The sequence below is a fragment of the Enhydra lutris genome, unplaced genomic scaffold (assembly GCF_002288905.1).
Source record: "Enhydra lutris kenyoni isolate GAN:26980312 unplaced genomic scaffold, ASM228890v2 scaffoldscaffold64, whole genome shotgun sequence".
NCBI lineage: Eukaryota > Metazoa > Chordata > Mammalia > Carnivora > Mustelidae > Enhydra > Enhydra lutris.
Window position 1 is genome coordinate 621,899 of NW_019154148.1, and position 144,179 is coordinate 766,077.

At 38.0% G+C, this 144,179-nt stretch overlaps 1 pseudogene; it reads right to left on the reverse strand.

Annotated features, from left to right (window-relative positions):
• Positions 1–126,368: 126,368 nt before the first annotated feature.
• LOC111158915 lies at positions 126,369–126,956 on the reverse strand (annotated as a pseudogene).
• Between the last annotated feature and the right edge of the window lie 17,223 nt (positions 126,957–144,179).

The window sequence follows — 144,179 nt, forward strand, 5'->3', positions numbered from 1 at the left end:
TCACTTAGAATAATGCCCTCAAGGTCCATGTATGGTTTTGCAAATGGAAAGACTTCCTTCCTTCTCGCAGCTGAATAATATTTCACTATGGACACACACATGCACACACCTTCTTTATCCATTCATCTGTTGATAGACACTGAGGTTGTTTCTGTAGGTTGGCTATTGTGAATAATGTTTCAATGAACATCAGAGTGCAGATATATCTTCAAGATACTGTTATCACTTCTTTTGGAAATATACCCAGAAGTACCACTGCTAGATCATAATGCAGTTTGTAATTTTTTTGGCCAACTCCATGCTGTTTCCCATGGTGGCTATCCCAACTTACATTCCCAGCAACCAGGTATCTATGCTAGGATGTTCCCTTTTCTCCACATCCTCACCAATACATTGCCATTCTAGTAATTACCATTCTAACAGGGGTGAGATGAAATCACATGGTGGTTTTGATATCCATTTCCCTGGTGATTAATGATGTTGAGCAAGCCCCTTTCTGCCTACCTGTTGGTCATTTAAATATCTTCTTTGGAAAAATATCTGTTCAGTTCCTCTGCCCATTTTTTGTAACTGAGCTGCTTGTTTTTGTTTGTGTGTGTGTGTTTGTTTTGCTATTGAGTTGCAGGAGTTCTTTATATATTTTAGATATTAACCTAATTTATCAGCCATGTGATTTACAAGTATCTTTGCCAGTGCCATAGATTTCCTTTTAATTTTGTTGTTTCCTTGCTGTTAAGTAGAGTTTTTAGCTTGATATAGTGATATAGTCCAGTTATCTATTTTTGAAATCAGGAAGCATAATATCTCCAGCTTTGTTACCCTTTCTCACCTTTGCTTTGGCTATCCAGGTTCTTTTGTGGTTTCATATAAATTTTAAAATTGATTTTTCACTCTTTTTGGAATGTGCCATTGGAATTTTGTTAGGGATTGCATTGAATTTGTACAAGAGTTTGGGTAGTAAGTAGTAGTATTTAAAAATATTAATACAATATTAACTCTTGGGTTCCATTAGCACAGGATGTCTTCCCACTTGTTTGTGTCTACTTAAATTCCTTCCATCAAAGTTTTGTTTTTAATCTTTTACTTCCTTGGTTAAGTTTAATTATAAATATTTTATTGTTTTTGGTTCAATTGTAAATGGGGTTGTTTCCTTTATTTCTATTTCAGACATTGTTATTAGTGTTTAGATACAAATGATTTTCGTATGTTGCTTTTGTATCTTGAACTTTTACTGAATTTGTTCATTGGTTCTAAAAGTTTTTTGGTGGACTCTTCAGAGTTTTCTATGAATAATATCATGTCATCTGCAAATAGATTTTTTACTTCTTTCTTTCAAATTTGGATGCCTTTTATTTCTTTTTCTTTCCTGAGTGCTCTGACCAGTACTTCAGTACTATGTTGAATAGGAGTGGTGATAGTTGGCAACTTTGTCTTATTCCTGATCTTAGAGGAAAAGCTTTCAACCCTTCATTGCTGAGTATAATGTTAGTTGTAGGCTTGTTGTACATGGCCTTTATTGTATTGAGGTATGGTCCTCGTATATAACCCATTTGATGAGCATATTATCATGGGAAGATGTTGTATTTTTGTCAAATGCTTCATCTACATTTACTGAGTAAATGTATGATTTTTGTCCATCATTCTGTTAGTGTGGCATATCACATTTGTTGGTGTGTTTATGTTTGAAACAATCTTTGTGTCCCAAGGATAAATCCCACTTAATTACAGTGTATGATCCTTTTAATGAGTTGTTCAATTTGGTTTGCAAACAATTTGTTGAGAATGTTTCCTTCTATATTTTTCAGGGATTTTGATCTGTAGTTTTCTTATCTTGGAGTGGCCTTATTTGATTTTGGTATCAGGGTAATTTCCTGTCTTGTAAAATAAGTTCAGATATCTCCCTCTCATTTAATTATTTTTTTTTTGAAGAGCCTGAGATGGGACATTATTTTTCTTTAAATGCATTTTAGAATTCACCTATGAAACTGTCTGGCCCTGAGCTTTTCGGTGTTGGGATGTTTTATAACTGTTATCTTCTTTCTCATTATTGGTCTGTTCAGACCTTCTATTTCTTCATGATTCAGTGTTGATAAACTGTGTTTTCCTAGGAATTTATTCATTTTTCTAGATTATCCAATTTGTTGACAAGTAAGTGCTCATAGCAGTCTTTTATGATGCTATGTATTTCTGTGGTCATTTGTAGTATCTCTTATTTCAGATTTTAGTTATTTGAGTTTTCTCTCTTTCTCTTGGTCTAGCTAAAAGTTTGCCAACTTTATCTTTTCAAAACAACAAGCACTTAGTTTCACTGATATTTTCTATCATTTTCCGGTGTCTATTTCATTTATTTCTGCTCCGGTCTTTGTAATATACTTCCTTCTGTTAATCTGGTCTCAATTGTTTTTCTTTTTCTAGTTCCTTGAGATATAAAGTTATGTTGTTTAGAGGTCTTTCTTATTTCTTGATGTATGCATTTATCTATAAATTTTGCTCTAAAACTGCTTTTAACATTCATTAAATTTTGTGTTACCCATTTTTATCCTTTTTTCTTGCATGTCTGTATCTTAAGCCTTTTCTTACTCGAATAACAAATCATATTATTTTATTATCTAACATAACTTACTAGTTCCATAGAACTTGCTAGAACTTGTGTTGGAATGCCATACTACCTATCCCCAGAGATCTGTGAGAATAAACCCTACAACAATAAAACATGAGTTGCAGACAATTGGTTTGAAAGTCTGAATAAAAAGCAAAAATATAAATAATTAAATAAAAATAAATAAAAAAATAAAAAACACCACAAAACACACAAAAAAACCCAAAAACACATAAAATGCATTTTTGTATTTTTACAGCATCCTATAGGTTTTACAACATCCTATAGGTTTTAGTATGCATGTTGTGTTTCCATTTTTGTTTCAAAATTTAAAAAAAAATTCTTCTGTGACCTGTTGACTGTTCAAGAGTAAATTGCATAATTTCCACATATTTGTGAATCACCCAGCTTTTTCCTCTATTACTGATTTCTAGCTTCATACCATTATGGTCAGAGAAGATTCAGTATGATTGCAATCTTCCTAAATTTGCTGAGACTTGGCTTGTTACCTGACATATGATCTGTCCTTGAAAATGTTCTGTGTGTTCTTTAGAACTAAGAACATACATTCTGCTGCTGTTAGATGGAATGTTCTGTTGATGGCTGTTAAGTCCATTTGGTCTAAATTATGTTTCAAGTCCAATGTTTCCTTGTTGATTTTCTGTCTGATTGATCTATCCATTGTTAAAAGTGGGGTGTCAAGACTATTAGTTATTATTGTACTCTCTGATTATTATTATTATATCTCCTGTCAGATATGTATTTGCCTTATATATGTAAGTGTTACAATGTTGGGTATATATATACTTATGATTGTTATGTCTTATTGTTGAATTGGCCATTATATCATTATATAATGAACTTCTTTGTTTCTTGTTACTGTTTTTGGCTGGCAGTCTACTTTGTTTGATATAAGTATAGGTACTGCTGATCACTTTTGGTTTCCACTTACACAGAATATCTTCTTCCATCCCTTCACTTTGAGGCTATGTGTGTCCTTGTCCTTAAAGCTGAAGTTAATCTCTTGTAGGAAACATATAGCTGGGCCTTTTTATTTATTTTTTTAAATCCACCAAGCCATTCTATGTCTTTTGATTGGAGAGTTTAATCCAGTTACATTTAAAGTAATTTTTGACAAGTAAGGACTTATTAATGTCATCTTATTCATTGTTTTTAGCTGTTTGTAATTCCCTTTTTCCTTTGTTCCTCTCTTGTTGGTTTCTTTTGTGAATTGATTATTTTCTGTGGTGGTATTCTTTGGCTCCATCCTCTTATCTTTTGTGAATCTACTATAAGTCTTGATTTGTGGGTATCAAAAAGCTTACTAAAAACCTCTAGATATAACAGTCTATTTTATACTGATAACTTTGACAGTATACAAAAACTATATTCTTTTACTTTTCCTATTTATGTTCTTAATATCACAATTTACCTCTTTTTTATACTATGTACTCATTAATTATAGTACCTCTAATTATTTTTAATACAGTTATACTTTAACCTTATACTATAGTTTAGTAGCTAACACATCACCATATTATAGTATTAGAATATTCTGAATCTGATTATGTATTTACCTTTACCAGGTGTGTTTTATATTTCCATATATCTTCTTGTTACTAATAAGCATCCTTTCATTTTAGTCTGAAGGACTCCATTCAGTGCTTTTTGTAAGACAGTCTAATAGTGTTGAACTCTCTCAGCTTTTGCTTGTTTGAAAAGTCTTTCTCTCTTTCATTTCTGAAGGCTAACTTTTCTGGATAGAATATTTGTTGTCAACAGATTTTTTTTTGGCACTTTGAATATATTATTCTATTTTCTCCTAGCCTGTGAGGTTTTTTTTTTTGAGAAATCCACTGATAGCTTAATGTGGGTACCACTATAATTTACAATTTTTTAAACCTTTTACCTTTTAAGATACTTTTTTGTCTTTAACTGTAGACAGGTTTATTTGAATGTGTCTTGAAAAAGACTTTTTTAAGTTTATTTTTTTGGTGACCTATGGGCTCACAAACTTCGACAACTACATCTCTTCCCAGATTTGGGAAGCTCTCAGACATTATTTCTTTAAACAGGTTTTTGCCCCCTTCTCCCTATCTTCTCTCTCTCAATTCATAAACTGATCCTTTTGGTGGTATCCAACAGATCACATAGGCTTTCTTCATTTATCTTTTCCTCCTTGTTATCATCTGATCAGATTACTTCAAAATTCCTGTCTTTATTCCACAGATTCTTCTGCTTAATCTATTCTATTGTTGATACTCTATTGTACTTTTCATTAATTGTATGTTTCAGCTCCAGAATTTCTGTCTGGTTCTTTTTTATATTTATCTTTGTTAAACTTTTTCCCATTTTGCTCAGATATTTTTCCCAAATTTACTGAATTGTCTTTGTGTGTTTTCTTATAGCCCATTGAGTTTCCTTAAAACAGCTATTCTGAATCCTTTATTTGGTAAATTACAGCTCTTCGTGTCCTGGGTCTCAGTTGCCAGAAAGTTGTTGAAATCCTTTGGTGGTGCCATGTTACCTTGATTTTTTCATTTCTCTGAAGTAGCAGTCACCTCCTCCAATATTTACTGCCTTTGAGAGGAAAAAAACCCTTCCATCACCCCTGATATTCTGAGGCTATCACAGATCTTCTGTAGGTATACCTGCCTCATACTTCTTGCTCCCTCTTATTGCAGAAAATCTTAGCCCTGTATGCCCTCTTTGGATGTTACAGTGCACCAAGCCAACTGCTGACAGCTTCCCTTCTGTTTTCTCATATGTGGTGCCAAAGCTGAAATTTGTGGTCTCTTTCTGGTCTGCATATTTGACCAAATTTCTGTGTATGCTCACTACTCATCTGCCAAAGCCCACTTCTGCTGCTTTGGGAACTCCACATGGACAGCTGGCCATACAGTGCAGTGTGGATGGGGGTGAGGCAAGCAGAGCACTGGGGTGCCCATGGACCAGTTGAAGGGATCATGAGTGAGGCATTTCCAATAGCTTATGGGTGGGCTTCTTGCTGGAATCCACAATACAGTGGATTAGATGGAATACACAATACAAGAATCCACAGTGTTCTCCAGGAGTTCTAGCTACCACTGTTCCTGCCTCCTTCTGTCTCCCAGTCATGAAGCTCATGGCTCAGTACTCTAGGTTGTGTGAGAGACAAATCAGACACTCTGGCAGCATCCCATGCAGTTCAGAAAGCTGGATGTTCACTCATACACTCTCCCTTTCCCCCATGGGATAAATCATGAGCCAAGGAAAATGTTTCTTGGCACTAAGATGTGGTGCCTTGCAGGAAGAGTGATATGGGTAACATAAAACTGTTTCTCTTACTCACTCACTCCAATGGATCCACATATGTATTTATTTACTCCAGTAACATGCTGGAATGTCTCCTCTGGAAACCCAGACTTCTACAAAGTTTCTCTTGTCCATGAGTGAGTGCCTAAATTAGTGTTCTCTGAAGTCCCATGGCTGAGAGGGGCTAGAGCTGCTTTCACAAACAGGGTTTGTGCAGGGTCCACAGCTGGGAGCGAGTTCTCCCTGCATGTGACTGATGCACAGATGAGCAAGACTCCTCTTGGGTCCCTTTTTATATGGTGCTGGATCCCACACTTGCCTCAAAGACACTTTTATGCATGGATGCTGAAATTTTATTGTTGAGGAGTAGGACACAGACAAGGGACATCTTAGGCCACCGTGATGCTGACATCATTCCTCTCTTAAATTATGCTTCCATTTTTTATTTTTAATTATATTTTAATTATGTTTTCTATATATAACACATATCTGAATTTTATCAATTTTATCAATGAATATCTTCATTTTTGTTTGTTTTTACCTGCAAATCTCTTTCCTTCATATGTATTACAATTACAAATATGTATGATTGATTTCTCTCTTTTGTTTTGAGCTTTTTTGTCCTACTTTGCTTATATCATTTGTTTTTATTTTGCTTTTTTTCAAGATCGATTTTTTAAAAATTCCATTTCCTCCCCATATCTTCTGAAAGTTGCATGCATTTCAATTATTTTAGTGGCTGCCATTCTACTTTTACCACACATACATAATTCAAAGATTAATCAGAATCTTTTCTATTCTATCTAAGGAATATGTGAAATCACTTCAATTCCAATCAACCTCCTTTTTTGGCTTATATTTTATATTATATAAATAAAATAAATACATTATATATATATTTATTATGTATTTATTTATTTATATTTGTATTATATAGTTGCCCACAATGTTACTATCGGTATTTTTAACTTCCCAAATTAGATAATAATATTGATGATGCATATTTTCCCAGACACATACCAGTTTCTTTGTTCACTATTGTTTCTTGCATCTCTGTCCTTCCTTCCTGAATAAATATTTCTCACTATTTTTTGTAATAAGGTCTGCTGTTGATAAGCTATCTCCATTTCTATGTGTCTGAAAATTACAAATTGCAGCACTTATCTGTAGGAAGCCAAGTGCTCTTAGTTTTCATTAGAGGCACAGTCTGTGGTGTAAGCAGCCTTGTCATTTGGCCATTTTGGTTAAGCACATTGAATGATGGTTGAAGAGTCTGTACCTGAGAGGGATGGTAGGCAACTGGCACTAGACAAATCACAGTACTCCTTTTTAGCTCACAATTTATTCTGGGGCTATACAGTTGAGACTAACTGCCCTGCCATGAAATATCAGGAGTGTGTGTGTGTGACCTCAACTGCCATCATGAACTGGGTGTTTTCTGATCCACCACGCCATAAATTCTGGTATAATCAGGATCACCCCATATCATTTGGAGTTGATGTGGCATAGCCATGAATGAACAAATTCTGAAACAGATGTGTCCTCTGTGTCCTCCTGCTTTATTGGCCATCCTCCCTCAGACAACGTTAACCTCATATGCAGTTTTCTAGTCTAAAGAGGAGAAAAGAAAAACAAACTTAGGTTGGAAATGGTTTTAGAGAGTATAGCTGCTTTTGTTTGAAGGGGACCACTAAGATGTTCCAGGCTTATCCTGGCGTGGTCCTGAGGATAACAAAGTATAGAAAACTTCCTTGTGGGCAGAAAGTACTTTTTCCTTGTAGGAAATATATTTTAAAGTATAGCTGGCTTTTAAACATAAGAGAATCACTGAAACCATTTTTTCAGGATGGTCAGGGACTTGGAAGACTGAGTAGAGAGTAAAGAACTGATAAAAACTTGGAGAATTTTCCTCTTGGAATGAGATCAGTCTAGGAGGAATTCTGTTCTATGTGCGTCCTCATCCAGCTGCTGAATATGCACTTAATGATTAAACTTATGAAATAAACTATTACATGGCTACCAGTCAGCCTTTGCCCCAACCACCCCCAGATTTGCTTAAAGATTACTAACAAGTGCCTATGGTAGAAAGAATGGATGTGATGCATAGATATAAAAATACAGGCTGGCTTTTACCAAAGATGTTTTTTTTTTTTTTCCCGCCAATTTTGCCTGACTGAATTGTAACAATATCTAACCCTCAGTGAGGCTAAATAACTGAGTAACAAATCACCTGATGGCAGATAAGGTATACCCCTACAGAGGGAAATTTGTTCTTATTGGAATAAACACATTTTGTGTATAATTTTGACATTTTTGTTCATGACCCTTCTAAAAGAAGCAGCATCTGTATTCTTATGAAATGTCTTAGCACTACATTACTCCACCTAATCTTTCTGATCAAGAAATTCATATTCTTACAAGAGACGTAAGGCAATGGGGCTTGTGTCCATGGGCTTTATTAGTTTTGGCATGTACCTTATCACTTATAAACCACCTGCATTATAGACCCCTAGAAAGGAATAATAAAGGCAACTACATTCCTTGCTAAGAGATCCATCTTTAAATGTTTTGGAATCATCCTCTGGGAGCTAGTATAGACTCTGAGTCAGCAATTAATGTATGGTTCTGTTTCCTTCTTTGCCCAACCCAGACTATGTGGGTCTAGAAACATTGTTAGGCACCGAAACAAGACTGGCCTCTCTTACTATCACAACAAAGAACTCCCTCACAATGCTGATTGCCCTGTAACCAATTCCTTCATGCTCAAACTGGCTATAGCGGATTCTGTTGTATATAAATAAGAACGCTGGCAGACATGGGTGTTAATATTACTTATACAAACTATACTGAGTAAATGTGTTTGGAATCTGGGAATGGGATTCTACTAAACCTAAAAAACATACGATATGCAAACTGTTTTATAGTCAGCGTGACTCACTGGTCAAAGAAAAAAATCTGTTATTAGAAATTGTGAGTACAAATCCAGTGACTAGATGATTACCTTGAGTCTTAATTTTATCATTTTGCCTCAGTTTCCTTACAGAGTTAGAAGAATGTTAATTTCCAACATGTTTGTAAAAGAACTGGATTGTGAATTTCTTATATGCAAGGACCATGACTTTCACATTTGGTTAGATCCAGCACCTACCATGATATCTGACACACTATCAATAAATAGTTGTTCAGTTAAATTACAAAGTTTATGTGCTATGTTCATGTTAATTACTCATATTAATAAAGTCAGAGTTTCAAAATACCTTCATAATGTTCATTTATCTAATTATAAGTATCTGGATACAGACAGAGTCTTTCTTGTGTACAGGCAACACAATGTCTACGGTTTTCTTGAGCTAAGGTCATTAATAAACTTATGTGGAAACAGTATGCCCAGGGATGTGTGTTAGCTAGAGCTTACTATGAGTCATAAATCTATAACATCAACAAGAAATTCTGCATAAGGAAAGAGGTATGGAGAAACAGGTTTAGACTTGGGGAAGGAAAGTTGAGAAAAACAAGCAACAGCCAGAGAAGGAATTTATGGGATGATTAACCTGTCAAAGGAGATATATTTATTAAGGTATTTTCCATTTGGAGTTTGGTTTAAACAATTTTCTCTCCTTCCTTGAACATGACATGTATAATTTGGGAAAATCTACACATCTCACTAATGACTTGGTAGTGGATTTAACTGCAGAGAGCCATGATGAAAAGCCAAGTCCTGTTTCAAGGTTGGGAGAAAAAGAGGCCCTTTAAGGGATGATACTCACATAGAGAGTATATATTCAAATTGTTGTTTATGAGTGGCTTCCAGAAAACCTGTTATATAAGTAGATGCAGATTTCTAATTAATACGGCCATTGAGGGAGTTTACATTTTATATCCACTGAGTATACAACAGGATATTTAGAGGTTTTATTATATTTATATTAAAATATTTTCAGAATATAACACTATGTTAATACTAATCTGTTCGTTCGTTTGTTCCTTCCATTCATTCATTCATTTATTCAATTATCTTATACCATCTTTACTGGGATGTCCAATTCACATACTGTAAAATTCACCCCCTTTTTTTTAAAGGGGGAAGGACAGAGAAAGAGGAAGAGAATCTTAAGCAGCCTCCATGCACAGAACAGAGCCCAAAGCAGGGCTTGATCTCACAACCTTAAAATCATGACATGAGCCAAAATCAAGAGTCAGACACTTAACAGACTGACCCACCCAGACAGTTCCAAATTTACCCTTTTACAGTATACAATTAAATGTTTTTTACTATATTCTCAGAACTGTCAACCATTACTACAAATTGAGAACATTTCTGTCCCTTGAAAAAGAAATTTCAAATCCACTGCTTCCCCCCAACTCCCATCCCTTACCAACCACTAATCTAATTTCTGACTTTATAGATCTGCCTATTCTAGACACTTCATATAAATGGAATCATACAATATGTGATTATTTGTCACTGGCTTTTTTCACTTAGCAAAATGTTTTCAAAGATCATCCACTTATACTTTATATCAGAACTTCATTTCTTCTTATTGACAAATAATATTCCTTTGTATGAATATGTAACACATTTATCTATTCTTAGGCTAATAGACATTTGGGTTGTCCCCATTTTGGGCGATTATGAATAATGCTGTTATGAATATTCATGTACAAGTTTCTGCATGGATAAATATTTTCACTCTCTTGGATGAAATTATTGGGTCATCTGCTTCCTTTGTGCTCAAATTTTTGAGGAACTGCTATATTGTTTTCCAAAGTGGTTGCAGTTTTATATTATACCAGCAATGTTTGAGAATTCCAATTTCTCCACATCATCAACAGTACTTGTTATTGTCTTCTTTTGATTATACCCATGAATGTGGGAGTGAAATGGTATCTTGTTGTGGATTTCACTAGTGACTAATGATGTTAAGCAACTTTTCATATCCTTTTTGACCATTCGCATTATCTTATATGAAAAATGTCTTTTCAATCTCTTTTTCATCTCTAATTATTTGTGTTTTATTACTGAATTGTAATAGTTTTTTTATATATTCTAGATACAAGTCTTCTATCAGGGATATGATTTAGAAATATCCTCTTTCATTCTGTGAGTTGCCTATTTACTGTCCTGCTTATATCATTTGAAGGATAAAACATTTTTTTAAAATTTTGATTTAACTCATGTGATCTATTTTCTCTCTCTCTCTCTCTCTCTCTTTTTGCTTTTACTTTTACTACCACACATAAGAAACCATAAACTCATTCAGAGTAAAGTTTACCCTTATATTTCCTTCTAAGGTGTTTGTAGGTTTAACTCTTATATTTAAGTTTGTGATCCAATTTAATTTTTGTCTATGGCATGAGGTAGAAGTCCAACCTCATTTTTTTGCATATGGATATTCTGTTGTCTTTGCACCATTTATTGAAAAAAAAAATCTCCATTTAATTGCTCGGCACCCTTGTCAGTTGACCATAAATCTAAGACTTTCTTTCTGGACTCTCACTTCTGTTCTACTATTCAATGTATCTAACCTCAAGTGAGCATGATATTCTCTTATCACTGAAGCTTTGTAGTAAATTTTCAAATAGGAAACCATGAGTATTCCAACTTTGTTCTTTTTCAAGATCCTTTTGGTTCTTCTAGACCTCTAGCATTTTTATAAAATTTTTATCTCTAGATTATCCACTACTGCAAAAGAAAAAAAAAGTTAGAATTTTGATAGGGATTACAATGAATCTTTAGACCAGTTTGGCAAATACTGCCAACTTATACTAAGAATTCTGATCCATGAACATGGATGTCTTTCCATTTACTTAGATCTTCTTCTATTTCTTTTTCTTTTTTTAAGGATTTTATTTATTTGACACACAGAGAGAGAAATCACAAGTAGGCAAAGATGCAGGCAGAGAGAGAGGGAGAAGCAGGCTCCCTGCTGAGCAGAGAGCCAGATGTGGAACTCAATCCCAGGACCCTGAGATCATGACCTGGGTTGAAGGCAGAGGCTTAACCCACTGAGCCACCCAGGCGCCCTATCTTCTTCTATTTCTTTAAACAATGTTTTGTAGTTTTCAATGTACTAGTGTTGAATTTCTTCTAACTTCACTATTTTGTTCTTTTTGATGCTATTACAAATGTAATAGTTTTCTTAACTTATTCTTTTTTCATTACTAGTATTGAGACATACTTATTTTTCATACATTCATCTTTTATCCCAAAATACTGTTAAACTCATTTATTAGTTCTAATGCTTTTTAATAGATTATTTGTAATTTCTATGATTATGTTTATACCATATGCAAAGTGAACTAATTTTTCTTCTTCCATTCATTCAGGATGCTTTTCATTTCTTTTTCTTGCCTAATTAACCTGTCTAGGATCTCTTACACAATTTTAAACAGAATGGTCAGGAGTAGCTATTCTTGGCTTGTTCTTGATACTAAGTGAGAATCATTCAGTTTTGTTTTTTTTGTTTTTTTTTTTTTTTAGCATTTTGTGGTTGCAGGTTTTTGGTTTTTCTGTTTGTTTGTTTGTTTTGTAGATATGCTTTATTGGATTGAAGAAGTTACCCTCTATTCCTAGTTTGTTGAACATCTTTACCATGAAAGAGTATTAGATCTTATAAGATGCTTTTTCTGTACCTTTTGAGATAATCATTTGTTGTTTGTGCTTAATTCTATTAATATGGTGTATTACTTTGGTTTTTAACTTTTTTTTAATTTTATTTTTTATAAACATATAATATATTTTTATCCCCAGGGGTACAGGTCTGTGAATCGCCAGGTTTACACACTTCACAGCACTCACCATAGCACATACCCTCCCCAATGTCCATAACCCCACCCCTCCTCTCCCAACCCCCCTCCCCCCATCAACCCTCAGTTTGTTTTGTGAGATTAAGAGTCACTTATGGTTTGTCTCCCTCCCAATCCCATCTTGTTTCATTTGTTCTTCTCCTACCCCCTTAACCCCCCATGTTGCATCTCCTCTCCCTCATATCAGGGAGATCATATGATAGTTTTCTTTCTCCGATTGACTTATTTTGCTAAGCATGATATCCTCTAGTTCCATCCACGTCATCGCAAATGGCAAGCTTTCATTTCTTTTGATGGCTGCATAGTATTCCATTGTGTATATATACCACTTCTTCTTTATCCATTCGTCTGTTGATGGACATCTAGGTTCTTTCCATAGTTTGGCTATTGTAGACATTGCTGCTATAAACATTCGGGTGCACGTGCCCCTTTGGATCACTACGTTTGTATCTTTAGGGTAAATACCCAGCAGTGCAATTGCTGGGTCATAGGGTAGTTCTATTTTCAACATTTTGAGGAACCTCCATGCTGTTTTCCAGAGTGGTTGCACCAGCTTGCATTCCCACCAACAGTGTAGGAGGGTTCCCCTTTCTCTGCATCCTCGCCAGCATCTGTCATTTCCTGACTTGTTAATTTTAGCCATTCTGACTGGTGTGAGGTGATATCTCATTGTGGTTTTGATTTGTATTTCCCTGATGCCGAGCGATATGGAGCACTTTTTCATGTGTGGTTTTTAACTTTTAAGCCAACTTTGCATTCCTGCAATAAATCCCACTTGGTCATAGTATGAAATCCATTTTATGTATTGTTGGATTTGGTTTTCTAGTTTGTTAGTTTTGGTTTTACTGTCTTTTTTTTTTAAAGAATTTATTTATTTATTTGACAGAAAGAGATCACAAGTAGGCAGAAAGGCAGGCAGAGAGAGAGGAAGGGAAGCAGGCTCCCTGCTAAGCAGAGAGCCTGATGCGGGGCTTGATCCCAGGACCCTAGGATCATGACCTGAGCTGAAGGCAGAGGCTTTAACCCACTGAGCCACCCAAGCGTCCCTGGTTTTACTATTTTTAAAAACTCATTAAACTGAGTAATAAATGACAGTTACTCTGCTAGACAATAAGGTTGGAAATGTAATCAAAATCATACAATCTTCCATCATGAGCTCCTAGTTTAGCCAGGGAGAAAGACTTTATTCAAATAGTCACACAAATTCCTACTAGTAACCAATTAAAACCAACATTATAAACAGAAGAAACATGGCTCTAGGTGAGCGTATAACAAAGGAAAAGAACTGAACTGAAATGTAGTGTGCTTTTTTCCATAATTTGAAGGATATTTAGGTACTAACTAGGAAATGGAGGAGAGGGAAGTGTTCTAGAAAGAGGAATAGCGTATTTGAGAAACTGGGGAGTGTGGGAGATTCCACAAAGACAGTCATTTTGAGAGAGGTCTGGAGACATCTTGACAAGACCTACATTATCCAAGTCCTCGTAGGCCATGTTAATATTTTTCAATATTACTCCAAGAGGAATAAGCAGCCACTGACAAGTTTTAAGCAAGTGAAGTGACATTATTAGATTTTCAGTTTTAAAAGATAGCTCTGACTGCTTTGTGGAGAATGGACTGAACAGAAGACGTAATGATTTTCTGGAAGTTATTCAAGGGGCCAGTGATAGTAGTCCAGCTGAAAGATGCTGGCTGGTACATTGGCAAAGGCTGGTGGCAGAGGAGTTCCAGGTAAGAGGAACTATGAAATTAAGATGAAATTTTACCTCTGGCTTTTTTTTTTTTATTACTACGAATTACAAAATCATGTAACTCAAATTCTTCACATTTTATTCTTTACCCTATTGTAAAATCCATAATTTTCACAAAATACTCACTCCTGAATTACTGAGATCTTAGAGCTTTCTGTCCTAAGGGGATAATGTAAGTTAAAAACAGGAAATATAGAATAATTTAAAAATTCATATAAATAATTGTAGAGCACCAAAACATCTGTGCCAAGCTTACCTATCAATGTTCAAATGTTCTGATAAGGTAAATGGAGAATGAAAAACATCTTTCAAGTTCATCTGAAGGAAAAATACTCTCAAATTAATCTAATATTTTCTAAAGCACGTATATGCTAGTAAGATAATTAATGGAATTTTATACTTCTGCTCTGAAAGTATTGTGCATTAGATTTCTACTGTTTAAAAATTAGTTAGTACTCCTATTATCGAAGTGAATTTTTGTATTTTGTTGGGGTTTTTTGTTTTGTTTTGTTTTGTTATATAACATATTGCTGGTACAAATTTCAATAAGCAAGAAATTAATTTTCTTGTCACAAATTCTGGTTTCTAGTATTTTCATTTTACAGAATCACATTTGCAATGATGAAAGCTCTAATTTGCACAAAAGAGCAATGGAAAATTAATTTAAAACCACATTTGGTTGCACATATGTTAGGAATAAAATTGTTGTTTTAAATGGTTTAATTAGAACAGTTTGTCATACTTAGTGGAAACTGGTATAATGGCATTATTTTAACTACTAAGTTGTGGCAGAAATTGAAAGAGTATGACAGACACTCTTTTGAAGCTTTGTACTTTCATGTTGTTCAGAATCGTTCTATCTGTCTCATCTGCAAGGTACTTGTCACTATAAAACTGAGCTACTCAAAAGGATGTGAGACTAGAGCATGGAGAGAAATCATTTTGAGTAAAATAACATCTATTTTAACATTTAGTGCATGCAGACCCTTTTTATCTCTGAACATGGTAACAGTCTGAAGAGAGTGAGATTTTAATAGTGACTGTTTCCTATTCAAAGCCAAATTAATTAGCTACACGCCTGCCGATGGACGGAAGAGCAGGCACGTTGCCAAACATGAAAAGAAACACACAGCTTAGGTCTAAGCGAGGGTCACAATTTCCAGAGCTCCTAGGGGACTTACCCCTGCGGTTCTGATCTACACACAGTGATAACTAGTCACACCTTACCCTTCTGTGTCTCCTTCTTACTCTATGCACACTAAATATTCTGACTAAACAAGGCCATCTAAATCTTTCTCAGACATCTCCCTTATTTTCCTGATTTGGTTTCAGGATAAGTCAGTGGTCTCAACACCTCAACAAATCTTATATCCAAATTCTCCCCAAACCTCAGGTAGTAGTTGTTCCAATGTCTTAAACTACAGTGACCCAATCTCAGATGGAGGTCTTCTTACCCCTCCCCCTACTCCTCATTCCTGTAAATGAGGAGGATTATCTTCCTCCTGTCACTTACACACGTGGCTAGCTCAGGAACTTCGTGAGATTATACACTCTCTTGAGGTTAATTCCTTTTCATCTTCGGATTTTACCTCTCTCTTTGGCTCAGACAGTTCTTGGCACATAGAGCAGTACTGCCAAAATGAATTGCCTTCACAGGGTTATGGGTAGGCTCAGGCTCACGCCGCACAGAACAACTGAGTGAGTGACTCATGGATCCAACAGAGGGAGAAGAGCCTGCTGCTCTGGGTTTTTAATGGTGCCCTGGGGATGCATTTGGAGAAAGACTTCCTTGTACAGCGAAGTTTCTTCTATGTCAAAAGAAAAAAAGGGAAGTAAAGGAAAGAGCCAGGAGAGCTAAGAATTTTGACCCAGAAAAACAACAGTGACACAAAACCAAGACTGAGTTAAGACTGAGCATGAAGGAATTGGGGCACCTTCTCAGGTAAAGCTGAGACTTCCCCCAAATGCCCCTTTCTCCCTTCCTGATGGAATTCTTTGGGCACAGCTTCTTCCTGAAGACTGGTCCAAGAGGGTCATTTAAAATGCTGAGTTACCATCAAGAGAAATGAAATCTTGCCATTTGCAATGATGTGGATGGAACTAGAGGGTATTATGCTAAGCGAAAGAAGTCAATCAGGGAAAGACAATTACATGATCTCTCTGATATGAGGAAGTTGAGAGGCAGGGCAGGCGGTCATGGGGGCAAGGGAGGAAAAATGAAACAAGATGGAATCAGAAGGGAGACAAACCCTAAGAGACTTTTAATCTCACAAGGGGTGCTGGGAGGTAGGGGGGTAGGGATAGGTTGGCTGGGTGATGGACATTAGAGAGGGTATGTGCTGTGGTGAGTGCTGTGAAATGTATAAGCCTGATGATTCACAGACCTGTACACCTGGGGCAAAAAATACATTTTATGTTAATAAAATTAATTAATTAAAATAAATAAAATGGCTGAGTTAAAAACATTAACTGCTTATCATGGATATTTGTTACTCTTCACTGGAGAATCAGGAACTTAGCTCTTTCCCAAGGCTTCCAGAATCACCTGTCACAAACTTGGGTGCTTTGACAGGACGGGCAGAGTGTGCCTCCCACCACAGGAGCTCAAGTTCCGGATACTGAGTCTTCTAGGCTCTCTCGCAGCTCGAGTTCAGGCAAATGACCCATGCACAGCCATTGGGATTTCTAGAGATGACGGACTGAAGAAGCTCTTTGGAGGAGAGGAATATCACGGCAAGATCAAACTCCAGAAGCAGCCAGAGCAGGTGTGCTAATGTGGGTGCTGTCTGCCAAGGGCTAACTGTGGATGCGTGAGGTACAGTTTTCACTATTTTGGGGCGGGGGCGGAGGGGTACGTGCTGGTGCTCACAATGCATTCCATGAAGGAGTCTGGGGAATTTTTCTGGATGTCTTGACTGTCAGTCACCTGGCATTTCTGCCAGCTCCATCCACAACCTAGTATTCTTTCAGCACGTTTACCTCAGTGTAGCAGAGGACTTCAGGACCTGTCGATCATCTTCTAACCCTTATCCCCTGCTCACCCCACCCTGTGCAGACTGGAGAAGATGCTAAAAATACTGGCCGAATTCATGGTCGACGGAAGCTGCCCTTCATCAGCAATTGTTAGGAGTTGGCTCACCATACCCAGCTCTCCCCTCAGGGTCATAACTAGTGTGGGATTAAGCTATAATAGCAGCCTGTTTGATAATGTACCTTTCCAGGGCTTCTTTCCCTTTTCTCTAAAACTTCCCCATGCCTCTGTTCTTGTTCCTGAGATCACTTCCCAAATAACCTCTTTGCAAATGAATCCTGTCTCAGTGTCTACTCCTGGAATATAAACTAAAACACAAAAAAATTTGAAACTTGGTTTATGTTGCTAATAACGCAGAAACCTGACTACCTTCCCATATTATGGAAGTTCCCGTCACATAAAAATGTCTAGTCACAGGATGAGTGACAATCTAATCTCTCATGATGTTTCTCTCTTTGCCTTTCACTCCTTCCTAGTTGAAATTTTGTAAAAATAAAAATTTTAAAATCAAGGGGGGCTGCCTGGGTGGCTCAGTCGGTTAAGCAATCCACCTGTGGGTTTTGGTTCAGGTCATGATCTCAGGGTCCTGATGGAGTGAATGAGCCTCGTGTCCAGCTCAGTGCTCAGTGGGGGAGTCTGCTTGAGAGTTCTTTCTCTCTCTCTGACCCTCCCCCACCTCTCTAATAAATAAATACATTTTTTAAAAAAAGCATGGAAAGTGAAATTATAGATTTTTTGTTAAGATTTTATTTATTTGACAGAGAGAGACACAGCAAGAGGGGGATCACAAGCAGGGGGAGTGGGAGAGGAAGAAGCAGGCTTTCTGCTGAACATAGAGAGCCCAATGAAGGGCTCAATCCCAGGACCCTGGGATCATGACCTGAGCTGAAGGCAGATGCTTAACCGACTGAGCCACCCAGGTACCCTAGAAATTTTTTGCTAAATACCATATTTAGCTCTTATCAATAAGCAAGACACTGGACTATTTACCCAATTTTTCTGAATCTCCATTTCTTCTTGGAGAAGTGATGGTACCCATAACTCTCTTACTATGAAAATACATAAAATAAATATTTCAAGTGCCTACACGGTACCAATCACACTAATGGGCAACATACATACATTCCTTTTTTCCTCTTTGTTCCATCTTTTGCTCCTTTCCTTGATCAGCCTCCTTCTTTCTTATATAAACAATAACTGAACAAAGTGAAAATACCCAAAGAAATATAGTTTTGGTGCTATCTCTAGCCATACAAGGCATTAACACCCTTGATAAAACATTTCTCTCAAGGTGGCAACTCTGATTCTATATCTAAAGATACTTTCACTAAATGCAAAGCTTGGACCAACATGCACTCACCAAAAGTTAGATTGCAGGACAGCCAAACTGTGGAAGGAGCCGAGATGCCCTTCAACAGATGAATGGATAAAGAAGATGTGGTTCATATATACAATGGAAGATTACGCAGCCATCAGAAAGGATGAACACCCACCATTTGCATCCACAGGGATGGAACTGGAGGAGATTATGCTGAGTGAAATAAGTCAAGCAGAGAAAGACAATTATCATATAGTTTCACTCATACATAGAGCATAAGGAATAGAGTGGAGGACCACAGGGGAAAGGAGGGAAAACTGAATGGGAAGAAACCACAGAGAGAGAGAGACAAACCATGAGAGACTCTGGACCCTGGGAAACAAACTGAGGGATGCTGGAGGGGAGGTGGGTGGGGGGATTGGGTAACTGGGTGATGGGCATTAAGGAGGGCATGTGATATAATGAGCACTGGGTGTTATATGTAACTGATGAATCACTCAACATTATAACAAAGACTAATGATGTACTAGATGTTGGCTAACTGAATTAAAAAAAAGTTACCTCACACAAAGCATATCCCTCTAACATCCATATGTTCATTCAAGAACTTCTTTCTGCACCCACGACTTTTACATAGTGCACACTCCATTCTTCTCACATATTCAATGCATTGATCGAACATCCTTGGTGTCCTCAATATTTCCTGGCTACTGCCTTCCTCAGAGCTGCTTGCTCTTTAAGTCTGGACAGCTAACCTGACTAATCTGATCAACTACTTTAAATCAAAATACTCTTCCAAATAACAGCTGCATTTTTACTTGGGCTTAGTTAACTCTGAAGAACTGAGAGAACTTTAAGCACAGAAGCAGAATCTTTAAGTTTGGGTGTACTTGGGCAAGAAGATACTTTTCACACTTTCAAATCCTATTCCGCAGGTGACTGCTTATTCCAGCAAAACAGAAAACTGGCTCTGGGACTTTCTGATTATAATAAATCTCCTATTTCCTTGGCTTTTTCCCAATTATCAACTGTCATTCTGAAAACAATAAATATATCCTGTCTTTGAAAATGAATGACTTTTTATTCTATTCATGTAACAAGAGCTTTTTTTTTTTAAGATTATTTATTTATTTATTTATTTGACAGACAGAGATCACAAGTAGGCAGAGAAGCAGGCAGAGGGCAGGGGGGAGGTGGTAGGGAAGCAGGTTCCCCCACTGAGCAGAGACCCTGACGCGGGGCTTGATCCCAGGACCCGGAGACCATGACTGGAGCCAAAGGCAGAGGCTTAACCTACTGAGCCACACAGGTGCCCCATAACAAGTACTTTTTAAACACCAGTATGTTCAAAACCTTATTTATGCATTGAGAATCAACAAATAAAGATACCCACAGAGACTTAGCCACTCTAAGAGCTTAGGTGTTAGTTGTCAAATCAAAGTATATATGCATGAAGTTGTTATGCAGAATTTCAGAATATATATGACTTTCTGTGCCAATGAATTTTTCTGCACAAAACACTGTCATGGAGTTCTAGAATGATAAGATGAATGGGTATTATCACAGCTGAGAAAGACAGCATGGTTGAAAACTGGAGCAACCCTTAAAAGAAGAGTGAGTATTTATGTAAGGAAAGAGAAAGATGAGCATTCCAGGTAGGGACAGTCTTAGAGACTGAAGGCAGCTCTACTAGAGAGTGAAGTGTTCCATCAGGCAGAAGCAGTGTTCTAATGTTGAGAAGTAAGGGAATAACTTAAGTATGGCCACAGTTTCCACTCAGCCTAAGAGGTATGTGTGCCTACAGGTTGATATTTTATGTTAGAGTGTATGGGAAATCACTGGATATGCACTGTATATCTTTCTGGAACAATAACTTGACTCATATTTAAGGCATCTCTAACGGACATCAAAACAAAGAGCCATACTGAGAGTAGATTGCAAGATTAACATGAGATTCAGCAGAAAGACCCCAGGGGAAATATGGATTGGAGTTGTGTTATTATCTTATTGGTAGCCAAAGACCAGACTGAGGATGAGGTCATCAAAGAGAGTTTTCAGAGTAAGAAAAGCAGAGTTTGGGGGCAAGCAGACCAAGAGCTAGGCATGAGAGAGCTTAAGAGGGAAAAGTGGAAGACATGGGGGTAATCCAAGAGAGGGCTGTTGGGAGAACTATAATCTCAAAGAAGGGATTGTCATCCCTGTCAAATAATGCAGAGAATTCAAATGAGGCACACATTATAGGATACCCTTTAGAGTTAATTCTTAATGAATGATGAGCAACATCTTGACAGTAATTTCAGGAAAAGGGCATTGAGAAACTCAAATAAGGTTAGAATTTCAGAGTGGTGACCAGGGTTCTTTCCCTATCCCCAGAAAGTGGCTCATCTGTAGGTCACAATTTCCCTTTGGTGGAACCCCCTGGTTCCCAACAAGTGCCATTAGGTTCCTTCTCAACCAGCCTAGCAATCCACATGCCTCCACTGTACTTTCAAGATAACTGCGGGACATCAAAATAGCAGATGTTTAAGACTGATCCTGGTGGGAGGAAACCAACATGTAGAACAATAATTTCCAATGCTCCTGGGGGAGGTTGTTGGCATGAACTCTGCCCTGCAGTAACAGATCTGACTCCAAGGAAAAGTATTACCTCCAGAAGAGTTGTAAGAGCCTTAGGTGGAAGGAAGGAACACTGTTGCGGGTGAAGAGCCCTTTTAGAAAAAAAGACAAATACACAATCGAAGTATGATGCTTGTAAGTAAATGCTGATTAACTGTGACCTTGAGACCTGTGGATCCTCCAATTTTTTAAGTGTTTTATTTCCTAAGATAATGTTAAGTGAGACACTTTCCACTTTGGAATTTGGAATCCAAATTTTTTAAATGATTTTCAACAGTTCAAAGGATATAACTTCCATTTTAAACACAACTGTTAAATCACTTTTTAAAATGTAGCCAAAAGTGTTATAAAAATAACCATGATGATATAATTACCTCATCATTCAGTTCAAAACATATGAACATAACCTTTTTAATATTCAAAAAATTTGATTGCTTTTTCTTCACTGAAATTATTTTTTCACTCCACTTTTCCCAACAGATTTTTATCCTAATATATTTTTATACTTGAATGTTTTTACTGAACACTCTATCATATTTCCTTGCAATAAAAATATATAATTAAATATAAATGTGTAATAACATTTCCTATGAACATAGGTCTTAAGTGTCTAAAATTTCTTCTGGAATTATTCTAACAATTATTAGCAATAACCCACTATTCAAGGCAACATTATAAATCATTATAAATAATGTTTTTATTTTATTTTATTTTAAAGATTTTATTTATTTGACAGAGAGAGAGAGCATAAGCAAGGGGAGCAGCAGGCAGAGGGATGGGGAGAAGCAGGCTCGCTGCTGAGCAGAGAGCCCAACATGGGACTGGATCCCAAGGCCCTGGGATCATGACCTGAGCAAAGGGAAGATACTTTACTGACTGAGCCACCCGGGTCTGCCCCCATAAATGACATTTTTTAAAAATGAAAAAATTTTAAAAAGTTTTATTGGAAACAGATCTACTGATGACATAGATGGAATCTATCTACGATGCCTTGACTAATGGAGTTTCCCCCTTACCACCTGGGAACTTCTGCATTTCTGGGCTATGGGGCAGGGAAGACTTAGGACAGAGGCAGGTGTGAATGAGTGCCAAAGGGGAGGCAGGAAAGGCGAATAGGCGTTTCTATTCAGAGCAAGCATTAGCCCAGGCAAGACCATACAAAGAAGTTGAGAACCTGAAAATCCATTTCCTTAATCGATCCTAACTCATGCACACTTACGGTCTCTTATTATATACATTCAGGGTACAATATTTAAAGAGCATCTCAAAGAGTGACATTCTCCTTAATATAGAGTTTCCTTTCCCAACCTGCCCTCCCCATTTAGGAAAAAGTCTTTGTTTTATGCTATCAACCCTCTGGCACTGGAGATATACATAGAGTCTGTTCTATTACAAGAGCTGTTCCAGGACTGATTTTAATATGAGGAAAACAGCAGTGGGATTCCATTTCTCCTAGTTATAACTTCTCCTCTGCTTACTCAAGTGGTAACATGACTTTATAGAAAGGATTCTGTTGAAAAATCCCATCAAGCACCATGCATATGACTTTGGTACATTGAGGAAGGTGGTGCCAATGTTTACCAGGAGAACACTTATGGGAATGCAGTAGAATCCTAATCAAAAGCCAGGGTAGGAGTGAAAGTAGGGAGAAGGGATGGTGTTGGGATGTGGGTTAAGAATCGGAGGGGGAGACAAACCATGAGAGACCATGGGCTCTGAGAAACAGAGGGTTATTGAGCTGGGGGATTGGAGAGGGTGAGCCTGGTGGTGGGTATTAAGGAGGGCACGTACTGCATGGAGCACTGGGTGTGGTGCATAAACAATGAATTTTGGAACACTGAAAAAAAATAAAATTAAAAAAAAAAAAGAATGGGAAGGCTTTTAGTATACCATACACAAATTTTCAAGAAAAGCTCATATACTTAAGCTTCAAACCACTAGCTGTCAAAATGGCTAAAGGGAACCTTACCCCTTTAAAGCGAAAAGCATGTAAAATACTGAGGAACTGTAGATTACATATAGCCAATGATGTCTACAAATTTAATTAAGCAGTAGAAAACAGATGATCACAAGTTGGGGAATAGCATGTAGGATGAGACCGCATTGACAAAACCTAGAGAGAAATGACTTTACAAAAATGATTTTAATTTTTATATGACTCTGTTGGACCCTGTTTCAGTGACATGCTGAAGAAAGCATACTTATGTATCTGGTGTCCTTTCAGACAGAGGAGCCACATAATGGAAGCAAGCTGCTGTGGCTGACGTTATAATGAACGCATCCCACACCAGTGAAAGAGAAAAAAAAAAAAGAAATCAAGCTGAAAAACAGAAACTAAGACATTGAGCAAGGTATGAATCATATCCTGTTCTCGTAGAACTGTGTGGTTATATTTGATTTACACAATTTGGTTACGGGAATCAGCCACCAGAAGTTTGTATAAATGTTTTCTTGACTGAACTGCACAGAACCAGAAAGGACAAACAGTTTCAAATAGAGGAAATTGCTACATCTTCAGAGGAAAATCCTGGGATTTACTTAAATTTGTGTTCTGTCAAATGCAACCGCAGACAAAGTTCAGCTGTATTTCAGGTCTAATGCTTGAGGGACACTCTCAGCACAGCGCCTGGCTTGCTGGACACTCAACACCGATTTAAGGAATAAATTAAACTAACAAGGAATGAGCAGTACACACACACACACACACACACACACACACACACAGAGCCATAAACTACACATTAGAAACAACTACATCAGACTCTCACATCTGTGAAAACCTGCTGTTATTGTATTGATTCTCAGGAACAGACTCATTAAAGATTTTTTAAACATTTAAAAAAAAAATGGTGATTTAAAAAAATTAATTCTATTTTCTTAGTTCTCTTGCTTGGTCATCTCACCTAATCTTAATATATTGATGAATTATTTTCCCTCAGGAAAACACACATACACACACACACACACACAGAGATTCTAAGGTCAAAGCAAAAGTTTTTATTTCGAAAGGACAATTTAGGCTCAAGGACTGAGATCTGCTTCAAGCAAAGTCACCCTAGGGGGACAGTTTCCCTTTGTTGCTTTAATGTAACTTTCGCTCTTGTGCTTCTTAAGGTGGAGAGGAGCAGCTAGAGAGCTTGAATATTCCACAGTGATCTACCGCTAAGGTCTAACAACCCAGAGATGGGCAAACAAATGGATTCCTGGAGGTTGATTTTGTTTCTTCTCTGAGCTCAAAAGAAGTGAAAATCAAAACAAAGCTCATCTGGCAGCCCACACGGTTTTATATGCATTTGACAGTATTGTTATTAAAATCTACTAGGAATACTGAGCAAAGACATTTATCATATCACATTCTGGCCTCATTTTTTTCTTTGTCAAAAGATGACATAAGAGGGAACAATTTTTCTCCCTTAGGAAATTATTAGCTAGGGAAACGATGTCTTTTAATTTTTTAAAAAAAGACAGAGACAGAGAGAGAGAGAGAGCACGAGCAGGAAGGGCAGAGGGAGAGGGAGAGAGAATCCCCAGCGGACTCTGTGCTGAGCCTGGAGCTCTGATACAGGGCTCAATCTCGATCTCATGACCCTGAAATCACGACCTGAACTGAAACCAAAAGTTGGACAGTTAACCCATGGCACCGGCGAGGCGTTCTGCTGTGAATTAGCAATATAGATGTTATGAGGCTGAGACAAGGAGGAATATCCCTGGGTAAAAATGCTATCAGTCACCTTTTCTGCTGAACCGAGCAAGGAGCTGACCCTGACGTGTTCGTTAGGAGCCTAGCATATTTAATATGTGGTTCACAGAGCAGTGCATTTGTGGTGTTGTACAACCTCAGGCCAGTTGTGGGTCCTGAGGCAAGCCACTGACTTGCCCTTAGAAAAGATGAAAGTTTCGTGCTTAACCAATCGAGTACTTTTGCTCTATGCTTTTAGAGATAAATGAGTCAAAACGTTGTCCCCAAATAATATCCTACCTTGGTCAAGTTCATGGTAGTGTTACTACTTATTTAGTTTCCAATGTTTAAATTTTGGTACTAGAAACGACTTCCATTATATTACACAGTATCATCTGTACCTGGAAACCTTCCAATGTGAACCATGTCATCTCATATGTCTGGAGCTGTCAAATTATTTAAGTAGATTTTTAAAGATAGTAAAAGTTCTCTATGAGCTACTTTTTTCTTTCTTCCCAGTCTTAGTATGCACACAAATAATGAGCACATGTTGCCAGATTACTTGGAAATAGGACCGTGCACTTTTGGCTGGTTTCTGGTCTGCGACCACTGTGGGAAAGCTCCAAACTGTCCCTTTGATTCCATGCTGTGTCAACGCCAACAGGTTACAAGTAAGTTGGGCTGCCTTCTGACACATCTCACAGGTCTCTAAACCGGCACATTACCGTCTACACATCTCTTGTGGCCCATCATTCCCCTTATATAAATAAACTGATATAGACACTTAAGTCTTACAAGAATCTCTGTCCTCTGCCTTCCTACATTCAAATAAAATATATTGTTATATTACTTCTTAGTATCTTCTTGAAGAAATTAAAATATTTCACACACTCAAAACAAACCTTAAAACTAACTAGAAATGGGGGCACCTGGGTGGCTCAGTGGGATAAAGCCTCTGACTTCAGCTCAGGTCACGATTTCAGGGTCCTGGGATCGAGCCCGGCATCAAGCTCTCTGCTCCACGGGGAGCCTGCTTCCCCCTCTCTCTGCCTGCCTCTCTGCCTACTTGTGATCTCTTTCTGTCAAATAAATAAATAAATAAATAAATAAATAAATAAATAAATAAAATCTTAAAAAAAAAAAAAACTAACTAGAAACATACAACCTATTTCCTCTAAGTCAGATAGCTGGTAAATGGCATTTCACAGTCCATTTTAGGTAAGCATCTAGATACTGGTTTTCAAGAATATATGGTTGTTGAATGCAATTATTCAAAGATAAAGGTCAAAAGCAGAAATGTGGTCATCGAGTAAATGGATGGCCAAATTGTTGCTTAATTTCCTGAAGCTGAAAATCGAATTTGACTAAGATTCTTTTTATTTTTCTCTCTATAATTGCATGTGTGTAGGAAATGGTTTATATGTGCCTGCATGCGCGCGCACACACACACACACACACACACACACATGCAAACTGTGATCAACTTGCCAAATATATTATCGGTCTAATTAGAATATTTTATGACTAGCAAATAAAATGGGCGAGGTTTTAAGTGACTAACACAGGCTAGTGTTTTAGTATCTAAATGGTAGACTGTAACTCAAAACTCACATTTTAGTCTTTCTTAAAAGTTATCTGTAATTGTTGAGTTTTATAGGCATTCTGTAATGCTGGCTTCAAAACATGACCATTGAAAAGTGAGTAAAACACCGGCCTACCGTTAAGATATGTCCCCTATGTCTCCTATGTCATCTGAGTGATAGGGAAACACTGGGTTACTTAGATTCGTAATGAACAGCTTTAAGAAAATTCCCCTGTGGTTGCCTTGACCTTTCCAAATGTAATATTCTTGGGATTAACATTTTCCTATGTTAAAAAAACATGCCTGCGAAAAGAAATATGTCTGCCGCACAATAGAGAATGGAGTACTATGTGTATTTTTATACATACAAATTTTTACACTGGGATTCCAGATGTGATAAAATAGTATTGTATTAATGCCTAGAGTAGATTAAGTAATATTAGAAAGAACTTGAGTATGGGAAGGAGAAAGAATAGGGCTTCTAAGCAGAAGGTAGGATCAAATTCAAAGGGCAGCCACTTAATTTACTAAGAAGATAAAATAAGAACAGGCCAAAGAAATGTGGATGAATTTTCATCAAGGAGAACACTTAAATAAATAAATAAATAAATATTCCAGATTTATTCCAGTGTAGGTTACCTATAAAATATTAAGAACAGAAACACATATAATAACCGTGGAATTGATCAATGAATTAGATTGTATTTAAGATGTACAATCTCCTTCCTCTCATTTTAAAAAGAAATCAAAATGGCCAGCGACAGGTGCTCAAAGACAACCTCTATGATAGTGTAGAAAACACGATGCTGACCTGTCTTCTGAGCTCAAAGAATGGAGTCAATTGCTGACCAGATAAAGAAGTGCAACAGACATATCCGGCAGAGCTGGGACACCTGTAAAAGTTTTTATCAACAGACCAGGCAAGGAATCACACAACATACCTCTAATGCAATTTCTCAGAAGGAACTCCTCAGTCCCTTAGACAGCGTTTCCTTAAAAAACAAATCCCTGTCATCAGATCACCCTTCTGATGATATGCCGAGAGAGACGACAAAAAGTCTTTGCTTTTTTGTGAAAAGTTCCCTAAACCTATCATTTATTTGACTCATTAAATTCACTTAATTCAAAACTAATTCAAAAAACTAAGCAGTGAAAGTCAAAGCTTATTGTACTTGTATACGTACTACAGAGGAAAAGTAGCTTATCTAGGTTATCTAAAACCCATTCTGTCATTTTTCTTCCCTAATAGCATGCTTCATTTTTTTGTTCCTCATGCTGATTTCAAAAAAAAAAAAAAAAGAGTAGAGTTTGAGTATCCACCATTGATTTCAATGCAGGAAAATAAAAAACTTATTATTGCAACTGTCTACATTTTAAAAAATAGCATGTTTACTAACTTATGTTATTTTAGAAATCTTCCAAATGAGAGTTTTTTTCTATCTATGCAAAAACTTATTTCTAAAGAACTTTTAAAAAGGCATAAAAATGCAGGAAAAATTAAGTATTGTTTTCTTTATAATGGCAATTGATGGAAATTTTCCTTAAACAAAACTCAGTACGAAGTTTTCTGGTTAAAAGTTATTGTTTAGAGTCTTTCTTGCCTCTGCTTTCTGCTCTAAAATTGGTGCAATAAAAACAAAACAAGGAAACAGAAGGAAAGCTTTTATTTTTAATGAAACTATGGAAGAACCACTGCCAAATATAATGAAAGACTGGCCAAATAGAGGGAAGATTCTAGGGATTTAAACCATTTCAGATCTCAAATAGGATACAGAATATGCCCAAATTAGGTGGCATAACCTAAAAGGTGGGCATGGGAGCCAGTGGGTGACAGCTTCCTTGGAAAAAAGAAGGTCAAAGGCACATAAAGACTGCAAGAAAGTCCGTGTGCCTACATGACACCACGGAGTGACAAGGGAAGCAAAGCAAGTTGAAGAACATTATGGGCTCATTATCTTTGCCTCAGGCTCTTCCCACTGTGCCAGGGTGGAGGAGAGCACACTACATGAATATTATTTCTAAAATTTCTAATCCTTGGCAACCAAGGACAAGTAAAAAACCAGCAAAGGACATGTAGGCTTCTGCAAGGAGTCAAAAATATCTTCTGCTATCAATGAGCAGAGATAGACCCAAAAGTAAAGTGTGAGTTTGCGTAACTGACCCAAATTTTATAGGCGTGATTTTCCAGCTCAGTGCCCGGGCTCAAACTGAAGCACTATTGTTAAGCAGCAAGCTGGCCCAGAAATGATATCTCTTATTCCAAGATTAGCAATAATCAGAAGTGACACAGTACGTGATGGAGGCAAAGAAATTATAAGAAAATATGAGCAAAGGAATGCAAGTAAGGGGCGCCTTCAGTGGCTCAGTCGGTTAAGCATCTGACTCTTTCAGCTCAGGTTATGATCTCAGGGTCATAAGATCAGGCCCCGCATTGGGCCCTGTGCTCAGTGTAGAGTCTGCTTGTCCCTCTCTGCTCCTCCTTCTTGCTCTCTCTTTCTCTCTCTCTGTTTCTCAAATAAATAAATCAATCAGATCTTTAAAAAAAGGAATACAATTAATACGTTAACAAATTGAAAACAAAGACAAAACCGCAAAAGAGTATCAAACAGAAGAAACTGTGAAACCATTTCTCCTTAAAATCAAGTACAGACAACATGGTCAATATAATGAAAACAAGCTTGAATAATAGCTAAGGGCCTTCAAAGAAGATGTAATGATACAATGGTAGGACAGTGCTGTCATAGCTCAGAAATGAAAGGAAAACATTATTTACAAAATTTAAAAATAGTCACTGTATAAAAGAAAACAAACACTACTGAAAAAGTCAGTTAGAACCAAACAAAAAGAATAAAAAGTGTGCCTGGGTGGCTCAGTCAGCTAGGCATCCAACTCTTGATTTTCATTTCAGCTCAGGCGATGGTCTCAGGGTCATGGTATCAAGCCCCACTTTGGGAGAGGGGGCTTCATCAAGCCATGCTTGAGATTCTTGCTCTCCCTCTGCCCCTCCTGCTCTCTTTCTCTCTCTTTAAAAAACCAAAAACCAAAAAGAGATTAAAAACTCTAACTCCTGCCCAAAATGAAAAGTAAATACTGAAATTCATATATGACTATACATGCATAGAATATATCTGGAAAGTAAAATCAATTTAACAATGGTGCTTCTGGGAAGGCTCAATATTTTGGGATTTTTAGGGGTGAGAAGGATAAGTACCTTTAATTACATACTTCTATTTTCTCTTATTGTTTTTTTAGTTTTACCATTAAAATTTTTATAATATCAATTATCTACTGTGTGCATACTCTGATAAATTTTACCATACTAAACTATCATAGAGACACTTTAAATTATCCTACAGACATTTGTGGCAAATTAAATTTGTACTTCATTGATGGATCTTTGTTGCATAGCCTATTTCATTAAAACCACAGTGAACACTCATTGATCATATTTAAAATTATGTGCTCAGAATTAAATGTCAACGAGAAAAGTACCAAGGTGGAAGAGAGAGCCAAAAACATAGAAAGAAAGAAAAAAACTGCAATGGAAAAAAATTTTTTCAAATGATCAGAGATCAGGATTTTTTTTTAAGATTTTATTTATGTATTTGGCAGAGAGAGAGAGAGCAAAAGCAGGCAGAGTGGCAGGCAAAGGAGGAGTCTGATTTAGCCTCTCCCTTTGCCTGCCACTCTGCCTGCTTGTGCTCTCTCTCTGTCTTGATCCTAGGACCCCAGGATCATGATCTGATCTGAAGGCAGATGCTTACCTGACTGAGCCACCCAGGCGCCCCATGATGAGGATTATTAATATCACATTTGGAGAGAGAAGAAAACTATTATTTCTAGTCCCCCAAGAATGGCAGACCATCTAAAACTTTCCATGAGCTGTGTGTTTTTTTTTTCCTTCGTTTTGTTTTGTTTTGGGTTTTCTTTGATATGCATTTCTGGGCCTGGGCAGAGCTGGCCCCAGTAATTTGTGTGAGAGTCCCAATTTTCTTTTCAAATTAGTCTTACTGGTACAGGACCATGCTTACACAATATCAACAAATTAGCATTGCTTTACTTCATCAACTATGTACACTTTACACATTTAGAGACAGTGCTGAAACCACATATTCTGTCTTTTCAAAGCACTGCCGTCCCATCACGGGGTCTCAAGGCATGCTAGCCCTTTGAGGAGTGACATTAGAGGGGATGGTGACATAAGACACAATCCTCATTTTAAAAAATTGAACTTATTCACAAGCACAGTCTTAAAGATCACCATATTGATATTTGTTTGCATCCTAAGAAACTATCAAATTGGAAATATAGATATTAACATAATAAAAAATAACAACATGCAAATTGACTTGGGAAAAATATACCAGCAACAAAACATTACATTATTTAATTGCTTTACGTTAAGTTTATTTTTTCTTTTTCAACTAAGAAAGTAATGTAATGGTAAACTTTGAAAACAAAAAATGCTGAAATCTGCTAAGTAGTTGGAAAAGACAATAATTAAAAGTACAAATGTAAATTAATCTAAGATAAAGGGTGAAGAACAATAAATCATTGAGTAGAGATAATGATAACAAAGAGAGCAAACATGATTTGTGCTATTTCATGAAAAAAAAAAGACAATTTTCCCATTTAATCATTGGACTTGATTCTTCCAAAATTAGGTTTAAAAAACCAGAACATTCATGGATGATTGATGTGGTGACTTCTGATTGGAAAAAAGACAAGTGCTGTGTGTTATCTGAAAAAGAGAAGAAAAAAAGAAGACAGATCCTTTTATTCCAGCTTTTGTTCTAAAACAAAAATTAAATCAACTTCCAGGGTCTAAAAAGCATTTTCAAATTGAAAGAAAAAAAAAAGTCAAATTCCCTTACCTACGTGACATAACAGAGACGTTAAATTTAAAATGGAAAAAAAAATTACAAAAACAAGAACCAAAACACAAAAAGAAAACCAGAAACTAAAGAAAATACAAACTTTGATTACATACTACATTGCATATTGTCAAGAACGGCAATGGCCTTTAACACTTCCTGAACCTTTATTTGCCTTACGTAGTTTTGGAAATTTACCTTTGCCTATAAAAATCACTCCTCTCATCTTGATTTTTGATTTCTACACATTCTTGAACAAACAAAGGTAAATCTCTACAAATATACTACTATGGCAATGGAAACATACACAAGTTCACATTTCTGAGGAGTGGCTCCAGTATCAATAAACTCTCCTTTACTGAACTTCATGCTTTGAACCCTTGGATCAAGCAGTCTGGAGGACACCTACTTTCCTAGGGCTGTATGTACACTAGGTCCTGTAATTCTTTTACACTATAGTCCCTTCCTTCTCTCAAGCAGACCCTGCCTTCCCTGGGCTAGGTTATGCTGTGAGTTAACCCTTATGTTTCATGTGATGATGAGAAGGGGAGGCAGGGGTACGTTTTTGAATGGGATCTTGAAAGGCAGTAGCCTCTGACATTGTTTTCAAACAAGAAGATACTGCTACCTTTTAATAGGGAGAAAGAGACATTTCTGCAAACCCAGAGGGTTAAGGGGAACCAGGAGGTTCTAAAGTGTGGCAGTATAGATGCAGGGATTCCTATCACAAGGCATAGTGTACCACTCCTACCCCAAAGGGCCTTCCTCTTGGCACAGCAGACTTTCAAGCTTGAGAATTCTGGGGAACTCTATGACCTTGGTAATTAATTTCTACGCATGATCCTCTGCTTCACCCTCTAGCTTAAGGATGTGAAATTATTTTTATATGCTCTTAATTTGGCCTTTGGTTTCACAGTAGGCCTTAAAGAGGTGATGAATCACCTTCAAGCTTTCATTGCCTTTCTTCAAGGCCTCTATTAACCTCACTGAAGAGCCATCGCATTCCATAATTCTTATATTTACTGCTTTTCCAGAATTTTTCAAATAGCCTCAGAATGTACTCACTAGAGCACTTTCTTTTTTTTATTATGTTAGTCACAATACAGTACATCGTCAGTTTCTGATGTAGTGTTCCGTGAGTCATCGTTTGCGTCTAACACTCAGTTCTTCACGCAATACATGCCCTCTCCTTGATACCCATCACTGGGCTATTTTCTTAATCACACCTCACTACTCCGTCTACTTCTGATGACAGTTCTAACAATTATACCTGTGCAGTACTCAGATCACTTCCCCACCACCACTGAGAGTTCCTCAGTGCAAATCAGCCAGTGGGGAGCCCAGTGCCAGAACCCATTTTAGTCCATCATTTCGACCACTCACTCCTGGCACTCACAGTCATACGTGGGGTTTCCCACAAAACAGACTTCAAAATGAAGACTGTTCTCTGGGATTAATACCTATCAGGAAGTGAGAGAAGCAGGACTGTATAGAGGGAGATTGGAACAGTGGTGAATTTGCCCTGGAAATCCCAGCCAATTCCAAAGGACCTCTACTGACAAAGATCCCCCAGATTGAAGCCAACAAGTGGAACTTTGGAACCATCCACCTGCAAAGAGTGGCCTGTAGAAAAGGGATCTCACAAGACAACTCCCTTTTGCCAAGAGTGTTGACTGGGGAGGGATTCATCTGGTAGCCCTGCAGCTCAGAAGAAAGAGTGTCCCCCTCCAAAGGGGAATCTGGGTGGTGGACCACCACATCTACTACATAGACTAACACTCAAATGTCACTCTCTTTGTGAAGAATTCTTTACCCTATGTAAATAATGTAATGATCACACAGTTCTGTGTGTGCTACTATTTCTTATTCATTCATTTAGATGATAAATTATCATTTCTATATCTTAATCAACTGCAAAATTTTAAACCTTTTGAGGATAGGGGTCCTATATCTAGCCAATGCTTTACACTTAGTAAGTACTGATTAACAGTTATGTATGATCACAATCAGCCGCTGGAGGAAACGTATCATAATTCCAAGTGAGCTAAACAGTTTTGCAATGTGACCTCTCACCAATATGGTATTAGGTGTGCAACAATATGGTTAAGGAAGAGTGGTGTGCTAGGAATGGTGAAAAAATGATGGAAAAACAACAGTCCTTCATTTCCATTGATTTATACATGTTTAAAGTAGAACTCCTCTTAATTGTTTGATTCCTCCAAACATTAGGTTAGGTTTCTTGTGCTGCCACTTAGATTTTATTTTGATAAAGAGACCTGGAAACAAATCTGTTTTAGAGGGGGCACTTCATGTTTCACAAAAGGTTGTGAAAGTAATGAATTTCATTTTCATAGGAATGAATTCAATTCGTCATATGCATGATGAATTCATACACTACCCGAAGCAAGAATCTACACATTCAATGCAATTTCAATCAAAATAACACCAGCATTTTTCACTAGAACACTAGAACAAAGTGTTCACTAGAGCTAGAACAAACACTTCTAAAATTTGTATGCAATCAGCAAAATCCCAAATAGACAAAGTAATATTGAAAAAGAAAAGCAAAGTGGAAGGCATCACAATACTGGGCTTCAAGCTGAATTACAAAGCTGTAATGATAAAGACAGTATGGTACTGGCACAAAAACAGACACAAAGATCAAGCGAATAGAACAGAGAGCCCAGAAATGGACCCACAACTGTAGTGTCAACTAATCTTTGACATAGCAGGAAAGAACATCCAGTGGGAAAAAGTCTCTTCAACAAATGGTGTTGGGAAAACTGGACAGTCACATGCAGAAGAATGAAACTGGACCACTCTTGTACATCATACACAAAAATAAACTCAAAATGGTGAAATACCTGAATGTAAGACAGGAATCCATCAAAATCCTAAAGAAGAAAACAGGCAGCAACCTCTTAATCTTTGGCCGCAGCAACTTCTTACTAGACATGTCTCTGGAGGCAAGGGAAACAAAAGCAAAAATGAACTATTGGGACCTCAACAAGATAAAAAGCTTTTGTACGGTGAAGAAAATAATCAGTAAAACTACAGGCAACTGACGGAATGGGAGAAGATATTTGCAAATGACACATCACATAAAGGGGTAGTATCCAGAATCTATAAAGAACTTATCAAAGTCACAACCAAAACACAAACCACCCAGTCAAGAAATGCGCAGAAGACATGAATAGACACTTTTCCAAAGAAGACATCCAGATGGCTAATTGATGCATGAAAAAATGCTCAACATCTCTTTTCCTCAGGGAAATACAAATCAAAGCCACAATGAGATCTCACCTCACACCTGTTAGAATGGCTAAAATTAACAACTCAGAAAAAATAAACCAACAACTCAGGAAACAACAGATGTTGATGAGGAGAAAGGGGAACACTTTCACACTTTTGACAGGAATGCAAACTGGTGCGACCACTCTGGAAAATGGTATGGAGGTTCCTCAAAAAGTTAAAAATAGAACTACCCTACCACCCAGCAATTGAACTACTAGGTATTTATCCAAAGGATACAAAAAAATTGTTTTGAAGGGACACACCCACCCCCAATGTTTAGAGCAATCAACAAGAGCCAAATTATGGAAAGAGCCCAACGATGGGGACTGCGACTGATGAATGCATAAAGAAGTTGTGGCATATATGCAACAATGAGACATTACGTGGTGATCAAAAAGAATAAAATCTTGCCATTTGCAAGGAAGTGAATGGACCTAGATGGTTTTCTGCTAAGCGAAATAAGTCAGTCAGAGAAAGATACTGTGATTTCACTCATGTGGAATTTGAGAAAATACATTAAAAAATAAATATACAGGGGTGCCTGGGTGGCTCATCGGGTTAAAGCCTCTACCTTCGGCTCAGGTCATGATCCCAGGTCCTGGGATCAAGCCCCACATCGGGCTCCCTGCTCAGCCAGGAGCCTGCTTCCTCCTCTCTCTCTGCCTGCCTCTCTGCCTACTTGTGATCTCTGTTTGTCAAATAAACAAACAAAAATCTAAAAAAAATAAGTAAATAAAAATAAATAAATATACAAATCTAAAAATAGATGAACACGGGGAAGGGAAGGAAAAATAAAATAAGATAAAAACAGAAAGGGAGGGAAACCACTAGTGACTCTTAGAGAACAAACTGAGGGTTGATGGAAGGAGGTAGGTGGAGAGATGGGCTAAATGGGTGATGGGTATTGAGGAGGGCTCTTGTTAGGGTGAGCACTGGATATTATATTTAAGTGATGAATCATTAAATTATACTCCTGAAACCAACACTACATTATATGTTATTTAACTTGAATTTAAATTAAAATAATATGGAGCACCTGGGTGGCTCAGTGGGTTAAGCCTCTGCCTTCAGCTCAGGTCATGATCCAAGGGTCCTGTCAAGCCCTGCATCAGCTCTGCTCAGCAGGGAGCCTGCTTCCCCCTCTCTCTCTGCCTGCCTCTCTGCTTACTTGTAATCTCTCTCTCTCTGTCAAATAAATAAATAAAATATTTAAAACAAACAGACAAAAAAAATTAAAAAATACAAATTCATTAACGTATTATTATTTGGAATCTCAAGCAAATACTTGAGGTCTACAATGATTATGTAATATGTCACTCTCTGACTGGAGTAGTTTAAACAAGATGACTTTCTATTTATCTTCATTTTAAAGTTTTATCTGTGTCACTATCTCCTGTTTACTAATAAGCGAATATGGAAGATAATGAAACTAAGGAATGTTCCTTTTTTATTGTAAAGCAATCATCATCTATTTAGCAATCAAGTCTACCGAGTAAGCATGAATTATAAATATAATAGTTAAAATCTCACTGGTAATGACAGATAAAATTGCATCTACTTCCACTAGGTTTTTAAAAAGAGATTATGCCTCTAAAGACACAGGACTCTAGATGGAGTTCTTCCCTTAGGGCACCACTGATTAAATGATTCATCTTCATTTGTTCCAGCTATAGGGAAGAAAATATCAAAATACAGATCAAGAGAGTCTTTTACATAATATTACTTCTATTTTCTGCTAACCTTATTTTCTTTCAGCTAATTAAAACATCTAATGGATCTCTAATAAAATTCACTCAGGATCATTTTAGCATTTCCATGAAGAAGTATGACGTTTGTCCATGGTGAAAGGCCATCTCCCTGTTTATTATTTTCCTCCCCGCTCTTACTTTATGGTCACTGTTGAGCATCTAGCTAATAGATTCAACAACCAGTATCTACTAATGAGGAATGTGGCTTTGGGCCCAAATCCTTTGTGATCCTCCAAGGTTCACCTAGGCTCTGTGTCGGGGGTATCAGTGGGAGAAATCGCATTCCCCTCACCAGGCTCACTGCCTTGCCAGGGCACACAAGTCTTTTGGAGGAAGTTTCACATAAGGTCTGCAGTCTTGCTAAGGAGCAGCCGTGCTCATATGAGTATCTGCATTCCCGGTCCATGAGACTCACTCACTTTTGAGGTCTCATGAGGGTTCTTGTGAGACACTTCCCAGGTGCCCGCACAGAGACTTCCCCTTATCCTGAGTCCTGGACGATGTCTTCTTCCTGCTTAGACACAGTCACTCCAAGCTCTTCCCTGTCTCTGTCCCTCCAGCCCAATGGTCCATAAAGCGACAGAAGCCTTTTACTGGGGCTTCTTTGCTGCATCCACCTGGCCTTCAGCTGGTACCATTACATGAGAGAAAATGGAATATGGGGAATTAGCCCCACTTTCTGTCTCTTGCTTTTACCATCATAATAAGTGGTAAATGCTTGCTCCTTTCAGGGTTGTCCGAAAGGTACTCAGATGTCAAGGTGACCCAAACAGTTAAGCGTTTACTAAATTTCAGACCTTAACTCAGCCATCATGGAACTTGCTTTCTCAATGCCAAAGACCCTCAGAGACGGTCTGAGACCCTCAAAGAACATCTCAGAGACGTTCACCATTAAATGTGTGACTCTCCTCAGCCATATTTAGATTTTAGTAAAGTACCTTTGAAGTCAGAAACATTTTCTGAGGCTATATGATAACCAAAAAGGGTGGAATTTCGGGCACTGTGAAAACCGTTTTTGGTTTTGGGAGCACACTTGGAAGAGGTGGATTTTATTTGTAAGAGTGCTGTGGTAACACTTCACATGGGATCTACTCCCTTAACAAATTTTTGAATGCATAATACAGTACAAGTAGCTATAGGAACAATGTTGTATAGCGGGTCTCTAAAACTTATTCATCTTTTGTAATTGAAACATTCTACCTGTTGAATAGCACTTTCCCATTTCCCCCTACCCTCAGGCTCTGGCAACCACCATTCCACTCTGTGTTTCTATGAATGTGTCTATTTTAGATCCATCATAAGTAAGTGGAATTATGCAGTCTTTATCCTTCTGAGTCTGGTTTCACTTATAATATCCCGGTTCATCCATGTTGTGTACATGGCAGGATTCTCTTCCATTTTAAGGCTCAATAATATTTCTCTGTATACACCATGCCTTCTTTATCCACTCATCCACTGACGAACATTTAGGTTGTTTCTGTACTTTGGTTATTGTAAACAATGCTGTAAAGAATATGGTAGAGCAAACACCTCTTTGAGATTCTAACTGTAATTTTTTTGGTTAAATACTCAGAAGGGCTGGAACTTGACCCCTGTACCTGCAAGTGGGTAGAGACCTATTCTACCTACCTATAGAGCCACCTCCAATTTCCTTTAACAGTTATGCTCAAAAAGGTGGCTAGATAGCTGCATATCTACACAGTCTAACCATATGTGTAGTCCTTTCTTTCCAACTTGCAGTGAGAACTTGAGTTTGTAAATAACCCAAAGTAAAAGCCAAAGTTCTTACAGTGGCATATGGTAATTTGCCCCATGTGTCTTTGTCCCTGGATAGCTCTCCAATCTCCTCTCCTATACCTTCTACCCTGGTCCCATGTGAAACCACATAAAGACAGCTACACATTCCACTCTAGGAAATTGCATTTGCTTCCCCACCCCCATCAAGAATGCTCTTCTCCAAGTATCCATTAGCTTGCTCCTTCCCCTTTTCTAATACTATCTCCTGGCCACCATTTCCAAAATTAAGCTCCTTTTCTGCTCACTGCTGGATCCCTCATATTTATGTCTGCCACATGGAAGGTATTCAATAAATATTTGTTGAATGAAGGAAAAAAACAATTATACCTACAAATCAGGAAAACCCAAATACATTTTTGAGATCACAAAAGCTATTATGTACTGTCATTGAAGCTCATCTGTTACTTCGAGATAGACAAGGGCTCTATTTGCAAAGTCCTTAAAATAGATTAAACCAAGGAGGAAAGGCCTTAGTGGTTGAAGCTAAGGAAGCAGTTGAGAACCGTAGCCACAGGAAGTAACTCACAATCCTGGATTTCCATGTACAGCCAAGAGATCATTTTCAGGTCATACCTGTCCTAGATGCCACTCTCTTCCTACTTTTGGCAGTAAAGTTCAGAGAGAGACACGGCATAGATCAGAGAGTACAGAGAACAAAGAGAATGAGCAAGAACATGCAGAACAGAGAAGACATTCCTCTTGAGGAGAAGCTGCAGGCAGCATTGGAAAGGGAGCAAGGCTCTTAAAACTCTGGCAGTCCACAGAGTCAGGGAAATGATTACTAAGAACAATTGTTTCAAGTCCGAACCTTGAGGAACTGCAACTACTCCAAGAATGGGCTGCAGCTACTGGTAAACCAAGTCCCGAGGAAGTAACTAAGTAACTGTTGAAGTGCAGGTAGTAACTTATCATTTACTGGCTCTTCACAATTTATTAGGCATGGCTGTGGTTATTGCTCACAACTTGATATAGTCGTGTACTATTTTATACAAAAGGAAGATGAAAGTGTAGATAATCTGCTCAAAATCACAATCCAGAAAATAGTGAGTTCAGAATTTGAACCCAGAATCCTGTGATGTAGCATAGTGAAAAGAGCTACCAGATGGGTGAGCTTAGAAAACCAGGATCTGAGCTAGGCTAAGCATTTCTAACATGTCCTAAAGAGGAAAAGTTATCAGGAAATACCACAATCACAACGTGTGCATGCATGTGTATGTGTGTGTGTGTATGTGAGAGAGAGTGAGAGAGAGAGAGCGAGTGCACAGGCGCTCACATGTGTACGTGTAGCATGAAGTGTATATGTGTTTGTTCCTCTTTAGTATATCCCCGAGATGGGGTTTAACTATTTGTGATTAATAATTCTACTGCACATACATGTCTTCCAATGAGAAGACTACCTTAATGAGATAGACAATTTATGTCAACAAGATGATGAAAATTATTTGTGCATTTATAGTACCCTTAAGGACTACTATTTTCCTACTAGATAATTAAGGCCTGTGTGGTAATGAACTCCACAGGGAAAAATGCACTGTATAAAAGGAAAGGATGAGGGGCGCCTGGGTGGCTCAGTTGTTGGGCGTCTGCCTTCAGCTTAGGTCATGATCCCAGGGTACTGGGATCGAGCCCTGCATCAGGCTCTCCCCTTGGCTGGAGGCCTGTTTCTCCCTCTCCCACTCCCCCTGCTTATGTTCCCTCTCTTGTTATGTCTCTCTCTGTCAAATAAATAAATAAAATCTTTAAAAATAATAATAATTCTACTGCACCTGTGAAGGACTGAGTAAAACATGGTAAGTAGTATTTCTAGATTCTAGAATATACACTGTTACTCCAGATTCCTCTTTTTTTTTTTTTTTAATGTTGATTTTTCTGGTGCAGTGTCTCTACTGTGAGCACAAGACTAAAAATACTAATTTATAACTATCCGTTGTGGGATACTTACTAGGTGCCATGTACTGTGACAAGGGCTTTATGTAAGTCATTCCAATAAATTTGTATAGTTATTACCTCCATTACATAAGGAAATGCTGAGACTGGGAGAGATAGGATAACCTATGCAAAATCACAATGATTAAAAATTAGTTCTTGCTGACTTCTGAGCCCCAACCATTCACCAAAATGTCATGCCACATAAAGGAAGTAAACTATGAAAAGAACAAGAAACTGGTATATTCACTTTATGACATGTTGAATGAAGATGGTTTCAAGCAATCTTATTAGGGGTTATTAAAGCACACATAGGCCTGCACATGTTTATTTTATGACTTCAGTGTTCCTGCTAATTACCACTCACCATAATTTCCCTTGTATGGTCCACTGAACATGTCCTCATGTCCTGATTACTAAGAACCCCCAAGATTGCTGGTCCATAGGTTAGGGTCAAACTCTCTCTTCGGAGTGTGGAGGAATGAGACAGTGGCTCTGAGTGCGTACAGGTGGGATAGGATATTGGATATTAGCAGGTGGAGTCAGAATCCAGGAAGAAGGAGATAACTCAAGAGGGAGAATGGTGAGACACTGCTTACTGATACAGAGTAAGTGGACGATTTCCAGATACTATAACAAATCATCATTTTCATTATGCTAAGTAAGAACCAACTGGTCCCTTAAACACCAAATCCATGCTTCTTGTGAGAGAGTTAATTCTGAGTTTGCTTTTTTTTTTTTAAAGATTTATTTATCTATTTGACAGACAGAAATCACAAGGAGGCAGAGAGGCAGGCAGAGAGAAAGGAAGAAGCAGGCTCCCTGCTGAGCAGAGAGCCCGATGTGGGGCTCGATCCCAGGACCCTGGGATCATGACCCAAGCCGAAGGCAGAGGCTTTAACCCACTGAGCCACCCAGGCGCCCCTGAGTTTGCTTTTTTTTTTTAAAAAAAATAGATTTTATTTATTTATTTTATATAGAGAGAAAGAACATGAGAGTGGGGCAGGAGCAGAGAGGGAGGGTGAGGGAAGGGGAAAGAATCTCAAACAGACTCTGTGCTGAGCTTGGAGCCCAACAAAGGGCTCGATTTCACAACCCCGAGACCATGACCTATGAGGAAACCAAAAATCGGATGCTTAACCAACTGAGCCACATAGGTGCCCTGAGTCTGCTTTTGAGATACATTTTATCACCAGTCAGTATTTTAAACTCCATATTCCTATTTTATTATGATAAAATCATCAAAACTTTTCAGAGCCAACTCTCTAGATCATAATGTAACCCACACTCAACTAAGGATTCAGTTTATAAAAGAGGATCCTAAAATGGATTCAAGGTTGCAAAAGGAATTTTGCTACAATTTTGATATTTCCGTACACTCATTTACCCTATGTGCTTCTGGTTTATACCTATTTACATTATCATCGTGCACTAAATATACACTGTTACTTTTCTTAAAAGAACATTTAAAGGTAAGAAAGTCTCATTTTACAAAGCCCTTGTATTACTTTAAGAGAAAATTTAACAAAAAAAGGAAATCAAATGATAAAAAGAAAAACCTTTAACAATGTTAGAGAGAAAGGGTATCACATCAGCAAATGAATTCATGTTTGAAAATAGGTATAAAAGGGAAGGTAATCATGAATCCATCGTGAAACTTTCAGAAATACTGCTTAAGACCTCAAAGTTTTAAAAAGGACAAATATGAAAGCTCAAGTTTATCTTACTGGATCAACTGCAAAATCACATATTATTATGTCAACAGGAAACATTTTCATTTCCAAAATAATGTTCATTTATAACAGGCTAGTCCATCAAATAAGAGCTCAACCAGATAAACATGAAGTAGAAAGTTACTTCAGGCTGGAAGATAAGGAAAGACAGGATCAGTTTTTTACTTATACTTAGCAGAATAGTTGGGGCCAGCCTGGCTTTGGTTATGAATAGGGTATTCGTGTATCATGCAAACTAGGATACTCTTGTGATGAAAGGGGCGCTTTGCCAGGGCAAGAGCTATAAACCAGGAGGACTATCCCAGGCAACGTGGAAGTTCAAGTCATCTTACTTATATTGAAGACATGATGGCTGTTAGAAGAACCTCAACCTTATCTTCACTCATTTCTAAATTTACTTAATTTTTTTTAAGATTTTATTTATTTGAGAGAGAGTGAGCGAAAGAGATAGTGAGCGAGAGAGAGAGTGAGCATGAGAGAGAGTGAGCACAACAGAGGGAAAAGCAGAGGAGGGAGAAGCAGACTTCCCACAGAACAGGGAGCCCAATGTGGGGCTAGATCCTGGGACTCCAGGATCATGACCTGAGTTGAAGCAGATGCTTAAGGGACTGAGCCATCCAGGCGCCTCAAAATTTACTTACTTCTTAAAATGATAGTAAGTATTGATCTATGACATGTAAAGTAAAGAAACCCTAATAGGATAGTGCATTAAGAATGTAAGATATTCATATGCAAATTTTAGTTTACTGTACTCTAAAGGCAGAACACCAGGTATACATCTGAACACTGAGGGCTTTGAATAAAAAAGGAGAAAGGAGTGCAGATTGCAGTACCTACAACCAGTATTTGTTAATTGCAACATTTGGCACTGAAAAAGGTGTTATTTTCAAATGGTGAAACAGTCACAACTGTATAAGGAAATGTGTTAACCATGCTATGATTAATCATTACTTCCCATAGTAATTTGCCTAGAAAAATACTCACAGAAAAAGAAGGCAGGCACCTAGGTGGCTCAGCGGGTTAAGCAACCAACTCTTGACTTTGGCTCAGGTCATGATTTTGAAGTTCTGAGATCGAGCCCCATGTTGGGTTCTAATCAACACTAGGCTAAGCATTTCTAACATGGAGTTGGCTTGAGATTCTCTCTCTCCCTCTGCTTACAGTAACTCTTTCTCAAAAAATAAATAAATAAAATTTTTTTTAAAAAGAAGGCAAGTTTCTCCTACTAGAATGAATTAAAAAAAAAAAAAGGCAGTGCTAGCCATGTGTAAATATGTGGAGAAGCCAAGAGTTGCATACACCCTTGGTAAGCATGTGAAATGATGCGATCATCCTGGAAAAACACTCCAGAAAAGTATTTGACATTATCTACTAACGCTGAATATATACTTATGTTTTGGCTCACCATTTTCTATCCTAGCAGAAATGTATATACACATTCATCAAAAGATACACAAAATGTTAATGGCAGCATTATTCGTAACAGTCTCAAATTAGAAACTACTTAAATGCCCATCAACAGGAGACTAGAGAGTGACTGTGATACAGTCAAGCCATGAAATACTGTTCATCAGTAAGAATGAAAAATCTGCAAGCACGCTCAACAATGTGGATCAGCCTCGCAAATGGAATCCTTAGCAGAAGAATCCAGACAGAAAAGAAGGCATATTGTAGGATTCTTCTCATGCAAAGTTCAAAAACAGGATGACCCAGTGTATAGTGTTGAATCAGGATGGTTATCAGCCTTAGGGTGCTGGCATTGACTAGAAGGGGCACAAGGGAGGGTCCAAGAGGGTGAGGTTTTGTTCCTTGATCTGGATGCCCATTCTATGGGTGTGTGTATGATGTGAAAAGGTAATCAAACCGCAACACATTATTTGTGCCCCTTCCTTATGGAAATAATTCTTCAATCAATAGTTTTGAAAGAGGCAAACTTCTTTCCAGCACTTGTAGAAATGGTAGTAAGTTTCAAATTAACAAGATCTGAACCAATTATGTTTTAAAGCATAGAGAAACATGAATTCTCTTTAAATCTTTGAGAAAAGTTGCATTACACTAAATATGTTCCAAGGTTTTATAAAATGGTTTGATGGGATTTTTTCCAATTCTAAATTTCCTTTCAAAAGAAAATCTACTCATGTTTGCAAAACTTGGGATTATAAAAAAAAATTCCCAAGTTTTATGGATCTGTATACACATAATATTTATATTATGTATAATGTAAGTATGTGGTAATATAAGTATATCACTTACATAATGCATATATATATAACACATATATGAATTTGAAGTATTGGTAATTTTTTCCTATGTTTCTCTCTTTGAACAATTACATGCAATACTTTTCTTAAAAGTTATTTTATTTTAAAAATAAAATTGTTACAGTTTTTAACTTTTTTTTTGTTTTTTGTTTTTTGTTTTTAAGATTTTATTTATATATTTGACAGAGAGAGAGAGATCACAAGTAGGCAGAGAGGCAGGCAGGGTGCGGGGGAAGCAGGCTCCCTGCTGAGCAGAAAGCCTGATGTGGGGCTTGATCCCCAGACCCTGGGATCATGACTTGAGTTGAAGGCAGAGGCTTAACCACTGAGCCACCCAGGTGCCCCTAAAATTGCTACAGTTTTAAGGACTGTTTTCTAGAATGCAAAAATAAGAATGTGGGCCTTGTGAATATTTTTAATGAGAAAGGAAAATTATTATCAGTGGTATAATGATGAATTATTAAAAGTAAAAAATGTAAAATACAGTTTTTATTTCTGGACTAAATTTATTATGTAGGTTGTACTCAGTCATTCATAATATAGATAGAAATGCCTACAGAGGTTTTATATTGAAAAAGTTCTAGAACTAAAATAATTCTTATGTTTATAAATGTATAAACACCTTTTGACTCTAAACTCTCATCATTTCAATGTTTGCTATGAATGCAAATGTATGTAACAAATAAAAAACTGGGGCACCTGGGTGGCTCAGTCATCAAGCCTCTGCCTTCCCTTCGGCTCAGGTAATGATCCCAGGGTCCTGGAATCGAGCCCCACATTGGGCGGGCTCCCTGCTCAGTGGGAACCTATTCTCCCACTCCCACTCTCCTGTTTGTGTTCCTTCTCTCACTGTGTCTTTGTAAATAAAATAAAATAAAATAAAATAAAATAAAATATTTTAAAGAACTATTTTTTTTAAAGATTTTATTTATTTATTTGACAGAGAGAGATCACAAGTAGACGGAGAGGCAGGCAGAGAGAGAGAGAGAGAGAGAAGGAAGCAGGCTCCCCGCTGAGCAGAGAGCCCGATGCGGGACTCGATCCCAGGACCCTGAGATCATGACCTGAGCCGAAGGCAGTGGCTTAACCCACTGAGCCACCCAGGCGCCCCATTTTAAAGAACTATTATAGCAAACTATGTTTTAATTGATAAACCAGTTTTATAATGATCTTTTATATTTTATTGTTACTTGCCTTCTTTACATGTCTTAATATTTTTCAGTTTTATTTAATTGAAATACATGGTTAATGCAATGTAGAAATAAAACATAATGTGTCTGATTCAACTTGCTATCACTGCATTTAGAACAAACACATACCACTAACAAGCTAGCTAGATATAAAATAATTACTTACTTGGTGTTACAAACACTTTATATGGTGTGAGAACTTTATTCAAGAGAACTTTATTAATATTTGTAGAAACTGGGATTTGGGGGCAGGCAAGACATTCATTAAGACTTTTCGAAATTTTGGGGCACCTGGGTGGCTCAATGGGTTAAGCCTCTGCCTTCAGCTCTGGTCATGGTCTCAGAGTCCTGGGATCAAGCCCCACATTGGGCTCTCTGCTCAGTGGGGAGCCTACTTCCTCCTCTCTCTCCCTGCCTCTCTGCCTACTTGTGATCTCTCTGTCAAATGAATAAATAAAATCTTTAAAAAAAAAAAGACGTTTCCAAATTTAAATAACAGAATAAAGACTCATATTACACCTGAAAATTCACTATACAATATATTTCTTAAATTGGATTAGAGTGAAGAAAAAGATATGCCTTTAATATGTTACATAAATGAAGACACTAATGCTGAAAAGGGATTTGCCATACTTCTCAACAATGAGTGTGCATTTGTGAAATGCTTTAAAATGACAAAAATAAATAAATACAGAAATAATTTGGGAGGTAATCCTCAACTGTGCAATTTTAACACCCTATAGTATTTTGTGAAGACTCTTCTACTTTTGAGGGCTGGGACAAGGGTGTGCGGGAAAATTTTAGGTAAAAACTTTTCTAACAGTCAGATATAGATGGCTGTTTATCTACCAAAACATAGCCTGTTGTTGAAAACCGATTTCTGGGCTCTGGAGCTGAAATTAAACATGAAGACAGAGTTTGCAAATAAGGAGAAACGATACTTTTATTGCTTTGCCAGGCAAAGGCGGCTGCAGCAGGCTAATGCCTTCAAAAATGCAGACCTGAGGCACCTGGGTGGCTTAGTCCGTTGAGCATTTGACTTTCGATTTCAGCTCAGGTCATGATCTCAGCATCCTGGGATGAAGTCCATGTGAGGCTCTGTGCTCAGCGTGGAGTCTGCTTCAGAGTGTCTCTCCCTCGCCCTCTGCTCCTCCCCTCATACACACTCTCTCTATGTCTCTCTAAAATAAATAAAATCTTAAAAACAAAACAAAACCAAAAATGTGCAGACTCACTGGGGTGGGGGAAGGCTGTGGGGTTTGAAAGGAAAATAGAAGATCTGGGCAGTTTAGAGAGGAAACGGTATGTGCTGCCAGCTGTGTTCATCATGTCTGCAAGGTGGTCTCCGACGAGCCCAGGCGCCAATCCACCAAGTCTCATGACTGAGTAAAAGTCAGCTCAATGTCCACATCAATTCCGAGTTCCCGGAACAAAGGATTCTACAGAAAAACAACTCAAGAGGAGAGGGAAGCTTCGAGAATGAAAAAGAGAAAAATCTGTTCTGTTTAAAGCCAAGCCTTGCAGAAGCATTAGGGTGTCCATCTGAAATTCCATCCATCTTTACGTTTCAATAGTGATTTCAATATCCTACAAATATATTCACTGCCTTAAAATGGTAGTAATGATGGATGCCAGAAAAGCTAAGGACAATTTTGTGCAACATATTACTGATCAGAATACAGAGAATAAACAGAAAATGAACCAAGGGTTATTTAGAAAGACAGGAGAAAATGAAACCTGAGATTTACACATCCACACTCTGACAATCAGGCCTGGTAACACCCGAAGCTTCATGGGTAAAACAGAATGAGACTCACCCCTCCACACCCTTCTCAAAGAGAGTTTAGCAGAAGGACTGCTTTGCCTGGGATTCCTCAAGGGGCAGTCCCACTCTCTGCCCATAGGTCCCAAAGAACCTTTTGGCCTCACCTGCCTTCTCATCCATGGAGGACTTCATCCCAAAGAAAGAAGAGATTACTGAAGCCATGTCTTGCCTCCTCTCAACTCCTTTATTTTGATTTCTGAGTTAATATATAAAGAATTTATGGAAAAGCCTTTATTTTGTTTCTTTTCCTCAGCAATTTTGAGAAAAAAAATCATTAAAATGGGAATGATTAGGGATTTTAAGAATTTCCAAATCCATCTTTAGAAGACAATTATTTTAATAGATAAGTAAATTAATCTTAGTAACGTCTACCTAGAAAAGTCGGTATTCTGGAGACCACATTGGAAAACAGCAGGTCCACCCCCACAGGCTTTGATATTAACGAAGTTAGTCTGTGTATTGCACTTGTTACAGTCTATACATAGAGATAGCAATTGGGACTGGCAACAGACAATCTCTTCCCTGGCTATTTTCACTTGAATTATTTCAGAAGAAAACGTTCAGCTTAGAGTATTGATATCAAAGTGGATATGCTACACTTTTCTTTTTTCCACATCAGACAAGTCACGTACCAAAGTCATAACGAGGTTTCAGGAAGACACAAGTCACCCAATGGCTGTGAATACCCAATCGTCACACTCATGTTCTACAAAATGATCAATGATATGCTAGATATTTAGTCCTTCAGATTTTCTAAATTTGATACCTGCATGATCACTAGAAAACTGTATGTATTCCAAGCCTTTGTAGAGCTGGTTTTACCCAACTCTTTCCTACGGCTTGATTGGGCCTTAGATCTTGACCAAGGTCTGCAACATGGGGTGTCCCTGTGTAGTACATGGGCAGAGGCAGACTGACCATGAACTGGCCAAAGTTCAACCTACATGGCCCCTCACTTGCATGTGTACCTTCCAAGGCCCTGGGAGGGGAACGAATACTTGCTTCAGAAAGTCAACAACTTTGGCAAAATTTGCAAATATAAAATATTTTACTCAAAACCCTGTTAGGAACACTGTCTGGGGCCATCGGCTTTCTCCTGTGAAACGTTTCCCCTCTTGTTGTCTGATGGTTATTCCTATGGCTCCAAGAATGTGAGGTATCTCAAAGGAGTTCATGCTGGCTGTACATTTATTTTGGATTTACGTAACATGATGGCAGTAACTTGAGTGGAAAATTAGGCTATTCTTACTCATCCAGGCACGGATTGTGCCAACTCCCCCAGTGTCCTGCTACAAAACTGCAGAGCCTGAGGTCATAGCATGACTAGCAAGGGAAGAACAAGAGTCATGGGGAGGAAACAAGGTTGGGAGTGTATAGGGGCATAGCTACTTTTTCAAAAACACTTCCGATTATTATAGAGGTAAAAGCGTTCATAGGATTCTGCTCTCATCAGTGCTAAGCGAACACAGAACTTTCTGCCTGTCAACGACAGACTGAACAATGCAGTAACAGCAATTTTAAGAACCACCATACTTTCTTTTTTCTTCTTTTTATGGAAATGGGGGAGAAACAGATTTATCAGTATTCCTATCTTAGTAGGACACACACCTATAGCATTCCTATATACAGCAAGTCTGTGTGAGGAACTGCATATCTTATACATCCAAATGTTTCAGATTTTATCTTTGTATATCTGACACCCTTTCTGTTGCTAAAGTCTAGAACTTCCAGAGAAGACAGCAGGCAGATCATACTCGAAGCAGTAAATCCTGAAGAGGAAAAGAGAGCTTTCCTTGATTCTTTTCAATAATCCAGTAAAGGAAGAGGCACACATCATGTAAGTATATTGGGAATAAATTAAAATTTCTGCTCTTTTGATTTAACAAATTTACTGACATTATCAAAAATAATAAAACTCATATGCCACTATAACAAAAATATCAAGGCATACTGGCCAATGTATGTTGTCAGTTAAAGGATGATTTAAAATTAGTTCTCCCAAGAAAACTTGAAATACAAATTCTCTGAAAATCTTAGAGTTCATACATAGAAGAAATGGAAAGATTTCCCCAAATGTGGAAACAATTGTAAAAAGTTATGTAATGTTAGAAAAGACTTACAAAGCTCAAACTTCGGGAAACTCTCAGTAATAATAAATTTTAATCAACCATACTACTTCCTCTATAATAAAATTGTTGCCTCAAAAGAGGTGTTTATTCCTAGAGTATCCAGCCAACAAATGCAGAAAAAAAAATTATTGAGTTACGGCAGCCCATTAATAGTTTTTCAACTTTTTTTTTTTTAAGATTTTATTTATTTATTTGTCAGAGAGAGAGAGGGAGAGAGAGCAAGCACAGGCAGACAGAATGGCAGGCAGAGGCAGAGGGAGAAGCAGGCTCCCTGATGAGCAAGGAGCCCGATGTGGGACTTGATCCCAGGACGCTGGGATCATGACCTGAGCCGAAGGCAGCTGCTTAACCAACTGAGCCACCCAGGCATCCCAGTTTCTCAACTTTTAAAAGTATTAATCTTTTGTGATTTACTTCACTCTAAAGAAATATTATGTCTTCTTTCTAATATTATATTTGTAATTGTCCTTCCTGTTTCTTAAATGGGAGTCTCTAAGATAATGTATGTTTCTGGTCTCATAAAACCTGCATCAGTCGTGTGTTTTGATGTGTAGAAAATGAACACATAATACAATTTCCAAATAAGGACACTTCTGAGAAAGTTTTATATAAGTAATTATAGGTTTTAAAGTGGAAAAGCTCTTAATAACTACAAGTAGGTCATACTACTTACATAAAGACAGGATAAATTTCTGATGGACAGCGCAGAGAGGGAAACACTATTTTGTTCTGGGAAACTAGTATGATTCTTGGTTATTTATTTATTATAGCTACATCTCATTGTGTTTTTCTTCTTTCTTTGATTTCTAGGAAACTTAAGGTAAACTTTGTGTTCAACAGCTGTAGATTTCCTTAGTTTAGGATTTTCTAGCTTAACTTATTCCTCATGGCTTATAATATAAGTCTCTCCTTCCCTTTCCTAGCATTTATTAAATAGTTACACAGTCTTAAATATTTTCCATTAAATATTGCATCAAAGTATTTTTTTGAAGTTAGTATTCTATAAAGAAAATAGTTAATAAAGACAAGGCTTTGGAATTGTTAGGATAGCAATAGTTACTATTTATTAAACAGTGATTCTGGTCAAGTTCTTTTTTATTTATTTATTTATTTATTTATTTATTTATTTTTATAAACATATATTTTTATCCCCAGGGGTACAGGTCTGTGAATCGCCAGGTTTACACACTTCACAGCACTCACCATAGCACACACCCTCCCTAATGTCCATAATCCCACCCCCCCAACTCCCCTCCCCCCATTAACCCTCAGTTTGTTTTGTGAGATTAAGAGTCACTTATGGTTTGTCTCCCTCCCAATTCCATCTTGTTTCATTTAGTCTTCTCCTACCCCCTTAACCCCCCATGTTGCATCTCCTCTCATATCAGGGAGATCATATGATAGTTGTCTTTCTCCGATTGACTTATTTCGCTAAGCATAATACCCTCTAGTTCCATCCACGTCATCGCAAATGGCAAGATTTCATTTCTTTTGATGGCTGCATAGTATTCCATTGTGTATATATACCACTTCTTCTTTATCCATTCGTCTGTTGATGGACATCTAGGTTCTTTCCATAGTTTGGCTATTGTAGACATTGCTGCTATAAACATCCGGGTGCACGTGCCCCTTCGGATCACTACGTTTGTATCTTTAGGGTAAATACCCAGCAGTACAATTGCTGGGTCATAGGGAAGTTCTATTTTCAACATTTTGAGGAACCTCCATGCTGTTTTCCAGAGTGGTTGCACCAGCTTGCATTCCCACCAACAGTGTAGGAGGGTTCCCCTTTCTCCGCATCCTCGCCAGCATCCGTCATTTCCTGACTTGTTAATTTTAGCCATTCTGACTGGTGTGAGGTGATATCTCATTGTGGTTTTGATTTGTATTTCCCTGATGCCAAGTGATGTGGAGCACTTTTTCATGTGTCTGTTGGCCATCTGGATGTCTTCTTTGCAGAAATGTCTGTTCATGTCTTCTGCCCATTTCTTGATTGCGTTATTTATTCTTTGGGTGTTGAGTTTGATAAGTTCTTTATAGATTTTGGACAGTAGCCCTTTATCTGATATGTTGTTTGCAAATATCTTCTCCTAGTCTGTCAGTTGTCTTTTGGTTCTGTTGACTGTTTCCTTTGCTGTGCAAAAGCTTTTGATCTTGATGAAATCACAATAGTTCATTTTTGCCCTTGCTTCCCTTGCCTTTGGCGATGTTCCTAGGAAGAAGTTGCTGTGGCTGAGGTCAAAGAGGTTGCTGCCTGTGTTCTCCTCAAGGATTTTGATGGATTCCTTTCTCACATTGAGATCCTTCATCCATTTTGAGTCTATTTTCGTGTGTGGTGTAAGGAAATGATCCAATTTCATTTTTCTGCATGTGGCTGTCCAATTTTCCCAACACCATTTATTGAAGAGGCTGTCTTTTTTCCATTGGACATTCTTTCCTGCTTTGTCGAAGATGAGTTGACCATAGAGTTGAGGGTCTATTTCTGGGCTCTCTATTCTGTTCCATTGATCTATGTGTCTGTTTTTGTGCCAGTACCATGCTGTCTTGATGATGACAGCTTTGTAATAGAGCTTGAAGTCCGGAATTGTGATGCCACCAACTTTGGCTTTCTTTTTCAATATTCCTTTGGCTATTCGAGGGTTTTTCTGGTTCCATATAAACTTTAGGATTATTTGTTCCATTTCTTTGAAAAAAATGGATGGTACTTTGATAGGAATTGCATTAAATGTGTAGATTGCTTTAGGTAGCATAGACATTTTCACAATATTTATTCTTCCAATCCAGGAGCATGGAACATTTTTCCATTTCTGTCTTCCTCAATTTCTTTCATGAGTACTTTATGGTTTTCTGAGTATAGATTCTTAGCCTCTTTGGTTAGGTTTATTCCTAGGTATCTTATAGTTTTGGGTGCAATTGTAAATGGGATTGACTCTTCAATTTCTCTTTCTTCTGTCTTGTTGTTGGTGTAGAGAAATGCAACGGATTTCTGTGCATTGATTTTATATCCTGACACTTTACTGAATTCCTGTACAAGTTCTAGCAGTTTTGGAGTGGAGTCTTTTGGGTTTTCCACATATAGTATCATATCATCTGCGAAGAATGATAGTTTGACTTCTTCTTTGCCGATATGGATGCCTTTAATTTCCTTTTGTTGTCTGATTGCTGAGGCTAGGACGTCTAGTACTATGTTGAATACAGTGGTGATAACGGACATCCCTGCCATGCTCCTGACCTTAGCAGAAAAGCTTTCAGTTTTTCTCCATTGAGAATGATATTTGCGGTGGGTTTTTCATAGATGGCTTTGATAATATTGAGGTATGTGCCCTCTATCCCTACACTTTGAAGAGTTTTGATCAGGAAGGGATGCTGTACTTTGTCAAATGCTTTTTCAGCATCTATGGAGAGTATCATATGGTTCTTGTTCTTTCTTTTATTAATGTGTTGTATCACAATGATTGATTTGCGGATGTTGAACCAACCTTGCAGCCCTGGAATAAATCCCACTTGGTCGTGGTGAATAATCCTTTTAATGTACTGTTGAATCCTATTGGCTAGTATTTTCGTGAGAATTTTTGCATCTGTGTTCATCAAGGATATTGGTCTGTAGTTCTCTTTTTTGATGGGATCCTTGTCTGGTTTTGGGATCAAGGTGATGCTGGCCTCATAAAATGAGTTTGGAAGTTTTCCTTCCATTTCTATTTTTTGGCACAGTTTCAGGAGAATAGGAATTAGTTCTTCTTTAAATGTTTGGTAGAATTCCCCCGGGAAGCCGTCTGGCCCTGGGCTTTTGTTTGTTTGGAGATTTTTGATGACTGTTTCAATCTCCTTACTGGTTATGGGTATGTTCAGGCTTTCTATTTCTTCCTGGTTCAGTTGTGGTAGTTTTTATGTCTCTAGGAATGCATCCATTTCTTCCAGATTGTCAAATTTGTTGGTGTAGAGTTGCTCATAGTATGTTCTTATAATTGTCTGTATTTCTTTGGTGTTAGTTGTGATCTCTCCTCTTTCATTCATGATTTTATTTATTTGGGTCCTCTCTCTTTTCTTTTTGATAAGTCTGGCCAGGGGTTTATTGATCTTATTAATTCTTTCAAAGAACCAGCTCCTAGTTTCGTTGATTTGTTCTATTGTTTTTATGGTTTCTATTTCATTGATTTCTGCTCTGATCTTTATGATTTCTCTTCTCCTGCTGGGTTTAGGGTTTCTTTCTTGTTCTTTCTCCAGTTCCTTTAGGTGTAGGGTTAGGTTGTGTACCTGAGAACTTTCTTGTTTCTTGAGAAAGGCTTGTACCGCTATATATTTTCCTCTCAGGACTGCCTTTCTTGTGTCCCACAGATTCTGAACCGTTGTGTTTTCATTATCATTTGTTTCCATGATTTTTTTCAATTCTTCTTTAATTTCCTGGTTGACCCATTCATTCTTTAGAAGGATGCTGTTTAGTCTCCATGTATTTGGGTCCTTTCCAAATTTCCTCTTGTGATTGAGTTCTAGCTTCAGAGCATTGTGGTCTGAAAATATGCAGGGAATGATTCCAATCTTTTGATAATGGTTGAGACTTGATTTAGGACCGAGAATGTGATCTATTCTGGAGAATGCTCCATTGGCACTAGAGCAGAATGTGTATTCTGTTGCTTTGGGATGAAATGTTCTGAATATATCTGTTATGTCCATCTGGTCCAGTGTGTCATTTAAGGCCTTTATTTCCCTGTTGATCTTTTGCTTGGATGATCTGTCCATTTCAGTGAGGGGAGTGTTAAAGTCCCCTACTATTATTGTATTATTGTCGATATGTTTCTTTGATTTTGCTATTAATTGGTTTATATAGTTGGCTGCTCCCACATTAGGGGCATAGATATTTAAAATTGTTAGATCTTCTTCTTGGATAGTTCCTTTGAGTATGATATAGTGTCCTTCCTCATCTCTTATTATAGTCTTTGGCTTAAAATCTAATTGATCTGATATAAGGATTGCCACTCCTGCTTTCTTCTGATGTCCATCAGCATGTAAATTCTTTTCCACCCCCTCACTATAAATCTGGAGGTGTCTTTGGGTTTAAGATGAGTGTCTTGTAGGCAACATATAGATGGGTTTTGTTTTTTTATCCATTCTGATACCCTGTGTCTTTTGATTGGGGCATTTAGCCCATTAACATTCAGGGTAAGTATTGAGAGATATGAATTTAGTGCCATTGTATTGCCTGTAAGGTGACTGTTATTGTATATTGTCTCTGTTTCTTTCTGATCTTCTACTTTTAGGGTCTCTCTTTACTTAGAGGACCCCTTTCAATATTTCCTGTAGATCTGGTTTGGTATTTGCAAATTCTTTCAGTTTTTGTTTGTCCTGGAAGCTTTTAATCTCTCCTTCTATTTTCAATGATAGCCTAGCTGGATATAGTATTCTTGGCTGCATGTTTTTCTCGTTTAGTGCTCTGAATATATCATGCCAGCTCTTTCTGGCCTGCAAGGTCTCTGTGGATAAGTCTGCTGCCAATCTAATATTTTTACCATTGTATGTTACAGACTTCTTTTCCTGGGCTGCTTTCAGGATCTTCTCTTTGTCACTAAGACTTGTAAATTTTACTCTTAGGTGACGGGGTGTGGACCTATTCTTATTGATTTTGAGGGGGGTTCTCTGAACCTCCTGGATTTTGATGCTTGTTCCCTTTGCCATATTGGGGAAATTCTCTCCAAGAATTCTCTCCAATATACCTTCTGCTCCCCTCTCTGTTTCCTCTTCTTCTGGAATCCCAATTATTCTAATGTTGTTTCGTCTTATGGTGTCACTTATCTCTCGAATTCTCCCCTCGTGGTCCAGTAGCTGTTTGTCCCTCTTTTGCTCAGCTTCTTTATTCTCTGTCATTTGGTCTTTATATCGCTAATTCTTTCTTCTGCCTCATTTATCCTAGCAGTCAGAGCCTCCATTTTTGTTTGCACCTCATTAATAGCTTTTTTTATTTCAACTTGGTTAGATTTTAGTTCTTTTATTCCTCCAGAAAGGGCTTTTATATCTCCCGAGAGGGTTTCTCTAATATCTTCCATGCCTTTTTCGAGCCCGGCTAGAACCTTGAGAATCGTCATTCTGAACTCTAGATCTAACATATTACCAATGTCTGTATTGATTAGGTCCCTAGCCTTTGGTACTGCCTCTTGTTCTTTTTTTTGTGGTGAATTTTTCCGCCTTGTCATTTTGTCCAGATAAGAGTATATGAAGGAGCAGGTAAAATACTAAAAGGGTGGCAACAACCCCAGGAAAATATGCTTTAGCCAAATCATAAGAGATCCCAAATCGTGAGGGGGGAGAAAGGGGATAAAAAGAGGTTCAGAAAGGAAAAAAAAAAAAAAATTAAAAAAAGAAAACCAATAAAGAAAAAATATAAAAAGCAAATATATATATATATATATTAGATAAACTACTTAAAAAATGTTAAAAAAGAAAAGGGTAAAAGTTAAAAAAATTTAGCAGAAGAAAAAAAAATTGAAAAAGAAAAAAAAATTAAATTAACTGCAAGGCTAAAGAATCATGGGGAGAAAGCCATGAGTTCCGTGCTTTGCTTTCTCCTCCTCTGGAATTCCGATGCTCTCCTTGGTATTGAAACTACACTCCTTGGTAGGTGAACTTGGTCCTGGCTGGGTTTCTTTTGATCTTCTGGGGGAGGGGCCTATTGTAGTGATTCTCAAGTGTCTTTGCCCCAGGCGGAGTTGCACTGCCCTTACCCGGGGCCGGTCTGAGTAATCTGATCGGGTTTGCTTTCAGGAGCTTTTGTTCCCTGAGCGCTTTCCATAGAGTTCCGGAGGGCGGGAATGAAGATGGCGGCCTCCTGGTCTCGGGCCTGGAGGAGCTGAGAGCCCGGGGCCCCACTCCTCAGTGTGCCCTCAGAGAACAGCGCCCAATTACTCCCATCACCCTGGCCTCCGGCCGCGCTCCGAGCTGACCGAGGCTGCGACCGGTTCAAGGTAACCCCGAGCTTAGAGCTTACTCCTCGGCTTTGTCTCTGTAGCCGGCTTCCCTGTTCTAATACCTGTAAGCTCTGCGACACTCAGACACCCCCGATCCTTCTGTGACCCTGCGGGACCTGAGGCCACGCTGACCCTGCGTGGGCTTCAGCCCTGTTAAGCCTCTGGAGCGATGTCCCTCAGCGGAACAGACTTTTAAAAGTCCCGATTTTGTGCTCCGTTGCTCCGCCGCTTGCCGGGAGCCGGCCCCTCCCCCCGCGGTCTATCTTCCCGTCGCTTTGGATTCACTTCTCCGCCCGTCCTACCTTTCAGAAAGTGGTTGATTTTCTGTTTCTAGAGTTGCTGTTCTTCTTCTCTTCGATCTCCCGTTGGATTTGTAGGTGTTTGCAATCTTTAGATAAGCTATCTAGCTGATCTCCCGCTACCTGAAGTAGTCTCAGCCTGCTACTTCTCCGCCATCTTTACTCCTCCCCCCTGGTCCAGTTCTTTAATGTAAATTATTTTTCTTTTGTTTTTTTTTTCCTTTGTGCCAATGATTTCTAGATCTTTTTATATTCTACTATCACTCATTTATCAAATACAGCATACATTTTGATAAGGCTACCTTCTCAGAATAAGAACTGTACGCTTCATAATTATGACTTGTATTCTTTCTGTTGTTGACTGGAGAGAATTTTCCAAACACAAACACATACAACAGTGTACATATATGGGAGTATGTATGCATATGTAAAAGAGAATCTATGTATATGTGTTTGTGTGTATGTGTGTGGCCTTGTTAAGTGTTTCCTCCCTGAATATACACCAAACAGTCCTGACATTGAGATGCTGCTGTGCCAATTTAATTCAATTATCTGCCTGACATCTTGACTTTGATGAAGTCAGTGTAACTTTCACTGCTGAATAAAAAGACTGCATTCTGTCCTGGCCATTCTCTGAGGCTCCTATGAAGTCAATGGAACCCTGTAGCCATGAGGAACAGTGGGGAGTCTTGGCAGCATGGCCAGCCCAGCAGCCCTGATTGATTTCCCTGATAGGCCTTTACCTACCTACTCATTAGTAACCGAAGCTGTTACCTTCAGTGAAACCTATCAGATTCTTTGAGAGTAGCCATTATATTTTCCAGATGGTGATCTTAACAGGGACTTACAAATGATCTCAGTGAGGCAAGCCAAGCCACCAAGAACACCTGTGAACATCGTATTTCCAACATCACATCTGGGGGAAACCCGTAGTCTGTGATGACCACATGGGTATGGGCGCCTGTGCCATGTGCTGGGGTGGAGCAAAGGAGGAAGCAATTCTGATTCAGAATATCAGTCACACTGTCTGGTCCCTTTGTCTCTGGGAATAATGAGAATACTGAGATTCAAGGGCATTCTGATAACCTTGATAGAGCACATAATGACTAGGCAGAAGATACAGTGAAAGGGAAAAACAGACTTTCAGCTGATGGGACTTCTCAAACAGGTGCATAGCAGGCTTGCTTTTGCTTTCCTTCACATCAGGTCAAGGTTACACAGTGAAGGACCTTTCTTGAGACCGGTCAACTTGTTTTCTCTCACTATTCCTATTTAAGGTTAAGAAACACATACTAAAGATATAAGGGCCTGAATGAACAGGATGGAAACAGTGAGATAATATTAATATCCCCTTCCCTCTTTTATGCTATTCAGTTCATTAACCATGCTTAAAACAGAGCTTCTGTGAAGATTTTCATATTTGTCATTTTTTAAAAAGTTATCTTTCCCAGAATTTAATTTTAAGAGAGTAAACAAATATAAAGACAGCAAACCAAACTTCTCTTCCAAAAAAAAAAAAAAAAGGCAAAAAAATAGTTAAAACACAACAAAAATATACTGGAAACAATCAAGGAAAATTAATGAAGGGTAGGAAAATAACTTAAGGGAAGTTTCAAAATATTAATATGCCTTAGCTTGGGATGGTCCAAGCAGCTCCAAACCCTGCTCATTTTGCCTTGGGAAGAGGGATGGGATTAGATCAGACAACAAGATTCTAAAAAGTATCAACATAATTCCTCTCAGGAGAATAACAGAAAGAGCAGCATGAGCTGGGGATTCTGGAAGAGGAAGTGGACCCTTGCACAAAAGTAGAAGCCCCCACCCACCTTCTTCTGAGTCGCTCTAAAGGCCACTGAAAACCCCTGGACATCACCATTGTGGTGATTCCCTAGGGGCATCAAAACTATCAAGGGAAAGCAAAACACTTCCAGAAACGTTTGGAGCTTATTATCTCCAAGAACACAGTGACATTTAACCACACAGAAGATGAAAGATGAAGGAGATGAGAAGAATCTGAGATTGAATGGGAGGAAGCCATTGCTCAACTGAGCCCCTTGGCTGCAATTTCCCCCAAACCGAGCCCCCTAGCTGCCCCCACCACCCCGTCCCACAATCAGATTTTCAATACAAATGCTTAAAGAAAATAAAATCCTGTATTTCTTTCTTCTATTATGAGGAAGTGGGAATGACTGCAAAGACGAGAGAGCATTTGAACTGGTCATAGACCATGGCTCAGCTTCTCCAAATGGAGTTAGAAGAATTATCTGAGGTAGGGGGCCATTCTGATGCTGAACAGGGATGCCTCCCAGACAAGAGGAAGCAAGAAAGGTTCAGGATAGTTAACAAAGCTTGAATGCCAAGGAACCCTCTAGTTTTGTAGTGTCCTTAACCCCCCCCCCATGCACACGCTGCAGAAAGTCTGTCCTCAGGATGAATCTCAGAAGACAGATTTTAGATGAGGAAGAAATCACGTAGCACTCACTGTAATGTTTCAGGGCAAATAAAGGGTCTAGAAAGAGTTGCCAAGTTATCAAATCAGACAAGAAAAAGAATTAAAAAAAAACAGCGTTTAGACAAATTTACTGCAGTGAAAAGAGAAAATGAATAAAAGGAACACAGCAGGTAATGAACAGAGGACGGCTTTATGCTGAAAGAAAACATAAGCCAAGAACTTAGAAAAACTCAAAAACCTTACCAGTCCACAAGTATTCCGCACAAAGTCACCAATCCTGGAAGGACTAGGTTTGTACCTTTAGAAAGATTGCTGAAACGCTCTTTGAAACCAGAATTGTTATTGAGACCAACAACAACACAACAACAAATCTGTATTAAAAGATAAAAAACTACTTACAAATTTTACTACAGATATATAGTAAAAATTAATTAACAAGTTTGCTAGGTAATTTCTCCCATTTAAGCTGTTATTCATACTTAGGCTAGAAATAACAGCTTATTTCTCACAGTGTGTTTGACACAAGAAGGGCATGATTCGGGAATCATGATAGCTATCTACAACTTTCAAGTTAAAAACATCAATTTCAAGTATGGACAGTTATTGGGGCATGGGGGTTGTGCAGTAGGTTTGGTATAGGATTCTTGGTTTCACCTCCGGTCATGATCACAGGTTTGTGGGATCAAGCCCCACATCAGGCTCCGTGATCAGCAGGGAGTCTGCTTGATGCTCTCTCTTTCCCCTTCCCTCTACCCCTCCCCCCTGCTCTCTCTGTCTCTCTAAAGTAAATAAATAAATTTTTAAAAAACGGACAAAAATTATTTTTCTCACATTATCTTTCTCAAGAAAATGAGATTTCAGCATAGAATGAGTTTATAAATGTTTTTGTAGATGTGCAACTGAGAAAATATATGTAATATATATGATTTCCATTTCTGCTCAGCCTTCAGCTTTTCTGATACAGTAATAACACACAGTCAAAGGAGTGGGAGGAGTCAGGTCAGAGTCCGAATCAGAAGGGTCATTACCTGACTGCCATCTCGAGAAAGGCTCTTGGGCTTTCACTTTCTTCTCTTCCAAAAATACAGACATTTGACCTAGAAGCTCTCTTTAAAAAAAAAAAAAAAAAAAAAAGAATAAAAATTCCTTACTTTTCCTATTGTTTTCTAACTCTTGGATCATATGGGAGAAAAAAAAAATGTCAACGGTCCAAAATCACCTAGGGAAAGTTTCCATTAGCAGGAAACTGCATGGGACCTGGCATGCAGTTGGGACTGGATTTAATCCCAATCCTGCCACTTATACATGTTATGAACCCGGAATGCTGGCAACTCTCTAAGCCTCTCTTTCGTCCTGGGCAAAACCGGGCAGGCCAAGAAGGATTTTTTTTTCTTTTTCTCCTCCTCCTCTTCTTCCTCCCCCAACTCTTCAGTCTTTTAAGTTCTAACTGCCTTTTTTTTTTTTTTTTAAAGGAACTCACAAACTTATAAAACTTCTTCCCATGAAAACACACACAAGCACAAAGTTCTATACATCCTATCAGTGGGTCTCTTTAGGAAGAAGTCCATCAACTCCATATTAGGAATTTCAGGACGTGGATTACCGGTAAGGTCACTGCTGGTACTAACATGGGGGATACCCACGTTGCTACTCCAAAACAACTGGCCGGATTTCACTTTGTGACGTCAGCAGATCCTCTCAAAACATTAATAACTGAACACTGTCTATGCTTATTGCCTTGCATATGACTTTTACTAATGGGTTGATTAGATGGCTATCTTTTTTTTTAAAGATTTTATTTATTTATTTGACAGAGAGAGAGAGAGATCACAAGTAGGCAGAGAGGCAGGCAGAGAGAGATGGGGAAGCAGGCTCCCCTCTGTGCAGAGAGAGCCTGATGTGGGACTCAATCCCAGGACCCTGAGACCATGACCTGAGCCGAAGGCAGAGGCTTTCACCCACTGAGCCACCCAGGCACCCCAGATGGCTATCATTTTCACCCAGATCCACTTATTTAAAGATTTCAGGATATGCAAGGAGGGACAGTAGAATACAGTGAACAAAATCCTTGGCTTATGAATCTAGAGACCTGAGTTCTACTCTTTGATCTCAAAGGTTCTCTGTCACTTTGAGTAAGTTACTTGGCAGCTCCTTTCATAATAATGATGGGGAACTTGCCTTCATGATTCTAGAGTGATTTCCTACTATCTATTTGTTTATTTTGTTCAGTTAGCCACTGAATAGTACATACTTCATTTTTCATGAAGTGTTCAGTGATTTATTATTTAAGTATAACATCCCGTGCGTATCACATGTGCCCTCTTTTATACCCATCACCCTGTTACTCCTTTCCCCCATTGTCCTCCCCTCTGAAACCCTCCGATTGTTTCCTGCTGTCCACAGTCTCTCATGGTTCATCTCCCTCTCTGATTTCTCCCCCTTCAGATTTCTCTCCCTTCTCCTATCGTCCTCCGTGCTATTCCTTATGTTCTACATATGAGTGAAACCACACGATAACTGCCTTTCTCTATATTCTTATTATGAGTTAATAGAGGACCCATAAAGACTGCTGTTTTTATTTATGTGGATACAATACCATTTGGAATTTTATCCAGTGGTTTACAGTGAGCCCCATTTGTGTCCATTCCCAGATGTATATGGCTGTGTACACCCAGGCCTGCTTGTGTAACCAGAGTCAGGCTCACCTGAGCTGCTGTTCCGGGCTCCTTGGAGTCTAGATCAGCTGGGAGAATCCCTCAACCAGCTCCATCCAGACCAGTGTGGTTTGCCAGGACGTGCACCCCAAGTAGTGAGGCTAGCCTTGTTTCCTGACAACTACGGATGCCTTGGCCCTCCCAGAAATGAAGGCCAAGATGGTGCACAGCTTCTACTACAATGTCAGGGGAACTATGAAGAATTTGCTCCTACTCACATATGCCAGAGCCAGAGGGGGCGTCATGGTGTAGGAAGAGGGAACTGGCTATTTCAGTGACTGCTGGGTGGGAATACATTAAGTAGTCTGGAATTATGGAGAAATTCATGCCCCTGGGACATCCTTTGAAGAGTAAGAAACAGGAGAGCAGAAGTGTCAAGAAGATAAATTCCTTGTCCTTTCTCCCCTCTGACAGCTTCTCCGGCAATACCCAGAGTAACCAAGAAATTGGTTGTATCTTCTTATGAAGCTATCCTCAGTAACTTGTACTGTTTCCCAGCTCTATGGGCCTTCCTGCCTCACTCTTGCTGCTTGGAATTGTACCACCAATAAAGCATAGCCTGGGAGTTTCGCCTGGAGCTCTGTTTTCCAATTTCCGCAAGGCGCACACAGAACGTAATGCCTAGGGCTTCCTAGGTATTTGCTTCTCATCTATAGAAAATCGTGGGGGGGGGGTGGTGAGGATGATGGCAGGGAAAGCTGAGAAAACTCAACAATATGGCTTCGCTTCAAATGTGAACCAGATATAAATGCCATCAATAGCCAAGGAATTGGCAAATGGTTTCCAATGTCCATAATGTCACTCTTCTCTTTACATTAATCCGACCCTGTATTATTGCTCTCTTCTGAATTTATTTTTTGTTATTTACTTGAGATGGGGCTGATTTTATAAAGACTATGGAGAAAATATAGGAGAACTAGAGAAGTAAAAGGAGGATGTCCTCTACGAAATGGGAAAACAAAATCACTAGATGACAGGAAGATACCAGTCCTGCATACAAGAATGCCTAAAGGTCTAAGGAAGCCCAAATTAAATATTGTGCATCTACAATAATAAAAGATATTCTAGTTTCAAAAATTTGATTTAAGCACTTCTTTTGAAAAAATAAAGATCCTGAAGCCTATTCATCTTCATTGGGTGGTGTAATAAACCACAGCACTGATTTGGAAAGCACAGGATGGGTACCATCTATCTTCCAAGAAGGACTTGTCTGTCTTACAGGGAGTCTTGTCAGCAGAAACCCTTTAGTTGCCAGCATTGTTTGGGGGCTGCCTTGGTTGCAAAGAGCAAACTCACCCAAGATCACGCTCTTTCTAAGTCAGCACAGCAGAGAGACCAACAGAGAGGGATATAAAGGCCTGGCCATTTGGTCGCAATGAGGAACATCTGTAATGGCTTATTGAGCTCCATCTCAAGCACCCTGAGGTGTCAGCAAAGGCTGTTGTTGGTTTACATGGCACTTCAACTTCTCCTTCTTCCCAATCTAGCTCACTTCCCCTCACAATAGGTGTTGATGCCAACGCATCCCTTGATAAACATTAAACACCATTCGTTCTACACATGACTCTTTTCCACGTTAATTTTCTTGGTGTGAATATGCATGTGGGGGGGGGGAGGAAATTTAAAAAGTGCTTCCTTTTGGCCTTTAACTTATATGCCTAGTCCCCAAGCAGAGGTGATGACACTTAAAATCAGAAAACTCAATCCAGGATCTATAAAGAACTCCTCAAACTCAACACACACAAAACAGATAATCATATCAAAAAATGGGCAGAAGATATGAACAGACACTTCTCCAATGAAGACATACAAATGGCTCTCAGAGACATGAAAAAATGTTCATCATCACTAGCCATCAGGGAGATTCAAATTAAAACCACATTGAGATATCACCTTACACCAGTTAGAATGGCCAAAATTAGCAAGACAGGAAACAACATGTGTTGGAGGGGATGTGGAGAAAGGGGAACCCTCTTACACTGTTGGTGGGAATGCAAGTTGGTGCAGCCTCTTTGGAGAACAGTGTGGAGATTCCTCAAGGAATTAAAAATAGAGCTTCCCTATGACCCTGCAATTGCACTACAGGGTATTTACCCCAAAGATACAGATGGAGTGAAAAGAAGGGCCATCTGTACCCCAATGTTTATAGCAGCAATGGCCACGGTTGCCAAACTGTGGAAAGAACCAAGATGCCCTTCAACGGACGAATGGATAAGGAAGATGTGGTCCATATACACTATGGAGTATTATGCCGCCACCAGAAAGGATGAATACCCAACTTTTGTAGCAACATGGACGGGATTGGAAGAGATTATGCTGAGTGAAATAAGTCAAGCAGAGAGAGTCAATTATCATATGGTTTCACTTATTTGTGGAGCATAACAAATAGCATGGAGGACATGGGGAGTTAGGAGAAGGGAGTTGGGGGAAATTGGAAGGGGAGGTGAACCATGAGAGACTATGGACTCTGAAAAACAATCTGAAGGGTTTGAAGAGGTGGGGGGGTGGGAGGTTGGGAGAACCAGGTGGTGGGTATTAGAGAGGAGCACTGGGTGTGGTACAAAAACAATGAATACTGTTGTGCTGAAAATAAATTAAAAAAATAATTAAAAAAAAAGAAAAAAGAAAACTCAGATGTCAATCCAAATAGATAAAGACCTTTACTGTGCATTAACCTTTAATTTGCTGTTATGTGTGAAGAGCACAGGTTTGTGAAAGCACTTTATATATTTTTTTAAACTTATGGGAAATATTTTTTTTTAATTTTTTTTAAATTTTATTTTATTTTTTCAGCATTCCAAGATTCATTGTTTATGCACCGCACCCAGTGCTCTATGCAATATGTGCCCTCCTTAATACCCACCACCAGGTGGGTATTGAAAGAATTTTATGAAAGAATTTTAATATTTTATCAACTAATAGGAACATCCTGGGTCATCCTGCCTAAATATGTCTTCCCCTAAGCAAAGTGAGACCGTTATTAAGGTGGCTCTTAAAAGGGAGACCAACATGGGGCAGAAACATGGTGTCCTCATTAACTGAAGATTTCTGCCAGAGGGAAAAAAAAGCACGTAAAGATATAGACTGTTCCACAGTGACAGAACTTTCCATCATATGGCAGCTGTCTCACTGACCTGGAGCCCACAGTACTATCTCTCTGACTGCTGGAAATACTTGCCGCTCTGCTCTGAAGAAGGCCATTCCACCAGCTGCTTCAGCCAGGAAGGGGAAGGACAGTGCCTACACCCAGAAGAGCTGAAAGACAAACTGCTGGACTAAGTAGTGAACAGCCCTGCTGAGACACTGCCTTTCAAGTGACCAGTGACCCTTTCTGTACTTCCTACGACTAACTAGCTGCTGAATCAACACCGAACTAGAGAGAGAGAAAGAATAGTCCTTTCTCTTTCTCTCCTTTTTCTTGGACTACAAGCATTGACCAGAGAGCCAGACAGTCTCTGGGAGACGGAATCCTTCATTGATTAATCATTAATATCATTATTATGGTATTAATCATTAATTAATCATTAATATCATTAATATCAAATCATTAATAGCAAATACCTTTGACCTGCTTTCCTACACCGGGAGCCCGCACAGTAAAACTCACTAGAATGAGGATAGCATTCTCTAGTTAGAAACCAAGAGAATATTCCAAGGGACATGAGCAAATGTGCCACTGTAAACTCGATTTATTTAAAAAAAAAATAGAAAACTTTAAAAAAAAAACTTAGTTCATAATCTCAACAATATTTGGGAACACATTATTATGGATAAATTATTCAGATGAAATAGGAAAAAGTGCTTTAGGTTTAGAAACCAAATGCAGAATGTAAAATATTTTTTAGGTGTATTATTGTAACTGAGTAGGATAACGTTGTTACTTTTAGGAGGAGACTGTTAACATTTCCTGGTTGAAGAGTCATGTCTAAATGGCTAACCAAAATGTAAGACGATAAAAGTAAAGAGAGATCAAGAAAGTAACAGAAACAGCAATCTGGCCAAAATATAATCCAATTTAAATTTATCCTTTCATCTAATCCTTATATTTAAAAACATTCCAATTAAAAGAGAAAAAAGGAAAAGTACATCCATAAAGGCTCCTGAAGTTAAGGATGCATTCATAATAAATAACCACTGAACTGTGCATTTTCACGGAATAAATATCATATACAGTATATTTTTATTCTTAAGTCAGCATTGTGAGCCTAAATAGGTTTAGAAAGTGAGTGAAAGAAAAGCAACCACTTTGGTGACTCACTCTAAAAAGAACAGCTATTTCTACTGTGAAACAAATAGATTTTAAACTATAGAGATTCTAATCTCAGCCTACATCTTCTAAACCCACCAACATTGTGCCTATATATAGAGTCAAACATAGTTTGTTTGGCATTGAAAGGCCAGAAATGAGCCCACAGTTACATGGTCAATTAATCTTCGACAAAGTAGCAAAGAATATCCAACGTGTCTCTTCAACAAATGGTGCTGGGAAAACTGGACAGCTACTTGCAAATAAATCCACTTGTATGGATCATTTTCTTACACCATATACAAAAATAAACTCAAACAGATTAAAGATCTAAATGTGAGACCTGAAACCATAAAAACCCTAGAAGAGAGCACAGGCAGTAATTTCCCTGAAATATCCCACAGTCTCTTCCTTCTAGGCACGTCTTCTAAGGCAAGGGAAGCAAAAGTAAAAATAAACTATTGGGACTACATCAAAATAAAAAGCTTCTGCACAGTGAAGGAAACAATCGACAAAACTAAAAGGCAGCTGATGGAATGGGAGAAAATATTTGCAAAATATCAAAATATATAAATAACTTATTAAACTCAACACCAAAAACCAAATAATCCAGTTAAGAAATGGGCAGAAGACATGAACACACATTTCTGCAAAGAAGACATTCAGATGGCCAACAGACACATGAAAAGATGCTCAATATCACTCATCACCAGGGAAATGCAAACCAAAACCACAATGAGATATTATTACCTCATACCTGTCATAATGGTGAAAATAAAACACATAAACAACAGGTATTGGTGAAGATGTGGAGAAAGGGAAATCCTCTTGTACTTGTGACAGGAATGCAAACTGGTTCAGCCACTCTGGAAGACGGGCTGGAGGGTCCTCAAAAAGTTAAAAATAGAACTACCCTATGATCCAGCAATTGCACTACTAGGTATTTACCCAAGGAATACAAAAACACTAATTCAAAGAGATACATGAACCCCCAATGTTGACAGTGGCATTATCTACAATAGCCTAATTATGGAAGCAGCTGAAGGGTCCATTGGCTGATGAATGGATGAAGAAGATGGGTTGTGTGTGAGCACGTACATATAGATGGTGGAATATTACTCAGCCATAAAAACAATGAAATTTTTCCATCTGCAACAACACAGATGGAGCCTGAGAGTATAATGCTAACGGAAGTAAGTCAGTCAGGGAAAGACAAATACCATATGATTTCACTCATATGTGATATTTAAGGGAAAAAATAAACAAAGGGGAGAAAAAGAGAGAGCGAGAAAGAGACTTTTAACTCTAGAGAACAAACTGATGCGTTACCAGAGGGTAAGTGGGGAGGGGATGGGTAAAATAGGAGATGGGGATTAAGGAGGGTACTTGTGACTGGCACTGTGTGTTACATGTAAGTGGTAAAATCAGTAAATTCTACTCCTAAAATTCATATTACACTCTATGTTAACTAGCTGGAATTTAAATAAAAACTTAGAGTTTGTTTGAATATAAGGTTGATTTGTCTTTGAACTGCAATAATCAAATATCATTATCATCATCTTCATCATCATCATCATCATCATTTTGGAATGCAAGCCTAATGGAACTCCTAACTAAAATAAAAACGATTTATGCATTTTGGCCACACTGCTAAGGTATGTGAGGTACTGCTTTCTCCTCTTGCAGAATATGGGGTATATAATTCCCAGCTACAGTGGAATACTTCACATGTGAAATAATTTCTTTGACAATATTCATGACACTACAAAAATAATCCTAGCCCCTCTCTACTTTGGCTTGTTATTCCCTTGATAGAAATCAAAATTATGATTTCTCTTGTGAGATCCAAATAATACAGGAAGAGATAACAAATTTTATTGACTTCTTTTATACTACCATGTGAATTCACTAATCCAATCCTTTCTCAAAGCAGATCTTTGATAAGAGAGCAAACATGAGTCAAGCATAACAAAATTTTCAAAGAAAAAAATAATGTTTCTCTAATTAAAAAAAAACTGTTTTAGAATGTATTAAGTGTCCCTTACTGAGGATAATTACGTTAAAATTTATCACGTAACATTTCTAGTTTTAAAAAATAAAACATACCTTTTCTGTATAAGTAAATCTATTTTAATTGTGAAATGCTTGAAACATATTTAAAAATCAAAGACTAATATCACTAATATCACAAAGACTAATATCACATAAAATCAAAGGCTAATAATACTAATATTTCAAATTATTTGTTTCGGATCTCCTAATTAAAAAACTCATTATGGGGACGCCCGGGTGGCTCAGTGGGTTAAGCCTCTGCCTTTGGCTCAGGTCATGATCTCAGAGTCCTGGGATCAAGCCCCGCATCAGGCTCTCTGCTCACCAGGGAGCCTGCTTCCCCCTTCTCTCTCTCTCTGCCTGCCTCTCTGCCTACTTGTGATCTCTGTCTGTCAAATGAATAAATAAAATCTTGTTTAAGAGATCTCATGTAGTTATAACTACATTTGTACCCCTATTGATGAAATTCCCTCCTCCCTTCCCTTTCTGTAGCTAAGAACTGTGCTCAGTTGATGATTCCTCTTTCCATTCATGTTTTGATATTTTCTCTACACCTACGTGCTTTCATCAATGTATGGTATTGATCTGATCTTTTTAACATTTACCCTAACAGGTGGCTTGTTTTTTACCCCAGTCAACGGTGCTTTTGAGATCCATCTCTCTGTAGTCATGTGACTCTACTTCATTAATTTTGCCTACTAAATAGCCTTCCGTTACCTGAATCTACCTTAAATTTTGACCCCATCCTCAGTAAGGTTAATTTCAATATTTTGCTATTATATACAAATCAGTAAGGTTAATTTCAATATTTTGCTATTATACAGAAATCTTCAATAAGCATCCTGGTACACATCCCTCACACACAGGTGTTAGATTTCCTCTAGTCTACAGAGATAAATCTGTCTAAAAATAGACATTATGGGTTGCAGATTGTGTGTGTGTGTGTGTGTGTGTGTGTGTGTGTGTGTATCTGATTTTACTAAATATTCTCAGTTTTGTTATGCCAAGTAGTACCAACCTATAATACCATCAGAAGTATGTGAGGAGTCCCACATCCTCAAAAAGACTTAAGAATTGTCATATTTCAAGATGTGTGGCAATATGATACACTAAGAATGATATGACAATATCATGAATATGGCCTCTTATCTATTTTTACATTTGCAGCTCCTTTTTTCCAAATGAGGATATTTCCGTGTATTTATTAGCTTTTCTCTGTTCCCATTCTTTGATAATCTTACCCATTAGATGTCTTACTTAGTGACATGTACCATTTCTTTGTATATTCTAGATACTAATCCTTTGCCAGGTATTGAGTTACAAAGAACCTCTGGTTTAATTTGTCATTTAACTTTGTTCTACACTATCTTTTATATGTAAAATTTCATGAATTTTATTACTATCAAATCTATCAATTTTTCCTTTTGTCCTTTGTAAGAAATCCTTACAAATGCTAAGGCAATTATAAACATGTTCCTTCATTTTCTTCTAAGGGCTTAATAATTTTACTTGGCACTCTTTGGCTCTTTAATCTATTTCAGATTTTTAATCTATTTCAGATTTTAATCTATTTCAGATTTTAATCTATTTCAGATTTTTTTAAAAGATTTTTTTAAAAGATTTTATTTGTTTGTGTGAGAGAGAGAGAGCACAAGGAGGGGGAGTAGCAGAGGGAGAAGACCAGGGAGCCTGACATGGGGCTCAATCCCAGATTCCAGGACCCCAGGATCGTGACCTGAGCAGGAGGCAGATGCTTAACTAGCTGAGACATCCAGGCATTCCTCAAATTCTCTCTCTTTTTTTCTTTTAAAGAATTATGTATTTATGTTAGAGAGAGCAAGAGGGCATGCGCACATGACTGCAAGTGGAGGAGGGGTAGAGGAAAAGGGAAAGAGAGAAACTCAAGAAGATACCATGCTGAGAATGGAGCCCAACTCATACTTCCATCTCACCACCCTGAGATCAGGACCTGACTGAAACCAAGAGTCGGACGTTTAACAGACTGAGCCCCCCATTAGCCCCGGATTCTTTTTTTCTATGAATGACCCAGAAATCCAATATTTTCCTGCTGTGAACAGCTACTTCCCCATAAGCACTCAGTGAATAGGTCAAAACTTTTCCTCCAGATATTGCTTCTGTCCTGTATAATCCTCCATGGTAACTGGGACTCTCTCTGTGTCCTCTTCTGCCTATTGGCCTATGATCTTTTCCATAACTTATAACACTCTTTTAATAACTATAGTTCCATAATAAATACCCCATCTTCATTCTTCTGTCAAGTTAACTTAGATGCCCTTAGTCCTTTAATCCTACATGGGAATTTAGAATAAGCTTATCGAATTTCAGATTCAACTTAGGAGTGGTCCAATTTTGACCACGAAATTCACAAAATAATAAACCACAAGTGGTTATAGCATTCTAAAATTTATTCTAAAAGGTACTCAGACCAAGGTTTGAGAAATCTTGATCTTTGCTAGCAATGTAAGAGCCTCCTTGAACCTGACATCTTTGCCGCATGTAGGTGATTTGGCCTCCAGGATATCAGGATATTTCTTGTTTCGTTCATAGTCTCACCCCAGAAGAAGATTTTATTTCTAGTAAACAAACCTCTTCTGACTTAGGCCACAGTGATATCCTTGTTTTTAATCTCCAATTACATGTATCTGCAGTATTTCCTACTGAGAAAATGTGTGTCCAATTACCAAGCTGTATGTTTTATACATAAAGTAGTAAATCCTTTTTTCAAAGCAAAGTAATGAAACATCATGTTTATTTAAAACCTAACCTAGCACAAAAGCCAAACACTGTATACAGTGGTTTGCATGCAGTTTTGTTTAAAGCTAGCTTTTCTATTAAGTTTTGTTTGTACTTTTTTTTAAATCTTTCCAAGTTGTTATTTGTTCATACATTCCAGGAATGATCATTGCTGTCAGTCAAAAATCAAACATGCTTTTCACTCAAAATTTTTGGCTTGGCATGTCACAGCCACTTCAAGATCTTACTTTGGAGAAACACATCAAAACCATCATTATCCCACAGCCATGAGATTAATGCCTAAGAGCAGTGAAAGGGAATCTAATTTTGGACTTTCTTTTTTAATTTTACTTTATTTTTTTTCCTGGGCTTTCTTTAAAAGAAAATTCAAGTTTTGTATATAATGATGCAGTAAGTAAGAGGAAGGTCTTGCTAAGTTGCACGCCACTGTGTATTTGCCTTAGCAAAATACAGTTTGTGTGTTGGTGGTTTTCGGGACAGATACGGGGACTCATTTAGGGGGCAGTTTCAGCATCAGTTGCTGCTAGCTTTATCTCAGATCCACCTAGAGAAAGCTTCTGCAAAATGAAGCAAATCTATATACAAAACATGAGAGCATATCAAAATTAATTAATAAAGCATACCATGGACATAGCCTCCAGATAGGAACTTTAGAGAAAAATGATTTATTTCATAAGACAAACATCCCTGACAAATAGATCATTTAGGTTCTGCTTATATAATCCCTACAGTGAAATACTGACTTTAAGTTTAATTAAATACTATTGAATGGTTTCTAGGGATTAGGTACTCTATTAAAAGCCACAACTATAAATACAAATGGGGTGTGTGTGTTTGTGTATGTGCGTGTGTGTGTGTATGTGTTTGTGCCTTAGTATTACATCTTGTTTTAGAAAGCAATTGTACCATCATGCATATAAATTTATAAAACACACAAAAATACCACAGTAAGTTAAAAAAACAGGCAAATAAAGAGGTAAAGTGAGAAAATTAAATTTAATGATGAATAAGGCTAATGTGAATGAACAGTTATGTCCTAAAGTCCTCTTTATGTCTGTAGGTAGGTCACTATATGACCACAAGTCAAACATACCCATTTACATTTAACTGATTATTTCATCAGATTAAATTTCCAGAAGAGGAATGACTGAGGAAAGGAGTTTATTCTGAAGGCTTTGATGCATATTGCCAAATTGCCCTCTGCAAAATTTATTCAATTTACCGTCTTGCCACCATCATATAAGAAGGTCCTGTTTCCCACATGTTAACTAATTCTGCATATTATTATTCATTTAATCATTGCCATTCTAATTAAGTAAAATCTCATTTTTATTTTCATTCCCATGGTTCTCAAAGCAATGAAAAATTGTCATAGAATATTGTGTTTAGTGTGAATTGCCTCTTGAAAAGCATTATTTTTTTTTTAATGAGGCATCTGTCACTTTAGAGATCCCTTAAATAATAGTAAGGATGTTATACAATATATAAGGACTATAACCTATATTCTGCCACATGTGCTAAAAATACTTTTTCACTCCTGTTGTGAGTACCTTTTCAACCACTTTTTACGTATTAATAGTGTTTTATTTTTTCTGTGGTTTAATTCACTTATCATTGCAGGTGTCATTCATGCCTGTTGTCAAATTTTAAGGGTTGTATTCAGACTAAGATTAGATAAATATGTATGTATATTCTCTCCTAGGAATTTTATAATGTTATGCAATTACACATTTAAATAGCATTTACATTTGGGGCATCTGGGTGGCACAGTTGGTTAAGCATTCAACTCTTGATTTCAGCTCAGGTCATGATCTCAGTGTTGTGAGATCAAGCCCCCATTCAGGCTTCATGCTTAGTGTGGAATCTGCTTGAGATTTTTTTTCTCTCTCTCTCCTCCTCTGTCCCTCCTGCTTGTTTTCTCTGTCTGTCTCTAACATAAATAAATAAAATCTTTTTTTAAAAAATAAATGGCATATATGTTCATGGAGAATTTATTGTGGTTTAAAATGGAATTTAGGAATCTTACTTTATTCATATTTCCAGACAACTGGACTATTGTCCCAATGCCAATCATTAAATAGTCATTCATTTCTTCACCAAGATGGAAGACTAAATTTGCAACTCTGTTTTGAACTGTTTCTCCCGTTTAATTAACAATATTATAATGATGCTAGAATTTTTATTTTAATTTTTAGAGACATAATAAAAATCTCAACCTTTTATTTTGTTTTCCTTGATAGTATCTTTTCTTTCAGTGTTTTGAGCTATTTATTGGACAGTCATCTTACTGGGTACTAGGGATTAAGCAGCAAACAAGACAGATATCCATAGAAGGTTACATTTTAGTGTAGAAAGTAATCACCATACAAACAATTACCCAATTCTTTAATTGTAAACTCAACTACTTTATGGAATAAAATGCTGCCAAATGATGTAGACAAAGTGAGTAGGAGAAACCTTATCCAAGAAAAAAATTTTGAAGACAAACTCTAAAGGATGAAAAGGAATTAGTAATGAAATGAATAGTAGCAGGGAATTTTTCAAGCAAAGTGACAGCAAGCAGGTGCAAATGTCATAAGATGATAAAAGAAGAATGGTGCATTTGAGGAATGTAAAGAATATGGGGGTGGCCACAGCAGAGAAAGCCAAGGGAATAACAGCTCAAGTTGTGAATAGTGTATAGAAACCACATTACTCAGAATCTTAAAGGTCATGTGAGGAATCTTAACTATCTTTCTGAACAACAGTGACAAGCAGATATTGCTTCTGTCCTGAGCGGATTTAAGCCAGGGAGATGTGTTATGGAATCAGTCATGTGTCAGTATCATCAAAGAATCAGGAAGGAACTAGTGTAGATAGAGTAGAACAGGTGAGGAGATTATTGCCATTGGTAGGCAAGAGATGACAGCGACTTAAAATATGGTCATGGCAGTAAGGAGAGAAGAAGGTATGTGAAAATGATTCTTAAGAGGGAGAACTGGAAAGGATTTATTGATTTAGTGTACATAGAGAGCAAGAGAGCCAAGAATCAGGGATGCCTACTAGGACTCAGGGATTATGAGACAAGGTAGATAATGGTGACTTTCTCTGTGAGGGGAGAGAACCATGTTTGAGATATATGTAAACTTATTCATTTGTGAAAATCAAAAGAATAATACCTAGCATAAGAGGGATTTCAAGAAGTGATATATATTAGGGAGCCATCAGTGTCCATTAAACTATGTGGCGGATGAGATAGCTTATCTCAGGGGAGGGTGCACAGAAAAGGACTAACCTCAAGGACATATTATACTGACAGGTTTGATGTACAAAAACATATTGGCAAAGCAATCTACTGTACAATGACCAGAGACATGGGAGAAACACTAGGAGAATGCAAGAACACAAGACAGGAACCAGAACAGAACAATAAAATACTACTACCTGAACAAATCCTGAAAAACGAGATGAAATTAACTGGCCTCTAAGAAATAATTTTGTTTTACTTCAATGCGAAAGAAAAAAAGAAAGAAAGGAGAAAGCCTGAAAGAAATAAGCAATTTTCTAGAAAAAACCCAATTGAATATGGGTGCCTGGGTGACTCAGGCGATTAAGCACCTGACTCTTGGTTTTGGCTCACATTATGATCTCAAGGTCATGAGATCAAGACCTGAGTGGGCTCCATGCTTGGTGGGGACTGGCTTAAAGATTATTTCCCTCTGCCCTTCCCCCTATTCGAACGAGCACTCTCAAACAAATGAATTTTTTTTATTTTCTTTTTTAAGGATTTTATCCATTTACTTGACAGACAGATCACAAGTAGGCAGAAAGGCAGGCAGAAAGAGAGAGAGAAGGAAGCAGGCTCCCTGCTGAGCAGAGAGCCCAATGTGGGGCTCGATCCCAGGACCCTGAGATCATGACCTGAGCCAAAGGCAGAGGCCTTAACCCACTGAGCCACCCAGGTGCCCCTCAAGTAAATGAATTTAAATAAAGAAAAAAAAAAATAATTGACTAAACCCAACTTTTGACAAGAACAACATTTAAAAAGACCAATTTCTATAAAATAAATAGAAAATTATGTCAAGAATTTACTAGTCTAAGATTATTTCCCACAGGAAATTTCTATAAAATAGGAAAGAGTTGATAATTCCAAGGGTATTTAAAATGTTACAGAGCATAAAACAAAAACAAAAACTTCAATTTTCTATGAAATAAGAACAACACTGGTACCAACACTTGTAAAAACTTGTACCAAAAGGGAAACAAGAGATAAATTTCAGATACGAACATTGACTAAAAACTTCTACAGAAAATATTATCACAGTCCAGGGAAATATAACTGTTGTGACCTTTATTCTTGCAATGCAAAGATGGTTCATACTAGGAAAACTATTAACTAAGTTCATAATATTAAAATATTTAGTGGTTCTCCCTTTCAGTAATCCTTACATAGATCCTAAGAAAGGAATTTTGCAAAACTAAATACCTTCTATTGAGTATTTTGATACCTTCTATTTGAGTATTTATTGAGTATAAACTCAATAAACTAGGTATAGGTTATACTTTCTTAAATGAAAAATATTCTTTTTTTTTAAGATTTTATTTATTTATTTCACAGAGAGAGACACAGTGAGAGAGGGAACACAGCAGAGGGAGTGGGAAAGGGAGACGCAGGCGCCTCAAGGAGCAGGGAGCCAATGCAGGACTCGATCCCAGGACCCTGGGATCATGACGTGAGCCGAAGGTAGACGCTTAAGAACTGAGCCACCCAGACACCCCATGAAAAATATTCTAAATTCAGCCCAAAGCTATTTAAGCAAAACCCATGATGATACTGTCCAAGGAAACATGAGATTCTTTTAAAGTCAGTAACAGAAAAAGCAAGTCCACCATCATTACTGTTATTCAACAATCTTAACGCCAACACAATCATAAAATACAAAAAAGAAAAAATCAGAATTATAAACTTTGAAAGCAGGACTTAAAACCATTCCTGTCTGCAAATTATAAGACTGGAGAAGAGAATATGATGGGGATGTTCCACTGTAATTAACAAATACCCCCATGATCAAGAAGAAGTCTCAGCAAGAATAGGAATATTCCTATTAGGAATTTCCTACTTAACAATATAATTAAGGGAAATGCTTGCATATATACAAACAACTCATTAAAAGTTAAAATGGAAAAAAACCTCAAATTTCTAGTAGCAACACAAAGTCCTAAATACTTACTAATAAGCTTAATAAGACTATGAAGAAATGTTGGGATACTTTTGACAAAGAAGATTTAAAGCAATAGCTTACTGTGTTGTTTGACAGGGAGATTTAGCTTCATAAAGGTATCAATTTCCCTGAAGTTAATTTATAAATTTAATATGATCCTCACAAAATCAGCTTATTTCTTAAAATACATGCTAACTCAAAATCACGCATGGAAATTTTTAAAGTTAAAAAAAAAATAACCTTTAAATTTATGAAAACAAAGAGCAACAGCAGATCATTAACATTTGTAAATAATAAAAATACAAGCTTCAATAATTAAAACAGTGTACTATCAGCCCATGAATAAACAGTCTAAAAGAATAGAAAAAGAAATGTCAAAAATAGATCTTAAATGTATTAAAAATTAGCATTTAATAAATTTATCTTCTACCAGGAGGGATAAAGTGCCTGTTAAATAAATGATCTGGGTACAAAAATAAGGTCAGATCCATACCAGAGTAAATTCCAAATAGTTCAAAGATTTAAATATAAATAAATGAGTCCATAAAAACTATCAGAAGAAAAAAAAAAAGAGAACTTTTCTATAATCCCAATGTGGAAAAATCCTTTCTTGACTCAAAATTCAAAATCTAAAAACAACAGAATATCTCTCCATGACAAAAATTGCCATCATGAACACCAAAGGATAAATCAATGATTAAGTGGGAGTAACACTCACAAGTTACACTACATCTTATCACCTTAACAGATAAAGAATTTTTAAAAAATTATTTAAAAAAGATAAACTGACAAATGAGCCCACCATATGAACAGAGTTTTTATGAGAAAATTTAAAATCTACAAATGACTCTTAAACTTAGGAAAACACACTTCTTTCACTCACAATAATGAGAAGGCAAATTAGAGGTAAAGTAAGAGACCTCACTTTGACAGCATGTAGACCAAGAACTCAAGTGATACAGAGAAAATTAGCAGAGTCGCTGTGCAAATATGACATGCAAAGTCATGCAGCATTCCACATTCAAACAGAGATACAATTTTAAAGCATCAGCTTGACAAAAATCCATGTTTTAAAACACACTTGGTAAGTGTCTGGAGAGTAGAGCTGTCACCCATTGCTGGTCAAACTGTACGTTGGCATAATCCCCATAGAGGGCAATTTTGAATTATCTTTCACAAATCACATGGTACAGACCCTGTGAGCAACCAATTTTACTTCAAGGAATGTATCTTACATAGACATATTCATAGAGACCGTAAATGATGGTAAGGACAGGTAATGCACTATAGCACAGATTGTAAAAACAAAATTTAGAAACAAAGTGTCTGTGGATGAGGGATGCTTTAATATATTATGGTATATTCACACAAGGGAATATTACACACTCCTCATCTTGATGTGGAAATACATGTGAGATAGATTTTTTTAAGTAAAAACACAAATATGGAAGAATATGTAAAATACGGTACCCCTGGCATAAAACACAGAAAAATAATTCATGCTTATTTGCTTTTATGTGTACAAAAACCTGTGTGGAAAGACACCTAAGAATCAAACATGGTAATATATGTTGAAGGGTGTACTGGGAACTGGACAAATGAGAAAGTCAGGAGGAGACTTGGCATTGTATAGTTTTTTTATACTCCTTGAAGTATGTTTGAAATATGTACATGTTATTTTAAAAGTAATGCATTTATAGAAGACTGCCAGGGGGTGAAGAAAAAAAGACTTTCTTATTCTGGGTAAGGAGAACAGTCCTTGGCAATAGTCATGACAGTGAGTGAAGCTGCAGACATACAAATTTGTGTACCAAAGGAAGCTCATGAGTCTGTAGAGGTTCTGATCTTCCTAAGACTGATGGAGCTGCTACTGAGCGATTGCCAAGAAACCATTTAAAGGGCTTGATAAGAGAGATTCTTCCTGAACCATGATATTACCTATTATAATTGAAATTAACAAGAGGTTCATTATTCAACATGTCTTCTTAAAAAGGCCAGAGAATGGTATTGTAGTGCACATATCCACTTAGAATTGAGAACTGTGTATAAAGCATACTGTTAGATTGTGAAGCCAGTTCAATGCTTGGCACTGCTTTCAAGGAGCTTACATTCTTCAAAGGCAAATATGCCATGCAGATAAATACATATGACTACAAAATCAGAGAGAAACTATAAAAGGAGGAGAGAAATAAAGTGCCATGAGTTTTAGAGAGGACAAAGATGGCCACCAGCTGGAGAACAGGAAATGAAAGATCTAGGGAGATCTGGAATTTAAATGAAGTAACAAGGCCAAAAGATCTGTCAGTCAAACAGCATTTCAGGTGGACAGTATGACACAAAGACAGGAAGAGAAAAAGAGGACAGGAAAGGTTAGAAAAAATAGTTCTTTAGGCTTATGATTATAATATTTGATGATATATCCAATAAGGGGTTAGTATCCAAAATATATAAAGAACTTATATAACTCAACACCAAAACTCCCCAAATAATCCAGTTAAAAAATGGGCAGGAGACACAAGCAGACATTTCTCGAAAGAGGACATAGAGATGACCAACGGCCAGATGGAAAGATGTTCAACACCAATAACCAACAGTAAAATGCAAATCAAAACCACAACACAATATTACTTCACACCTGTTGGAATGGCTAAAATCAAAAACACAAGGAACAACAAGTGTCAGAAAGGATATGGAGAAAAAGGAACACTTGTGCACTGTCGGTAGGAAAACCAGCTTGTGTAGCCACTGTGAAAAATCATATGGAGGTTCCTGAAAAAATTAAAAACAGAATTACCATATGATCCAGTAATTCCACTACTGGGTATTTACCCCAAGAATACAAAAACACTTATTTGAAAAGATACATGAACCTCTATATTTACTGCAGCATTATTTACTGTAGCCAAAATACGGAAGCAACTCAAGTGTCCATCAAGAGATGAATGGATAAAGGAGATGAGGTGTGTGTGTGTGTATGTGTGTCTATATGCACATATGTGTGTACATATGTGTGTGTGTGTATCCTTCATCTTCTCTTGATATATACTGAATATTACTCAGCCATAACCATGTATGAAATCTTGCCATTTGCAATGACATGGCTGGATCTAGATGATATAATGTTAAGTGAAGTCAGAGAAAGATGCCATATGGCTTCATTCCTATGTGGAATTTAAGAAGCAAATGAACAAAGGAGAAAAGAGACAAACAGAAAAACACTCTTAAATATAGAGAACAACTGTGATTACCAGAGGAGAGATGGGTGAGGGAAGGGTCAAATACACAAAGGAGATTAATAGTCACTGATATGATAAACACTGAGTTATAGAATTGTTGAATCATTATATTGTACATCTGAAACTAATAAAACATTATTGGTTAATTATACTGGAAGTTCTAAAAATTCTATTTAAAAAAAGAAAGAATATTGTATTTATAAAATACAATCACTGAGTCCAGATTATAGGGACCTGGATTGAAGTCTGAAGAGTTTGGGTTTGACTTCATGAATGTGGGAAGGTTCTGGAAGTGCAGGAGAAGCATAGTAATAGCATCCAAATGGCCCCTGAGCAAGGATAACCTGGCAACGAGTTTGTAGAATGGTTAGAGGTAAGGGTGGATCTTGGAGAAAGGAAAACAAGTATGAGGGTACTGGAGAAGTCCAAGTGAGACATTCTTAGAACCATGATGGAAAGTACAAGGGAACAGTTACACAGCATCACATGGAGGAGCGAGGAAATAATAAGGACCCAATAAATACTTGCTGTAAAAATGGATAATTAAACGAATGAATAAATAAATGAACGAGGTCCGACAAATGGAAGCAAGGAACGCATTTTCATTCCTGCTCCTCACTCAAATTATTAGCCTGCATCGAGTTCTTTCTCCAGAGTCCCCTTCCTGCCTGACACTCTTGGAGGAAAGGCAAGACCAACAGTCTATTTATTACTAGATGGGGAAAGGAAAAAATCTTGGGTTTCTTGTTAAGCTTCTGCTCTTCCCCTGGTCATTCTCGAATCAACTGAGCGAGAGGAGTGCTTTGCAGAAGGGCTGTGGCTTCCGAGGCGTGCGTACTGCAGATTTCTCGGTCACCACAGAGGGGATGTGACCGAGCTGTTTTCCTCGAAGCCAGGGACCACTAATGACTAGACAGGTATGTTAGACCGAATAGGGAAATGCGGGACAGGACCCGGAACAATCGGGTTCCTGTGTGATGACAGGATTTAATCCTGGATGTTCTTCAGGAATGAATGGTAAAACAGATGTTTGAGGAAAGAAAAGAGGAAAGAAGGAAGAAAAAAAAATAAGGAAATAAAATATGAGGGGAAAGAAAGGAGGATGAAAAAAGAAAAAACAAAGAAAAAGGAAAAAGCAGAAAAAACAAATTGTTATTTTTCTGAAACTTCTCTGTTGGAAGATTTATAGACATTTATCCCTGACAGTCAAATGAAGTAAGCACTATCACTTTTAATTTTATAGATGAATCACCTAGATGATGATTACTATCCTTATTACTACTATTACTATTATATCTCAAGCCTTCTTATAAATTCACACCCTTCGGCAGCAGGTCACTGAGTAATAAAATTGCTTATGACAAGGAAATGCAATTATTGTGAGAATGAGGACCACTTGGGAAAAGACAATTTAACTGATAATACAATTTACCTTTGCTTTTTAATTCAACTGATACTGCTATCGGGGAACTGTACTTTTAGCAGTCATTGTCAGACCTGGTTTCTTTGGAAATTTTAGGCTGCTGTCATTGGATAAAGTCAATGATGCCATGGGAACAACATCCCTAAAAATGGCAAGCTTCTCTTCCAAAGGTGTAATGTGTCTTTCTCCTGAAATGTGACACAACCCACTGGCAAATACAAATTCCCTCCAGAGATAAACACAATATGAGTTAGCCATGCTACTCTTCTCCAAAATTACTGGAAAAATTACATATCCAAATAATGATTTTCAATTAAAGGAAGAAGAGAAAGGAAAATAACATCATAATCGAGAGAGGGATGGACAGTCTTCATGAATCTAAACTCAGCCACTGAAACCACAACTCACGTATAGATGTGCTCCTTACTTGGACTTTCCTCCCCTTAATTTATGACATGTCCTAGTCAGGCAGAGAGAGCTTCCCTTCTTCTCCCTACTTTTCCACATCTATGTGCCACTGTCCTCCTACTACGCAGATTCCCCAGTGTTAAAAGTCACTGGCTGTTTGCAGACATCTTGCCCTACGGTTTGCAACTGGTCACTGCTTGGAGGGGTGAGAGCAGATGGAAACTGTGCATGATGAAGGATAGAGTGGAAAGAAGCATTTCCTTACTGAAATATTTGGTGTGTCACTTCACCTGAAATTTCATTCTAAGTGAATCCTTGGAATTTCCACAATACATAATCCACTTGTGTAATCATGGTGAACATGCAAACTGCATGGGCTCTTGGATATCTGAAAGTCGATACGTGATGATACAGAGGGTCTTGGGGTATGAACAGGAAATGTATTATAGCTATCCTAGTCTATATATGCCTTCAGTAAAAGGAGGAAGAAGAAAGAGCCAAGAAACTGGATATAGTAGCCATGAAGGCAAGTAGAGTCCTAGGTCATTCTCTAGTTGTCCACCATGCCCCTGGGGTCTCCATTTTTCTTGGTAGGGGAAAACTAGTATTAACAGAAGACACAGGTATTAGAATACTGCATAGCAAAACACTGCTTGAGTCTCCATGATGAAATTACTTGAGGTTTTCATTTTTTGAGCAGAAAGGAATGTTAAAGGATATTCAGCAAAGCTGAAGCCCTTCAAACCACCCTCCCCCATACAACTACTACTTCTTTGACCACCATGTTCCCATTTTACATGGTGGATCTCAACTCCATTTTGATTTGATTTTTAGAAATTAAAAGTAAAACATCAATCATTTAACTTTCCTCAGAAATGATGCAAAGGAAAAAGGAAAGGAGTTAAACAAATTAACCTGTCATGAATTAAGACTTTTTAAGGCTTCACTGTTGGATCTCGTGGAGCTCTTTGCATGCTTCAGATTGACTTGTGTGCCTATTTTGGTGTTTGCCCGTCCTAAGAATACTGCTTCTGTGTGGTGAGTTTATTATTGTTTTCCAGTGTGAAGAAGCTCAAGGGAGATAAAACTCCTTTAGGCATGGTGTTAGGTGTGGTGATCTCTTCTGTTGTCTGAAGCATTTGTATGAGAGACAGCTACCCAAAGGTGAAGGTGCCATCTTGCCATGGGCCAGAGTGAGCTATTCCTCTCAAAGCAGGAGTGAAGGATGCAGGCCAGCTTAGCACAGTTAAGGTGTGGGACTCAGATGAATTAAGGGGAGTTATAAATCAATAGTGACATGTGGGATTCAAACACGGAGCGTCCGCAACCCCCAGACTTCCCCATCGAGTGCTCTAGCTGTTGTTCACAGAAAGGCTGGTTCAACGAACGTCTGTTTTGCTGATTTTCAGACCTATTTTGTTGGCTCTGCCCTTTTGAAGTTTTGCGTAAGTTGGAAGTTTTATTCTAAAACCCCTTTTCAAATTTTCTCAGAAGATGAAAAACAATCTGAGGGTTTTGAAGGGGCGGGGGGTGGGAGGTTGGGGGAACCAGGTGGTGGGTATTAGAGAGGGCACGGATTGCATGGAGCACTGGGTGTGGTGCAAAAACAATGAATACTGTTACGCTGAAAAGAAATAAAAAATTTAAAAAAATAATAAAAAAGTAAAAAAATTAAAAAAAAAAAAAAAAGAAGATAAGATTGTATTTGTTGCTTGACAGAGTAGTGTATGTGCCCTGAAGTTCGGCGATGCCAGGGAAGAAGAGCGTCTCTGTTCCACTCCTAGCTCTCCTCAATGCCACTTCCCTATCATAAGGTCATGTACCTTCTTTGGATTTCTTCTATCTCCAAAGGGCATAAACATGACATCAAGCCCAATTAAAAGATCCTTCTCAATCCTTACCTCAGAAAGGGACAAATAGGAGTGAACGACAATACCCAAGAAACCATCTACCTCCACCTCCTCTCCAGAATTTAAGCTATAATATCTTGAGATGCTGCTTTCCTCAAAGCCGCATTGGCCTTGACATACAAGCCTCCCTGGGTGGTAGTCCTGGGCGGATAAAAAGGCTAATCACACTGCACTTCAGGAAAGAAAAACGGGAGCTCGATGTAGCGTGAGTCCATATATCATCACTATTTTCAGGGCAAGTGAAATGTCAAGGCTAAAATACCCTCTAGCTATCTATAAAATAACGTTAGCCAGATACACAGTCATGGCAGAGTTTTGAAATATTACTCAATTGATTTTCCCCATCAGAAAAAAACCAAAAAATATATTTTTCTGCTTCACATTTATCAAAAAGGGTACTGAATTAAAGGCAAAAATACGGAAGCAGTCTGGTATCCTGTCAAAGTTAATCTATGTGCCATCGTCCAATCTATCCCACAGAAATGCATTATACTGGAATTGGAAAGCTATTTCATCAGTAAGATGCTTGATTCGTCCTCCTTTAAGATTTTTATTTTGTTTTGTACACTTGCATTATTGAAACTCGAGAGAGTGTTTAATATTGGCTGTTGCTAATTCTGTAAATTAACTCTTCTGTTGTTCACAAAATGGTCAACTGCTACAGATTATTTTTTTAAAAGATTTTATTTATTTATATGACAGACAGAGATCACAAGTCGACAGAGAGGCAGGCAGAGAGAGAGAGGAAGGGAAGCAGGCTCCCTGTGGAGCAGAGAGCCTGATGCAGGGCTCCATCCCAGGACACCCCTCCCCATCATGACCTGAGCCAAAGGCAGAGGCTTTAACCCACTGAGCCACCCAGGTGCCCCAACTGCTACAGATTAAAGATATTTTCATTTTTTCCTATTTTAATGATCTTTTAAAAGATTTACATTCCTCTGTAGTATATAAATTTATGGGAATAGAGACACAGGAGTGGATTACTTTTGACAAATTAATTGAACCCCAAGTGTTAATAGTTATTGTCTTAATAGATGGTACAATTATGAATAAAACTTTCTTCTCTTTACCTATGTGTTTGATGGCACCACATATATTTTATTTTCATACTATCTTAATCACAGAAGAACAGCTAGACTTTTGCTGCCAACCTGCATTCTGAACAGTGGTAATGCTCTGGAATTTGAAATGATTTGAGATGATTTATTTTCTCAATCAACATTTAATTAACATGCCTACTTGATATCAGCTACTTGTATAGGTTTTGAGAGCCTAATGAGAAAGAAAACATACTTTGCATCTCCATCGAACTCCCAATCTGTAACTATTAGCCTAAGATTTTTTTAATGAAGACTTTTTATAAAGGCTGTCATATAGTTTTGAAAAAGTCATTTGAAACCATTACAAATTGGCACCAAAAGAAAGGCAAAGACTTTAGCCCATCTTGAAGAACTTTTCTCTGTATATTCACATATGTAAATGGAGAATAAAAACAAAGAGGCTCAAGCTTTATACTAATTGTAGAAAAAAATAATTCTGAAAAGATTTTCAAAATGAATAAGTGATATTCATAGATCTTATATACTCCCAATCTGGCACTACATGGACAAAACCCATGGACCTAGACAACTTCCTACTTCAACTTTCAAAAACGTCATGTTCATAAGGTGTAGTGACTGGCCTGCCTTTTATAGCCAAGAGTTACAGAAGAGAAGTAAAAGGTGGGAATGGTTTCATGTTCTTTCTTTTTTCCTTCTCTGCAATGAGATCCCCACTCCCCCTTCATGATCTGACGCCAGCACTCAGGACCTTGACTTAGAAAATATTTACAAATATTACTACAAAAACAGATCTTATCAAACTGAGACCTTTGAGTGGAGCCAACAACTATAACGCTAAGTGAAAAAAACAGACAGACCGGCTATCAGGAAATAATCGTGTAATTTAGGGTACCCAGATAAACTCACAAGGTCCCTTTGTTTCTTCCACATTAACAAGGAGCTCTCTTTATTCCAGAAGAGATCACATATCCAATTAAAAAATACAAACTGTTCAGATGGAAGGAAACTTACAGGTAAGTATATCCAGTGCACACATCCCTGTGTTGTCACGAGGGAAGTGAAATCCAGAGAGATCCATCTCAGAGCTGGCAAAGCTCTCCAGGCCTCTATTGGGATGCTTTTCCAGGAGACCTACTTCTTAAGATCACACTACACTATGAACGGCATATTTACTGGGAACCTGCTGAAACAAGCTGTAAGGAGAGAGGTCTAGAAAATCTGAATGAGTGAATTCATAAAATTGTATTATGGAGCACCCCTCCAAATTGTACATAGTTCAGATTTCTCAAAACTTGGATCCCATCCTGCTGATACAGATAGAGCATAGAGTTTCATATCCTTGTAACTTATTAAGTCTATATTGGCGTTGACTAGAATACATTTTTTTTTGGCAAAGGTCTGGCCAATTAAGAGTCTAGACTGGATCATGAGGGACTTCTCTCTCTTTTTTTTTTAAAGTGTTAATTTCAAGGGCTTCTCATTAGTTTTTCAGTCACCATTTCTTCCTGTTTCATAGGAACACATTGCTTTATCAGTCAATGAAAAAAAAGTCTATTAATATCAAAATAACTTCAGAATGCACATATTTTCTAGCTGGTTTAAATGGAAACAATAATTTTAATATGTGAGGTAAAATAGGTACATGAGGTGCATATATGTCAAGAATAACTTTCATATTTAGAGATTTTTTTATCCTATTGAAATGAATTTTCACTTATATATGAAGCAGAAGAATTGCAAGTTCTTCCTATTTATTTCATTTTCTGGAATTTCTCATTGTTCACATGAGAGAAAACCTAGAGGTCTTTGTTGAAAGGTAATCCTGAGGACTCCTGGGTGGCTCAATTGGTTAAGCATCTCCCTTTGGCTCTGGTCATGATCATTGGGGTCCTGGGATTGAGCCCCTCATAGGGCTTCCTGCTCAGTGGGGAGTCTGCTTCTCCCTCTCCCTCTACCCCTCCACCACCTGCTCTCTTGCTCTTAAATAAATAAAATCTTTAAAAAAATTAGGTAACCCTAAAATATTGTTCTATAACCACGATAAAAAGATTTTTCTCAACTCCCTATACTTAACATTTAATTTCAGTTCCATGATTGATAATGTGCATTAATAATAAAACACTTCAGGATTTAGCACATCATGCTATGATCAGAGTACAGCATCAACAAAGACAAAACAACAACAAAAAGGGTTAGCATTCCTTGATATGAATTTCTGAAATACAAACTATAAATTTACAAATACAGAAGATTTCCTATCCATTTGAGGAAGAAACACACACACACACACACACACACACACCAATCACACTAATTACTACATTTTATGAAATGTATTCTAATTATTCATGACAAAGGATTTCTACTTGAGAAAACCATTGAACTTTTGTTTATGGAGTTTCTGTTTCTTTAGCTCATTGAGAGTTTGGGAAAATGCACCATATATCTTAAGCAACATAGAACAAGTAAATGTAATCAGATATTATCAACTTATCAATCCTTAGATGGCAGCATTCTAGAAAAATGCACTATTTTGGAGAAAACATAATATTTTAGGGGAAATAAAGCCTGTTGGAAGTAAAAATATCTATTTTACTCCAAAACAAATCTACTACTGTCTCTGGGTAAAACTCCACTTCACCAGTCTGTAGTCACCCATTTAGATGGTAGAGTTGACTTTTGAGGAATGGCTTTTCCCAGCTAGGGTTCTTCAGTACACTGATAAGTATTTTTAGCGTAGGAGTTTTATCTATGCCCATTTATACTTGGCACATTTTTAAACACCTGAATCCCTTCTTAGAGTTCTGTCAGAACTAAAAATTCTGCAGTAAACTTTTGCTTTCTTTAATCTAAGATTCTCCAAACATTTTCATTTTTACCCTTGATGCTGTTTTCTCCAAACACCTTATAAGTGTGTGTGTGTGTGTGTGTGTGTGTGTGTGTGTGTGTGTGTATTCTATCCAACAAAACTAAAGAAAATTAAAACTGGAGGATGTCAAGAACTCTTTTCAAGAAGTTCCACAAAGTAGTTGCTCAGTAAGTATTTATTTAAAAAAAAAAAAAGAAAACACAAACATGCTCTTACGAACTAGATTAAACAATGTTTCTTCAGGTCATCTATATTCTGTTCTTTGTATTGTCCTTCCTAGCAGAGTTGAAAACATGGATAAATTAGATTTTTCTATTATTTGGCCACAAAGAGACACTGCACTTTTATCTTGTTTGTAATAAATATGCATAGCCAATGGTAATTGTGTATTCTGAAGGTAGTATTAGCGAAGAGAATACTAAACCTACCTAAAATCATGACTATTTTGGTCATAATGTTCACAAGCACTTCTGCCAATTCTGAAATGATGGATTACTAATTCTATCCTCAAATACTTGAAATTTCTCCAAACAATCAATTTGGAATTCTACTGGGCATAGATCATTATTTTGGAGCCAAATTCAAAGTTGTTAATGAACTTCTATCTCAGATTCTACAACTGTCATTTCAAATAAAATTATTGATACATTTTGTAAAAATTAAATTCTAGTTGCATTGGACTCTGGGAAATATAAACAACACATTTCTCTTAGATTCTTGCTCTTGGTTTTGATCTTTTTACATTAAAAAGGGAGAAAAACAAGAAGGAGGGAGATAAATTGTCAGTGTCATGAATTCTGCCTTTGACATTAAACAGCTCACTTAAATGCTGCGGAATTGATAGTTCTGTATTGGATTTACACTGTGATAATGATAACGTAGTGTTATAACATTTATTGCCAAGCAGCTGAGATCTCAGCTTTTTGTTTGTTTTTTAAATGGAGTGTCTCAGTCTGTAAGCAAGGATTTTTAGTTTTTATTTATTCTTTTTTTTTTTTTAACAGATTAGGAGACTGAATCTTCAGAAGATGATTTGTAGACCTTGTAGACCTTATAGAGGGTAAAGAAAGCAACCACACCTATAATTACTTAAGGAGTGGCAGTAAAAAATTTTTTTAAAATTATTTAAGTCAGGCAACTCTGAGGATGAATTAAAATAGAAGCTTAAGAATAGCTCATTTAACCTAAAATGTGACACACATTTTATGCTTGGTTAATATCTGAGCTTTAAAATAAGACATTAAAAATTAAGTCACCCTTCTGAAGATAAATTACCAAAATTCTTTCCATATGAAATGCTTAAGTATATTCTCCCAAGGTTCAAATGGGTATGATTTTCACCTTCCCTTTGCACTTTACCCATGCTACAGCACAATATGCTTTATACAAGGATATTCCCACCAATGAAGAGGCCTATGTCCTATGAAAATCAGTCCCTTGGAACTTCAGAGAAATACTGAATAATTTCCTCTATCCAACAGAGGATAATAGTTACCAATATACCAGAGCTTACTATATAGTAGGTACCGGGATAAGATACAAACCTAAACAGGTACTAGTTTGTCATCATCCCTATTTTTTTTTAAAAGATTTTGTTTATTAATTTGTCAGAGAGAGAGAGAGCGAGCGAGCGAGAATGAGCAGGGAGAGCTGCAGGCAGAAGGAGAAACAGACTCCCTGCTGAGTGGGGAGCACGATGCAGGACTCGATCCCAGGATTCTGGGATCATAACCTGAGTTGAAGGCAGATGCTTAACTGACTGAGCCACCCAGCCACCCCCACCATCCCTATTTTATAGTTGAGAAGAGAGATAGTTCAGTTAAGTAATTTCAAATGTTAACCCTAAGTTAATGCCAGAGAACCACATTTTCTAATTCTGGCTCTCTGACCCCCTGACTGACTGACTACAGCCTGGTGCTCACTGGAAAAGCCTGCAGGGATGGGGCACAAGAGTCCACCTGGGCTGCCATGGCTGTCGGCTTGCTATCCATCACCCACGGGTGGAATTTTGAAGATACGAGATGTGACTGGGCTAGAGGTGACTGCCACCCAGGTCACTCAGAGCCTGGCTAGGACCAGGTCAGGGAAACTGTCTGTCTCATTCCTCAAACCCACTTCAGGGGTAATTCTGGGTGGAGATAAGGACCAAAAATCTCTGCTCCAAAGTCTAGTCAGGGGCTCTTTGTGCAATTAAATGGAGGCTAAAACTACCCTTGACCCCATCTCTAGGCGAGTTGTGCCAAAGACAACTTCCCGCTGAAAGACCTCTATTTCCAACAGGCTGAAAGAAGAGGGAGGCAAACAGAAGCTATACGAGGACAAACGTCTGACTCCCTTGGGAACTCCTGAGTGCTCAGACCTAATTCTTGCGCCTGGCTCAGTGGCCTGAAGGACTTCTACAAATGTTAACTAATTAATTTTCATCTTTGTAATCATCCCATTGAGTACAGACTATTATAATACCTCCTAATGAAGCAACATCCAAAGTTTCTGAGCTAGAAAGTGGCAGAGCCAGAGTTCCATCCATATCCTTACATTTGGTTCCTCTCCGTGCTCTTAACCACTCTGCCATGCCCCATCTCATTGCCGAGGCAGTCTCAGCCCCCCGGGAGCCATACCCCACTCACTGGCCTGGAAACACAGCAAGTCTGCACCACACTGGCCCAACCAGACTGACTATTCCAGGTATGGGCTGTTTCACCCTGATGAAGATGCTGTTTTTAAACATGTGCTTTGAACAAGGGCATTTGACAGAGGCTGAGGCAGAAGCTCAGGTACAGGCAATGGATACCTGATGCCTGGGGAGGGTGAAAATAAAACCCCAGGGATGATCAGGGAAACAGTAACCATGTTGGTTAATAGATAGCATGGAATTGGGGCCAGACAGTCTGGGTTCAGATTCAAGTTCGACCACTTCCTAGCTGTGCGGCTTCCCAGGTTACCTTGACTTTTTGAATATTGGATTCCTCACCTTTAAAAGGGGGTGTGGGAATAATATTGACCTGTGCAGATTGTTGTAAGAATTCAGTGCAAAGTGGCACTTACTAAAGATTATATAAGGGTGGTTATTGAACCTATTTCCTAGAAGAGGATGAGAAGAACCTAAGAGGGCAGGAAGAGAAATACAGACTTTATCATCACAAAGATATTTTCAGTCATGCTTGGTCAAGTGATTTTACTGGTCCTTTAGTGAGAAGCAACCGGATATCAATATTCATACCCCACTCCTCTTTCACAGTGTTGATTAAAATTATGCCCATGGTAGATGTTCTCAATGATTTTTTGTCAACTATAGTGAATCCAGAATAGAGCCACAAGTTCTTCCCAATCCAGGATGCATCGCTGCATCCATTTTGCCTTTCCCATTAGAAAGGGAGTCAATTTGCCCATTCTTTGAATCTGGGCTGGCGTTGTTCTGACAGAACAAAGAGAAGAGATGGTACAACACCTCCGGGGCTAGATCTGGAGCTATGCAGTACGCTGGCCTCGATTTCTTGGAACGCTGTCTTGTGACCGCCATGTAAAGAAGCTGAGCTGGTCTACTAGAGATTTAGACCATGTGAAGGAGAATGAAGGGAACTCAGCTGACAAGAGACACACCTGCCAGTCATGTGACTGATACCATCTTCCCGCCAGCCCACCCATCCCTTTGCTAAGTGTAGCTTCGAGAATGAGGAAAGACCAGGAGAAGAACTAGCAATAATTTTGAGAAATAATAGATCACTGTTTTAAATTGCAGATTGAACATGGCAAGAAAGAACTAAAACAGCTTCTTCATGAATTAAAGAATGTTTTCAGAGGGGCGCCTGTGTGGCTCAGTGGGTTAAGTGTCTGACTCTTGATTTCAGTTCAGGTCTTGATCTCAGGGCTGTGAGTTCAAGCCCCATGCTGGGTTCCATGGTGGGCAAGGAGCCTACTTTAAAAAAAAAAAAAAGAATGCTTTTAGAAATTTCTCTGTCATTTCTAAGACTGTAGACTCCATGTATGAATGAAACCAAGAGTTGGGCATAGACATGAGGCAGAACACAAAGACATTTTGAGGAATGCTGTCTTTGGCAGGTTTATTTTAGTCTGATTTGATTCTCTTGTAAGTACTGCAATCCAGGAGGGCCATTTTTCTGCACAGGGATATTCTAGACCTCTATTCTACATGTATAGAATACATGTAATATTGTAAAAATATTTATCACTAGAGCATAGATTAGAGCACAAGACTGGGAACAAAAGGATCTAAAGTTGATTCCTGACTTACCAGCTACCCACCTTAGACAGTTTACTACATTAAGTGTTACCAATTACAAGTAACATGTGTGTGTCCAATACTGAATAAACAAGACTCATTGGATACCACCACAAAAACAACTTAATTCTTCTATATTAATATCCATTCCTTTAAAAAGATCCTTGCAGGGAGTTCTTTCCTTGTGTATATATAAAAACTCATCGTGAAACCTGTAGCATTTTCTTCCAGAGTATACACCCAAGTCCTAAAACTTGCCAATATTTGGAAAAGCAGATGTAGCCTTACACAATTAAAGACAGAAAACAAAGAAACAAGCAAGTATTACAAAAAATGAAACATGTAAAATGAGATTATAGAAGAAAGACCAAAACAAATATAATGGTTAATAGTGAATTCAACTCCTTCACTAAAAAGAAGTGACTAGATTTCTACTCACTTTGGATTAACAAATACTAGTGAGCTAGATACTTCTATGAAATTCTCAGTAACATCAGCAAATACACAAAAATATTTTTAAAGTAATTATGAGCTATGAGATGCCGGAGAGATAATACTCAATGTATTAATATTAAAAATATCTGAATGTTTGAAAAAAAAACCATTGTATGATATACAGGTTTTTTTTAAGAAAAAGATATACAGCACAATAAATAAAATGTGTATACCTTTATATGTAGATAGCATAGCACTGAAATGAAAAGAGCCATGACTTGAGACAGGTAGGCAAAGGCTCCTGAGTCTTCCAATCTTCTCCAAATAAGAGCCAAAGAAATAGACACACAAAGCATGACCTCAGGATCTATTACATTTATGACATTCTCTTGGCAACAGGGAGATAAAGCAAGAAATCATAGAGTCTAACCAACCAAGAGCTTAGTGTCTCCTCCGAGGAGACAGCCCGCATATTAAGCAATAGTAAGTAACACAGACAGTCTGGCTTTGAAATAATAGAAAAAAACACTGAGGGCTCTAAGAGTTCCAGGGAGAAGCAGACCCTTTGAGCTGGGGCAGAAAAGAAAACCATCATGGGGAGGTATGATCTGGAGGAATCAAAATCTGACCTTGAAGTACAGAGTTCAGAAGTCTGTGCTGGGAAAATCCATTTGAAATAAAATACATATATATTTTTTGTTTTGTCTTGGGGTCCTTGTTTTTCCCTGTTTCAATACTCAGAGGATGATTAACATCAAAGTGTGCTTGTTTTAGGAAGATGTTATGGTGAGAGTGTCTGGAGGGTCCCAGAGCAGCGGGGGTACAATGGTGGACAGCTTTTATTTTTCCTGTTCCCAACTTCTCTTTGCCATCCCTTAAAAGTTTATCAAGAGGATTCTGTGGGGGATCAGGTCACAGTCAGTTATTAAAAAGTCCTGTCTAAAAATTAGCAAGACAGGAAACATGTGTTGGAGAGGATGTGGAGAAAGGGGAACCCTCTTACACTGTTGGTGGAAATGCAAGTTGGTATAGCCACTTTGGAGAAAAGTGTGGAGATTCCTCAAGAAATTAAAAATAGAGCTTCCCTATGACCCTGCAATTGCACTACTGGGTATTTACCCCAAAGATACTGATGTAGTGAAAAGAAGGGCCATCTGTACCCCAATGTTTATAGCAGCAATGGCCATGGTCGCCAAACTGTGGAAAGAACCAAGATGCCCTTCAACGGACGAGTGGATAAGGAAGATGTGGTCCATATACACTATGGAGTATTATGCCTCCATCAGAAAGGATGAATACCCAACTTTTGTAGCAACATGGACGGGACTGGAAGAGCTTATGCTGAGTGAAATAAGTCAAGCAGAGAGAGTCAATTATCATATGGTTTCACTAATTTGTGGAGCATAACAAATAGCATGGAGGACAAGGGGAGTTAGAGAGGAGAAGGGAGTTGGGGGAAATTGGAAGGGGAGGTGAACCGTGAGAGACTATGGACTCTGAAAACCAATCTGAGGGGTTTGAAGCGGCAGGCGGGTGGGAGGTTGGGGGAACCAGGTGGTGGGTATTAGAGAGGGCACGGATTGCATAGAACACTGGGTGTGGTGCAAAAACAATGAATACTGTTATGTTGAAAATAAAAAAGAAAGAAAGAAAGTCCTGTCTAGTCTAATTGAAAACTCCAAATGGAGGCTCCCAGTTCAGACTTCTACTGTGGCCTGAGGACCGAGCAGATGGGAGTCTAATACTTACCACTTCCTTTTCTCCTCTGCTCTTTTCCTTCAGGACGCAGAAGAAGGAATGGACAAGGGTCTGATTTAACAAGTGCTGCTGTAGCTCTTTACCAGAGTTAAACCGCCTTTTATGAGACCAGCTTCTAAAAACTCTCTGTTTGGGTGTACCTGTAATTCATTCAAGGGCCCTGGGTAGGGCTCCCCATCCTACAGATCCTTGATGTAGGACACATGCAAACTCTTCAACATCCCACTTGAACTTTACTCCTGGGGAAATACCTTGCAGATTCATGGTCTCTGGATCCCCGTGAACTAGCTGGCTCAGCCCACAACTTTTGGCCACTGCAACATCACTTGCCTGGATACCTTCCGGGGGAACTGTGCAAACCAGAGGAAACCCGAATGCTATGCCAGGTTGAATATGGAAATGCGGGCTGTGCCAGTGAGGTCTCTTCTCCAAAATGCCATCTCTCTTTCCTCTCTCCTTGAAGAGGCACAGATTGCTAATCCACAATCCTCCACATAAGCAAATGCTTAAATACAGATTGGGAAATGAGGGTCATGTTTAAACTGGATGTGTGATCCTCTTGGAATGGAGAAGTACCCATGCTGCCTTGGAGAACACGAAAAAGCAAAAAACCACTACATCTTTTCCTCCAAATCTGATGCTTCTGACTCTAATGATTGATAAGTTACAACTCTCCTTCCCTACTTCTCTGTCTTCTGTTTTATAGACAGGAGGCCAAGAATGGTATTGGTGGCATCAGAGCCAGTCAGGGCTTCAAACGTGTTCCTTTCTTTCTAAAATGGTCAGTACTTGATACCCTGTCCTCAACTTTGGTACGAGTCATCAATTTTGGCCAAAAAGAAGAGCCTTCCCCCAAAATCTTATACAGTGAAGTCCAATCCTCAAATAAATAACACTGTCAGGTTTGTTTTGCCGTTTTACTAAAATACCAGAATTAATGAAATTTTTCTTAGTCTCAGATGTCTTTCACACTGATTTTCAGGAGTTTACTTTCATGTGCTCTGGAATCCTTTTTCAAGAATTTTTTAAAACTATATCTTTAAATCTTTATATACCTGCCAAATGGCAGGAGCTTGCTAAAGTATTAGTTTCATATTAGGGTGCATAAATAGAAGCCAAACTCAGTATCACTGATTCTTATCCTGATAGAATATAGTTGGTTCAAATGAACACTGTGGTCAAAACCGAGACAGTAAGGAGTTTTAGTACTTCCAATTTTATTAACATCTGAAAATTTTAGGGTTTTTAAAAATCTCTTTTCCTCATCAGGAAAAAAAAAATGTAAAAAGAAGAAAGATGCATAAGGTCTAACTTAGAACAATCTATGTGATGGTTTTGTTTTCTAAAGAAACAGTCAATTTGTGTATATATATATACTCAGGAACACAATGACAGCAAAACACATCCACCCCTGAATAGTCTCAATAATAAGTGACTGTTGTGGTTTTACATGTGGGAGATAAATAGAGGAAAACTAATTATCATTCATTTTATATTACTTTGTACTATCTGGTTGGTTCAAATGAGAACTGTAGTCTTAATGTTCTATTGTTCCAGAGAGTAAAGTGTTAAAACACTAGACAACTTTATTAATTTATTTGGCAGTCTAAATATTTTGCTTTACTTAGTAGTCCCAATTTCCAAAAAAAGTAGTCTCACACATGAATACTTGACAAAAACACTTCCAGATCAGGAACCCAAAGGTAAAATATCTGGTCTTCTGCCAGGGCCTGGGTTGAGTGCATGAACCAATAAATCAATACTGGAATAATTAATTATCACCTTCAATCATGTCAAGTCAGTCATTTTTGGTTAGTAAGCAAACCAGCTAGAGCGAAAAGAACGCTTCTAGGGATTAAAGTTATTTGCCCCCCTGTGGCTGAGTTATCTTAAACTCTTCACCATTCATAGTATTTTCTATACTAAGGAAAGTAAAACTTTTTTTTTTTAAGATTTATTTGACAGACAGAGATCACAAGTAGGCAGAGAAGCAGGCAGAGAGAGGAGGAAGCAGGCTCCCTGCTGAGCAGAGAGCCAGATGTGGGCCTCGATCCCAGAACCCTAGGATCATGACCCAAGCAGAAGGCAGAGGCTTTAAGCCACTGAGCCACCCAGGAGCCCCAATACTAAGGAAAGTAAAGCCAACTGAGAGGGATTTAGCTTCCCAGGGTGCAGCCAAATTACTATTTTTTGCCATCTTCATAATCACCTAATAATTCCACAACTTGGAGCCCTTCATTTCACTAATTCAGCAAATCCTTCTTGAGAGCCTCGCCATGCCAGGCACTAGAGAGGCAACAGAGTGCAGTATCAGACTAGTTTCCAACCCTCGAGCAGATTACAGGTGAGTGTGGGAGAGAAGTAATAGGGGGAAAAACTGGTAACTGCTACAAAACGTTTTTCAGCCTTTTCACCTACCAATCCATTTTCATGGTGACTCATGCCCATACACCACATCCCTGAGATGGATAAGAGGGGCTCTGTTGTGCTTACTGCTGTAAGTCTTCAATCAGTCACCTAGAACACACCAGACATCCTGAGGACTGAGAAGGTAAACCTAACTAATTCCAGTGGCAAAACCTTGACTCGGGTTAGTCATCACACTAAATCTACTGTTCTCTCAATTACACGGATCATTTCTTTGACTCTCTACCTCCTTTAGTAGTTGGAATGTTACTTCTTACAGTAAGATAAAATCAGATGTGATCATTTTTAAAAGATGCATGAAAAAGATACTTTTCAGGTACTATAAAATCTAGTTTAGTTTTCCAAAACAGAAATAAGATAGCAGATGAAAAAGAAACTTTTTTTCTTTTTTTCTTTTTTTTTTTTTTCAAGATCAAGACATATTGCAACAATCATTGGGGTCAGTTCAGGTGTGCTTACCTAGAATACCCACCAGTATGTTTCAGGTAAAATGGTGAATTTAGAAAACAAGATTTTATTAATAAATTATTTTAGTTCTAATTTTTTATTCTTTTCTTCTGCTGAGATATTTACTAGTACATATGCCTGAAACTTCAGTTAATACTCACATTTTTCAGGTGAGCATGTATGGCTTTCAGGAAAGAGAGGGCAAAGAGTCAAGGAGATGGGTTTAATTCTTAGGTTAAGTGAAGATAATGGAAACATGTTTCAAGGTATTGCTACTTATGTGGAGAGCCACTGTCTGAATGTTTGCATCCTGCCAACATGTGTACACTGACATTCTAACGTGGTATAATGGTATTTGGAGATAGAGGCTTTGTTAGGTGATTAGTTCATGGTGGTGGAGCCTTCACAAATGGCATCAGTGTATTTAGGTAAGAGACTCCAAGGAGGCTGCCCCCCCATTCTGCCATCTGAGGACACTGCAGAGACAGCTGCTGAAGAAGAAGCCTCTCACCAGACACCACACCTGCCAGTGCCCTAACCTTTACTTCTGGGTCTCCAGAACTGTGAGAAATAACTGTCCCTTTTAAACCACTAGCATATGCTCTTTTTGTTCCAGTAGCCTGAATAATCTAAAACACACACACAGATACATGTGTTCTCTTGGGTTACTGATCTGTAATCAGATGCTATTCTCAAGGTGCTATCCTTATCATTTCCAACTTCCAAAACCAAAAAGAATAACAGACAGCCTCATTTCTACCTTTCACAGAAAAAACATATTCAATTTCAAGAACATTAAACCTCAGTCTTTCTTGACTACTAACCCTAACTCATTTATAATTACAGTTCTAGCAATATGTAAAATACTCACCTATAGATGATTTTTACATATTAAATCATCATTTTTATTTTTTATTTTTATTTACACAAATATATATGTTATTGTGGTAAAATTCCAAACAATCCAGAAAAAAAAAACCCATCTATCTCCCTCTGTCCTTCACTTCCAATATTAATCTACTCCAAGAGTAACTATGATCAATTATTTAGTGATTGTTTCTAGACTTTATACCAGACATTTATATACAGGTACACATGTACACACACAATTTGGTGTTAGCTCTTCTCATGTAAATAATAGACACATACCACCTTGCAACTTTTCATTTAAGTTTTTGAGATTTCTCTATAACATCCACTGCCATATTGATGGACAGTTAGATATTCTACAATGTTTTACTTCTATAAATATGGCATCAATAATCATCTTTATACATGTCACCTGGTCACATGATTGAATACTTCTCTTCAGTGAATACCAAGAAGTGGAAATGATGGATGATGAGCAGCAGTATAAATCAGTTCTCCAAAATTTTCTTCCAATGTGATTTATACTACCACCAGTGGTGCAAAAGAATTCTTTTGTGGCGTTGTGTCACTTACATTGTGGTATTATTTACAAAATGTTAGGTCTATCTAATTTTATTTTATTTTTACAGATTTTATTTTTTGGGGGAGAGAGTGTGCATGTATAAGAGTGGAGGGAGGAGCAGAGAGAGAGGGAGAAACAGACTGTGTGCTGAGCATGGAGCCTGTAATAGGGCTTGAACTAATGACTCCAAGATCATGACCTGAGCGAAAATCAAGAGTCAGAAGGCCAACTTCTGAGCCACACAGGCACCCCTATCTAACTTTATTTTAATTTACTTGTCCCAGATTATATTTGAGGTTGAACATTTCCCTTTATGTCTGTTGACCTTTTATATTCCATCTTTTGTTAATTATTCATTTGGCCGCTTTTTATTAGATTATATATTTTGCTTTTTAATTAATTTGTAGAAGCTTTGTATTTTGAATATAATTATCTACTACAAATGCTTAAATATACTTTCCTACCTTGTCAATTCTTTTTAACTTAGTTTTGGTTCTTCTTGTGGCTTAAAAGCTTAAATTTATAAGTAGTCAATTTATCAATCACTAACTGTATGGCTATTATCTGCTGCGTATTTTGACAAAAGGTCTGCCTACACAAAAATTGTAAACATACTTCTCCCAATTTTTTTCTGAGTATCTTTTTTTCCCATTAGGTTCAAAATTCATCTGGAATTCATTTTGGGGAGTTCCGCAGTGAAGATTCCTAACTACAAACACATAGCTATCTGTTTCCACATGGTGTAGTGAATTCTACGGGAATGCTGTAATGTAAGATTTATAATTCCAAACGTATAGCCAACTATTCTTAAACAGTTTTCTGACTTTTCCAAACCATTGATTACCTTTTCCCTTCACTAGAAAACCTACTTTTCCCATAGGATAAATTCTTATTTAGCAAATAAGTATTAATTGTCATTACTTCAGACAAAATTATTATTTAAGTATTTCCTCCCATACGCTCTAAGTTCTTGGAACTCTAGAGAAATGACTACATTTTAACCATAAACATGAGAACAGTTATAGAACAGTCGCTCCCTTCTCCAGCTCTGGTTTGATAGGTTAGCTGTTTTGTCAGAATTAGCACATCAAATTGACATCATAGTGAATGCAGCTGAGAAGGCACGAGCTTCATCTTTTCGTAGTTTCCATCTGTCTTGTTCTCTGGCCATAGCTTCTAGCTCATGATTCCCCAGCGCTAGCTGGCTTTGTATCAGAGGCTAAGTCATTAGGTAGTGAGAGAAGTGATGAGCAGCTTTCATCAGGGTCCACTCACCAGGCACTACAGGCCTCCAACTGTGCTGATAGTACTTCTCTTGGTCAACCGCATTATCCACGACTCAGTACAAAGACTCTGGCCTTTTATGCAAACACGCGTTTCTTCTATTAAAAGAACCCCCTCCCTCCCATCTTTTCCTTTAATGTCACATAACGGAATGTTCACAGACTTTGAGATTGTAGCTTTGATCATGACAGTCTTTTATATGTGAATTTCTAAGAACACATAAATTAAAAGAGCTTATTACATAGTTTAGTGTCTTATTTGTCTCCCATATCTTTCTTCTCGAAATCCAACATGTCATTAAGACCAACTGACTACTCTCCTGAAGCATCACGTAAATTTGTTTCATCTTTTCTATGCCGAGTGACACTTTTACTCAGCGCTGTATCAAATTTCACTTATGGCAACTATTGCAACACTTTCTTCAATAATTTCTCCAATGTGAATATCACTCTCCTTTTCTTTGTATTTTGTAAAAGTCGTGTCTTTCTAAACCACAGAGTGATTACAGTTTTATGATCTTAACCTAATGAATGCAAGTCATGTAACTCCTCATTTTCTATGAAATAAAACCCTGACCACTTGAAGGGCAGTCAATAAGCCCTATAAATGTACAGGCACTTAGTTTTTCTAACATCCACTGCCTCTCTCATTCTTCCTCAACCTAATATATTCTAGATGGCAACCACAAAGAAAAATGTGGCATTATACATCTTAATGTTCTTACTATGTGGCATTAGACACATTGATAGTCTTACTATGAAACATAATAAAAATATCAGACAACTTTGTTGTTCTTTTACAATGAAAATATGCTCAACTTCAGAAAAGATTACAACCCAATTTTTTCTATTGTGAAAAGAGACAACTTTCTCCCATTTCTTTGTGTTGAGTAAAATGTCTAGCATAGTTGGGGACTCAATCCTTACTCCAAAGAAGACAATCTAGACTTTTACTTCTATGACTGAAAAGCCAGTAACATAAAAAATAGAACAACTATTAAAATGGGCTAAAATTTTAAAATCTACGATTTAGAGGCATGAGGGAAAAACCCACCCAAAACTACTGAGTCAAAAATCCTAGAAAGGAGGAAATGGATTTAGCTAAGAACAATTTTTCTGTTGTTTTTTCCCTTAAGGCATTTGGTATCCATGTTCTTCCCAACACTGCCGAAGTAAGGGCCCGTGTTAAGGTTTAAAGAGAGCAATCAAGAGTGATAATGTACTGTGTGAGACCGATGCATGTTCTAACTTCTCTTTCTAAAAAGAAGTAATTGAAAATTCCAAACCTCACCAAACCACTTTATTATTAAACATAACAAAAAACAAAACAAAATTTCCCACCTCAACTGGGTAAAAGATCAAGAAATCAGGCTGAAAAACTCAGCAGAATACATGGCAGTCTCAGCATTATGTACTAAAAATTATAGTATAAGCCTGAGGAGAAAGGGCTTCAGAAATACTGCTGGCTTTCAGCTCAGACCCCTCTAAGACTACACTATGGGATGAAAGCAAACTTCAGTTCTTACAACACTGAAACTCAGCCTTAGCCATAAATCAACCCAGTCTCTAAAAGGCACAAGGTCACCAGTCCTACTAGAGCTTCCTTCCAGAAGGAAAAAAAAAAATGTTTTTTAAAGATTTATTTATTTTAAAGGGAGTGAGAGAGAGAGAGAGCATGGGTGGGGAAGGGCAGAGAGAGAAAGCTAATCCTAAACAGGCTCCACGCCTGGCTCGAATCCCACAACTCAGAGATCATGACCTGAGCTAAAATCAAGAGTCTGACACTTAACTGACTGTACCACCCAAGCGCCCTGTAAGAATATTTAAGAACAAAACAGCATTTATAGTCTTTTCAAGTTTTTATACATAATGTCTATCATGCAATCCAAAACTACCAGGTGTGCCTAAAATTCTCAAAATTCAGAGTACAAACAAAGAGATAATAGAAGCTATCCCTCAGGCAATCCAGATATTGCTTTAATATAATTGTGATTAATATGACCAAGGAAATGTATGATAAAATAGATTATGTCACCAAAAAATAAGCAAATGAAAACTACACAACAATAACAAAGAATCAGATTATTAGTTAAGAATCAAATGAATCAGCAATCCTATCCAGCATCAAATTTTGCTAAACAGAGGCAAGGATACAAGCAACCAAAAGGTTTAGACAAAAGAGAAAAAGAAGCTCCTGGGGCATCCATGATGACTCTCACAGGTCCTTCTTTTCCAAAAGTGTCAGACATGAACCATTAGCTCAGAGAGAAGCCTCTAAGTGATATTCATGGGGTTCCTCACATAGTAGGTAGCATTTCAATCCACATACATTTCCATATAACACTCCAGGGAGCTGTATAACTTATGTGGTTTTTCTCCAGGGAAGTATTTTATATCCTGGATTCCATTTTATATAGATTATCCTTGGCTAGAGAGAGCCAGGGAAAGGTGTTTTAGACATTAAGTCTCTATGTCTAATAAATATCATGAGTCCTTTGACATGAGTGTCCAGGTTACCCAGTTAGACTAGGTTACCTTTGCTACTTTTGTTCTTTTCTCCATAGGTATTCCCCCAGTAAAGGGAATGAATGAATCACAGGCCAGCTGCTTTATCCCTATATCCCAAACTTTAAAAATAAAAACTTCAGTAAAAAAATGATCAATGCACCTATAATTAAATTAGACAGAGCAGGAAAGGAGATTCATACTCTGGAGAAGTGTAGGGTAGATCAGTACTGTATTACATATCTGGACCACAGGTCAGAGAAAAGAGAGGAGCATACAAAACAACCGGCATACAGTAACACATTTTATTAAAGTCCTGGAAAGACAAGAGAAATTGAGAATGAACAGAATCTGTATTTGAAGGCATATTAGCAGCTTCTGCTTTGGGGTAAACATAACCACTGCAACAAATTGTTACTGCTGCAAACAACTGAAAAACTTAAAGGGCCTGGAAACAATGAAGACTAAATTGGGGTTGAGAAAAATTTTAAGTAGGCTGAGAAGCAATAGCTCTTCTTCCCTAGGGACATTTGAGAATCATAGACAATCTACAGTCTGAGAAGATAGAGACTTAACCAAAGCAAAAGGCAAACAATAGATTTCAGTGGTTGCATGGGCTGGAGTAACAAAACTGGAAATGTGAGGTTGTCAGACATTTGATGTATCCTCCCCTATAAACAGGGCCAAATTTTAGGGATGCCTGGGTGGCTCAGTCAGTTAAGTGGCTGCCTTCGGCTCAGGTCATGATCCCAGTGTCCTAGGATGGAGTTTCACATCGGGCTCCTTGTTCAGCGGGGAGCCTGCTTTTCCCTCTGCCTCTGCCTGCCACTCTGCCTGCCAGTGCGCACGCTCTCACTCGCTCTCTCTCTCTGATAAATAAATAAAACAGTGCCAAATTTTAAAACTGTACAAGATAGGAAGCTAAAGAGATATGACAAAAGTTGTGGCAGAACTAAGTCTCCAATTCACCAGAAGTGAGTATAAAACAACCTGGCAACAAATGTGAACCATAAATAAATTCAGTCTTACTAAAATTTAAAGCAGCTTGGACCTAACTCAGTCCTTGCTAGGTTGAGGTGGTCTCCTCTCAAAGCCCACTCAACACCAGAACTCTGGTTTTTTCACTAGGATAAAGTAAAACCTTTCCAGTAGGAGATTCTTCATATGAAATCTCTACATTTCTATCATACACAATATCTGGAATGTGATGAAAAAATTAAGAGTTATGAGAAGAGGTAAGTCAATGTGGACAATTACTAAGAAGGAAAAAAAACTATAGAAGCAGACCCACAAATGATCCATATGCTAATCATCTTGAGATAACTATGATTAATAAGCTCATGAAAACAGAAACAAGAAGGATAAAATGGATGAAACAATAGAAATTTGAAAAGTATAATCTGTAAAAAAAAATCAGATGGACATTGAAGTATTGAAAACTAAAATATCTAACATTAGTAATTTCACCGATGACTTGAAAAGTAGATTAGATATAGTAAAAGAAAGGATTGGCAAACTCAAATATAAATCAAAAGAAAAGATCAACATGATGTACAAAGAAGAACAGTGGGGTGTGACAGAACAGAGTCTGAGAGAACTGTGGGATTTAGTAATTGGAAGTAACTTGAGTTCTAGAAGGAAAAGAAGGAGCAAATGGGGCTAAAGCAACATTGTGTTTGAGAATTTTCCAAAACAGATTAAAGTAGTGCCTACCCACAGATTCAAGAAATCTGGTGTAACCCAAACAATATAAATGACAAGCCAACCAAACAAAGACCCATTTTGGTAAAACTGTTGAAAAACACAACTAAAAAAGACAGACTTAAAAACAACTAGAGAAAAAAGAAAAGGTATAGTGTATTAAAAAAATGCAGCAACAAGATTCAGTTACGTAAAGATGAATGCCAAAATATATCCCATTGTCTGTTGGTATGGCACCTTTAATATACTGATTATACAATAAATGCCACAAAATTTTTGATTTCCACTGAAAATATTCTTGAAATAAGTAGCTCAATTTAAAACAACAAAAATGAATTATTTATTACATGAAAGCCTACACTAGAAAAAAAAAAAGAACAGAGTTCTTAAAGTAGAAGAAATATGATCCAATTTGGGAACATAGAAATCCAGAATGGAATAAACGACAAAGAAAGGGATAAACACGCTAAGTAAATATAATGAATATGGGTCATACAAAATCACGACTAGAATTTCTTATGGTATTTTAAATGCATACACAACTGAAACACAGGCAAAGAGAACACAAAAGGAAGTAAACAGTTATTATCTTCTATGGTTTTGGAATTATTGGTGAAAAGATAAATCTGAGAGTTTTTAGTAGACTGCAAGAGTTATGTATGTCATAACTTCTGAGGTAACCACTAAGAAAATAGAACAATTAATAAATAACACACAAATAGGAGCAAATAAAATATAATTAAAATTAAATAATCGAAAATGAGACAATTAAAATTAAATATAAGGCAAGTGTATGAAAATGAAAACAAAGAGAAAGACAACAGCTATACACTTAAATAGGCAAATGACTGAATAATACAAGTGAAAGTCTACAATCCACAGCATAAAAATGCCATTAATTATAAAGACACAGAAATCTGAAAATAAAGGATGGAAAAAAATGTACTGGTTATCTCTTATTATATAACAACCCTCAAATGTGGCAACTTCACACAACACATATTTATTATCTCGTAACTTCTGTGGGTGAGAAGTGGGAGATGACTTAGTGACCAGATTCTGACTTGGGATCTCTCACGAGGCTGCGGGCAAGGCTGAGTTAGGGCTGCCTTCATCTCAAGGTTCAGGTGACAAAGGACCAGCTCCTTCCAAGCAATTCATAGGATCTCTTCCAAAAGGCTGCTTTAGGATTTAAAAACCAGCTTCCTCTAGGGCATAGGGTTCTAGGCAAGTGCGAGATAACACACGCTACATTCTTTTTATAACTTAATAGTGGAATTGACAACCTATGGCTTTTGCTGCTTTCTATTCCTTAGAAGTTAGTCACTGAATCCAGCCCACAAACAAGCAGCAGAAATAAGATAAAAAACACTAATCTATAGCAGATTCTGGTAAATTATATATACACCTTGAATCCCAAAAATGGAAGTCCTCAAAGCAGACCCTTTCAGGAGCTCTATGCAGTGACAGTTGTTTTCACAGAAAACTAAGATTTGCTTGATTACTTGCTCTCGTGTTCAACACACATATACAGAGGATTTTCCAGAGGTTACATGGCATGTGGTATCAACTTTACTCTGGTGAAGAATGGGATATGTGTGTATTCCTACAAATTAAAACTTTCTCAGTTTTAATTTGTAATAGCATAAGTATCAAAATACATATCTTGCATTATCAGAAGATCTTTGGGAGCCTCAATTTTTAAGAATGCAAAGGAATCCCGAAACATGCTTAAGACCAGGATTTAGGGTTAAGTCACTAAGTAAGTATAGAAAATATAACTAAAAAGAGTCACGATTTTTAAATGATTACTCAGTAAGAAGGCAAAAATGAGGGGAAAAAAGACGAGGTTGACAGAAAAGAGTAAGTTCAAGTTCAAACATATCACTTATTACAATTACAGATATTATAAATCACATAAATACCATGTTAAGTGAAAGAAACAAGAATACAGTTCTAATGTATGAGTCCATTTATACAAATTCAAAAGCCAGCAAAGTAATCAATTGTGCTGGAAGTCAGAATACACGTAGCGTTTGGGGTGGGTAACATCTGGGGTGGGTATCAGGGAGCGCTGGAGAGGGATATTAATACTCCCCCCCCACTTATTCCTAGTAGTGGTTTATGTAGGTGCATTCACTGTGCAAAATGTCACTGAGCTGCCAACTTTGTTATGTACATTTTTCTGTACCCTTCTTAATCATACATAAAAGAGTTAAAATAAAGAAAATGGAAGGTAACCCCCGCTTGGTTGGCTGCTTCGAAGACTTGCCCACAGCTGCACCTGTGTGCAGTGTGAAGCTCTATCATTTCATTTAACCTGTCCCCTTATGCATTTCTATGTACACTGAGACATAAAAATGCAGTTAATTCTACTTCTATTACATTTTCTTTAACTTCCGTCTCATCTCATCGGTCCAATTGAAAGTTCAGCCACGTCATTGTGTCGTAGAGTGTTGAGTTCAAAACAGCCTTAGCTTTCATGTTCCCACAACAAATTTTCAGAAAGACTGTCTCCTATCTAGTTCAGATGTTTACCATCCATTCAAAAACACCTTCTTGCCTAAACGCCTATATATCTAAGTAGTCACCTTGCTGGGAAAACATGATTTTAAATGAGGAAACTAAGACCCAAAAGGTCTAAACAATTTTTTTTTCATCTGGTCATTTTCCCCCTGAATCTTTTCTTGATCAACTAGCTCCAGTTTCCCTTAGTCTGAATGACCTTAGTACTCAGTTCCTGACCAGTAAAAAGATAAGTATTGGCTCTATATTATTAGATATTTTCTTATGGACATTTGATAGGCTTTGACTACTTCCTGTGTCCTTTTGGATCAGTGACTGTCTTACATTTTTCTTTGTTTTATAATCCTGGGGACCTGTCATGATTCTTTTGCTCTAGTAATGTCCATTCATGCATGCATTCATTCAGCAAATATTTGTTGAATATCTACTGTGAATCAAGCAGTTAAAAAAAGTCCTTTCTCTTGATACAATACAGACCCCAATGTAAATTAGTTCATTAGTAAGTAAAAAATATATATATATATAAAAATATATATATATATATAAAATATTGTATGTAGTATGTTACATAGTGATAAAAAGTCTGGAGGAAAAAATAGTCCACGGATTAACCTTCAAATACAGTGGTTTTCATGCAGCTTTGAGATCTCTGGGCTTACTGTGGAGATCCCTTTGGAGTGTCTGTGGTGAAAAGCAGTTCAAATAGCCAACCTCCCCAACCTGGCTTCGTTCACAACAGATGCTTTTATCTCTTTTACATAAAATGTTGCCACATACAATTCCACTGGAACAAAACACTCCACAGTCAAAAATTAATTCAATAGATTTTTCAGGTTCTAAAACACTGCAGCTTCTCAAAGGGACAAATGGGGTTTCTGGTTACAGACCACTGTAGAGTTACTTTGTGAAATTCATTTTGTGTTTTCTATTTTTGCTCTAGAATTATAGGTTGTGTATAAGCAGGTAAGTTTATGGTGCTGAGAAGGACAGTATAACCCTCATTTACTCAACTCTAATGACTGCTAAGCGACCTTTCTAAAGATAATGGGGTATCCTGTGTGCATTTGTCTGTATATAAGTAATAGAACCATTAGATGATTAAGAGAATGGCTGTATTTCAATGATGATTTACTTTTGTGCAATACTGGTTAGCCATGTGGAAATAGGTTAACATCCTCATGGTGAACCCAATGCTTACTTTCATCAATAAGTGCTAGCTCATTTCAATTAACTTCTCTGTCGCTAATCTGGAGGTACCGCCATTAGAGGTATGAAAGGCACACGAAAATTACTTGAAAGAGAGCAGATGTATTTTTAAAAGGGAAGCTGTCAGGGCTGAATAGCCACCAGAGACATAAGAGAAGATCCTTTTTTAATCTATGTCTAATTGAATCAGTGCTGAGACAGCTTCCATGATTGATGACGGTGATATCGGTGATGGTGATGTAAAGGTTATTAAGTGTCCAACATGTTCTAGAAGTCACATGGCACGTGTTCCTTTGAAAAGAGAATGCATTTGCCATCAGATGCTTTTACCTTCTAAAAACAGACGGGCAAGACGGGCATGTGCTTGTATACATTCATCAAAAATATATTTGAGTATCTTCCCTTTTTGGCAAAAGTTGAAGAGTAACAAGTAGGATAATGATAAAGAAAACAATAGAGTAAGGGGGAGGGAAAGAGATGTGGTGTATACTTGGTAAGCGTGTTTAGGAAGTGGGAGGAGGCAGTACTCCAAGGAGAGGTAACAAAAACATATTTAAAGACAGGTCTCAATCTTTGTGTATAACACCCCTATATACCTGAAATTAAATAGTCAGCCCATTCCAAGCATCACTGGCTTTTTTTTTTTTTTTTTGAATGAAGTAGAAATGGGTAAGGGTTTTGAATGAGTATCAGGGGAAACATCAGGGTATTTGGTCTATTTAATGTTTTTTGGAGTAGGTCAATTGTCATTATTTTTCAGACATGTTAACTGAAGCTAGTCCAATTCTATGTCTTGAAAGAATCAGTGTGTATTAACAGGCACAGAGAGAGAGAGGGCTGAGCTTTTCATTTGGAATATATTTCATCCAAAAGCATGAAATACTAATTTCAGATGTGGAAGTGGTAATTATCTAAACCTTAATTTGAAAAATATTACATTTCTGACTTTTTAAAAACTGTAATTTTTAATAGCATTCCATTTCTGTTGGTGCCAAAAACACTGGACTGAATCATTGAGTATTTCTGAATAATTTCAAATACTTAACAATCCAGGACATGATAAAAGGGATTGAAATTTAGCAGCCACGTTATTTGGATTTTTTTGCACCAAGAGGATATAGACAGAAGCCAAACAGCTGATTGAAAATTCAAGAAATTCTCAGAAAAATATTGCTAAAAAAGTATTTAGAAGATGCAGGTCTGCGGCAATCCAGATTATCTGGTCACTTCTAATGGTTGAATTTGATCCTTCCACCAGCAACGTTAGCATCCCATGGGGACTTGTTAGAAATGCAAACTCTTAGGCCCCAACCCTACACCCAGTTCACAACAAACCCTAAGATTAAGACCCAGTGATCTGTTTTCATAAGCCTTCAAAGTGATTCTGATGCAAGCTTAATGAGAACGGCTTCACAGCTCCAGGACACACTGCTGGCTACAGCTCACTCTAGGAACAAAAAATGTCTTGAAGAAATGACTCCCTCAGAAGTCTCTCAATTCATTAAAATCATTCTGAGAAATGCCTCAGGAACACCCCAAACCAGCTGCGAATCCCCTTGATGTCTCATGACAATCAACTCCACACTTGCCTAGCTACTCAACTTGAACATTTTTTGGAAAATTGGTTAACACATTCTGTTTTCTCTCTCTTCCATGATATAATCAAGGCCTTGAAATAGGCTCACTTTTTAAAAGCTCTTTAATAAACCTTCTACTCTGTGGGGGTCCGGGAGAGAATGCGGAGGTACAAGAATTTTAATAATATATTCAGTAATAGATTTGGGGGAGAATATGACAGAACCTCTCTCGGTGACTTATGCAAATTAGAATTGCATTTCAGATCCTTGCCCTTCAAAAGCTACCAGTTACCAATGCAAGGAAACCCAACAATCTATCAGAAAAACATAATGTTCAAATCAAGAAATGTCTTCTTTTATTTTATGAGACTTTATACTTTTATGAGAAGATTTTGTTAGGTTAGCAGGGAATCGCTTTCAAATCTCCCAGAGCAATGCCAATGGGAAATAATGGCAAGCTGGGGATTTATCTTTCTTTGGTTTGTAATATTATGTGTGTGATGTTCAGGAGGAAAACTGGAAATTCTAGTGTATTCTTGCTTTCCGCAACCAGCACTTCCAGAGTCTGGGTCGAGGACAGTGGATGAAAACTGTGTCAGCACTTGGGTCTGTGCAGTTTATTTGAAGTTTCTTTTTCCTTTTGGACCTGCATAATACAGACTGAGTCACTGACACAAGGACATGGGTAGCAGTATTGTGACAACAGTGAGGATAGAGAGAGAACCAAGAAGGCATATTACTACTCTAACACAGTCAAGAGCTTAGTGAAGGTAGAAAAATATAAGCGAATTTCTTAATGTATATTTATAACTTACACAAAAGAAATACACATAATAGGCGCTAAGTATGGTTATTTTTAAATGATACACTTTCATTAGGTCTTAGAATTAAATATGAAGTCTCTGAGGAATTAAATCCAAGCAATTTTTTCAATGTCCTAATTGCAACAAAGGTAGAGATGGTGAGGTGTGCATTCTGAAATTATTTTCTAAGCAAAAAAGCAGTTTGGAGTGCCTGGGTGGCTCAGTCGTCAAGCGTCTGGCTTCCACTCAGGTCATGATCCCAGGGTCCTGGGATGGAGCCCTGTATAGGGCTCCCTGCTCGGCGGGAAGCCTGCTTCTCCCTCTCGCATTCCCCCTGCTTGCGTTCCTGCTCTCACTGTGTCTCTCTCTGTCAAATAAATAAATAAAATCTAAAAAAAAGAAGAAGAAGAAGAAGAAGAAGAAGAAGAAGAAGAAGGCAGTTCATATACTGTGAAACAACGTTCATGCTGAAATTAATTTGGAACAATCCTAAAAAAGTTTAGATGTTCAGAGTTTGAATACTGAATTTTAATATACTGAAAGTAGGCATTTTATATGTTAAGCTGAACAGTGAAATCTCACAGGTTAAAAAAAACACACAAAAAACGAAACAAACAAACAATTATAGTCTTAAAAAGTCTACCTAAAACTCTCAAAAGTCCCTTGAATGCAGGAAAACCTCTTTTCTAAATTTTGTTTCCTCTTAGTTTAACTGTCAGTAGGTTAATTAGCAATCAGATACCCACAAAAGCTTTATTCTTTCACTACTTAGATTTCTCTCATCCTGCAACTGGCCTTCCCAAGACCCCTGCTCATTGCCTGAGTCCTCCTGACCTCTTCAGCTCTGAGGCTCTGCCTCACTGTAAATCACCTAAACTAATTTTTTGGGGGGAATCACTATCAATATTCATTAGATATTCAATTAATATCCCATGGATCTGTAGAAGTTAAGTTGCATTTTAAAAAAAAAGGCCAATTGAGCAAACTTAAATGTGTATGAGGATATCCTCTACATATTCCTGTTCAAAAAAATTTTTTTTCAAGTAACAGATATTCTAGAGAAAATCTTAGAGAAATAATTCAGATACTATGTCATTAAAAAGTGAAAAACAACAGGGACATCCAAATGACAGGACATTTGTGTTCAAAAGTTTGGGTTCAAATCATATCGATTATACACCTCAATGATTCATTAATTAATGCTATGTATTTAATTAGTAATCATGAAATATATACATAGCTTTATCTTAAATGATAAAACTACACTCTGTTTTTTAGAAGAATATAATCCAAATAAAAATACTAAAGTAATCAGCATTATAACTGAAGGAGGAAAAAGTGTTTTGAGTAATTTTACTTAAAGATACTAAATATATTTTGATCCCTGATGGATGGCAATTATAAGTCAACATCAAACGTTCAACCTTCTACCTCCATCCTATGCTAAAATGTTAACTTTCATGAACATTAAGCTTTCTACCTCTATCATGAGTGGCTGCCTGTAGAGTGTCCCATGACACAGTTACTATCGTCTTGACATATGCTGTTTTCCCTCTGCAACCACTAGTCTCTCCTGATGCATTATTTTATTTTATTCTAGTTATTTATTTTATTTTACCTTTTTAATTTTATTTATTTTTTTTTAAAGTAACCTTTACACCCAACATCACACTTGAATTCATGACCCTGAGATCAAGAATCTATGCTTTCTTTACTGACTGAGCCAGCCGGGCGCCCTTGCTTTTGCACAACTTCTAATACCTTCTGGTCAATCAATGGACCACTGCAGTCAATACTTACCCCAACTAATTACTTCACATAAAAACACAAACCATCTCGGTATTTCTTTTTTTTTTTATTAATTTTATTTTTTATAAACATATATTTTTATCCCCAGGGGTACAGGTCTGTGAATCGCCAGGTTTACACACTTCACAGCACTCACCACAGCACATACCCTCCCCAATGTCCATAACCCCACAACCCTCTTCCAACCCCCCTCCCCCCAGCAACCCTCAGTTTGTTTTGTGAGATTAAGAGTCACTTATGGTTTGTCTCCCTCCCAATCCCATCTTGTTTCATTTGTTCTTATCCTACCCCCTTAACCCCCCATGTTGCATCTCCACTTCCTCGTATCAGGGAGATCATATGATAGTTGTCTTTCTCCGATTGACTTATTTCGCTAAGCATGATACCCTCTAGTTCCAGCCACGTCGTCGCAAATAGCAAGATTTCATTTCTTTTGATGGCTGCATAGTATTCCATTGTGTATATATATCACTTCTTCTTTATCCGTTCATCTGTTGATGGACATCTAGGTTCTTTCCATAGTTTGGCTATTGTAGACATTGCTGCTATAAATATTCGGGTGCACGTGCCCCTTCAGATCACTACGTTTGTATCTTTAGGGTAAATACCCAGCAGTGCAATTGCTGGGTCATAGGGTAGTTCTATTTTCAACATTTTGAGGAACCTCCATGCTGTTTTCCAGAGTGGTTGCACCAGCTTGCATTCCCACCAACAGTGTAGGAGGGTTCCCCTTTCTCCGCATCCTCACCAGCATCTGTCATTTCCTGACTTGTTAATTTTAGCCATTCTGACTGGTGTGAGGTGGTATCTCATTGTGGTTTTGATTTGTATCTCCCTGATGCCGAGTGATGTGGAGCACTTTTTCATATGTCTGTTGGCAATCTCGATGTCTTCTTTGCAGAAATGTCTGTTCATATCTTCTGCCCATTTCTTGATTGGATTGTTTGTTCTTTGGGTGTTGAGTTTGCTAAGTTCTTTATAGATTTTGGACACTAGCCCTTTATCTGATATGTCATTTGCAAATACCTTCTCCCATTCTGTCAGTTGTCTTTTGGTTTTGTTAACTGTTTCCTTTGCTGTGCAAAAGCTTTTGATCTTGATAAAATCCCAATAGTTCATTTTTGCCCTTGCTTCCCTTGCCTTTGGCGATGTTCCTAGGAAGATGTTGCTGTGGCTAAGGTCAAAGAGGTTGTTGCCTGTGTTCTCCTCAAGGATTTTGATGGATTCCTTTCTCACATTGAGGTCCTTCATCCATTTTGAGTGTAAGGAAATGATCCAATTTCATTTTTCTGCATGTGGCTGTCCAATTTTCCCAACACCATTTATTGAAGAGGCTGTCTTTTTTCCATTGGACATTCTTTCCTGCTTTGTCGAAGATTAGTTGACCATAGAGTTGAGGGTCTATTTCTGGGCTCTCTATTCTGTTCCATTGATCTATGTGTCTGTTTTTGTGCCAGTACCATGCTGTCTTGATGATGACAGCTTTGTAATAGAGCTTGAAGTCCGGAATTGTGATGCCACCAGCTTTGGCTTTCTTTTTCAATATTCCTTTGGCTATTCGAGGTCTTTTCTGGTTCCATATAAATTTTAGGATTATTTGTTCCATTTCTTTGAAAAAAATGGATGGTACTTTGATAGGAATTGCATTAAATGTGTAGATTGCTTTAGGTAGCATAGACATTTTCACAATATTTATTCTTCCAATCCAGGAGCATGGAACATTTTTCCATTTCTTTGTGTCTTCCTCAATTTCTTTCATGAGTACTTTATACTTTTCTGTGTATAGATTCTTAGTCTCTTTGGTTAGATTTATTCCTAGGTATCTTATAGTTTTGGGTGCAATTGTAAATGGGATTGACTCCTTAATTTCTCTTTCTTCTGTCTTGTTGTTGGTGTAGAGAAATGCAACTGATTTCTGTGCATTGATTATATATCCTGACACTTTACTGAATTCCTGTACAAGTTCTAGCAGTTTTGGAGTGGAGTCTTTTGGGTTTTCCACATATAGTATCATATCATCTGCAAAGAGTGATAGTTTGACTTCTTCTTTGCCGATTTGGATGCCTTTAATTTCCTTTTGTTGTCTGATTGCTGAGGCTAGGACTTCTAGTACTACGTTGAATAGCAGTGGTGATAATGGACATCCCTGCCATTTCCTGACCTTAGCGGAAAAGCTTTCAGTTTTTCTCCAGTGACAATGATATTTGCAGTGGGTTTTTCATAGATGGCTTTGATAATATTGAGGTATGTGCCCTCTATCCCTACACTTTGAAGAGTTTTGATCAGGAAGGGGTGCTGTACTTCCTCAAATGCTTTTTCAGCATCTATTGTGAGTATCATATGGTTCTTGTTCTTTCTTTTATTAATGTGTTGTATCACAATGATTGATTTGCGGATGTTGAACCAACCTTGCAGCCCTGGAATAAATCCCACTTGGTCGTGGTGAATAATCCTTTTAATGTACTGTTGAATCCTATTGGCTAGTATTTTCGTGAGAATTTTTGCATCTGTGTTCATCAAGGATATTGGTCTGTAGTTCTCTTTTTTGATGGGATCCTTGTCTGGTTTGGGGATCAAGGTGATGCTGGCCTCATAAAATGAGTTTGGAAGTTTTCCTTCCATTTCTATTTTTTGGCACAGTTTCAGGAGAACAGGAATTAGTTCTTCTTTAAATGTTTGGTAGAATTCCCCCGGGAAGCCGTCTGGCCCTGGGCTTTTGTTTGTTTGGAGATTTTTGATGACTGTTTCAATCTCCTTACTGGTTATGGGTCTGTTCAGGCTTTCTATTTCTTCCTGGTTCAGTTGTGGTAGTTTTTATGTTTCTAGGAATGCATCCATTTCTTCCAGAGTGTCAAATTTGTTGGCGTAGAGTTGCTCATAGTATGTTCTTATAATTTTCTGTATTTCTTTGGTGTTAGTTGTGATCTCTCCTCTTTCATTCATGATTTTATTTATTTGGGTCCTTTCTCTTTTCTTTTTGATAAGTCTGGCCAGGGGTTTATCAATCTTATTAATTCTTTCAAAAACCAGCTCCTAGTTTCGTTGATTTGTTCTGTTGTTTTTTTGGTTTCTATTTCATTGATTTCTGCTCTGATCTTTATGATTTCTCTTCTCCTGCTGGGTTTAGGGTTTCTTTCTTGTTCTTTCTCCAGCTCCTTTAGGTGTAGGGTTAGGTTTCGTACTTGAGACCTTTCTTGTTTCTTGAGAAAGGCTTGTACCGCTATATATTCTCCTCTCAGGACTGCCTTTGCTGTGTCCCACAGATTTTGAACCGTTGTGTTTTCATCATCATTTGTTTCCATAAATTTTTTCAATTCTTCTTTAATTTCCTGGTTGACCCATTCATTTTTTAGAAGCATGCTGTTTAGTCTCCATGTATTTGGGTTCTTTCCAAATTTCCTCTTGTGATTGAGTTCTAGCTTCAGAGCACTGTGGTCTGAAAATATGCAGGGAATGATCCCAATCTTTTGATACCTGTTGAGACCTGATTTAGGACCGAGGATATGATCTATTCTGGAGAATGTTCCATTGGCACTAGAGAAGAATGTATATTCTGTTGCTTTGGGATGAAATGTTCTGAATATATCTGTGATGTCCATCTGGTCCAGTGTGTCATTTAAGGCCTTTATTTCCTTGTTGATCTTTTGCTTGGATGATCTGTCCATTTCAGTGAGGAGAGTGTTAAAGTCTCCTACTATTATTGTATTATTGTCGATGTGTTTCTTTGATTTTGTTATTAATTGGTTTATATAGTTGGCTGCTCCCATGTTAGGGGCATAGATATTTACAATTGTTAGATCTTCTTGTTGGACAGATCCTTCGAGTATGATATAGTGTCCTTCCTCATCTCTTATTATAGTCTTTGGCTTAAAATCTAATTGGTCTGATATAAGGATTGCCACTCCTGCTTTCTTCTGATGTCCATCAGCATGGTAAATTCTTTTCCACCCCCTCACTTTAAATCTAGAGGCGTTTTCGGGTCTAAAATGAGTTTCTTGTAGGCAACATATAGATGGGTTTTGTTTTTTTACCCATTCTGATACCCTGTGTCTTTTGATTGGGGCATTTAGCCCATTAACATTCAGGGTAACTATTGAGAGATATGAATTTAGTGCCATTGTATTTCCTGTAAGGTGACTGATATTGTATATTGTCTCTGTTCCTTTCTGACCTACTACTTTTAGGGTCTCTCTTTGCTTAGAGGACCCCTTGCAATATTTCCTGTAGAGCTGGTTTGGTGTTTGCAAATTCTTTCAGTTTTTGTTTGTCCTGGAAGCTTTTAATCTATCTCCTTCTATTTTCAATGATAGCCTTGCTGGATATAGTATTCTTGGCTGCATGTTTTTCTCGTTTAGTACTCTGAATATATCATGCCAGCTCTTTCTGGCCTGCCAGGTCTCTGTGGATAAGTCTGCTGCCAGTCTAATATTTTTACCATTGTATGTTACAGACTTCTTTTCCCGGGCTGCTTTCAGGATCTTATCTTTGTCACTAAGACTTGTAAATTTTACTCTTAGGTGACGGGGTGTGGACCTATTCTTATTGATTTTGAGGAGGGTTCTCTGAACCTCCTGGATTTTGATGCTTGTTCCCTTTGCCATATTGGGGAAATTCTCTCCAATAATTCTCTCCAATATACCTTCTGCTCCCCTCTCTGTTTCCTCTTCTTCTGGAATCCCAATTATTCTAATGTTGTTTCGTCTTATGGTGTCACTTATCTCTCGAATTCTCCCCTCATGGTCCAGTAGCTGTTTGTCCCTCTTTTGCTCAGCTTCTTTATTCTCTCTCATTTGGTCTTCTATATCGCTAATTCTTTCTTCTGCCTCATTTATCCTAGCAGTCAGAGCCTCCATTTTTGTTTGCACCTCATTAATAGCTTTTTTGATTTCAACTTGGTTAGATTTTAGTTCTTTATTTCTCCAGAAAGGGCTTTTATATCTCCCGAGAGGGTTTCTCTCATCTCTTCCATGCCTTTTTCGAGCCCGGCTAGAACCTTGAGAATCATCATTCTGAACTCTAGATCTGACATATTACCAATGTCTGTATTGATTAGGTCCCTAGCCTTCGGTACTGCCTCTTGTTTTTTTTGGTTTTTTTTTTTTTTTTTTGGTGAATTTTTCTGCCTTGTCTTTTTGTCCAGATAAGAGTACATGAAGGAGCAAGTAAAATACTAAAAGGGTGACAACAACCCCAGGAAAATATGCTTTAACCAAATCAGAAGAGATCCCAAATCATGAGGGGGGAGAAAGGGGATAAAAAGAGCTTCAGAAAGAAAAAAAAGGAAACAATTTAAATAAAAGAAAATGAGTAAAGAAAAAATATAAAAAAGAAAAATGTATATATATTAGATAAACTAGTTAAAAAACGTTAAAAAAGAACAGGGGATAAGTTAAAAAAAATTTGGCAGAAGAAGAGAAAAAAAATTGAAAAAGAAAAAAAAATTAAATTAACTGCCAGGCTAAAGAATCATGGGGAGAAAGCCATGAGTTCTGTGCTTTGCTTTCTCCTCCTCTGGAATTCCGCTGCTCTCCTTGGTATTGAAAGTGCACTCCTTGGTAGGTGAACTTGGTCCTGGCTGGATTTCTTGTTGATCTTCTGGGGGAGGGGTCTGTTGTAATGATTCTCAAGTGTCTTTGCCCCAGGTGGAGTTGCACCGCCCTTACCCGGGGCCGGGCTGAGTAACCCGCTCGGGTTTGCTTTCGGGAGCTTTTGTTCCCTGAGCGCTTTCCGTAGAGTTCCAGAGGATGGGAATGAAGATGGCAGCCTCCCAGTCCTGCCTGGAGGAGCCGAGAGCCTGGGGCCCCATTCCTCAGTGTGCCCTCAGAGAACAGCGCCCAATTACTCCCATCACCCTGGCCTCCGGCCGCGCTCCAAGCTGACCAAACCTGTGACCGGTTCAAGGTAACCCTGATTTGGGAGCTCACTCCTCGGCTCTGTCTCTCTAGCTGGCTTCCCCATTCTAATACCTGTAAACTCTGTGACACTCAGACACCCCCGATCCTTCTGTGATCCTGCGGGACCTGAAGCCATGCTGACCCCGTGTGGGCTTCACCCCGGTTAAGCTTCTGGAGCGATGTCCCTCAGCAGAACAGACTTTTAAAAGTCCTGATTTTGTGCTCCGTTGCTCCGCCACTTGCCGGGAGCCAGCCCCTCCCCCCGCGGTCTATCTTCCCGTCGCTTTGGATTCACTTCTCCGCCAGTCCTACCTTTCAGAAAGTGGTTGATTTTCTGTTTCTAGAATTGCTGTTCTTCTCTTCGATCTCCCGTTGGATTTGTAGGTGTTTGCAATCTTTAGATAAGCTATCTAGCTGATCTCCTGCTACCTGTAGTCTCAGCCTGCTACTTCTCCGCCATCTTGACTCCTCCACCCATCTCGGTATTTCTATATAGCACTTGTTGACGGTCAGTTTCATCATTAGATTTCATTATTTACACCAAATGGTCAAAGATGGAATGAAATTATTAGATACCTAATATCAGCTTTTAAAAAACATCACAAGAGTATTTTTTTAAGATTTTATTTATTTATTTGACAGGCAGAGATCACAAGTAGGCAGAGAGGCAGGCAGAGAGAAAGGGGTAAGCAGGCTACCTACTGAGCAGAGAGCCCGATGCGGGGCTCGACCTGGGATCATGACCCAAGTCAAAGGCAGAGGCTTTAACCCACTGAGTCACCCAGGTGCCCCGAAACAGAGTATTTTTTAGTGAAGTTTCAGGTTTACAGAAAATTGAGCAGTGAGTACAGAATCTCCATACCCCCCCCCGACTTCTCATAGTTCCTGTATATTCCTATCTTGTCTCAGTACAGCACATTTGTTATAACTGATGAACCAATACTGATACATTATTAATACTGACACATTATTTTTAACTAAAGGCTACAGTTTACAGTATGATTCTTTGTGTTACACAGCACTAAAGAAGAGGTAAAATGTCATGAATCCACCAGAACAGTATAATACACAACAGTTCCACTGTCCTAAAATCCCGTGTGTCCACCTGTCACCCACCCCACTTGCCTGAACCCCTGGTCACCAGAGATTTTTTTTTTTTTAATTCTCTACAATTTTATCTTTACCAGAAAGTCATATACTTGGAATCATACAATATGTAACTTTATCAGATGGACATCTTTTACCTAGCAATATGTGTTTAAAGTTCCTCCATGCCTTTACATGGTCTGAGAACTCATTTATTTTTTTTAAGATTTTATTTATTTATTGAGAGAGAGAAAGAGAGGGAGCACGTGTGAGTGGGGCGAGAGGGAGAGAGAGAATCCCAAGCAGACTCCACACTGAGCTCAGAGATGGACATGAGACTCAATCCTCAATCTCACAACCCTGAGATCATGACTTTGCCACTCAGAAGAACCACCCTGGCCCCCTACCTCATTTCTTCTTATTTCTTTTTATTCATGATTGGGATGAACCAGAATTTTTTTTATCCACCTACCTAAAGAAGGATAAGTTGGTTTCTTCCACTTCGCAGCAATTCCAAATAAAGCTGCAATCAACATTTGCATAGATCCTTGTATGGATGTAACTTTTTAACCCATTTGAGTAAGTATGTGGGAGTGTTGGGTCCTATGACAAAATTATGGTTAATTTTGTAAGAAACTTCTCAACTGCCTTCCAAAGTAGCTGTACGATTTTAAATTCCCACCAACAGTGAAAGAGAGTTCTTGTTGCTCTACATTCTCATCAGCAATTGGTACTGTTAATTTTTTGGATTTTAGCAATGCTAATAGATGTGTCCTGGTATTTTGTTTCATTTTTGCAATTCCTTGACAGAAGTTTTTTCACATGTTTATCTGCCATCTGTACATCTTTAGTAAGATGTCCGTTCAGAGCTTTTACCCTTTATCTAAAATTTTCCCCTTATTATTAAGCTTTTAGGCATAAGTGCTCTCTATATAGTTCCAACCCAAAGTCGATCATCAGTTTTGTTTTGTTTTTTAATGTTTTCTCCCAGTATGTGGATATCTTTTTCTTTTCCCAAAAATGTCTTTCACAGAGCAAAGGTTTTAATTTTAATGAGGTCCAACTTTCATAGCTCATACTTCCAGTGTCATATGTAGAAACTTATCACCAAATTCAGGGTCACCCAGACCTTGAATCCTATGTTATCTTTTAGTAATTCTATTGTCTGGCATTTACATTGAGGTTTATAATACAGTTTGAGTTACATTTTGTCAAAGATGTGAGATCTGTGTTTATATTCTTTCTGTTTTTGCTCTTGTTGTGCCTGTGGACATCTAGCTGATCCACCATCCTTTCTTTAAAAGACAATCCTTTCTCCAGTGAACTACTGCTGCTGCTTTGTCACAAAGCAGCTGACTGCATTTGGCAGGTGTCTCTCTAGGCTCGCTTTTCTTTTCTGCTGATCTGTGCGTCCATTCTGTCCCCATTGCCATGCTGTCCTCACTACAGCAGTTTTATAGCAAGTCTTAATGTCAGATAATGTTAATCCTTTTACTTTTGCCTTTTCATATAATCTTTAGAACCAGGTGAGCAACATACACAAAACAACTTGCTATGATTTTAATTGGGATGACATTTGAATTGATGCTTAAAGTTAGGAAAAAATGGACATCTTACAATATTGAGTATTTCTTTTTAAGATTTTTTTTTAATTTATTTGACAGACAGATCACAAGTAGGCAGAGAGGCAGGCAGAGAGAGAGAGGAGGAGGAGGCAGGCTCGCTGCTGAGCAGACAGCCTGATGTGAGGCTCGATCCCAGGACCCTGGGATCATGACCTGAGCCAAAGGCAGAGGCTTTAACCACTGAGCCACCCAGGCGCCTATATTGAGTATTTCTAATCACAAACAGAATAGTTTTCCATTTATTTGGACCTTTATCAGAACATCACAGTTTTTCACAAACAGATATTGTACAACATTTGTTAGATTAGTATCTAAGCATATAATTTTGGGGTGTTAGTAGAAACACTTTAGGTCTTTAATTTGAAATTCTAATTGTTCATAGCCAGTACACAGGAAGCAATTGACTTTTGTCTGTAAACCTTGTATCTTGCAGCCATGCTATAACCAATTATTAGTTCCAAGAGTAGTTTTACAAATTATTTTATTTTCTATATAGACAATTATGTAATTTGTGGACAGTTTTCTTTTGTCTTATCTTACACCTTTACTTAAAAACACCCGGTATGATGTTGAATAGGACTTGTGAAAGAAGACATCCTTGTCTTGTTCTCGATGTTAGGGAAAAAAGCACCTAGTTTCTTACCATTAAGTATAATGTTAACTGCAGGTGTTTGCTCTGTTCTGTTTTTGTAGAGGAAATGCTTTTCATCTCTATCCATAGTCTGCTGGAGTGTTTTACAAGAATCTATGTTAGGTTTTGTCAATTTTTGTTTCTGTAGCCACTGATATGATCATATGAGTTTTTTTTTAATTGATTTTTTATAATTATTTGATTTTTGAAGATTGAATCAGCCTTGCATTCTTGGTGAATTTTAGCTAACATTTAGAGGGAAAATGATAGAAATTCTCTACAGTCTTCTCCTGAAAATACATGCAAAGGGAAGCCTCTGAATTCATCCAGGTAACAGCACTACCATCTTATTAGTCCCAGAGTCTCAAAAACCAAAGCATGATTCACCTTTCCCATCATTTTCCTGTTTCACTTTAATATTTCACATATCGTACGGACAAAAATTACTTAGCTTTCTTATACTTAAAGTCAGTCCTAAGCCTTTTATTTCTACTCCCAAATATCACTACTTCTATTCCCTTCTTTGCAGTCTCATTTCTCCTGTGATGTTCCATCCTCTCAGAACTTTTGAAATAGCCACTTGGAGATTCTCCTCCAGTTTCTTGCCTCCTCCAACTATACTTCCTGTATCAAAGTAGAAATGCCTTAATGCACAACTGTGATTGTTTTATTTCCTCTCTTAAAAACTTCCACAGAAATAGGAATAAAAACTAGCTTAATACTCATGGCTTTCTACAAACTGAGTGTGAGTTCCATGTCCAGACTCCACTAATTCTTCCATCCAGACAGCCACTTCCCAATCATTCCCTCAAGTCTGTTTAATTAAAGCCACCTTTTCCAGAAACCTCTCTGACAATGAACATGTGCATGCATAAATCATTACCAGTAGTAGGAAACAGTATCTCTTTCCTCAAACAAAATTTTCTGTGGCACCTGTCTCCTATTGTGTATGACAAAGTTTAAAATATATTAATTATTACCTCTAGCAGATGATGAAAGTCTTTGGGTAGATTTGTTTCTGTTGTCAATAGTTTCCAAGTAAAATTAGAATAATCAGGATAATTGTAAAAAGCACCATGAATATAAATGTTGTGTGAGCTGACAAGCCTTTTCAATACTACTTCACATCTGGATCCAAGATCCAACTTTCTTTCAGGAAATCCTTCTCTCCTTCCTGGTCAGCGTGTTAAGAAAACAACCCTCTTTCCACTCTAGTCCTAGCTACTTTCCATTCCATTCCCTCGCTTTCTTTCCATAGTAACTCATCACTACTTCAAATCATCTAACTACTTCCTGGCTTAACTACTCTTTCTCTCACTCTAAACTAAAAGCCCCTGGAAAACAGAAATGTTGTATGTTCCCTTGTCTCACACGACACCCAAAACTTAGGTGGCAGTAACAGCTGAAAAAAGAGTTGAGTGAATATGTAACTATGTGTTCTATTCTAACTGGGAGCTAGAAAACATTGCTCAGAAAAGAAGGAAAAGGCAACTTCTTGAACGTGAAAAAGCAAAGATGGTCTGGGAGGAGGTACAAGGGGACTGAAGCGCTGTCAGTTCTGCATGAAGGAAGGTGAACAGTCCCTGGGCACAGCACACGGCATGGCTTCCCCTTTCTGAAAGGCCAGTAAGTCCCAGAGGTGGCACGGTTACTCTTCATTGCCCCTGCTGATACCATCACTTCCCAGCTTAAGACATAATATAAGTAGCTACTGTTAGCAAATGAAATCCAGCTGAGGCAAACCAATGGGAAGGGACTCGGCAAAGAAAATGACAGCAATAAGGGGGAATAAGAAATGCTAGGCCCAGGAGAGACAGGGCTCGGGAGGCGAACTCCCAGGAAAGGCTTTATTACTAAAATAATAAATTGATTCTCTGGCCAGAATCACTATTTGACAAGGAGAAATAATGTGAGGCCACATTTCTCAGCCAAGTAAATCTAAACTGTTTAGTCTTATTTCCTTAAACTCCATATCCTTTTTTTTTTAAAGATTTTTTTGTTTTATTTATTTGACAGAGATCACAAGTAGGCAGAGAGACAGGCAGAGAGAGAGAGGAGGAAGCAGGCTCCCTGCTGAGCAGAGAGCCCAACGTGGGGCTCGATCCCACGACCCTGGGATCATGACCCAAGTGAAAGGCAGAGGCTTTAACCCACTGAGCCACCCAGGCGCCCCTAAACTCTGTATCTTAATAGATCAGTCATCCTTAAACTTTGGTAGCATATCTAGGGAACATGCGAAAAGTAAACACACGTGTATAGAGTATGAGTGTGTTTATATATCCCAAAAGGTATATAGGGAGTAGATAATACAGACATATACATTTAAAACCTCAGTAAGTTATATATAGTCAATTCTCACCGTTTGTGGTTGTCATAGTCTATAAAGTCACCACAGACAATGAATTAGTGAATAATGAATTACCCTCCCGGGAGAAATACAGCATCAGGCTCTGGCAAGCCTCTGCCCATATTTTCCTCAGCTAATCCATACATAACTTTATTTTATGTGTCTTTCTTTTTAAAAACATCTTATTTAATATATAGTCGATCCCTTACCATTGAACTGATGATCAACAACACTCTAACTCATGCCAGAATGGAGCTTATCTTACCCATTTCCTTTATGAGGCACATCAGAGCCCAGGTGCATTAAGAAACGCTAGGCAGCATTTCAGCCCTATATACAGAGGCCACGTTAAACAGTGCAACTGTCAACAAAAAGCCCAAAAGTGTGAAACATGTTGCCACTAAATGGACTGCAAAAGGGACACTTATTTACAGTATGAGAGCCAAAGGAATAGCTAAAGGAAAGTGATGTCTTGTATGACACCAGCTGGGGGAAGGCAACACTGATATTCCCCTCTCTGCACAGGTACAAGATAAAAGCACCACAATGCTGATGTGGGGGGTTACAAATACATTTTAGTGGTAGGTGAATTCACACACATGCAAAATCTACAAATAATGAGGCTCAAGTGTGTGTATGTGTGTTTACCATATACATTATCTATACATATGGCATTGTGTGAGTGTAAAAATTCAGAGAAAGAAGGAACGAAAGATATATCTGGAAGTTGGCAACTTGACATATGGAAGCACTAATGGTCTTTTAAAATCAGATTACTGATTAATTAATTAAGCCTTGTTTTTAGTTTAGGTATAAAAGTGACTTGAGAAATTCACAAAATATAAGTACTAAGGGCAGGAAATCATGATTACCTCCAAGATTACTCTCCACTTCCAGAAATAGAAAGAGGTAAAAATGGTAATAGGAAGTAGCTTCAGTCCTGCCAAGAACCAATCCCATCATTGTCAGTCTCTGTCAATTTTCTTTTTCTTCAAGCTTTCATGTCACTGAATTTCTGCTCTTCTTCATACTTTGGATAGACTGTTATGACATTTATTTCTAACTTAAGATGACAATTTTAGAAACTGGACCACAGAGTTGAGAATCTACTAAAATCAGTAGGCAAGAATGAAAAGGAAAAGCAAGAAAGCAGATCATGACATAGCAGATGAAGATCAAAGAGATCATGCTTTATTCATGCAACACAAACCACAGGCTCAGCCGTTGGTTTGCAGGGATGGTGGAAATGGGTCCTTTTAGGAGAACAGTAAGAAAACAAATGACAAGAAGAGAAGACAGAATGCATCACTTCCTTCTCAGTTGCAAAGCAACCTCACAATATTTTAGAAAAATAAAAAGCTATTTTAAGCGATTAAAAAATGAAAGAATTCTGAAAGACAGTTTTTCGGTTCCTTATAAAACTGAACATATTCTGACCATACCATCCAACAATTGCACCCCCTGGTATTTGCCCCCAAAAGAGTCGGAAACTTATGTCCATACAAAAACCTGCACGCACTTGTTTTTATCGGCTTTGTTTGTAATGGCAAAACTCAAAAGCAACCAAGACATCTTGAGCAGATGAATGGACAAATAAACTGGGGTGCATCCAGACAATGGACTATTTATTATTCAGCACTCAAACAAAATGAGCTATCAAGCCATAAAAACACAGGAAGAAAGTTAAATGCATATTACTAAGTGAAAGAAGTCAATCTGAAAAGGCTACAAACTTATGATTTAAACTCTATGACATTCCGGAAAAGGCAACAAGAGAAGGTAAAAAATATCAGTGGTTACCAGCTGGCTGAGGGGAGGGATGAATAAATGAAGCACAAAGGATTTTTAAGGCACTGAAAATACTCTGATACCATAATAATGGATATGTGTCTATATCCATTCGTCCAAAACCACAGAATATACCAACATCAAGAATGAACCGTACTGTAAATTATGGACTTTGGTGGTTACAGTATGTCAGCGTAGGTCCAGAAATTCTTACAAATGTATCATTATGGTGGAGGATGTTGATAATGAGGGAAATCATGCCATTGCATGGGCAAGAGGGCATAAGGAAAATCTCTGGAACCTTCCTCTCAGTTTTGTTGTTAACCTAAAACCACACTAGAAATAAAATTTTCAAAATCTTTTCTAACTATAAAAATTGGAACACTAATAAAAGTGTTTCCAAAGGTAGATATAATATCACTGGGGAGTTAAATTACTTTTTCAGGTATTAGGTAAGTACAGTGTTTTTTTCTGGAGAGCTTACACAGATTCTTTAAAAGGAAATTAAGTAATTCAAGAGTTTAATGAATCTACCAAGTGGACAAATGCACTGAAGAAAATCCTCTTTAACAATTTATGACAACTCCTTTATTACTGTTAGAAATTCCACTTAGAGGCTCCATCACTGCCATCCAGCAGTGATCTGAACTTTGCCAGGATCAGTAACATCAGAAAGAAAATGGTCTAGCCAAGGTAGACCTGTAATTAACCATGGAACTAATCATTCTAAATTGAATGCCTGTGTAGAACTACACAATCTAGAAGCTGGTAGACAACGTAAACATTACCAGACAATGACCTGATCTTACAGTTCCCTGGTTCCAGTGTTACGAAATTAAATACACAGATTAATTCTGTGGAAAGGGGCATGCCCAAAACAGAGTGACACAGTGACAACAACTACCGACATTTTGACTGCAGATGGATCTCATTAAGAAAACCTTAAACGGGGGCGCCTGGGTGGCTCAGTGGGTTAAGCCTCTGCCTGCAGCTCAGGTCATCATCTCAGGGTCCTGGGATCAAGCCCCGCATCAGGATCTCGCTCAGAGGGGAGCCTGCTTCCCCCTCTCTCTGCCTGCATCTCTGTCTGCTTGTGATCTCTCTCTCTGTGTCAAATAAATAAAATCTTTAAAAAAAAGAAAAAGAAAGGAAAGAAAACCTTAAACACACACACATACACACATACCCCACATACATTCCTTTCTTCACTTCAGAGGTCTTCAGGGAGCCTTGAGGGCGGGGAGCTGTTTTTAAAAAAAGAAAATCTGAGACAAAACTGAAACAAAACTGAAGCACAGTGAAGAAATTCACCAAGGTAAAGTCTTCACTGTTAACTCTAGCTTACTTTTCAAACATTGTAATAATGGTAGTATTCGTTGATGGTTTATACATCTAAGACATTGTTCTAGGTACTTTACAACTCATTATTGGGTTTGCCTCCTAAAAAACACCATAACGTAGATGAAATTATAATTGAACTGTACACCCTGAATGGCACTGAGGTTTAGAGTGTTTAGGTAACTTTCCCATGTTCACAGGGTGTAGTGCTGGAGTCAGCAGTTGAATCACAGAATTCATACTCTTAACCACTGCCAGGACCACAAAAATCAGCTCTGATGTACCAAGTAGCAAAAGTAGTTTTCCTCTAATACTCTTAGCCAGGACATCTGACCCTCACTCTGGGATCATCAACCCTTTCTCTTTCCTTGCGTTCTTTCTTACTCTCACCATTTTCTCCAAGACCATCCTTTTTCCCCTCTTTCTCCCTCTCTCTCTCTTTTTTTTCTCATTTTATATAAAAGAGTATTTTAATTCTTGTCCTTAGGAACTATAAAGACTCTACATGATTTGGAAATGAGACTGTACCAAACAATAGCCAAAGGAGAGTTATCCACTCCATGCCTTCTCTTTGGTCTGGTCACTCAGAAATATAATGTTATCATCTAAGACTGTTGTTGCTTGCCACCTCACGTTATTTTTATCTGTGTGTTCACCATAGTCTACTTCCCCTTCTACATAACTTTGGGACCCCTTTTTCACACACTGGTATACCCCACTCTGAGGTCTGCGTGGAATACTGATATCCTGCGCCATGTTGTCTTTTGACTTACATCACTCATCTGGTACGATTCACTCTCCCCAGACCACCACATTTCATTTGTCACTAGAGAAAATATTGTGACCGGGTTTTTCCCTTCCACCTGTCTCATGATGGGGTCCTGACCCACTCGCCCGAGCAGCTGCACATGGTTCAGAGATCTTTCAAGAACCAAGCTGCTAGCTATTCCAGACTCATGCCTTACAAGCTTGATGAAATACCTGTAATACAGGTCTTCGAAACATGGCTTCTATTTGCTTTTCCTACAGTCTAGTCTTTGGTCTTCCCCTAGTGAAGAACTCCTGGCTCCCTCCCTCACTGTATGCTCTAGCTGGTTCAGCTTCTAGCTAGGCCCCTCTGTCTCTTTTTCATCCTGATTATTTTCCAACAGTTTTCTTCCCTGTCTTTAATAGGGGATTACAGAGAACCAAGGTGCATTTTATCACATAAATTAAATGACTTTGTAGTGCATATTATTTATCCACTCCCCAGAATCAATCAGGTTATTAATTAGATTTCTTTTTGCTTCTTAACATTGCAGGAGATGCTTAGTTAGTGACCTTTGTTAGGGAAATATTTCAAGGCCTTATTCTACATAAATCGTAGTCACACATTAGACTGAGCTGAGACTGCAGGTAATTAGCACTAAGAATCATAGAGCCCACTCACAGATATGCTGCTTTAACAGAACAAATTAAAAACTGCAGGGGTGCCTGGGTGACTCAGTCAGTTAAACATTAAACTGTGGTCGTGATCTCAAGGTTGTGAGATTGAGCCCCACAACAGGCTCCATGCTGGACGTGGAGCCTGCTTAAGATTCTCTCTCTTCCTCTCCCTCTGCCCTTTCCCCTTCTCTCTCTAAAATAAATAAATCTTGGGATGCCTGGGTGGCTCAGTCGGTTAAGTCACTGCCTTTGGCTCAGGTCATGATCCCAGAGTCCTGTGATCGAGTCCCACATCAGGCTTCTTGCTCAGTGGGGAGCCTGCTTCTATCTCTGCCTCTGCCGGCCACTTTGCCTGCTTGTTCTCTCTCTGTCTCTGATAAATAAATAAATAAAATTAAAAAAAAAGAAAAGAAATAAATACAATAAATAAATCTTTAAATAAATAAAAATAAGAACTGGTCTTCACTGAAAAAATAAAATTAAGGTGTTTAAAAAATAAAATTGTGGGGGGCGCCTGGGTGGTTCAGTGGGTTAAAGCCTATGCCTTTGACTCAGGTCATGATCTCAGGGTCCTGGGATCCAGCCCCACATCAGGCTCTCTGCTTGGCAGGGAGCCTGCTTCCCTCTCTCTCTCTCTGCCTGCCTCTCTGCCTGCTTGTGATCTCTCTCTCTGTGTCAAATAAATAAAATCTTTAAAAAATAAATAAATAAATAAATAAATAATAAAAAATAAATTTGTGGTAAAAAAAAATCATAAAAAAAAGAACTGGTCCAATTTAGGCCAACTTTGGCTCAGAGAAGTTTTTGTTTGGCCCATGCTATACTTTATACTTTGTTAAACTACTTGAAAATATTTGTAACTCAAAGAAATACGTACGAAAATCTGAATTTCTGGTTTCTCTTGATAAGTTAAATCTGGTAATGCTATTCCTGATTTTTCTGATCATGACCCTAGCTGAAGGCAGAGGCTTTAACTCACTGACCCACCCAGGCACCCTTGAGTAATAATTTCTATCTCCCTAAAACAAGCTCAGGACTCTACAGTGGTGTTCCTACACACAGCTCCATTCATTCATCGACACCTGCTGGCACTGTGAGGCAGCTGATATTGCAGACTCCTGATTTTAAAATATGAGTAAGCTAGGGGTGCCTGGGTGGCTCAGTGGGTTAAGCCTCTGTCTTCGGCTCAGGTCATGATCTCAGGGTCCTGGGATGGAGCCCTGCATCAGGCTCTCTGCTCAGTGGGGAACCTGCTCCCCCCACCCTGCCTGCCTCTCTGCCTACTTGTGATCTCTGTCAAATAAATAAATAAAATATTTTTAAAAAATAAAATAAAATATGAGTAAGCTACAGACTTACCCCTTAAGGTCAGAGTAGGGAAATTAAAACCTTGCTTCTGATTTGGTTTGTAACTTCCTATTTTTTACCAATTATTTCAAACTAGTTCTAAAACTGACCTAGTTTGGAAATTCACTAGTCCTTTTTTAAATACCAAGAACTTAAATATATGACACCTAAGAACACTGGAATTGACATTTTTGTATAAAATAAGAAAAATCCAGAGGTCAGGCCAGAAGACACTGTGACTACGTCAAATCCAGAGCAGACATAAATCTTAAGAAAGAAATGTCATGAAGGAGATTATGCTAAGTGAAATAAGTCAATCAGAGAAAGTCAATTATCACATGGTTTCACTTATTTGTGGAACATAAGGAATAGCGTGGAGGACATTAGGAGAAGGAAGGGAAAAATGAAGGGGGGGGAATCAGAGGGGGAGATGAACCATGAGAGACTGTGGACTCCGGGAAACAAACTGAGGGTTTTAGAGGGAAGGGGGTTGGGGGTGGGTGAGCTTGGTGGTGGGTATTAAGGAGGGCATGTATTGCATGGAGCACTGAGTATTGTACATAAACAATGAATCATGGAACACTATGACAAAAACAAATGATGTACTGTATGGTGACTAACAGAAAGAAAGAAAGATAATTCCCAAATAAAAGTGAGTCAGTGAGGGGCAGTGATTACAAATTTACAGGCTTTTTTGATACAGATAAGATTCTCTTGGTTTACTCCAAATGTGTTTGTCTACAAAGCATGGTAAATGGCAGCCTCCGCATTTGTGAATACCTAAAGCTTAGAGGTGAAGACCCAGGTGACAGCGGGGAGGCTGGCAGACCTGTCCAGAAGACACATTTTCAGAACAAGCTCACATTTTAATTTAGATGTTACAGATCCATAAAAATGACAAAATCTGTAACATGGCCTTTATTTCTATTTCAGGTAAAGATGATGGAGAAGACTTCAGTTGATCTGACTTGGGACAGGGAGAGTACTTGAGGATGCTAAAAAAGGATCCGTCCTCAAATTACCAACCTGGTACACCACTGCCCAGGACTTAGAATTAATCAGAAACCCAGTCAGATATTAATTGCACAACAATATTGGGGAGATGCCTCAAAACTTTGAGTCACAGTTTCTTCACCTGCCGTTTTGGAGGGAAACCTAAACTAACGTGTAGGTTTTTTGTTGGGTGTCTGATAAGATAATAAACATAAATCTCGCATCGCAGTACCCGGGCTACTAGGAAATAATAAGAAACCGTATTATATTTCACAAATGTGCCTTCCGTGTCTCTTGCACACAGCTGAGAGCAGCAGTCCTCAAAAAAGCAGAGCTGGGTGCAGGGCAAAGCAGGTGAGCTCAGAGGTGGCCAGGCTGCTTCTGAGTCTCCCTAATGCTATCTATCAGGGTATTTTAGAGACCAACATTAAAAATTCAAACCGTGGCCACTAGAGGAGGTTGCTGTGGCTCTCAGAACTGCTATAAAACAAAATAAAAGTAAGTAATCTAAAAACTGCTGACATTTCCAATTAACCTTGCATTCTTTGGTGGTCCTTTAGAAAATTTATTGGTGAGGAGCTCAAATACAGCTCCTGGCTGATGCCAGCACGCTCGTTTCCTTGGGAATGACATCCTCTGACAGTGGCCACTGAGAGTTCTACCTTTTCCCCTCATTTTCAATAGTCTTTCCCTACCATTGTGCTGCCCTGGGTATCCGCTTGAAGTCCTGTGCCTCTGCTTGCTACTGGCATTAATCCTTGGCATTCTTTTGTTCTATACTAACCTCTTACTGAGCCAGGTCATTTTTTGCCCCTCCCCTACCCCGACTGCTGATAAAGCCTGCGCCCAGGCAATTACTTTCTCTTCCTCTGACCATCAGCACATTTAGTTTTCCTGATGTTCATGAACCTCTGGAAAGAACCCAGGTCTGTACGATGCCACCCAGAGCATGTAAAGCTCAACAGTGAGCGGAAGCTTCTTCTCCAGTCTTTGCTTCAGGGATCCCCAATTGGCCGCCGGGACCCAAGGTGTTTCTTAATCCCATTTTCAGGGCTTTATGGCTTTATAATCATTGGATTTACACGAGCCAATGTTTACTTTTCCAATGCCTTCAATGCTAACACTCCATAATGCTCTCTCCATTATTATAGACAAATCCTAAATAAGAGATGCTCCCAAAGTCAACTCCCATGGTAGACCTCCTGGCCTCATAGGCAGGAAAAGTATCCAGAAAAATACTGTAAAGAAATAGAAGGTTAAAAAAAAAAAAAAAAAAGGATAAATGTGAAGGCAGATGAGAACCCAGCAAAGATCAAGGCACAGGGAAGAGAAAGTATTTGGCATAAAAATAAAGAACTGACCTGTGCTGAGTCTTCTGTTGTCAAAATCAGTGCTGGAGGGCACCTGGGTGGCTCAGTGGGTTAAGCCACTGCCTTCAGCTCAGGTCATGATCTCAGGGTCCTGGGATCGAGTCCCGCATTGGGCTCTCTGCTCAGCAGGGAGCCTGCTTTCCTCTCTCTCTGTGCCTGCTTTTCTGTCTACTTGTGATCTCTCTCTGTCAAATAAATAAATAAAATCTTAAAAAAAAAATCAGTGCTGGATGTTTGTATATGTGTTTTTGTGTGTTTCTACACACACATCTCAGTCAAGCCTCACAACAGCCCAGATGAAAACCTTGAGGGCAAATAAAATGAGACTTAAAAATTAAAAACCCACCCAAGATTATATCCACCAACTTAAAGAACTATTCAAAATCTGATCTGGCTACAGTTTCTACTGAAGCATGGAAGTGCCGTAACATCACCTTTTTTCACCAGTTTTAAGATGCCTGTATTGAGTTGGATCCCTGAGAAGCAGAGGCTAAGACCATGCTTTGAGCAAATGGGTTGAGGGAGTATACTCAGTACAAGAGACTGAGGGAGGCAGGAAGGGGCAAGTAAAGAAGCTAAGAGCGAGGTGGGGGCGCGGAAATTGTTCTTAGCTGGGCTCTGGCTGCAGCCTGGTCCCACGGAAAGGACTCTGAGCAGTGAGCAGTACGTGGGTGATGCGAGCTCTTGTGACTGGCATTTGGAAAGGCACAGACAATGGACTCCTAAGAGGACATACTTGCAAATAGTTCATACAAATGTAAGTTCTTCTTTTATTTTCCTCCTGGAACACAGATACAATACTCTCAATGTGAATTTACCCTGGAGAATACAGAAAATTACACTTCTAAATTACAGTTAGGAAACCAGAAAATAAATGCCACAAACCTCCAATCTTGAAGTGATAGAAGAAACCTTCGTAAATTAGAAACATTTTTTTGGTTAAATTTTTTAATTTATTTATTTGTTTGACACAGAGAAAGAGACAGCAAGAGAGGGACTACAAGCAGAGGGGGTGGGAGAGGGAGAAGCAGACTTCCCTCTGAGCAGGGAGCCTGATGAGGGGCTCCATCCCAGGACCCTGGGATCATGATTTAAGCTGAAGGCAGACACTTAACCTACTGAGCCACCCAGGCGCCACCCACCCCTTTTTTTTAATGATGGAAGAAACCGAGACTCATATGGTTGAAATACCCTATGATTGCTAAGATACTAAGTAGGAGAGCCCACACTGGGATACAGTTTATCTGACTATGAAGTTAGTTTTCATCCTAAGTAGTCTGTAAATTTCCATTACAATAACATACTGAAAAATCACCTTTTGGACTGGCTATAGAGAAATAGTGATTTCCTAGCTGAGATCATTATTCCAGATCATGGAGCCAAATCATAGCTGATTCATGTTATTGGATTCGTTTTCAAAATGGAACTTCAGGACATACTTTAACTAACTGTTGTAAAGAATCCTGGAACTCCACATTTAAAATAATACTTTAAATTCTGTTTTCTTTCTACATTTGCTAGATCATGAAATTGTTAATAGTGTAGCTTCAGTGCCCATTTAAATCTATGGCTCACTTTTGCTAATTATAAGCAAATCAATTCATATATATACATATATGAATACATATGTATATATATATATATATATATATATATATATATATATAATTTTTTTTCTTTAGTGAAGAGAATCATCTTCCCAATAGTTAGATTCCAAGTGACTTGACAAGACAGAAAGTCAATGAAGTACAATAAATAGACCCAGCGGAAACATTTTTCCTAAACAGCCCAGTCTAAAACACTCATTCTTCAGATAATGTCAAGATTGGATTAGCCTGGTTAGGGAATCACATTTTCTAAATGAAATTTTGCAGCTGAAATGCCAAAGTTTTTATCATGCTATTATACCCCTGAGAAGAATAACAAACAAACTATTGCCCTCTTTTCGGGGTATTTGGTAGGAAGCATAAGTCATTTCCATAGAAGAACCAGATTTCTCCCTGACTCGCCAGTAATACCAAGTGGGATTAGGAGAGTATCAAAAAGTAATTGAAGAATAAAGAATAAAAATTGTTGCCTCAGTCACAAACCTGCATAGTCTTCAATAGTGAATATATTTCCATTTTGGGCTTTAGAACACCAATATGGAAAGACCCTGGGGAGAAACAACTCAATCAACCAAACCACAGACATAGGCACTCCCACCACTCACCACCACACACACTCACTGAAGCCATAGTCAAGTGAGTCCAAAGAAAGTGAATAACCCCCTCTACCTTCAGGTCCCAAGTTAAGAGTCTCACTGGTGCTGACAAAAATCCCTGAGTATTTTAAAAAACAACAGTCACTGCAGTCACTTTAGAGACAGGTAAATATGACAAGGGGTTCTCATGGGAGTCTGGTGCCCTCAAGGTCAGCAGTAAATGGACAAAATAAAACAGGTCAGGAGAGTGTAGAAATATTCATTTATGGACATTCCACACCCCCACCACTGTATTTCATGAAAACAATGAACAAAGGATTGTATGACCCCTAATTTATGCTGACTTACAAGTTTTATAAAGTATTTGATTCCAGACTGTTACTTCTGAGGGTCAGTCCTCTGATATAAAGAAACGCTAAAACCAATATTGTGAAATCATCTTTCCAGGGGAAAAAAAGAGCAGCTTTTCCTTAAGACAAAATGAAAATGTGAGACCTTTGATAATAACTGGATGGAAATTGTATTTCTTAAACTACCCTGGGTAATAGCAGAAATAGAGGATGTGGGAACAACAAGGGAATTCTGTGTCCTCAGCCTCTCTTATCCTCATGACGCGTCAGTGCCACATTTAGATTTTTGGAGTGCACTTCCAAGGCTGCCTTTTCTATGGATTTGCCCTGATCTCTTCAGCCTGAAGTAACGTCTCTTAACAATCAGGCTTCTTATCCCATACCATCTCTTCTACTATCTAACCGACTCCTTAAAATTGGAAGAATGTCTTAACTCTTCCTTGTAACCTAGCACCTGCTGGAATTTGTAAGAGCTGCCCACTATTAGATTTTGCAGAAGGCATACCAGTTACAGAAAAGAGAAACCAAAGTCGCAATTTGACATATTAGTGTAAGTTCTGTCTTTCAGAGTGCAGTAAAGATCAGTGTGAAAATGAACAGAATGTACCAGTAAATGCATAGAGCTCTAAAGCATGTAACGTGGTCGTGCCATTATCGTCATCATTAGCACCATAATGCTCACCTCTGAGTCAGAAAAAGAATCCTAAATATACTATTAAAAAAAAAAAAAAGCTGCCCTGACAGGAGAAATTGAATAGATAATTTTTGAAATGCCATTTGATCATCAAGAGACATTGCTTTTTATCATTTCTTAGCCCTCTTCTCATGAGGTATAGTAAAGACATTGCCTTGAAGTAACTTCAAGGAAAATGCTTACTTTACGTACTTAAAGCCTCACACTCACACAGTTTTGTAGTTCTGGCGATTTCAGAGGGAACAGCAGCTACTTCTCAAGCTAATTAATAGAGCAGACCTCCTGGAGAGGCATAGAATTGAACTGTGAGACAGGAGTCCAAAATGCGAGGTCTAGCTCCTCACTTACACACTGTGAAGATTTTACCCTTCAAGCCTTCCGTTTGTTCTTCTTGAAAATGGGATCTTTAGCAGTTCAGGGCTAATTGAAGTAACCTGTGGGCATGAGGCCTGATGTAGGAATGTCGGATGTAGAGTCAGAAGGAGGAACACATCATTTCTGCTTCCAAGGAATGTGTAAACACCAGGGGACACAGATTGGACACACACACACACACATACACATATAGACAACAAACTTAAGCATAAGCCTCAATAAGCTGAAGCTTACAGTTGATCCATATGAGGTAGGGAAGGCACACTACAAATGCTAGAGAATCAGGAATGCAGAGAATGAAAAGAGTTTGCCTCAATTAAAACCCAGTGTAATGGATAACATGAACTGTGGACTCAGATTAATTGTAATATATGAATGCAGGTCCACCAATGGCAACAAATGGAGGGTTCTGGGGGGAGATGTTGCTAACGGGGAGGCTGTGCATGTGTGGGGGCAAGGGGACACCTGGGAAATCTCCGTAACTTCCCCCTAATTTTGCTATAAACATAAAAGTGCTCTAAAAAGACACAGTCTTAATAAAAACAAACTGGGTGTGTCTTCAAAAGTTCATGTGAGGAGAGAGGACTTAAAAGACAAGGGGAGAGATAGACTCTGGAAGTTACCTAGGTTTGATTCTTAAATTTTATTCAGTATGAAACGGTGATGAGGATGTGGGTCTTTGTATTACAAGAGGATTCTCCTAAGTACTTACTTGCCCTTGTGTAATCATTACTTGTTTTCACTGATGCTTCTCAAAATTACTGAATTGTCTCCCACAGAGAATAAAATAAATGCAGACATTCAGAATAATTTCTAGTTCTTTTATAGAAAAAGATCTGGCCCTATTAAATGACTTTTCTTAAAACAAATGCCTAATACACATAATCACTCATTAGATATTATTTTATTAGATATATATAATTATACACATATTTCATATATATGAATATATAATTACATACATATTCATATATATATATTGAAATTCTGCAATCACTAGAAATGATGCTCTTTTAGAAAAGTTCATTGAGAAATCAACATAGCAGAGCAGGCAAAAGTATTATTTAAGGAGAAGATGACCTTTATTCTCATCAGTTATTTTCTGAGTGACAAGAAAATGTTCTGTGCCTGTTCTCCCTCCTAAAAATTTCTTTCATTGTCTCCTCCTCCTCCTTCCTTCCTTTTTTTCCTTCCTTCTGTCCTCTCTCCCTCCCTCTTCTTTCCTTTCCTCTTTCCCTTCTCTCTTTTGCTCCTCCTCCCTTGCCCCTTTTCCCCCCTTTCCTTTTTCCACCCTTATATTTAAGAAGTTTTCAGTATCATCTTGAAATACAGAGACAGAAGAATCCATTATGGCCTAAGAAAATTATTTGCTGGTTAGAAAGCAAGCAAGTAAACAAATTAATAAAATACAGAAAATTCACCTGAAGTAAATTTTAAGAGCAAATAGGAATTAACCAGTTTTTCTTGTAGGCGTTTAACAAAAGCAACCACTGGTTACTGTGGAGGCACGTACAACACAGGAGGTGTGAATAAAGATGGGCAAGGCGAGGCACAGGGAGGAACTGTGTGGATAAAGTAGTATTTGACAATGAAGGAAAGGTACAGATTAAATGAGCATGGGGTAAGAGTGGGGTGAACATGTGTAAAGACATAGGAACCGTATAGAATACGGTTCATTTAAAATGAAAACGAGCATGGTGGTGCAGAAGTTCAAGGTAATGATGAGAGACAGTGTAAGAAATAAGGGTGCAGAGTTAGAGGAAGGCCACGTTGTGGGGATCAGTGTGAGCCTGACAACTGAGATTCTATACTTAAGTTTTGGTTATGGGTGCTCCCTGAAGAACTACAAATGCTAGAATGACTCAATCAGTTTGCCTTTTAAGAAAGATCATTCTAAGGGCGCCTGGGTGGCTCGGTGGGTTAAGCCTCTGCCTTCAGCTCAGGGTCCTGATTTCAAGGCCCGCATCGGGCTCTCTGCTTGGTGCGGAGTCTGCTTCTTCCTCTCTCTCTGCCTACTTCTCTGGCTACTTGTGATCTCTCTGTGTCGAATAAATAAATAAAATCTTTAAAAAAAAAAGAAAGAAAGAAAGAAAGAGAGAAAGATCGTTCTAGCAAGCCTAAGGAAAATCAGTTGGGAGAGGACAATAGTAAAGCAAAGGAAATCAGCAATAAAATACAGAGCAGCTCAATCAAAAGATGGTAGGGGATTTGAGGTCATAGTGAGAAAATGAGTGTTCTAAGAGCTACTGAGAAAAAGAAACAGCAAGATTTAAATATTATTCCATGTGACCGTCAACAGAGAAAGGAGGGTGAGGCATGGCTGCCATGTGTCCCATATGAGTTCTGTAGGACTTGGCTTTGGCTAAAAATCACCCACTAAATCTCACTGCTGCACAACAAGACTCAATCATTTCTTGTTCATGCTACAGCAGCCAAGCCCAACTGGCCTTGACTCTAAACCACACATTGGATCCAAGTCTGCTCCACATGTCTCTCATCCTTCTTGGGCTAACAGCTACCTGAAGCATCAGCTTCTTATCAGGAAAGGCAGAAAGTCATATGAAAGTCCATCCAATGGCCCTTAAGCCTTAAATTTTGTCATATATACCACTACTGCCAAAGCAAATCATAAGGTAAGGAGCAGAATTGTACCCACCGTGAAGCCACAGTGTGTCTACATGTTATAATAATACAGGGCAGTGAGCAACTGAGCCCAATAATTCAATGTACCACAAGCTCTTGGTGGATGATTATTTCTCTTAAAATAGGAGAAAGAGCATAATGTGAACATAGACAAGAGAATTTGGGTTACTGAAATACTCCTAGCACTTAAAATCACTGGTGTTTAGTAGGTAGTATGGCATACAGAGCTGTCGGGAGAATTATACCTGGGCTGAGAACACAGATGAGAAGTGATTAGCATTGATATTCAGAAGGCACTGTGGATCGAATAATGAAGAAACTCTAGGGGAAAGAATCCCAACATTTAGGGGATAAGCTGCAGCAAAAGACCCATAAAGGAAATTGAGATAAATGGTAGAGCCATAAAACCAAAGGAAAGAGTGATTTTATGTGCTAAAAGCTACACAGGGGTCCAGGGACGAAAGGACTCAGAATTCTTAACTGGATTTAAAATTTAAAAGAGCTTTTACCAGGACCATTTCAAAAACATGGTTAAGTTAGAGTCCAAAGTCATCTCAGGAAAGATGACTGTTACCTTCCCAACTATTCCAGCATGATTTCCTTCCCTTACCCCTATCATTTTCATCCCCTCCTCTTCAGTACAAAAGTCAGCTCTTTTTTTTTTTTTAAGATCTTATTTATTTATTTGACAGACAGAGATCTCAAGTAGGTGGAGAGGCATGCAGAGAGAGAGAGGAGGAAGCAGGCTCCCTGCTGAGCAGAGAGCCCGATGTGGGGCTCAATCTCAGGACCCTGGGATCATGACCCGAGCAGAAGGCAGAGGCTTTAACCCACTGAGCCGCCCAGGCACCCCAAATCAGCTCTTGTAAACATGTCCTGTGTCCCTACAATTCTCTACATCTCCATGGAGGCTACTACAATGACTACCACATCCTACCAGAGCTTCTTAGCAGGTCTCTGGACTCCACTCCTGCCTCCACAATCCATTTCCACACCAAAAACACACCAATCTTTAAAAAAGAAAAAAAAAATCAGATCATTATAGTATATGTTTCCCTATGGAAAATATGACTCCCACCATTAAATCCTGCCATGTGAACTCCCACTCAGCTTGACCACTAACAGTCTCTTCTACTGCTCTCTCTCCAGGATAATATACTTCTCTCCGATTGTCCTTCTTCACCTATCTCAATCACCTCAAAATGGTTTCTTTCTTAGGGTCCTTGCCTGAGCTATTGTCTAGTTCTGTAACATCTTCTCTAGCCAGCTAACCAACTTCTTAAAATCTGAGATAATGTCTACCTGGGTTTCTCTTTCTGCTTTCATTGCCACACCTTCTAATAATGAAGATTTTAGCTTAATTTAACCTTCCTTGAACAATGAAATCAGGAGACTTTTGGTCACTTTCTGTTGCAGAAACCTACTTGAATACCCTACACTGTACTTGTCAGTATCTGATCTTTTTGAGTATTTATGTTGAGTATTTATTTTGAGTATTTATCTCCAAACATTACTGCATATATACTGCCCTACTGACAAGTCATTTCTGTATCTCACAAAGATGGAACTGGACCTCAGAAGGAGATGTTAGGAACTATTGGCTGAATAAATGCATAGTATTTTGGATTAACTGCTATGAGTTGAAGAAGAAACAGGATGAAAACCCTGAAGGTGAAAAATGAATTCTAAATCATGATCAATAAAAGGAGAAAGGATGCAGTACTTAGGTGGCATGGGCTTATTAATTTGTTTGTTTATACATGCACACAGGTGTATGTGTGTGTGTTTGTGAATGTGTTTGTGGGTGTATTTTCCTGCAGTGACTTCAGCACTGTTAAATACTGATGGCAGTAGAAGTTGGGAATGTAAATAAAGCAAACATCAGAGGAAATAATGGAGAGCGGGTGCCAATACAGGGGGTATGGAAGGTGGTATGTTTCCAAGTGGGAGTGGAGTTATTAGCCACTGACAGAAAAAGAGATACTTCTTTCATTTCAACTAGAAAAAACTATAGATAATCAATGCTTGCTTTTCTTCTCCCTCAAAATGACTATACCTTCTATTGTATAAGCTACTCTGCCCAGTTGGTATTTCCTCTCTGAAGAGATCCTGATATAGCATTATTTCTACTGCCCCAATAAACGTTCTCTATAAGTAAGTGTGATGCTTATGGAACCACTAGTTGTTTGTTTGTTTCATTTGACAACAGGAATTTTTCATTTCATTATTCATACATACACAGAATATGTATATAAATCTTTGTGCAGGTCTCTGAATATTTCTATCACAAAAATTCCTAGACTAGCTGTATTTGAAGACTTAAATCTTATGAAATACACTGCAAAATTGGCCTCCAAAATTGTTTCTACCACCTACTTCATTTCCTTCTACTCTCATGAACAAAAGGAATCATGCACTCAACATTTTTAGTTGGATAGGTTAAAAAAATGGAAGCTTCTTTTAAGGTAAATTTCTTTGATCTCGAGTAGAGTTGAAGCTTTTGTACACGTATTTTCCTTAAGATTGCTTTTGTGAGTTGTCTATTCACCTGTCCAATGTTTAACTGGGATGTTTGTGTTTTATTCATGAATTCTGATAGCTCTTTGTATGCTTACATCCTATTTAAGGTTAGCATAAAACAAATTACATTACATTGACTCCAATGCATCATGGTAACAGGTATCATCATATGATACAGAACAACCAGTAATGTACACAGTAGGTATATTATATAAGGCAGAATAGATTCCTGCCCAGTAGATTATGACATAATACTTTTTTAAATATTTATTTATTTATTTTAGAGAGAGAAAGAGAGAGAGAGAGAGAGAAGACATGCTTGCAGGTGATGGAATCTTCAGGCAGACTCCCTACTGAACATGGAGCCTAATGAGGGGCTCAATCTCAGGACCTTGAGATCTTGACCTGAGCCAAAACCAAAAGTCAGACTCAAGTGACAGAGCCACCCAGGAGCCCCAGATTATACATTACTATTGATTTAAAAATTCATCTTATCTCAGGGATGTTAAACTGTGAAAAAAAAAAAAAAACAAAAAACAGTGCACTCTTGTAGTACACAGTTTAATGAGCTTCAAAGTTGCCTGAACCCTTATTCTGAAAAAGCATGAATACATTACATTACCTGGAAAAAAAAAGACTTTGCAAATGTGATTAAGATTGCTGCCTTCAAAATACAAAGATTATTTTGGATTATCCAGGTGGGCCTAAGCTAATTGCATGAGCCATCAAGAACACAGAAATTTCCCTGGCTGGGAACCAATGGTAGGTGGCCAAAAGGGATGTCAGAAATCCAAGGGTGGGAACCTGTTGGAGGCCATCATCAGCACACAGGCCCATGGGCAGTGAAGAGAGAGTGAGAGGGCCTTTTGGAGCTGAGGGAAGCTCCCAGCTGACAGCCATGAGGAAATCAGGATCAAGGTCATCCAAGTGCATGCAACAGTATTCTGCCACAACCTGAACAACTCTGAAAACCTCCAGAAGAGAGCCTGGGCTGATGAGTGCCTTGATTTTGGCCTTTTAAGACCCAGATCAGAGATGATAGCTAAACCCACCAGACTTCTGATCTATAGAGCTATGAGACAATAAATATATATTTTTTGAAGATACAAAGGGTGTGCCAAGTTGTGGAAGCAGCAATGGAAACAAATACAATTATAGAACGAAATCAGGTATATGAATTCAGGAAGACGGTTGAGTTCTAAAACCTAACGTTTCCCAGATTAAGAACTACCTAATTTTATGAAACCAGACAAGAGAAAGAACAAATACTACATGAAAGTAGATGAAAGAAACTTTTGGGAATTTTTTTTTTAAGATTTTATTTATTTATTTGACAGACAGAGATTACAAGTAGGCAGAGAGGCAGGCAGAGAGAGAGGAGGAAGCAGGCTCCCTGCTGAGCAGAGAGCCCGATGTGGGGCTCGATCCCAGGACTCTGAGATCATGACCTGAGCCGAAGGCAGAGGCTTTAACCCACTGAGCCACCCAGGCGCCCCAACTTTTGGGAATTTTTAAAGCTGAACACAATATTGCCAGTTGTGAAATTCTAATTTATATGCTAGAGCTGTACTGGAAACTGGGAGTTTGTATATTCTTGTTATTTTTTTCTTTTTTGGTTTCTTTTTCACCATTTTGAAAATTATCCAGGAGTCTCTGTAAAAGATGCCTTGCTGCTGATTGCATTACTTCTGACAATCTAAACTAATAAGCAAAAGGTTGTATATTCTTGCTTCGCCAGATGAAACACAGGAAAAAAGTAGAAAATAAACTTACTTCTGATACCAAATCCTAAGGACATAATTAGAACAACCAGCCACTATTATAAATTTCTTTTCCAGGTTATAACTTTTAAGATTGAGGAAAATTATTCTGACATTGTAGCCAAATAAGTGTTCATAAAAATATGAATGTGTGAGTATCTAACTTGATTAACAGACCCAAACAGTGATAAAATTTTCCAAATATCATTGCATTGTACTGTTTAATAACTACATTACTCAACTCAAGAAGTTGCATGACATTTTTTCCTCTATTTCTCCCCACAATCTTAGCTTAATTCTGTGATTTTAAATGTGCACTGCTTCTCCCACTGTATCTTATATTTGATAGTAACCTAAAGACACTGTATTGGGCTGTTATCAGAAGTATGTTTTGTACATCTGAGCTTATCATTAAAATGATTATCAAAGGTCCAAAATGGCAAGAGATAAGACCATAGCCTGTCAATGTGGAGTCACTTAGTAAAAGAAAGACTATACACGGAAGGACAATGGTTCTACACTAGAATGTGGTATAAGAATGGTATTAACACTCTCTAGTTTGACGATGATAATGATGATTGACTGATTGATTATTATTCTAAGAACCAACCATTACACTAAACTTCTACGTATTTGTGAGATGAGCTATGCATTTTTTGTTCACTCTTGTGTTATACTTTTCTCTCAAGGCAGTTCTGGAATGTATACTTTTTTTTTCCTCTTAAAGTCAAGGATCTGATGGGGCACATTTGACAAATACAGTTAGTAAGTACAAAGTTACTTCCAGCATGTTCAGTCTTAGAAAAACTACTAATAGATTAAGGAGTTCAGTGGTTCTTTCAAGTAATTTATTTAACACAGAGTGATGTTTCCTGGAGATGATCTGAAACTATTTTGTAACTAAAATATAAGAACACTGGAATGCAAACACACTGAGGTAAATTTCTTTCAGTCGAAAGATTTGCCAAAATATTTGAATATAATTATTTCTTCGGTAATGACACTTAGAGCAAGGCAAATGGGAAGCTGTTTTAATGACACAAGACTATATAATCTTAAATTAAGGTAATTATAATTATTTCCTTCTTAGATAACTTATTTATTCATCATTTTATCATTAATACTTAAACTGCATACACACCACATGTCAGATGATTGACACATGAGTGTTCAATAAATGAAGGAATTAATTGCTATAGTCCTCCCGGTACTTAAGGAAACAAGTATTATAAGCAATAGCAGAAGCAGATAATACCAAGTGGGACAGGTCTTCCACAACGTTGACTTTCTGGATCTACAAGTGGAAAATGAGCTAGAGCAGAGAACAAAAAAGGACAGAAGAAAGAAGCAGCAGATAGGAAGGTCAGAGAGTGTCTTTTGGAAGTCAGAGAATCGTTTCTATTTTTGTCTCTGCCCTACTGCTGGGTGATCTTGGGTAAGTAACTTAGCTTCTCAAGATTTACTTTCCTCATATATAAATGGTGATAAAATTATTCAATTTATAAGACTGCTGTGAGGATTAAATATAGTGATACCACCATTGCCTTGCCCTGTTCTAGCCCAGAAGAAGATCAGAATAAATGGTGGGTTATTATTACGAATATTTTGAACTAAAGTAGTAAAAATAGTTTTTAGCTTAGTTACTTTAGAATGAATATTTAAGAAGCTCTTTTATTTCTTTCCCTTGTTAAGTGGAATTTTTCATTAACTTCTCTTGGATCCTCACTGATTTGCATTATGTCTCACTAATGTACGAGGAAACCAACCGTCACTGATTGCATTATGAGTAACTTCGCTCGTTTGTCATTTTCAAACAGTGAAGGATGACACGGCAATGATATCCCTTAATTAGTTAAACATTTCTCATTTATAAACTGGAAAGGATATTATATCTCAATGAATTTAAATGTGTTTTGACCCAAAGAAGCTAATTCTCCTGTTCATGGATGTGGGCTGTTTAATACTCCATTTAGTGAGGGGTTATGAGGTCACGGAGAATTACCACTTTCTTCAAAGGCAGACCAAGTAGTTCTCCATGAAAAGGCTCTATCTGTCTCTGTGGTCTGAATTACTTAGTCAACAGCAAAGAAAAAAGAAGGTTATAATCCATAGTAAAAATGGGGTAAAACAATTACCAAGGTAAAAATACCTAAATTACGCTATGCGCCTTCAATTTCCCTCCACACTTCCCTCCTATTTTACTACCCAAGAGTAAAAGAATAAATGGAATTCCACCACTCCATTAAAAACAGCTGCCTTCTATTAGCCTAAACCTACTTTATGAAACATCTGCCTCACAGCAAGTTTTGTTTCTGGAGTTTCATGACTCCAAATACTAGACAATGTTTTATCTAAAAAAGTCTGAACCACTGTATTCATTCCTACTCACTGGATGTGTTTTATCATCTATAAATACAAAAAATATGTGTATATACAAATCTGTAATTATATGGGTAGATATCACATAATGACTATACTATGTATTACATATCACCTATATATACAGATAGATATTGGACTTTCAGATATTTCTAACAGAAGGTAGAAGAAGTTGGGGGGTTGCAGAGGAGAGTCAGGCCATGTGG